The sequence below is a fragment of the Bufo gargarizans genome, chromosome 3, assembly GCF_014858855.1.
Source record: "Bufo gargarizans isolate SCDJY-AF-19 chromosome 3, ASM1485885v1, whole genome shotgun sequence".
Taxonomy (NCBI): domain Eukaryota; kingdom Metazoa; phylum Chordata; class Amphibia; order Anura; family Bufonidae; genus Bufo; species Bufo gargarizans.
In genome coordinates, this window is record NC_058082.1 from 106,057,365 (window position 1) to 106,172,760 (window position 115,396).

Genomic DNA, 115,396 nt, shown 5'->3' on the forward strand with positions numbered 1-115,396 from the left:
TTTCCATTCACTTCAGTGGGCGCAGCGCTGTTTCCATTCACTTCAGTGGGTGCAGCGCTGTTTCCATTCACTTCAGTGGGCGCAGCGCTGTTTCCATTCACTTCAGTGGGTGCAGCGCTGTTTCCATTCACTTCAGTGGGCGCAGCGCTGTTTCCATTCACTTCAGTGGGTGCAGGGCTGCAGTAACCAGCTGTGTGCAGTGCACAACGGACAGAGCTGTGTGGTCCCAGTGGCAGAACTACTGCAGAAGAGCTGATGGGTGGGGATGTAGGGTGTTGGACCCTGCTGATCAGACAGTGGTGGCCTATCCATGGTCATGGCTGCAGCAGGTGACCATGTCCATTCCCCAGTCAGAATTGAACTGGGGACTGGAAGATGGACTAATGGGGGCAAGGGCACAGGACCAGAGAGGTGGGGAGCAGGTAAGTTAGGTCGTACACACCACAGGGCATAACTAAATAATTAAAGGAACCCCGTTTAAAGAGGACCTGTAACCTCCTCACATGTCTATTTAGTGACTGTTTGCATTCCCCATTCATTGGCAAATGTCTGCAATAAAGGTCCAAATGAGTGTTACCAGTTTGTGTGGGGGACGCTTCAGGAGAGGTGACAGGTCCTCTTTTAGGCTACTTTCACACTGGCGTTTTGGCTTTGCGTTCGTGAGATCCATTCAGGGCTATCACTAGCGGTCCAAAACGGATCAGTTTGCATTCTAATGTATTCTGAATGGATACGGATCCGCTCAGAATGCATCAGTTTGCCTCCGTTTCGTCACCATTCCGCTCTGGAGGCGGACACCAAAACGCTGCTTACTGACTGAGCCAAACGTTTTCTCTGACACAATCTGGCACAATAGAAAATGGATCCGTCCTGGCACGCAAAGTGAGTCAATGGGGACGGATCAGTTTTCTCTGACACAATCTGGAACAATAGAAAAGGGATCCGTCCTCTATTGACTTTCAATGGTGTTCAAGATGGATCCGTCCTGGCTATGTTAAAGATAATACAAACGGATCCGTTCTGAACGGATGCAGACGGTTGTATTATCTGAACGGATCCGTCCATGACGGATGTGAAAGTAGCCCTATTTGCTAAGACCACTGAGGTGGCGGTTTATCAGATGTTTTGATGAGCAGAGATATAGACTTACCAATGCCTTATGTCTTCAGTGCCTTCCCAGCCTTGAACACTGCTGACCCAAAATACAGGGGCGCCATATGTCCTGCCAGCACTTTTCAGTTGTAGGTGTTTTGCTACCAACAGATTTGTACAGGGATGGTGATAACTCTGATGTAAGGAAGGGACAATGCCCACTTTCCTGCCGTGTAACTTGACTGTCTCGTGCCACATTAGCAGGTTTTATATTATTCATCAAAATCCTCTTACGAGTAGTACAAATATTCCAAAGGTGTTTTTACTGCCTTGGTAATACCAATAATCTGGATCTTTTGGCAGTTCTTGGGGACTTCATTAGCCCAGGAGGTGGTGATGGGGTGACAGAGGGAGCCCCTTCTCTCTATCTAAGTACTTAGATGCTAAGGTTGCAGTACCTGTGACATCTAAGTGTGGGTTCACATTAGGTTTTCCCATCCTTTCAAAGGGGTTGTCCGGGTTCAGAGCTGAACCCGGACATACCCATAATTTTACCCAGGCAGCCCCCCTGACTTGAGCATCGGAGCAGTTCATGCTCTGATACACTCCCTTGCCCTGCGCAGGATCGCGCAGGGCAAGGGCTCTTTTATTCACTATAACGCACTGCCCAGCAGTGTGTTCGATGACGTCACTGGTTCTGATGGGCGGGCTTTAGCGCTGCCCTAACCGTTTTACACGTCACCGGAACTCCACAAAATGCCTTTGCCCTGGACGATTCAGCGGAGAGCATCGGAGCATGAACTGCTCTGAAGCTCGTGTCAGGGGGGCTGCCTGGGGAAAAATACCCGGACAACCCCTTTAACATATACAAAAAAACATATACGTCAAATGGATGCCTCAGACTGATGCCATACAGCGGCATCTGTTCACCATAGAGTTCCATTGTAAAATTTACCTGACTTTGGTGTGCTGCGTTTTTGTTCCTTTCTTTTTAAACGCATACGTTAAACGGAGGCATAAAACGTGATGTGGACCCACCCATAGAAGTCGATTGACTGGGATCAAATTTATCTGTGATCCTAGGTGTTGCAGGAGAGTGTCAGCTCTAATACACTATCAGAAAATGAAAAATAACACCTGAAAATTTTAATGCGATTGAGCTGAGATTGGCAAAGTATAAACTGCTAGTGGTGCTTGGTCCATGATCACACAACTAAGATGGTGCCCCCTTTATTTTGGGTTCTGCAGCAGGGTATGTGGTGAGGAGGGTCATATTAATACTGGGTGGGATCTCCCCTTGCTGTGATGCAAGCTGCCTCTCTGGCATGGTAATGGTCATACAGATGCTGGATGTCCTCCTGTGGTCATTCCAAACTTTTTAAACTCAGACCAGTAGTTCAGCCAAGGTGGTTGTCGGCTGCTGTGCATGGGAGATCCGTCACCCCATCCAGCCCCAGACGATCGGCTGGGGGAGCTACTGGATACCCTTAGCATGTTGGGGCACCACGTCTCCTAAGTTTACATTTATGGAGAAATTATGGCCGTCACACAGCCCTTTTTTACATACATACACATAGCTGCGTTTTTTTTATGAGCGTTCTAGATAAACGGCCCAAACATCGGGCAACGTAAAGGAGTTATCCAACCCCCCCTAATGCCCGGGCCCTTCATATAGGTTCTACTTACCCACGTTGGCACCCACGTTGCTCCTTATGCCCACGCGGCCGCCGCTGCATCTCCCCGTCTCGCTTATCAAAACATCTGCTGACGAATGAAGGGAGCCAGTAGTAGGCCTGGACAGGGACGAGATCCCTTAGCGTCACCTGTGATGCTAGCGGCGGCTGTGCAGGTATAAGGAGCGACGCGGGGTAAGTACAACCTATATGAGGGGCCCGGGCATTAGGGGGGACATTATAGGGGTTGAATAACCCCTTTAAGGAATTGGCTAGGTAAGTGTGTATGTTTTAAACCCACTGCAACAAATGTATTCATCCCAGTAAAGCTTTTTTAGCATTGGTAATGACTGTATGCTGTGATCTGGATTGTAGCATAGCAGGACCTGTAGTTTCAAAGCAGCATCAACTGTAAGCTGCTCAGCAGTGTAAACCGTGGGGGCAACCCAGCAGTAAATAGGAAATAATAAGTATTTTTATACTTCAAATGCACAGTTTTACACCTTTTATTATAGTATACCTTTTATAATTAGTATTTTCATATTTGTTAAACCTGTGAAGAGCAGTAATATGAGTACTTCTCATTCATTTCCGTAAAATGAGAGTGTAACCAGCTGCACAGGGAAACCAAAGATGAGGGAATTATACAGTTTACGTCAGGATCACATCAACATTATAAGTTCCATTATTGCTTTCCGTTGTAACGTGGTTACAACGGAATTTGTAAGACGGAATTCAAAACGGAAACCTTTAGGCATTCTGTTTTGATCCGTCATAATAGAGGCCCATGGGCAAGCGTAGCAGATCCGTCTGGTTTCTGTTATGCAGGAAGGAAAAGAAAGTCCTGTCGACGGGGGTATTATTACTGGGACATTTTAGAGGACATTATTATTACTGGAGGCATTACTGCTACTGGGTGCACGTTTTTTTCCTGCAGTATAGCATTTGGGGGATCACAGTGGGCACAGTCCGGGTGCTGGGGGTGGCAGCAGGATGACACTTGGGGTACAAGGATAGGGAGTTTGTGTTGAAAAGGTGTGTGTGTTGGGGGGGGGGGGGGTAAAGGAAAAGGTGAGGTATCTAATGTGGGGTTCACATCACTTTTTTGTCTTATGTTTATCGTATACAAAAAAAGGTATACTGTACGTTAAATGGATGCCTCTCACGGGTACCATCAGTCACCAAAAGGTTCCATTGTAAAAACTAAAATTATATGTTAATGTATGCATTTTTTTTAAATGGACTCTGCAGGGTGGAAAAGTGTAGCGCACTATGCTTTTTTAGCCCATTTTTTTTACAAACGTATTTGTTAAACGTAGGGCAAAACGTTATGTGAACCCATCTTAAGATGTCTGTGTGGCAAACTCTGTAGAGATTAGATAAGTTTGAAAGAATTTATCATGGCAATCTGGGTCGAATGGAGAAGATGAGGAAAGAAAATGTCTACATCAGAGGAGATATCAGTGAATGAAGTCATCATGGCGATTTAGTCCAAATGAAGACTATGAGGAAGGAGAACATCTACATCAGAGAAGATGTCACCGGATGTGAGAGGTATGTGGTGCTGTATTCTCCTGTATGACCAGACAGCATGCTGACAGTAGGACTGGCTCTGTGCTGTGGCCCGCGTCTCACCTCCTCAGCCCCCTCCTCCATATGTCAATTAGACACAACTGGAGAAGATGGAGGAGGGGGACAGAATGTGGCAGATGGCACTGGCCACCACAGAGAGCAGCTTCTGGGATGGTATTTGGTGCTGCTAGGGCAGTATATTGTGCCGCACCGAAGTATCTGGTTCTGCTGGGGCAGTATATTGTCCTGCATTGTGGCATTTGGTTCTGCTGGGGCAGTACGGTTATTGTGCAGCACTTTGGTATTTGGTTCTGCTACAGAACCAAATCTGAAAGTGTAGCACAATATACTGTCCCTCTATTGCTGGCCCCACATACTTCAGTTGACCCCACCTACTTGCGTTGGCCCCACTTTCTGTTAATCTGGGCCTGTCTACAACATGGGGCCACTTTTAGCTTTTTTCCAGAGCCACTTTAAATTCCCAGTCCGTCCCTGTTTCCACTACTTCAAATAAAGTTCTCTGGCAACAAACCGAAGGCTGTAGGGAGAAGGTTACTCAGTCTCTGCTCTGCACAATGGGCAGTCAGGCGAGCCTCAGAGTCAGGGTCCCAGCAATCTTCTAACGTCTCCCACAATGTCTTGAACTGCTGAATGAAATGGGCAGTGTTTAGTATTCAGATGTATTAATCATGTATTCTCAAACATCACGTTTTTATAGTTTATCACAAATTACGATACATTTTTTAATTATATCTCTTTTATCAGGGTTAAAAGAACATACCTGGTACCCTCCTTTTCAAAGTTGCTCCCACAGTTCGTTCCATTCTCAAGTCTTCTCCTTGTATGTAAAATGGCTGCAAGATTCTTAAAGGGGTTATCCAACTCTTTGTAACTGATGACCTGTCCTCTGGAAAGGTCATCAACATCTGATCGGTGGGGGTTCGACGCCCAGGACCCCGGCCGATCAGCTGTTTCAGAAGGTCCTGATGCTCCTGTGACCGCTGAAGCCTTCTCGCTGCTTATGTATGGCCAGTGATGTCACAACCATCAGTCACATGGCCTAGGTACAGCTCAGCCCCATTCAATTCTCAATTAGCTGATCAACAGGGGTCCCGGGTATCGGACCCCCACGATCAGATGCTGATGACCAATCCAGAGGATAGGTCTTAAGTTAGTATGCTTGCGTACTAAGTATGCTTGCGTACTAAGAATAGGTCTTAAGTTACAAAGAGTCTGATAATCTCATTAAGTTGGCCTTACACATTATACCTTCGTCAGCCAAACCCGCCAAGAACAGTGGGTTCAGCCGACACACTTGTGTATTAGGAGTTTCCGACACTCTCCCACGACGAGATGATGTCAGGTGATACAAGGATCGGGAGAAGTGAATACTTTGGCCCAATCATTTTGTTCTCCTGGGCGACACGTCCGGCCAGGAAAACACTTTCGGTCAATGGCTATTGAGTGAGTATGGTCAGCTTTAAGGTGGATTTAGACGCACCAATAATCTTCCAGATTATCCAGAACGACCGTTTATGCGAGTGGTTGTTCCTGATCATCTGGCCGTCTAAATGTGCTGCCGATCACCCGATGAACGAGCGAAACGCTCATTCATCGGGTGATCCTGTCGTTCATGCAGGCACCACTGATCATGGCTTCTGGGCAGCAGATTGTGTGGTCTAAACACCGAAGGAACGCGTCTAAATCCACCTTTAGACTACCCTATTTACAGTGTCCTTCTGTCGTCGGACGTGCAGTGAAAGAGGATGGACATAGTACTGATGTCATCAGTGCGGATCCATCCAAGAACAGGGGGGAGAGTCTCAGACTAGATTAGTAGGAGCATGTTACATACATGAAGAGGAGCCTGCATGTGTAGTGACACTTTCCTGTGAATTAGAGGGTTAGCTATCACTACCTTATAGTAGGCTGACCTTACATAGAATTATACGTATATTGTACTGTATATATGTACAGCAGTTGTGTTTCTCCTTCTAGTTTTCAGCAGATGATTTACCTGTAGATTGTTACTCCAGTTTCTGGGTACTTGTGGCCGTCTCTTGTTCTCTGCCACCAGTGATCGTAACTTGTCTAAGGTCGGGTTTGGTCCCATCTCATCAAAAAAAGCCACACGAAATTCAGGACACTGGTGATCTGATGCAAATAGTCAATTAGCCACCATAGGAGCAGCTCAAAAAAACTGTTGGCTATCGCAAATCTGTGCGCCTGGTTCTAACTCAAGACTGGGTGGAGCGTGTTTTTGGAGATCTAGTAAGGGCGGTCATATTTGTGTATCACACTAGATATGTTTTAGAGTCCCATGTATGTCACCTATGTCACAGAGAGTGCACAGTAACCTGCTTTGAAATGTTGATGCCTTATTCACACGCCCATGCTTAAGGCCTCTTTCACACGGGCGTGTGTGCCCCGTGGTCATGCTGCGGGCTGAAAAATGCGGGCCGCAATGCACGAGCACAGTCCGTGGGGCAGGCGCAGCGGATCGCGGACCCATTCACTTGAATGGGTCCGCGATCCGGCCAATCCGCAAAAAGATAGGACATCGTAGTGCTTCCGTAGGTTTCCGTGGTTCCGTTCCGCACCATTCCGCATCTCCGGATTTGCGGACCCATAAACGTGAATGGGTCCGCCTCCGTGATGTGGAATGCCCACGGAACGGCACCCGTGTATTGTGTATCCGCAAATGCGGTCCGCAACATGGCAACTGGGCGCACATGCCTGTGTGAAAGAGGCCTAAATCTGTGAAAAGTTGGTCAGTGATGCCTCTGGGAAGATGTCCGTGATAGATCCGTGTTGGGTCCGTGTGTCGGGTTTTTTCTGTCCGAGTGTCATCCATGTTGCAATGACATTGCACAGCTGAAAAATTATTTTCAAAGCATCTCTTGAAACACGGATGGCATCTGAGTTGCATCCGTGGTTTTCACGGACCAATAGACTATAATGGGCGTCATGGATCCGTGAACACGGACAAAATAGAGCATGTTCCTGTGCTAAAAACACGGACCGTGGTAAAACACTGATGTGTGAACACACACATTAAAATGAAATGGCACATGTGCTGTCCGTGGAGAACATGTACAGCACATGTATGTGGAACACTGACGTGTGAATGAGGCTTTAGTCCTCATTCACAGAGGCTTCCTATATGTACCTCTCATTTTACCTCGGAGGTACTATACTGTGGTATGCAGACATGCATAGAGAACCTTGTGTGTCGCCATGTGTGCATGGACTCATATGGCTGGGGCTACATGGCGGCATGTGTCACACCGCATGAAGAACACAATGTCACATCACAACATTGCATTTAGTGACTGTCAGTGAGGTTGTGACATACCTGATTGACAGGGCCAGGTTACTGCATAGTCATCTAGCCTCGTCCTGTCGATCATGAAGGACAGGGAGGGGCTGGTAGACAAAGATGGAAGAGCAAGGGTGCACGGAGTGGATTGGGTCCACCCTAAGTGCACTGAACTGCTCATCTGCATATGGATAAAGCAGAATAAGGCCACAGATCCCTAAGTGAAGGGTATCCTTACATTCAGCTAAGCTAGCCCTACAAGACAGATTCCCTTTAAATAAATGACTGCCTCTTACCTGCATACAAATCATTACAGCGACTGAATATTTCCCACAGCAGGAGGCCAAGTGAATATACATCAGCCTGAATCAAAGCCTGTTCCCAGGATATCAGATTCAGGGAACCATCCAGCATCTCTGGAGACATATAGCGTAAGGTTCCTGTCTGTGAGGGAAAAACAGAGAGAGCAACATGGCACTGTTACTGAACCCATCCATACATGTTACCAGGGGTGGACCGGCCATAGACCTTGCAGGTAAAATTCCCTGATGGACCGATGCCCAGGGGGGGCCACCCTCAAGCCCTCCTTACGCCTCCAAACCCGCGATTATAGAATTGATTGACATCCGCAAGGCTGCTCTCCATCAGTTTCCTCTGAATCTTGTGGATGTGCAGTAGCCTTTTACTCCACGGCATGTGCATTGAAGCCAGGTGTACTCACTGGGCATGCATGGTGCTGTGATGAAGCTGCACACTACACCTCAATGGGCATTACCAGGGGCAGTTGCAAGATTTGGAGGTGGCCGGTAGTAATATAGATCAGTCTGGGGGATGTCAATCAAACATGGAAAGGTGGGTTTTAAGACCGGACTGTGGGACTCTTTAGCATAGCAGCACCGCCCCCAGGACTCTTCAAGGGCAATTAGCATACGGCACACTACATTCTAAGTTCATTTTCTACATGTTGCAGTAAGGCTGTGTTCACATCACAGTTTAGCTTTCCGTTTTTCCGATGCGTCAGAAGAAGAGAGCAAAAAAAAACAAAAAAAAAAACAGGATCTTGTAAAAAAACGGATTCTGTTGCATTAGTTGGCATCCGTTTCAGCTGTTTCCATCTGAGCTCCGTTTCTTTAAGACAGGAGAAAAAACCCTGCATGCATAACTTTTCTGTCTAGAAAAACGGATCTGGCTCAAACGGATGCCAACTGATGCAACAGGGTCCGTTTTTTTTTGCTCTCTCTTCTTCTGATGGATCATAATAACAGAAAGCTAAACTGTGATGTTAGCCTAAGGCTACTTTCACACTATTTTCCGGTATTGAGATCTGTCCTAGGGTCTCAATACCGGAGAAAAACACTTCCATTTTGTTCATTCATTGTCAATGGGGACAAAACGTAACTGAACAGAACGGAATGCTCCAAAATGTTGCGGTTTTCTTTCCGTCATGGGATGCGGAGCAAAACGGATCCGTCATGATCCACAATGCAAGTCAACGGGGACGGATCCATTTAACTCTGGCACAATCTGACAATAGAAAACGGATCCGTCTCCCATTGACTTTCAATGGAGTTAATGACGGATCCGTCTTGGCTATGTTAAAGATAATACAACCGGATCCGTTCAGAACGGATGCAGATGGTTGTATTATCAGTAACGGAAGCGTTTTTGCTGAGCCCTGCTGGATTCAGTAAAAATGCTAGTGTGAAAGTAGCCTAACAGAGGTTCTATACAAAGGCATCTTTATAAGGGTACTTTCACACTTGCGTTAAACTTTTCCTGTATTGAGTTCCGTCCTAGGGGCTCAATACCGGAAAAGAACTGATCAGTTTTATTCCCATGCATTCTGAATGGAGAGCAATCTGTTCCGGATGCATCAGGATGTCTTCAGTTCAGTCACTGTATGCTTTTTGGACGGAGAAAATACCGCAGCATGCTGCGGTATTTTCTCCGTCCCAAAATTCCGGAACACTTGCCGGATCCGGCATTATTTTACATTGAAATGCATTAATGCCTGATCCGGCCCCAAGTGTTCCAGAAAAACTGATCCGTTTTTGCTGTCTGAACATGCGCAGACCTTTAAAAATGTGAAAAAGATAAATACCGGATCAGTTTTTCCAGATGACAGCTGGAGAGACGAATCCAGTATTGCAATGCATTTGTGAGATGGATCTGCATCCGGATCCGTCTACAAATGGTATCAGTTTGCATACAGATTGCCGGATCTGCCTGCCGGAATCCATCAGCGCAAGTATGAAAGTACCCTAAGCCTACACCTGCGGTTTAGAGGCCTAAAACCCATTACAGAATGATTTACATTAGACTGGAGCTGTCAGAGCGAGGGGGGGGGGGGGGGGGGCACATATTTACCATATTTACTGACCCTTCTTGCTGTGTCTATAGGCAAACAACAGTTTTCTGCCATTCAAGGTAATATATTCACATTTTCATGCTTTTTCATTCGGGGAAACATAATTCTTGTTGCAATTCACACTCCATGAAGTGTGTTTCACACGTATCAGTAACACGCTAGCACCTCATACCCGCAGCTCTAATTATAAAAGTTTTATGTGGGGTTGTTAAAAAGGGGGGAGGGGGAGGTGAATGCTAAATAAATATATGCAGTTCATCACCCCCCACCTTCCTGTGCATCCATTATCAACCACATCAAAAATACTCCTTTCTCCGCTAGTAAGCCATTTCTGTCTCCGTTCAATAATCTTGTAGTCCTGCCCAGTGAATTCAATGGTAGGCTGAAACAGTCCGGGGAATTCACATCTCGTGCGCAGTCCTAAAAAAAGTGTTGTACAGGATTAGAAAAAGCATGGCTGCTTTCTTCCAGAAAGAACACCACCGCCATTCGTGGGTTATTGCAGCCTAGCTCTATTGAAGTAAATAGCATGGAGCGGCAGTACCTCCACCACCTATGGACAGAGGTGGCACTGGTTTTGGAAGAAAGCAGACATGTTTTTTTTAACCCTTCACCCATATCTGTTGTTGATAAGTGTGAAACACACTTTATGGAGTGTGAATTGCAACAAGAATCATGTTTCCCCGAATGAAAAAGTGTGAAAATGGCAGAAAACAGTTGTTTGCCTACAGACACAGCAAGAAGGGGTTATCCTGGAAAAGCAAGAAGGGGTTATCCTGGAAAAGATACTGATGACTCATCCTCAGGATAGGTCATCATTATCACATCTGTGGGGGTCCATGTCCTAGCATCTCCCCCAATCAGCTGTTTCAGGGAGCCGCTAAAAATAATAGAGCTTAGGTGCAACAAGAGCTATGGTGATGGCCTTGTTGCACCAAAGTTCTAATGGTATCATAACTTGGGAATGTAGCCTCGGATCAACGAAAGAAAAATAGTATTTTAAATCAGGTAAACCACAACTATGGGGGTCATTTACTATCAGATATACATCATTTTTCTGGTGTATATCTGTCATAGATTGCGGTGCAAAGGTTATTTGCACCACAATCTGCGACTTTTAGAAGTCTAAAAGAGGGGGTGTGATGTGGGCGGGGAAGGGGACGGGCGACAGGCCGCATCATGTTTCATTTTGTACGCCTGTTTTAGGTGTAGAAAATGGTCTAAATTTAAGCCAGCAATGAAGCTGGCATAGATTTATACCGGGGGCGGATGCACCAAAGTTATGTAGTGGCCGGCGCCTCTTCACAACTTCGGCAGATCCACCGCCAGCCCACGGGTTTATTAAAACCGTTAATTAATGACCCCCTATTTGTCTAGGCAAACAGCTTCATAGGGAGTGATTCCCCTTAATATAGTTGATTGTAGTATAGGGGCCATGCTCTTGTAGTATAGGTATAGGGGCCATGCTCTTGTAGTATAGGTATAGGGGCCATGCTCTTGTAGTATAGGTATAGTGGCCTTGCTCTTGTAGTAAATGTATAGTGGGCATGGTCTTGTAGTAAAGGTATAGTGGCCTTGCTCTTGTAGTAAATGTATAGTGGGCATGGTCTTGTAGTAAAGGTATAGTGGGCATGCTCTTGTAGTATAGGTATAGGGGCCTTGCTCTTGTAGTAAAGGTATAGTGGACATGCTCTTGTAGTAAAGGTATAGTGGGCATGCTCTTGTAGTAAAGGTATAGTGGGCATGCTCTTGTAGTAAAGGTATAGTGGGCATGCTTTTTTGGGTTATTGAGAGAAAAAGACCAGGTATGCTGTACAATTCCATTTTGGCATAAAAATACCTAGTAATACAAAATAAAAACCACTGTGATCTGAAATCCATGTACTCTCCCAGAAATGACTACATTTGCCCATCCATATCTTATATACTCTTAGTATATTCTGCTCAGATCCAAGGATGGCAACAAACTTTTGGAAATGTAGAAGTTTCTATTTGTGCTTCTACTGCCTGGTGTAATCCACACATACCATGTTTAATATTGCTGGATCCCGTGGTTTCTTTTTTGTTTGACATTTCTCCAGAACCACAGATAGACCAAAGTCTGTTATCACACAGGAAGAATCTGCAGTCACCAAGATGTTCTCGCTGCTCAAGTCTCGATGAGCGATCGCAGGCTTGTATACGCCTGTTAGTAAAAGAAAAACTTTTTTATATACTTTATTGTTCCAAGGGATTTTGACAACCAAAGCATCCAACACAACAGTATGGATTCCAAATGAAAATGTTTGAAGAGTTATGGTCAAAAATAGAAGCAGATTAGTTTTCCAACCCGTGAGCAGTGAACAATTTATAAGACAATTTTAAAAACATTCCAGGATCATTTTGCTTGGTTAGGCATTCCAGATATTGTATTCATAATACTCATCTGTGAACAGATACATCTATTGAAGTCCTGAACAGACGTCCAGTGCTCAAACTTGTGAGTAGGTGCATAAGCTTAACAAGGTCCTCACAAGGTCAACTTCTAAAGTAAACATGGTTTAGAAACCTGATATGAATCTAAGTCACAAGGAAAAGGAGAAATGGATGACATCTAAGAAAGTCAAATGAGAGATATGATTTAGAGTTTTTACACTTCCAAGTGATGATCTCGGTGAAGATCCTGGACAGAAATAGGCAGGCAGAAGGTGCATCAAAGCAGCTAACGCTAGATGATAGATGGGGCATATCTTGATAGACATGTTAGACACTTTTTCTCATGCCACCTCTTGGTTGACTTACTTTAGACCATTTTGCGTATTTAAAGGCACAAGACGTGGGTGCAGAGCAGCAGTGACCAACTATGTCTACTAAACAATGAAGATGTGTAGCTGTGTGATGTGTAGAACAGCTGATCGGTAGGGGTGTGGCCTGTCAGACTCCCACTGATTAGATATTGATGGCCTAGTCTGAGGATAGGCCATCAATATAAAAGTACCCAAAAACCTGTTTATAGCAAAAATAAAAACTTTGCAGGGTCCAGGGCTCTTTTGACCTTTGTGAAGCTGTTCCCTTTAAAGCTTAGTGCCGCAGGCCTCTCCTTTTTCCTACTTCAGTAACAGGAAGCTGGTTTTGTTGTATGCAGGGGAGGATTGCCCATAGAACCTACAGGGAAATTTCCCGGTCGACCGATGCCTAGAGGGCCACTCAAGCCCCCTTGATGCCCTTCTGAACTGAACTGTATTACCGTTCTCATGATGGTGATACAGTTGAATACTGTGGTTGGGGCGGCAAGATTTTGTGCTGCCCTGGTGTATTTGGTTCTGCTAGGGAGGTATTATGTGCTGCACTGCGGTAGCACCTTCGCATACCTGCCTTCCCCTCATCCTCTTCACATTGCACAGGTGGAGAGAGTTTGAAGCAGACATGGGATGCACAAGCAATGTAATATCTACATCCCAATTGCACTGGTAATGTCACATTAGCCTGTGATAGCACAAGGTCATGGGATTCACTAACTACCCTTCTAAATACTGTCAGGGGGTAAAGGATCATTGATGATGTAAATACACCATTAAACCAGTGCAGTTCTTCTACTCCTAGACAGTTTAGAACATGTGATGATGTCATCTCAGGTCCTTTAGCTTTCTATGCCTCCAAATTGCACTAATTATGCAAGGTTCGCATCATCAGTGCAGTTATTGTTCATTCATGTCATGAGGCCCCCAGACAGATCGGCCAGAAAAGTTTGGCGCCTACAGCAATCACCCAACTGGTCATGCAAAGAAGCCCTCTTTTTTGGTGTCTACCTCTAGGTAAGCTGCTCTGGTAAGTAGTTATGACCTCACAAGCTCCTGTAAGCCAGAAGTACTATACCGATAGCAGAAAAAAGGAGCTACGCTGCCACGGACGACTTCTTGGTAAGTAGAAATTTATTAAAAACAATTAAAACAATAAAATACAAGCTACACGTTTCAATGGAAGTCCGCCATCTTCCTCAGGCTTGACTAAACAGAGAAAGTGAAAAACTATATGTAGCCAGAGAAAGTTAAAGTTAACCCCTAACATTAACAAAAAAAAGTGTCAATTAACCCTATGCAGACCTATATAGAGAACCATGTAAAGACAAGTACCCACAAGTGACTATAGTACCACCAAATTAGGTCAATGAATGCAAGATTGTCATAGTACCCAGAGGCCCTCTTCATTAAAGTGACAGTGCTGTAGTAGCAAAATAGTGCACCCTAAATGTGTGAGATCTAGGTAGGACCGGAAAAGTAGAGTGAAGATCCAAATCACTATAATATGTTAATAACCTCATATATGAACCAACATACCAAGTTTACATCCAAAAGTTAAAAATGCCAGTATATGTATATGCATATAATATATATATATATATATATATTGTAGGGATTTGCTCTGGTAGGCAGGGTAAGCGGACGCAGTACAGAGGCAAGAACACAGTAGTAAAGCAAAGTTCAGTGTTTATTCATACAAAAAGCAATAAAGCAAAAACAACACTGTGCTGAGTCCTAGTGTTAATTCACACCACATAAAGTCCACAGCACAAACGTGTCACCTGGCAGACTATTGTCCATGGCAATCCACAGCCGTCCACAGCAGGCTTTAGGGCGCCTGATTTTCAGCGTGCGGCTCTCCAGCACGCTACCAACTGGTTGGAACCCAAACCACAGTGCTTCACAGCTCCACTATGAAAATGCAGGGTAATCCACACATAGCTGTGACTGCTGACTGGGTTTTTATTCCCAGCACAAAACCTGGCCTGGAACGTGGGGAACAGCCACCCACCCTGCTTTTTATAAGAACCGTCCCGGATCGGCTTTACAGCCACACTAAGTAAAAACACTGTGTCAGCCAGCCTAGCTGCTGCTAACACACTAAACTACCGGTTCTTATCTCACCGAGGCCAGGAACCTCGGTGACATGTACCTTCCGTAAATGACGGGCCCCAGGTGGTGTGGATCTACACAATCAGCACTATCAGGTGGTGTGGATCTACCTCCATCTGACATGGAAGCTGTGGAGTCCTCTGTGCTGAAGGCTGAAGACTGCAAACAGGCGTGCAGGCCGCCTGGAAGCCTGCCAGTGAACTTTTCTGTGGCTGAGCATTCAGCCGGGTGTGAACTGACACCTAGGATTCCAGGTGAACATTGTTTTGTTTTGCTGTGTATGAACAAGCACCAAGACTGTTATGTTTTGCTGAGTGTGAATAAAACACTGAAGTTTGATTTACAACCTGGTTTCTTGCCTCAATACTGCGTCCGCTAACCTGTCTACCAGAGCAAATCCCCACATTTGGTGGAGGATGTGGGCAATTCTGCAGTAAGGCTGGCCTGAAGGCTGAAAAGTTTTGTTTTTTTCCTGGCTTGGGTGTATGTCCTATATCAAGCCGGCAAGGTTACGACCCGTGTCCCCTGACAAAATGGAGGCGGTCGTGAAAGCCCTCATGGAGGCTAGCTTGCAGCAGCGGGAGGCTAACAAGCAGCAGCAGGAGACCAACGAGCTGCTATTACAGCATGTGATGGCATTACAGGTGGCAGGGGTGTCCCAGAACGTCCACGATGCCCGCAAAGCTGTCCGTGTGGCGATCCCTAAGATGACCCCCTTGGACGACGTCGAGTCCTATCTGGTGGTATTCGAAAGGGTGGCCGTGAGGGAGAAGTTACCCCGAGACCAATGGGCTGAGGTCATCACTCCGTTTCTGGCGTCTAAACCCCAGCAGGTGTTTTTTGACCTAGGGTGATAAAGGGTGAGTTTCTGGCAAGACTGAGGGTGAATGTATTGGTCCGGGCCCAACGGGTGCTTCAGTGGGAATTTAACCCGGCTGAACCCACCAGACCGCAGTATTATGATCTGCTACACCGGTACCCGTGGTTTGCCGTACCCTCTCCAGCACTGGATCGACCAGGTGTTCCCTGGTAATGCCCTAGAGATGGTCGACCTGGTGGAGCGCTATGAGGCCACCAGAAATCTACAGGGGGGTTCTTTTGGAGGGGGCCAGTTAAACCCCCGAAAACTCCACCCTCGACCAGGCGGCTAGTGCCAGCAAAACCCGAGGAACCTAAGACAGAAGGGCCAGTAGTAGGGGTGGCCGCCACTGCAGTGGAAGGTGGGGAGCCAACCCCACTGAATGTAATGGTGGGAGACGTGGAGGATTTGCTGCCGGCTCCGGAGTTAGCAGACCTCAACATCTCTGGAGACAATTTTGGTACAGCACAGCACCAGGACCTGACTCTATCGCGAAACTGGGAAAATATGGTAGTAGTTGAGTCTATGTTCCCCTGTTTTGTGGTTCAACAGGAGATGCTGTACCGGGTAAATCAACTACGGGGTGAGCATATTGAACAGTTGTTGATGCCCAAGGCGTATCGCAAGCTTGTGTTGGAGTTATCCCACCAACATGTTCTTGGGGGACACCTGGGCCAGCAGAAAATGCAGGACCGGATTCTACAGCGGTTTTACTGGCCCACTGTGTTCAGAGAGGTGGAAGAGTATTGCAAGTCTTGCCCAACCTGCCAGATAACCAGCCCCCAGCCACATTTCTGTAGTCCCTCTCCCGATTATTGAGGTTCCATTAGATCAGATCGCTATGGATCTCATAGGCTCAGTACCGAAGTTCACTAGAGGGCACCAACACATCTTGGTAGTCCTGGACTATGCCACTCGGTACCGCTGCGACATACCTCAGCCAAACTCATAGCCAAAGAGTTAGTGGAAATATTTTCCCGAATGGGCCTACCTAAAGAGATTCTGACCAACCAGGGTACCCCTTTTATGTCAGAAGTCATGAGGGAACTAAGTAAACTACTACAGATCAAACAGTTGCAGACGTCCGTCTATCAAGTGTGATTGAGTATGTCACTCGGATGCAAGAGAGGATGGAGACAGTGTTGCCGCTGGTTAAGGAACATATGGAGGCAGTCCACCGAGCCGAGAGTAAGGTCTATAATCGCTAGGCTCGGGTTCGGAATTTTGACCCGGGAGATCGGGTTTTAGTTCTGGTGCTGACGGTGGACAGTAAGTTCCTGGCTAGGTGGCAGGGTCCCTACGAAGTGCTCAGTGGCAAATTGGGGGAGGTAACCTACAAGGTACTCCAGCCCGGGCGGAGAAAGCCAGAGCAGATGTACTATGTAAAATGACTGAAACCGTGGAAAGATAGGGGGACCAGTATGGACAACAGCCCCTGGCCGGGTTTCTGGGGGTAGAGTTTCCAGTCCCACGGTCTGATACGAGGGAAGCAGTTGTCTCAGTAACGATTGCTGACAACCTTTCCTCTAAACAGACTCAGAAGGCCAGGGAGTTTGTCAGAAGGAACACGAGTGTGTTTTCGGACCTCCCTGGAGGCACTTCTATCATCCGACATGACATTGTCACTGAGCCTCAGGCCAGAATCCGGTTGAAACCATACCGGGTTCCTGAGTCGTGGCAACAAGCCATCTCGGAAGAAGTGCAGCTTATGTTACAGCTAGGTGTCATCGAGGAGTCAAAAAGTTAGTGGGCCAGTCTGATGGCTTTCATCACACCAGAGGGGCTGTATTAGTACAAGGTATTACCCTTTGGTCTACATGGCACTCCCGCCACATTTCAAAGGCTAATGGACATTGTACTCTGTCCACATCATCGGTACGCTTCGGCGTACCTGGACGATATCATTATCCACAGTACCGACTGGGAAAGTCAACTACCTAAAATACAGGCTGTAGTGGACCCAAAAAACGGTGCGATAGGGTTAGAAGAGACCAAGTACCTGGAGTATGTAATTGGGCGTGGAGTTATTAAACCTCAGGTGAACAAAATTGAGGCAATTCGGAATTGGCCCCGACCTGTCACTGCTCGGCAAGTAAAGTCGTTCCTGGGAATGGTGGGATACTATATGAGGTTTGTCCCTCACTTTGCTACAGTGGCCGCACCATTGACAGGCGTTTTGAAGGGATGCAAGTCAGTGATGGTCCACTGGAATGAGCAGGCGGAAAAGACTTTCTCCTCTTTGAAGTCGGCCCTGTGTGGGTCCCCGGTTTTGGTGACGCCCGACTTCAAAAGGGAGTTTATAGTACAGACCGATGCTTCCAAGGTGGGTCTCGGTGCTGTACTGTCTCAGTAAGTCAACGGGGAGGAGCATCCCATTATGAGGCTTACCCCAGCCGAGACCAGGTATAGAGTATAGTGGAGAGAGAGTGCCTGGCTATCAAGTGGGCACTCTAGTCTCTCCGCTATTATTTGTTGGGAAGAAAGTTTCATCTGGTGACCGACCACTCCTCTCTCAAATGGATAAGCCAGGCCAAGGACAGAAATGCCCGGGTCACCCGGTGGTTTCTGCCTTTGCAAAATTTCAAGTTTTCGGTAGAACATAGGGCGGGCCGGTTACTAGGAAACACGGATGCCCTGTCCCGGGTACACTGTTTGATGTGTGTTCAGCCCCTCAGGGTTGAACAAAGAGGGGAGGTATGTAGGAAGGAACAAGGGCCGTCATTGATGGTCGGTGTGTGTCATCGAGGTTCCTGGCCTCGGTGAGGTAAGAGACGTTTTTTGTTGCAGTCTGACACTTCAGCTGTTTAGCATGGCTGTAAAGCTTATCCGGGACGGCTTTTACTGGGTGTAGTCAAAAGTGCTGGATGGGTGGCTACTCCCCACGTTCCAGGTCGGTTCTTGGCAGGCTTATAAAGCAGTCAGCACTATCAGGTGGTTGAAATTACAAGTGCATTATAGTGAGGTAATCCACTGTGACATCACAAGTGCATTATAGTGAGGTAATCCACTGTGACATCACAGGTGCATTATAGTGAGATAATCCACTGTGACATCTCAAGTTTATAGTGAGGTAATCCACTGTGACATCACAGGTGCATTATAGTGAGGTAATCCACTGTGACATCACAAGTGCATTATAGTGAGGTAATCCACTGTGACATCACAAGTGTATTATTGTGAGGTAAGCTGCTGTGACATCACAAGTGCATTATAGTGAGGTAATCCACTGTGACATCACAAGTGCATTATAGTGAGGTAATCCACTGTGACATCACAAGTGCATTATAGTGAGGTAATCCACTGTGACATCACAAGTGCATTATAGTGAGGTAATCCACTGTGACATCACAAGTGCATTATAGTGAGGTAATCCACTGTGACATCACAAGTGTATTATAGTGAAGTAATCTACTGTGACATCACAAGTACATTATAGTGAGGTAATCCACTGTGACATCACAAGTGTATTATTGTGAGGTAAGCTGCTGTGACATCACAAGTGCATTATAGTGAGGTAATCCACTGTGACATCACAAGTGCATTATAGTGAGGTAATCCACTGTGACATCACAAGTGCATTATAGTGAGGTAATCCACTGTGACATCACAAGTGCATTATAGTGAGGTAATCCACTGTGACATCACAAGTGCATTATAGTGAGGTAATCCACTGTGACATCACAAGTGCATTATAGTGAGGTAATCCACTGTGACATCACAAGTGTATTATAGTGAAGTAATCTACTGTGACATCACAAGTACATTATAGTGAGGTAATCCACTGTGACATCACAAGTGTATTATAGTGAAGTAATCTACTGTGACATCACAAGTACATTATAGTGAAGTAATCCACTGTGACATCACAAGTGTATTATAGTAAGGTAAACTGCTGGGATATCAAAAGTGTGTTATAGTGAGGTAAACCTCAAGATTAAATGTATTTAGTCTTGAGAAGAAGTGTCTAAGTGGGGGCATTACTAACTTACTTTTCCAACAATACGCCCTCTGTTAGCATCGATATATCGATGACATTTTCTGTGTCTGGACAGGCCCTCCCAATACACTTATGCAGTTCATTGATACCATAAATCAAATCAGACCAGAACTTAAATTCACATTACATTAGGATTCCGACTCCATAAGCTTCCTGGACACTCTGATCATTAAAGATGACAGCGGTTGCCTTTCCACTGATTTATACACTAAACCCACAGACAGAAATAGCCTTCTCGAATACACCAGTTGTCACCCTCTTAACACTAAGAAATCTTTACCACGTTCTCAGTTCATGATAATACACCGTATAGTCTCTGACACGACTCAAAAAGAGAGACAAATAGTACAAATGAGCCACAAATTCAGTGACAGGGGTTATCCAGAGTCATTACTTAACACAGAAAAAGCACGGTTCAATTCTTCAGTCACCCGAACGAGAATGGACAGCACCAACAGAGTTGCCTTCATCCACACCTACCATCCTATGGCAAACACTGGCCCTAACTACATAAAGCCTACCCAACGGTCAAACATTTCGAGAAACCTGCCCTTATGTGCCTCAAGAGACCTAGTAACATTCGGAACCATTTAATTAGGGCCAACATAGGCAGCCAGTCTAAAAGATCCAAACAACTTTTTCTCCATAAGAAAAAACAAGGGACATTCCCGTGGTTACATTGCGCGAGCTGCACGAACATATTGAAAGACAACATTTTCCACCATCTACACACAGGTAAAGCTTATCCAATCAAGGACTACTTTACATACGACTCTAACTTCGTGGTATATTTAATTAAATGTCCTTGTGGTCTCTTATATATCGGCGAAACCACCCAAGCAATAAGAGATAGGATTTCGAGTCACAAATCCACCATCAGATGCGGCAAACATGGCTTCCGCTACCAGACCATTTCAAGACGGCTGGCCACAACTTAAATACCAAATAATCGAACAAGTACCAGGACCCAGACCAGGAGAGAACCATATTGCATTACTCAAAAAATGAGAATCCTATTGGATTCACATGCTTGGCACGCTTTCACCCCGTGGACTCAACAGAGAATACAATATCCTGTATTGACAGTCCGAATTGATCATGCTGATTTATGAATAATACACTAATGATCTCTTCTTCTTTTCAGATGCGATGAATCTTTAATTTTTTTCTCGATCCCTATACGTCAGGTAGTATGATGTCCCTTCCATTCCTCTTTCTCTTCCCTTTCTTCTGTTATCATTCACTTCTTACATACATTTACATTTCTACATTGCTCCATACTCCGCGGCACACCTTCCCTTATACTCCACACATACTTACTATATACATATGCCATATATACTGTATCCCCTCTCTTAGCCCTTTTCTATCCCCAGTTCTTTACCCTTCTTACAACCCTTTTTTATTTAATTCCATCCATATCTTGCTATTCTAGCTTATTAGTTGTCCCCCCCCCCTTGCATTATTTTCCGAACAATTTTAATTATTTTTATTAATATTATTTTTTTCCCCAATTTTTTCTTAATTATTCTTATTTGTATCCATTATCCTTTTTCACAGTCTTTTCTATTTTATCCTACACTTACATACTACTTTCTATTTTCCCTTTTTTCTTCCCCTCTTTTCCCCTTTTTTTTCTATCCTAGCTCTTTCCTTTCACTTCAGTGCTTCTATTTCCCATATACATGCCCATTCTCAAGATGGCCACCCCCGTCCGTACTTGATTTGCCCTAATCCAAAATAGCCACCGTTATTCTCTGCATGCATTGCGTATGCGCTTCACCCATTCATCGGCCGGACATCCGGTCTCCCACGTCAGGGGCGGACATACCGCATGTGCAGCCGGTTCGGTTGCACAGGGGCCCAGAGCAGGAGGGGGCCCCTTCTTACCGGCTGCAGGGGGAGATAAGCTACTCCCAGGGCCATCTTTAAAGCGGACAGCTGCCCCGGGCCCAGTTGCTCCTGGGGGACCCAAGCAGGGGCGTACGGGCCTAGTGGGGGCCCGCTGCACTCCCATGTAATGGGAGCGCTCTGATCGGACCAGCATGAAGTACAGTGAGAATGCCGGGCCCAGTCAGAGCGCTCTTCAAACATGAGGTGGCGCAGAGACAAGGAAGAGGAGGGGGGACGCACTCAGTTCCCCCCCCCCCCATAAAGCTGCAAAAAGGGGGCAACCACTAAAGTGAGGGGGCACAAAAGAGCATAACCACTGTGAGGGGCACATATCTGGGTATAAAAACTACTGTGAGGGGGCACAGATATGTAGGAATAACTACTGTGAGGGGCACATATCTGGCATAACTGTTGTAAGGCAGCTCATATCTGGCATAACTATGGGCACATATCTGGCATATCCACTGTGAGGGGGACATCTGGCATAACTGCTGTAAGGGGGCTCATATCTGGCATAACTAGGGGCACATATCTGGCATAACTGCCGTGAGGTAGGCACATATCTGGCATAACTGCTGTGAGGGAGGCACATATCTGGCCATAACTACTGTTAGGGGGGCACATATCTGGGCATAACGACTGTGAGGAGGCACATATCTGGCTATAACCACTGTGAGGGAGGCAAATATCTGGGCATAACGACTGTGAGGGGGCACATATCTGGGCATAACAACTGTGAGGGAGGCACATATCTGGGCATAACGACTGTGAGGGAGGCACATATCTGGGCATAACGACTGTGACCTTGTTCTGGATCCAGTGGACAACACGCCGACGCAAGCGACACCCTGGATGAGGTAGGACCAGATTTTATTAGGACTGGGTGGGTGTAGCCATGCATTGGGCTTAGGGCTCTTTCACACGAGCGGATGCAGTGCGGGTAATATGCTACGTGAAAGAGAGCCAAGCCCCGCTCCAGACAGCAGAGACACGGAGCAGTAACATGATTGATAATGCTCCATGCTTCTCTATGATCCTTTTACTATAAAATCACAGTGACACTGTATGTTTTGTATTGCTATAAGTAATGTTAGGACGGAATTGGTTATGTTGAGAACTTGACTTGGAGGGCAGGGGGCCCAGGCACATTCTTTGCACACGGGCCCTCTGCTTTCTGTGTCCGCCCCTGTCCCGCGTTCTTATCTTCCGGCGGCTCCCACCAGCATCATCCTGCTCCCTGCCTAGCGTCCTCCACGTGGGACACCATCTCCATGTTCCTACCACTCTACCACTTAGAAGAAAACGTAAGGCAGCTCTCACCTGCAGTAGTAAAATCACCAGAGGTGCACGGATGCGGTATATACAGTAAGAAAAAGAAGAAAATCCAGCTCTCTCCGGTGAAAAAATGAAAAACTTTAATCCAGCAAGTTTAAAATCCATACAGGTGTACAAATAGCAGTCAACGCGTTTCAGACCTCAGAGAAATATGGGTCCTTCCTCATGACAAACGTGTTTATGAAATGGGAGCTCCCTCTTAAGTAGCACATACTAACCCCAGGCTGATAGGTATCACCTGGGAGGTGGAGACCCAAGGGGGCGTTCCCATGCACATGACACAGAAGAAAACCCTTTTTAATCATTTCATAAACACGTTTGTCATGAGGAAGGACCCATATTTCTCTGAGGTCTGAAACGCGTTGACTGCTATTTGTACACCTGTATGGATTTTAAACTTGCTGGATTAAAGTTTTTCATTTTTTCACCGGAGAGAGCTGGATTTTCTTCTTTTTCTTACTCTACCACTTAGGTCAGCCTCAGTTCCGAGCTCTCGTGCATCGCACCATATATGCACTTCTTTCTCCTTGTACCCATCCTATTCCATGTATTCCACTTGTATTCACATTACTTTCCTCTACCTGTATTCTCTTACCTGCACTTCTACACTATTCTTGCCCTATGTTTCATTGCTCCCGATCTAACTACACTTTATTCCCTGTGAAAGTATTCTAGTTCTTAACAAATTATTTTTTTTACCTGCATTTTAAACTACCTTTGTTCTTACCTTACTGCTTATACCTCTGCTCCTGATCCATCAATACTCTGTGCCCTGTGAAAGTATTTCAGCTCTCTAGCTATATATTACCTAAACTTCATTGCCCATTGGACCCTATTTACTTATAGATATTTTTCATTATTTAGTTGACATCCTCTTACTTACTATTTATACCTATAATTTACTACCAATTCTTATTATTAATATATTTTTTATACTATTTTGTCTATTACAGCATTGCTTTGAAAAAGGTCTATCGGACCGAAACGTCTCCCCCAGTCATCGCGATTTAGAGTGCTTAACAAATATTGTAAATGGAGTTTTGGTTGATTTTTAGATTTTTCATTTTGATATTTTGACATATATACCCGGTTTGGTATAAAGGAGCACTACATTAAACCTTCCTTTGCATATCAATTTGAAGGTGCGTGGTTTCATTCATATTAACATACTTAATTGACCCAATCAAAAAAAGGGAGAAAATCCATGTAAAATCGCTTCAAAAGGCAAGGGTTCACTACCTTCGTCTGGAGAAGACAAAGTTTAGTCTCTAGAGGTGACAAGGATTCTTCACCATAAGAACTGTGAATCTGTGGAAGAGTCACCTCAGGATGTGGTCACAGCAGAAACAGTGGACGGTTTTAAAAACGTCTTTAATTCTTGCAATTAAATAACATTAATGCTCATGGAAATGGGTATAATTTTGGCTTTTCACTCCCTTTTCCTTACAATGCAATACCAACCCACCTCTCCCTTGGTTGAACTTGATAAACTTACAATCAGGTCCATAAATATTGGGACATCAACACAATTCTAACATTTTTGGCTCTATATACCACCACAATGGATTTGAAATGAAACGAACAAGATGTGCTTTAACTGCAGACTGTCAGCTTTAATTTGAGGGTATTTACATCCAAATCAGGTGAACGGTGTAGGAATTACAACAGTTCGCATATGTGCCTCCCACTGTTAAGAGACCAAAAGTGATGGGGCAATTGGCTTCTCAGCTGTTCCATGGCCAGGTGTGTGTTATTCCCTCTTTATCCCAATTACAATGAGCAGATAAAAGGTCCAGAGTTCATTACAAGTGTGCTATTTGCATTTGGAATCTGTTGCTGTCAACTCTCAAGATGAGATCCAAAGAGCTGTCACTATCAGTGAAGCAAGCCATCATTAGGCTGAAAAAATAAAACAAACCCATCAGAGAGATAGCAAAAACATTAGGCGTGGCCAAAACAACTGTTTGGAACATTCTTAAAAGGAAGGAACGCACCGGTGAGCTCAGCAACACCAAAAGACCCGGAAGACCATGGAAAACAACCTTCGTGTCACCGCCAGTTCTGTGAGAAGATCTGGCAGATGTTCTTCTCTACCTCTTGTATGATGTTCTTTGTTTTTTGTTTTGGTTTTACTTTCTCATCTCCTTTCCTTCTGCCAGGTGTCACTTATTTTGACTAATCGTCTTCCTTTATAATCCCTCCCATACTGCCTCACTTTGCAGTTTATACTACTACCTGGATGAGGTGTTCACTGCTGGAGGCTGATTCTGCTGTTTGTTCAGATAAGTCATTTACTTTATTGTGTTTCCTTGCTAGCTTGATTCTAGGTGACCCTGACTCCTTCCGTATTAAGTGCAGGGAGCCGGTGGTCGTGTCCCCTCACTATTATAGGGTTTTCAGGTGTCACACAGTATTAGGTACACGGGCATGCAATCGTCTACCATACAGACCCTTGCATGTGCATAGCAGTCAGGGAGAGCTCTTAGGGTTTTATAGGACTCACCTATAAGCTCCTTAGTTTGGGATCAAGCCAGTCGCTTGTTTATTTATATGTTTCAGCTATCTGCTAACTTCATCCGTGACACTTCGTAGATGACCGAAGAATTTTTTCCCTGGTAAAGAGAACACCCTTCACAATAGTTGGCCAGATCAAAAACACTCTCCAGGAGGTAGGTATATGTGTGTCAAAGTCAACATTCAAGAAAAGACTTCACCAGAGTGAAAACAGAGGGTTTACCACAAGATGTAAACCATTGGTGAGCCTCAAAAACAGGAAGGCCAGATAAGAGTTTGCCAAACGACATCTCAAAAAGTCTTCACAGTTCTGGAACAACATCCTATGGACAGATGAGACCAAGATCAACTTGTACCAGAGTGATGGGAAGAGAAGAGTATGGAGAAGGAAAGGAAAGGATCCTAAGCATACCACCTCATCAGTGAAGCACGGTGGTGGTATTTTTTATGGCGTGGGCATGTATGGCTGCCAATGGAACTGGTTCTCTTGTAATTATTGATGATTTAACTGCTGACAAAAGCAGCAGGATGAATTCTGAAGTGTTTCGGGCAATATTATGTGCTCATATTCAGCCAAATGCTTCAGAACTCATTGGACGGCGCTTTACAGTGCAGATGGACAATGACCCAAAGCATACTGCAAAAGCAACCAAAGAAGTTTTTTAAGGGAAAGAAGTGGAATGTTATGCAATGGCCAAGTTAATCACCTGACCTGAATCCGATTGAGCATGCATTTCACTTGCTGAAGACAAAACTGAAGGGAAAATGCCCCAAGAACAAGCAGGAACTGAAGACAGTTGCAGTAGAGGCCTGGCAGAGAAACACCAGGGATGAAACCCAGCGTCTGGTGATGTCTATGCGTTCCAGACTTCAGGCTGTAATTGACTGCAAAGGATTTGCAACCAAGTATTAAAAAGTGAAAGGTTGATTTATGATGATTATTCTGTCCCATTACTTTTGGTTCCTTAACAAGTGGGAGGCACATATGCAAACTGTTGTAATTCCTACACCGTTCACCTGATTTGGATGTAAATACCCTCAAATTAAAGCTGACAGTCTGCAGTTAAAGCACATCTTGTTCGCTTCATTTCACATCCATTGTGGTTGTGTATAGAGCCAAAAATGTTAGAATTGTGTTGATGTCCCAATATTTATGGACCTGACTGTATGTTGTTTTCGGTTGTACTATGTAAACGCTGTGACAAGTCAGCTTCTGAGAAAATGCAGTGGGTTTCTGGCATCACAGCTGTGATTCTGTTATGAGCAAAGTAACATCACAGCTGTGTTTCTGTCAGGTGAGCTACTGTGACATCACAGTTGTGCTTCTGTCAGGTGAGCTACTGTGACATCACATTTTTGCTTCTGTCAGGTAACCCACTGTGACATCACAGCTGTGTTTCTGTCAGGTGAGCTACTGTGACATCACAGCTGTGCTTATGACAGATGAGCAATTGTGATATCACAGCTGTGTTTCTGTCAGGTGAGCTACTGTGCCCTCATTGCTGTGTTTCTGTCAGGTGAGCTATTGTGACATCATAGGTGTGTTTCTGTCAGGTGAGCTACTGTGACATCACAGCTGTGATTCTGTCAGGTGAGCTACTGTGACATCGTAACTGTGTTTCTTTAAACTCATTTTATTAAAAGAGTATAACACAAGCATGGCATACATGTAGCAATGTGATGGCCCACGCAGGGGCGCCTCGAAAAATACCAAGAAGACATTGATGCAGAAAGAACATTGAAAACATTGAGGTTTGTCAGGTCCCAGGCGTAGAGAAGGACATGAGTATAACCCTGTCGGCCTACAATTTTCACAGAATAGACAAAGCACCCACATAGATACTCTAACATTAATACCAGTGATAGCAGTGCATTAAAGTACCTAAGTACTGGTTCGAGGCTCAAAGTGACCGTCAGCCGTCGAGTGCAGACGCGGTGAGTGTAAGGTGAGAGGAGAGGCACACCAGTCACCCCAAACTTTATCAAATTTTTGTGGGCTGCCCCTGTGCTTATACACGATGTTCTTCATGGAGACAGCATGGTTCACGAGAGTGAGCCATTGTCCCTTCGAGGGGGGAGAGTCTCCCATCCATCTTAAGGCAATTGCCTTTCTAGCCAGAAATAGCGTTTCTGCCCAAAAAATTCTGTGGTAGTGCGACCACGACTCCTCATCTATGACTCCTAGAACGCATATCTTGGGCCATAATGGCAATGTCACAGGAACCATAGTTGCGAGGAGCTCCAGAACAGAAATCCAGAACTGACGTATGTACTCACAATCCCATATCATATGCCACAAATTGGCTCCAACGGCATCACATCTATGGCACCTGGAGTGATTGATCCTGCCCATCTTTTGAAGTCTGATGGGTGTGAGGTAACTACAATGAAGGATGACGTAACTGTGTTTCTGTCAGGTAAGCTACTGTGACATCGTAACTGTGTTTCTGTCAGGTAAGCTAATGTGAAATTACAGCTGGGTTTCTGTCAGGTGACCTACTGTGACATCACAGCTGTGCTTCTGTCAGGTAAGCTACTATGACATCACAGCTGTGTTTCTGTCAGGTTAGCTATTGTGGCATCATAGCTGTTTTTGTGTCAGGTGAGCCACTGTGACATAACAACTGTGTTTCTGTCAGGTGAGCTACTGTGTTATCACAGCTAAGTCTGTGTCAGGTGAGCTACTGGGACATCACATTTGTGCTTCTGTCAGGTAACCCACTGTGACATCACAGCTGTGTTTCTGTCAGGTGAGCTACTGTGACATTACATCTGGGTTTCTGTCAGGTGACCTACTGTGACATCACAGTTGTGGTTCTGTCAGGTAACCCACTAGGACATCACAGTTGTGTTTCTGTCAGGTGAGCTACTGTGACATCATAACTGTGTTTCTGTCAGGTTATCTACTGTGACATCACAGCTATGTTTCTGTCAGGTGAGCTACTCTACCATCATAGGTTTTATTCTGTCAGGTGAGTTACTGTGACATCACTGCTGTGTTTCTGTCAGGTGAACTAGTGTTACATCACAGCTGTGTTTCTGTCAGGTGAGCTACTGTGACATCATAGCTGTGCTTATGGCAGCTGAGCAACTGTGACATCCTGGCTGTCTTTCTGTCAGGTGAGCTACTGTGACATCACAGCTGTGCTTATGTCAGGTGAGCTACTGTGATATCACAGCTGTGTCTCTGTCAGATGATCTACTGTAACATCACAACTGTGCTTATGTCAGGTGAGCTACTGTGATAGCACAGCTGTGTTCCTGTCAGGTGAGCTATTGTGACATCACAGCTGTTTCTATCAGGTGAGCTACCATGACATCATAACTGAGTTTCTGTCAGGTGAGCTACTGTGACATCACAGTTGTGCTTCTGTCAGGTAAGCTACTGTGACATCACAGCTGTGTTTCTGTCAGGTGAGCTACTGTGACATCATAACTGTGTTTCTGTCACGTGAGCTACTGTGACATCACAGCTGTGCTCCTGTCAGGTGAGATACTGTGACATCACTGCTCTGTTTCTGTAAGGTGAGCTACTGTGACATCATAGTTTTTTGTCTGTCAGGTGAGCTACTGTGACATTGTAGCTGTGTTTCTGTCAGGTGAGCTACTGTGACATCACAGTTGTGCTTCTGTCAGGTAAGCTACTCTGACATCACAGCTGTGTTTCTGTCAGGTGAGCTACTTTGACATCATAACTGTGTTTTTGTCAGGTGAGCTACTGTGACATTACAGCTGTGTTTCTGTCAGGTGAGCTACTGTGACATCACAGTTGTGCTTCTGTCAGGTAAGCTACTCTGACATCACAGCTGTGTTTCTGTCAGGTGAGCTACTTTGACATCATAACTGTGTTTTTGTCAGGTGAGCTACTGTGACATCACAGCTGAGTTTCTTTCAGGTGAGCTACTGTGACATAATTGCTGTGCTTATGCCAGATGAACAACTATAACATCATGGCTTTGCCTATGTCAGATGAGCTATTGTGATATGACAGCTGTGTTTCTGTCAGGTGAGCTACTGTGACATCATAGTTTTTTTTTTCTGTCAGGTGAGCTACTGTGACATCACCGTTGTGTTTCCTTTATGTGAACTACTGTGACATCATTGCTGTGGTTCTATCAGGTGAGCTACTGTGACATCATTGCTGTGTTTCTACCAGGTGAGCTACTGTGACATCACAGCTATGCTTCTGTCAGGTGAGCTACTGTGACATCATAGCTCTGCTTATGCCAGATTAGCAACTATAACATCATGGCTGTGCTTATGTCAGGTGAGCTATTGTGATTTCACAGCTGTGCTTTTGTCAGGTGAGCTATTATTATACCTCAGCTGTGTTTCTCTCAGGCGAGCTTTTGTGACATCACAGTTGTGCTTATGTCAGGTGAGCTATTGTGATATCTCAGATGTGTTTCTGTCAGGTGACATACTGTGACATCACAGTTGTGCTTATGTCAGGTAAGCTACTCTGACATCACAACTGTCAGTTATGTTACTGTGATGTCATAGGTGTGTGTCTGTCAAGTGAGCTACTGTGACATCACAGCTGTGCTCCTGTCAGGTGAGATACTGTGACATCACTGCTCTGTTTCTGTAAGGTGAGCTACTGTGACATCACAGCTGTGCTTATGCCAGATGAACAACTATAACATCATGGCTTTGCCTATGTCAGATAAGCTACTCTGACATCACAACTGTCAGTTATGTTACTGTGATGTCATAGGTGTGTTTCTGTCAGGTGAGCTACTGTGACATCACAGCTGTGTTTCTGTCAGGTGAGCTATTGTGATGTTACAGCTGTGTTTCTATCAGTTGAACCACTGTGACATCATAGGTGTGTTTCTGTCAAGTGAGCTACTGTGACATCATAGCTGTGTTTCTGTCAGGTGAGCTATTGTGATATCACAGCTGTGTCTCTTTCAGGTGATCTACTGTGACATCACAGTTGTGTATCTGTCATGTAAGCTACTGTGACTTTACAGCTGTTTTTCTGTCAGGTGAGCTACTGTGACATTATAGCTGTGTTTCTGCCAGGTGAGCTACTGTGACATCATGGGTATGTTTCTGTCAGGTGAGCTACTGTGACATCATAGCTGTGTTTCTGTCGGGTGACCTATTGTGATATCACAGCTGTGTCTCTGTCAGGTGATCTACTGTGAGATCACAGTTGTGCTCATGTCAGGTGAGCTATTGTGATATCACAGCTGTGTTTCTGTCAGGTGAGCTACTGTGACATCACAGATGTGTTTCTGTTAGGAGAGCTACTGTGACATCACAGCTGTGTTTCTGTCAGGTGACCTACTGTGACATCACAGTTGTGCTTATTTTAGGTAAGCTACTGTGGCATCACAGTTGTGCTTATGTCAGGTAAGCTACTGTGACATCACAGCTGTGTTTCTGTTAGGTGAGCTATTGTGACATCACAGCTGTGCTTATGTCAGGTGAGCTATTGTGATATCACAGCTGTGTTTATGTCAGGGGAGCTACTGTGAACATTGAAAGAATGCCCAACTGTAGAAGTAATGATGAAAACTTCACAGTTTACTGCTAAATTACAAGTAATATGAAAAGGGAGCAGTAGTAATCATAAAACATAACTTTTAATATATAAGCTAAAAAGAGACATGTAAAAATGCCCTTCAACGAAGGGTGCGTGGCCTGCGCGTTGATGGCGGCGGCCGCATATTCTATTAGCTCCGCTCGCATCTGTCCTCAGCGGCTCACATAGACCACTTGAGGGAGACTTTCTTACTTCGAGTGACTTTCCATGGACTCCGGAGATGGTCAAACTAGGAAAGCGGCAGGTGCCGAAGAAACTTTCAGAGTTCTTCGCGATATCATCCCCGAACAGCCTAGGCACCTCAGGATCTCCCGCCTCAGCACCGCAAACAACTGCTTCACCGGCCTCACCTGTGGAGTTGCCAGGAACTCCAGTGGACCATCTGCCTGCAGGCTCGGCAGCTCTCTACTGAAGGTACCATGCATGCAATGTTGTTGTCACGGCTGAGAATGGGGGAAACCCTCAACCGTGCGATGTCAATAGGATAAGGGTAGCTGCTGACCCTGACTCCTAACTGTATAAGCCAACCCAGATGGTAGGAGGGCTAATACTCCGGAACCTAGGGTCCCTACTAGCCCTCAGGAAATCCCTGGACTAGGAGCAGGGTAAGATGACCTGTTCCTCCTAGACACAGACGAACAGGAGTCTCACTGGCCAAGAAGCAAGGATAGGGGAAACATATACAGCATATGGATATGGCAGGTGAGTTAAACCAGTACTACACCGACCTGCCACAGACACGCTGACTGGAACCCGTGCACAAGTACTGATGTCCACACAAACATTAAGGACACAGCACACACACAACTCACACAGGTATCCAGGACACCCATAGCTGCAAACAACATAGAGAGCATAAAAACATCTTCTTAACATCATACATATATTTTATGACCACAAGGGTGGCCCTCACTGGAAAGATGGCATATAAGACCAGGAGGATGACTCCAGCATAGAGCATGGCTGGAGTACCCCTCAGCTACAGGCATCCAGCAGGAGCTAAATAGCCCAAGCAGCCACACCCACCCACACATACTAGGAAAGGAGTTAACCCTTCCAACACCAGACAAGGTAAGTGTCACTTAACCTCTTCAGGACACATGACGTACCGGTACGTCATGATGCCCTGGTACTTAAGGACACATGACGTACCAGTACGTCATGTGTTGTTCCGATCACTGCCGCCCGGCTGGCAGTGATCGGAACAAGGTGCCTGCACAAATCATTGAGCAGGCACCTAGGCTAAATGCGCGGGGGGGTCCCGTGACCCCCCCATGTCGGCGATCGCAACAAACCGCAGGTCAATTCAGGCCTGCGGTTTGATGCGCTTTTTGCCGTTTCTGATCCCTGCGGTCCCTGACCGCGGGGATCAGAAACTTTACAATGCCCAGAATATATATGGTCTTCCTCCCCCTGCACCCCTGAATGATATTTAATGGGCGGGTGGTGCAGGGGGAGGGTTGCGGGCGGTGCGGGCGGTGCGGGAGGCGGGCGGTGCGGCAGGCGGGATTGCGATCCCCCGCCCACCTCCCCTTGAATAATCGTTGGTTTCTAGTGGGTATACCAGGGTGCCAGCACATTGCTGGCACCCTGGTATAAACGGCTGACATCGTTGATGCGATGTCAGCCGTTTAACCCTTTCCATACAGCGGTCCGTACGGACCGCTGTATGGAAAAGGTTAACAGCGCAGGGAGCTCCCTCCCTCTCCGATCGGGGGGCTGCTGTGCCTTTGCAGCCCCCCGATAGGAGAGGGAGAGAGCCCCCAGACAGCCCCCCGACACCCCAGTCCTCACCCTTCCCCGTCTGCGAAGTTGTGGCAGACGGGGAAGGTTCCCATGGCAACAGGACGCCTCAGGCGTCTTGCTGTCCATGGTGCTGAACAGATCTGTGCTGAAAGCATAGATCTGTTCAGTGTAAGTAAAATACAGTGCAGTACCCTATATAGAGTACAGTACTGTATTATACAGACATCAGACCCACTGGATCTTCAAGAACCAAGTGGGTCTGGGTAAAAAAAAAAAGTGAAAAAAAAGTAAAAATCAAAAAACACATTTATCACTGATTAAAAATGAAAAAAATTAAATTCCCTACACATGTTTGGTATCGCCGCGTCCGTAACGACCTGATCTATAAAACGGTCATGTTACTTTACCCGAACGGTGAACGCCATAAAAATAAAAAATTAAAAACTATGATGATGAAATAGAAATTTTGCCCACCTTACTTCCCAAAAAAAGGTAATAAAAGTGATAAAAAAAGTCGCATGTACGCCAAAATAGTGCCAATCAAACCATCATCTCTTCCCGCAAAAAATGAGACCCTACTCAAGATAATCGCCCAAAAACTGAAACAACTATGGCTCTTAGACTATGGAGACACTAAAACTTTTTTTGTTTTAAAAATGAAATCATTGTGTAAAACTTACATAAATAAAAAAAATTGTATACATATTATGTATCGCCGCGTCCGTGACAACCTGCTCTATAAAATTACCACATGATCTAACCTGTCAGATGAATGTTGTAAATAACAAAAAAAAAAACTGTGCCAAAAAGGTATTTCTTGTTACCTTGCCTCACAAAAAGTGTAATATAGAGCAACCAAAAATCATATGTACCCTAAACTAGTACCAACAAAACTGCCACCCTATCCCGTAGTTTCTAAAATGGGGTCACTTTTTTGGAGTTTCTACTCTAGGGGTGCCGCAGGGGGGCTTCAAATGGGACATGGTGTCAAAAAAAACAGTCCAGCAAAATCCAGCCTTCCAAAAACCGTATGGCATTCCTTTCCTTCTGCGCCCTGCCGTGTGACCGTACAGCAGTTTACGACCACATATGGGGTGTTTCTGTAAACTACAGAATTAGGGCCATGAATAATGAGTTTTGTTTGGCTGTTAACCCTTTCTTTGTAACTGGAAAAAAAATATTAAAATGGAAAATCTGCCAAAAAAGTGAAATTTGGAAATTGTATCTCTATTTTCCATTAAATCTTGTGCAACACCTAAAGGGTTAAAAATGTATGTAAAATCAGTTTTGAATACCTTGAGGGGTGTAGTTTCTTAGATGGGGTCACTTTTATGGAGTTTCTACTCTAGGGGTGCATCAGGGGGCTTCAAATGGGACATGGTGTCAAAAAAACAGTCCAGCAAAATCTGGCTTCCAAAAACCAAACGGCGCACCTTTCACTCTACGCCCCGCTGTGTGGCCGTACAGTAGTTTACAGCCACATATTGGGTGTTTCTGTAAACGGAAGAGTCAGGGCAATAAAGATACAGTCTTGTTTGGCTGTTAACCCTTGCTTTGTTAGTGGAAAAAATGGGTTAAAATGGAAAATTAGACAAAAAAATGAAATTCTCAAATTTCATCCCCATTTGCCAATAACTCTTGTGCAACACCTAAAGGGTTAACGACGTATGTAAAATCAGTTTTGAATACCTTGAGGGGTGTAGTTTCTTAGATGGGGTCATTTTTGGGAGGTTTCTATTATCTAAGCCTCACAATATGACTTCAAACCTGAACTGGTCCATAAAAAGTGGGATTTTGAAGATTTCTGAAAATTTTCTAAATTTGCTTCTAAATTTCTAAGCCTTGTAACATCCCCAAAAAATAAAATATCATTCCCAAAATGCTACAAACATGAAGTAGACATATGGGGAATGTAAAATCATCACAATTTTTGGGGGTATTACTATGTATTACAGAAGTAGAGAAACTGAAACTTTGAAATTTGCAAATTTTTGAAATTTTTTGGTAAATTAGGTATTATTTTGTGCAAAAAAAAAAATTTTTTTGACTTCATTTTACCAGTGTCATGAAGTACAATATGTGACGAAAAAACAATCTCAGAACGGCCTGGATAAGTCAAAGCGTTTTAAAGTTATCAGCACTTAAAGTGACACTGGTCAGATTTGCAAAAAATGGCCTGGTCCTAAGGTGTAAAAACGGCTGTGTCCCTAGGGGTTAAAAAGGAAATGCACACACAACTAAATCCCGTACACACCAAACATAGAAAGTGAACACATACAACCGCATGTCTTGACAGCAAGCCGCCTAGCAACCAGCTCAGGCTGCTACACTGCCAACAAACATCATGTTGCCAGCGGCAACCACACGTGAGACAACATACTAACTTCCCTTTACCTGCGGTAGACAACAAGCAGACCGCTGACAACTGCATGCGACACAAAGAGTCATGACCAAACACATAGTCGTGACAGTTGTATTCGCTCAGGTCCTCTCTTAAAGCGGACCTCTCCTGCATGATGAAGGACATAAGGCGCGAAATCCAGGGCCTGGGGAAGCAAACCTCCCACGTGGAGTGCAAGATGGCCGAGTTTGCCGTGTCTCACCACACGCTAATAGATGCGCTTGAAGAGGAGGTGGTGGCTATTAAAAATAAGATTCAAGATCTTGAAGACCGCCACAGGCGCAATAATGTAAGGCTAAGGGGAATTATGGAATCGGTCGAGCCGGGGCGCTTGAATCCCTATTGAAAGAGGCCATCCCTGCACTCTCTGAACAGGATCTCGTAATTGACTGGATACATCGCATACCCAAACCCAAGGGTCTAGATCCCTCTTTACCACGTGATCTAGTACCGCAAATTCATTTCTACCATATTAAAGAGATGTTCTTGAGGTTCCTAAGGCAGAACCCAACCCCATCAGCCTCTTTTAAGGATATCTTGGTGTTCCCAGATCTCTCTGCAGCTACACTGGCTAAAAGGAGAGAATATGCGCAAATCACTAACATTCTCCTTGATCAAAAAATCTGCTACCGTTGGGGATTCCCTGTTAAATTGATGATCTCTGCGAACGGCCAGCAAATAACATGCACCTCTCCACAAGAAGCGGCACTTCTCCTACACAAATGGGGACTGCTTCCTGATCTGCTGCGTGCTGGAAAAGAAGATGGGAACAAACCCGACAGAATTGCCCCAGAATGGGAAACTGTGTGACTACTCGGACTCCCTCTCTTCTCTATCCTTATGGATGGAGGGCAGATGGAGCATGTAAGAACTTAACATCAGTTCTTTTCACTCCTACTGGTCTGCTTTTTCTGGTACAGAGGAGATACCGTCCCCTCTAAGCAGACGTCCTATTATTTTTGCATTGCTTTGATCTCAGATCATTGTAGTTTAATGAAAAGTTTATGTGTCATCCTTTATTTGTTCTGCGCAATATTTTTGTCACCATTGGTTTTTACCCCTTTCCGGTGTCCATACCACTTATGCTACTAGATATGGTAAATGTCATATGTGTTTTAGATCAGTGAGACTTCAGATATTGTCTAATTTGATAGTGTTTCTTGCGCTGTATATTTTTCCATGGCAGGGCTAAGGTTTTATTCTAATAATGTAAGAGGGCTAAATTCTCCATTTAGGTGTACTCAAATGTGGTTAGATCTGATTCAATCTAAATGTGATGTAGCATTTATACAGAAATCCAATTTGTTGGAATCAGATCAACACAGGTGCACCTACTGTCTTTTTCCACATATTTTTTACTCACCAGCAATTAAGAAAAAGAAAGCAGGTACACTTATATGCATCAGGGCCTCAGTTGCATTTACCCTTCACCAATGTATAACAGACTCTGCTGGTCGTTATGTAATTCTGATTTGTACACTAGAGGGCGCACAATATACATTAGCATCTGTATTTGCACCCAATGTAAGGCAAAAGGCGTTCTTTAATAAGCTCTACAGGAAAATGCAAAAGGGCGTCAGGAGCTGTGATAATTGGAGGGGATTTTAACATCCCGGTAGACGCAGAGATGGACTGTTTTACACATGCTTGCACCAGACATGAAGATTTAAAAAACTCTCTCAAGCTTACCTACCTGCATGATATTTGGAGATATCAGCACGGAGGCGAGCGTGATTGCACACATCTCTCTTCCTTCCCATTGTACGCAGTCTCGCATTGATTACTTTCTGATCTCCAGAGACCTTCTGCATAAAATGGTTAAGACGGATATTGGGTTTGCTAAGTGGTCCGACCATGCTCCCATTTACCTAGTGGTAGATTCTGGCCTCCCCAACCATTCACCCCCACAATGGAGATTAAATCCATACTTATTCAAATGCAACTAAAGAATAGAAGAATATCGCACCCACTTACAGGACTTTTTTAGCCTCAATGACTCTCCAGAAATATCCTCGTCCACCCTGTGGCTAACCCACAAGGCATACATGAGAGGAATATGTTCACCTGAAAGAACTTCAAAATTGACCGACTTAATCTCAGATCTCTTCTCTTATATAAACATGAAAGAGTGCTGGGCAGACTACGCTCCTCCTTCTATCATATGGGGGATCGTGCAGGCTCTTTGTTAGCGAATAGGCTTAAGAAAATAACTTTAAACTCTAGAATAGAGAAACTGCACTTTGATGGCTCCACAATTACGCACCCCCAAGAGATAACAAACGCACTAGCCTCATATTATGCCAGATTATATTAAAGACGACTCCTCAACTCCTCAACCTGATAAGAAAGGCATAGATTCTTTCTTAAACTCACTTAACCTCCCCGCCCTTACAAATGCTCAACTAACATTACTTAACAGACCGATCTCTGCAGAAGAGATATCTTTTGCCATCAAAGCCACTCCATCAGGCAAAGCACCGGGACCGGATGGTTTCATCGCCAATTACTACAAAACCTTTCAGGCCCAACTGACTCCTTGTCACCACCAGACATCTGAGAAGCTCTGACAGATGTTGCTCAGAACCTCCTGCTTGAGGTTCCTTTTGTTTTGCTTTCGTTTTCTCATCTCGTTAGCCTCTCTCAGCTGTCATGTAGTTGCACTGATTGCATCCCTTTAAATCCCTTCCCATACTGCATCACTTTGCCGTTTATACAACTTCCTGGAGTGTGCTGATGCTGGAAGCTGTTACTACTGCATCCACAAGATAAGTCTGTTTTCTTTATTTCTGTTTGCCTGTGGACTTGATCCTAGGTGACCCTGACTCCCTCCGTATTAAGTGTAGGGAGCCGGTGGTCGTGTCCCCTCACTATTATAGGGTGTTCAGGTGCATACAGTCGAGGAACGAGGATATGCAATTTTCTACCATTGAGATTTTTGCATAGGCTGAGCAGTAAGGGAGAGAGCTAGGGTTCTTACAGGGCTTAACCTCCTGTTCCTTAGTTTTGGATCAAGTCAGTCGGATCTTCATTTGTGTCTTCTAGTTTTCTGTAACACCATCCGTGACACTCCTTACTTGTCCACCCTTTATAATAGTTTCTTTACAACAGGTTTGATCCCCCCAGAGATGCTTTTTGCTACTGTGATAATGCTCCCAAACCCAGGTAAGCCCCCAAATACTGCTGCTAACCTGCGCCCCATATCTTTGCTTAATGCAGACTTAAAATTATATGCGAAAATATTGGCCTCCCGTATCAACAAGTTTTTACCCTCCTTGGTGGACCCAGACCAGGTAGGATTTGTCCCCGGTAGACAATGTAGAGACGGCACCAGACGTATGCTTAATCTTATACATCTAACCAGGAAATCCAGGAACCCCACAATGTTCATCTCTCTTGATGCTGAAAAAGCTTTTGACAGGGTGCATTGGTGGTTCCTGGATCAGGTACTCCAAAGATTTGGATTTGACGGACACATATTCATGGCTATAATGGGATTATATACTAACCCGTCCGCTCAAGTATCAGCCTCAAGATATTTGTCAGTCCCCTTCCAAATCACGAAAAGAACCCGTCAAGGGTGCCCGTTGTCACCATTATTATTCTCATTAATTATGGAACCATTAGCAACTAAAGTTAGGTCCTGTTCTCAGATTGAGGGAATTAAAGTGGGGGACGCATCTCATGTGATCGGTCTTTACGCCGATGATGTGATATTGACAAACCCTGAAAGCTCCCTAGCTGGTGTACTCCAAACCTCGGATCAATTCTCGCACTGCTCCTACTATAAGTTAAAGAGGACCTTTCATCGGTCCAAACATTGTGAACTAAGTATCATGACATATACAGCGGCGCCCAGGGATCTCACTGCACCTACTATTATCCCTGGCCAATCACAGCGCAGAGATCACAGCCTGGGAGTTTTTTTCTCCCAGGCTGTGAGCTGTGCGCTGCGATTGGTCAGCGATACAGCCTAGGAGGGGAAGACGCCCAGCAGAACAAGGGCAGTCTCCTCCTACTATAACCAAGTCCCCGAACATACCGGAGGACATAACGGTAGAACGGAGCGGCGCCCAGAGATAATAGTAAGTGCAGTGAGATCCCTGGGCGCCGCTGTATATGTCATGATACTTAGTTCACAATGTTTGGACCGATGAAAGGTCCTCTTTAAATGAGACTAAAACTAAAGTTCTTGACTTTCATATCCCAGATATCATTAAAGTGAAATTACAACAACTATATCCATTTCAGTGGGAGGAAAGGTCTTTCACATATCTGGGTGTGAAACTTGCTCGTAATATAGATGAAATTATCTCTATTAACCTCAGCGCTTTAAGGGCGGAGCTGCAAAAGGATTACGCTCAAATGTCACAGGTTCATTTATCATGGGTTGCCCGTATTAATGCTGCTAAAATGCTATCTCTCCCAAAAGTCCTTTACTATTTTAGGTGTCTTCCTCTACAATTGCCAAGAAAACTGATAACTCAGCTCCAACGAGATCTCTTAAATTTCATATGGCATAACAAACGCCCCAGAATACCAAGGTCTGCATTACATCCCCCGATAAGATCCGGAGGTCTAGGTGTCCCCGATTTATACAAATACTACCTAGCTAACTTAGCAGAGCAAGCGCTGGAATGGTGCTCTCCTAATGCTCCACAGAAATGGATCCAGATAGAGGAATCGTATGTTAGGAACAGATCTTTACCAGCCCTGCTAGCAGCCTATAGTCTGAAAAGGTTTCACCATACTGTACCCTTACCCACCATGCAAGTCACCTTATTTATCTGGGTCCATCTCACGAGTCCATTAAACTCTTTAAGGTTCCATGGGAAAAGACCCCCTTGGAAGAACTGGAATATCATATCTCCAATATGAACCTGTCAATGTGGACCTCAAGAGGGATCCATTCTCTAGGCTGTTTATACGCAGATTCAATTCTTGTGAATTTCTCCTTTCTACATGCTACATACCTCCTCCCAAATAGTCAGTTTTACCAATACCTGCAGCTGTGTTGATGAGGGTGTGGTAATATTGGGTCCCCGTTACATATGTGGTGGTCCTGCCCATCAGTTCGCACATTCTGGTCTGAAATTGAGGCTATTATTAAAGAAATCTGACAGGTAAACCTTACCCTTACACCTGCGCTCTCCATATTAGGGATAGACCTGGAAAAGGTAGCATCTAGAGCAAGGTGGGTAGTTGCGCACATGTTGAGCGCAGCTCGCAACATTATCGCTCGACAATGGAAACTGCATCACACGGCACCACTAGCTGAGGTGATTCAATCAGTTAACCAACACATGCACTATGAGTTTGTTTTCGCTCCCACTGCTAAAGCCCGATTGCGTGCCCATAACCAGTGGGCCATATGGCTTTCCAGCAAATTTGCATCTCCTTTACCTGCATGCATGTGGTAATCTACTCCTACCCCAAGTTACTTCATTATACCTGCAAGTCTGCTTATAATTAATGCGCTCATATATCTGTTGTGTCGCTTTTCGGCCCCGAGTGGGCTTATACCTAGACTGACATTTATTGTATTGGATGTGTTATTGGGCACTCCACCCCTGTTTTATGCTGTTATACAAACGATATAATGTAAACTGCTCAGTATGAAAACTTGTATTTCATTAAAAATTTATTGAACACTAAAAATGCCCTTCAGCAATCCCTTTTAAAGCAGAAAACGCCAATAACATGTGTACCATCTAATGTATAGTATATATATGTTGAACCACACAGTGAGATAGGCCTTACCGGTCCTGTAGTTCTGCCTGATGTAAGCGAAGCTCAAGGTTGAATGCAGTAGACGACAGATCTCTCCTGGTGCTCCTTTTCTTATGTTGTGTCATACGTAATCAAGAGGTGAAGGGTGGGGACAGGGACCTATTCTGTTCCTAGTAGTCCCTACACAACCTGTTAGACCCTAATAACCTCCTAATACAGAATCATCGCCCTGAAAGGAGCCGCCCCATCCGGAACCTTGCCCTGATTTCAAGGCCCTGGACAGCCCTCACATTGTGGTGCGACATATATGTTATATAAAATGGAGCCAGAGAGGTACACCCAAAGAAGTGCAAAGAAAACAACAAAAAAGTGACAACAGGTAAATAAATAAATAGTGTGTTCCAACGCGTTTCATCTAATTGTTGCTAGCCTCAGAATCATCAGGGGACACGGGGCTCATTACTTCTTCTAACAAGGAATATTAGTGATACGAGAAGAGGTCCTTGGAGGGGATGCAGGATTGCGATCCCCTTTCAATATCCTAAGTTAAGGTATACTTGTGTTGATGTTCGTTCTGTAGGTGGGACACTAACTGGTTTAGAGTGTCCCTGGTTAATATTAGGCGTCTCTAGGTGAGCAACTGTGACATCATGGCTGTGTTTCTGTCAGGTGAACTACTGTTAGATCACAGCTGTGCTTATGTCAGGTGAGATACTGTGACATCACAGTTATGTTTCTGTCAGGTTAGCTATTGTGAAATCACAGCTGTGTCTCTGTCAGGTGAGCTACTGTGACATCACAGCTGTATTTCTATCAGGTGAGCTAATGTGACATCATAACTGTGTTTCTGTCAGGTGAGCTTCTGTGACATTACAGCTGTATTTCTGTCAGGTGAGCTACTGTGACATCACAGCTGTGTTTCTGTCAGGTGAGCTATTGTGATATCACAGCTATGTTTCTGTCAGGTGAGCTACTGTGACATCACAGTTGTGCTTCTGTCAAGTGAGCTATTGTGACATCACAGCTGTATTTCTATCAGGTCAGCTATTGTGACATCATAACTGTGTTTCTCTCAGGTGAGCTACTGTGACATCACAGCTGTGTTTCTGTCAGGTGAGGTACTGTGACATCATAGGTGTGTTTATGTCAGGTGAGCTACTGTGACATCACAGCTGTGTTTCTGTCAGGTGAGGTACTGTGACATCATAGGTGTGTTTATGTCAGGTGAGCTACTGTGACATCACAGCTGTGTTTCTGTCAGGTGAGGTACTGTGACATCATAGGTGTGTTTATGTCAGGTGAGCTACTGTGACATCACAGCTGTGTTTCTGTCAGGTGAGGTACTGTGACATCATAGGTGTGTTTCTGTCAGGTGAGCTACTGTGACATCATAGCTGTGTTTCTGTCAGGTGAGCTACTGTGACATCACAGTTGTGCTTCTGTCAGGTACGCCACTGTGAAACTACAGCTGTGTTTCTGTCAGGTGAGCTACTGTGACATCATAAGTGTGTTTCTGTCAGGTGAGCTACTTTGACATCATAACTGTGTTTTTGTCAGGTGAGCTACTGTGACATAACAGTTGTGCTTATGTCAGGTAAGCTACTGTGACATAGGTGTGTTTCTGTCAGGTGAGCTACTGTGACATTACAGCTGGGTTTCTGTCAGGTGAGCTATTGTGATATCACAGCTATGTTTCTGTCAGGTGAGCTACTGTAACATCACAGTTGTGCTTCTGTCAAGTGAGCTACTGTGACATCACAGCTGTATTTCTATCAGGTCAGCTATTGTGACATCATAACTGTGTTTCTCTCAGGTGAGCTACTGTGACATCACAGCTGTGTTTATGTCAGGTGAGGTACTGTGACATCATATGTGTGTTTATGTCAGGTGAGCTACTGTGACATCACAGCTGTGTTTCTGTCAGGTGAGGTACTGTGACATCATAGGTGTGTTTCTGTCAGGTGAGCTACTGTGACATCATAGCTGTGTTTCTGTCAGGTGAGCTACTGTGACATCATAAGCGTGTTTCTGTCAGGTGAGCTACTTTGACATCATAACTGTGTTTTTGTCAGGTGAGCTACTGTGACATAACAGTTGTGCTTATGTCAGGTAAGCTACTGTGATATAGGTGTGTTTCTGTCAGGTGAGCTACTGTGACATTACAGCTGGGTTTCTGTCAGGTGAACTATTGTGACATAACAATTGTGCTTCTGTCAGATAAGCTACTGTGACATCACAGCTGTGTTTCTGTCAGGTGAACTACTATGACATCACTGCTGTATTTCTGTCAGGTGAGCTACTGTGACATCACAACTGTGTTTCTGTCAGGTGAGCTACTGTGACATCACAGCTGCGTTTCTGTCAGGTGAGGTACTGTGACATCATAGGTGAGTTTTTTGTCCGGTGAGCTACTGTGACATCACAGTTGTGCTTCAGTCAGGTAAACCACTATGACATCACAGCTGTGTTTATGTCTGGTGATCTACTGTGACATCACAGCTGTGTTTCTGTCAGGTGAGCTACTGTGACATCACAGATGTGTTTCTGTCAGGTGAGCTATTGTGATATTACAGCTGTTCTTCTGTCAGGTAAGACACTGTGACATCATAGCTGTGTTTCTGTCAGGTGAGCTACTTTGACATTACAGTTGGGTTTCTCTCAGGTGACCTACTGTGTCATCACAGCTGTGCTTCTGTCAGGTGAGTTATTGTGATATCACAGCTGTTTTCTTTCAGGTGATCTACTGTATCGTGACATCACAGCTGTGTTTCTGTCAGGTGAGCTACTGTGACATCATTGTTGTGTTTCTGTCAAGTGAGCCATTGTGATATCACAGATGTGCTTCTATCAGGTAAGCCACTGTGACATCACAGCTGTGTTTCTGTCAGGTGAGCTACTTTGACATCATAACTGTGTTTTTGTCAGGTGAGCTACTGTGACAGTTACATTACAGCTGTGTTTATGTCAGGTGATCTACTGTGACATCACAGCTGTGTTTCTGTCAGGTGAGCTATTGTGACATCATAGGTGTGTTTCTGTCAGGTGAGCTACTGTGACATCACAGCTGTGTTTCTGTCAGGGGAGCTATTGTGATATCACAGCTGTGCTTCTGTCAGGTAAGCCACTGTAACATCACAGTTGGGTTTCTGTCAGGTGAGCTACCGTAACATCATAACTGTGTTTCTGTCAGGTTATCTACTGTGACATCACAGCTGTGCTTATATCAGGTGATCTAACAGGGAGCTGGCGACACGCTTCTTTCTTGCAACGCCTCCGGCATCCCGTCTGTGTGCAGGAGCGAGAAGGAGGCCTCGTCTCTATAGGGACCAGGGGGGCGGAGAGGACCCGGCCGCTCTCTCCTCCTCAGCGTGGCGTGCGTTCTCCTCGACTACGAGCCGCAGAGGAGCCGAGGGCCAATAATGTTGAATCGGCTGTGTAATGTGAGTCATGTGACGCTGGCCACGTCATGTGACTCACCAGTCAGGGCTATTTAAACAGGCAGCCTGCTGGCCACAGGTTGCCTGTGATTAGTCTAGTTACCTTTACCAGCCTTCTTTATATATTCAGACCTTGCTTGTTTTGACCTCGGCTTTGTTTGTGACCTCAACCTCGCTACCTCCATTTGTATTTGACATGACCTCTTGGCTTCTGACCTCGGCTTTGTTTGTGACCTTGCTAGTGTATTTTACCCTGTGTACTGCGTGACCTCCTGGTTTTTTACTTTTGCTTCCCTGACTCTGTTAACAGTTTTCCTTTGCTTTTAGGCCCCTGCACATATTTTAGCTAGGGACAGCCGCCAAGTTGTACGCCGTCAGATAGGACGGGTCGTGCAAGTAGGTAGGGACAGAGGTGCGGGTGGAGTCCAGGGCTGCACTCTTCCCTTCCCTCCATGACAAAATCACAGGCCATACTATACCATGGAACCTTTGCGAGTCCTTACGGATCAGGTACATAGTCTTGCCCAAATGGTTCAGGAATTGTGAGAAAGGCTACAGCAGCAGGAGTTGCTTCAGACCCCGCGTATAGCGGCCTCCTCCACTCAAAACCCCTTAACCTCATGTTAAATTGCCCAATAGTTTTTCACGGAATCGCAATTTTTTTCTAACATTTAAGGAAAGTTCTAAGCTTTATTTTTGTTTACGCCCTCATTCTTCAGGTCCCGAGCAGCAAAGAGTGGGAATCATTATCTCTTTGCTGCAGGGGAACCCACAAGAATGGTCTTTCTCTCTCTCTACGAACTCCCCTTGCCTAACTTCTGTTGAAGCGTTTTTTTCAGACTTTTGGTGTATTATATGACGAACCTGACAAGTCGACTGTAGCTGAGTCCTAATTAAAATCAGGGGGACAGACCTGTGGAGGAATACTGCACCCAATTTCGGAAGTGGTGCGTTTCCTCTGGTTGGAATGATCCAGCACTGAAGTGTCAGTTCAGGGCAGGACTCTCTGAAAATTTAAAGGACATGTTGGTCAGTTATCCCCGCCTGACAATTTAGACCAGACTATGACTTTGGCTTTTAGACTGGACCGTATTAGAGAAAGACAACGAGAACAACAGATGTTTCCACAGGTGGTGATCAACCCGGATCCCTCTCCCTTGAGAGTCAGATTGGAGAATCCTCTTGAAGAGCCCATGCAAATCGGAATGACCAGGAGGGATCAAAGACGTCAGAGGGGTGCCTACTTTTATTGCGGAGAGTCTGATCACTGGCTACGACTATGCCCTAAGGTTACTCCCTCCAGGAGATCACCAGGACCGAACGCCCAGAAGTATAAGGTACTCCCGGAAGTGGTTAAAAGGAAAATATTATTACCAGTAGCTATTTCCTTGGGTTCCTGTAAAGGTTTTGGTAAAGAGTTTATTGAGTCAGGGTCTGCCTGTAATTTTATTGATCATGATTTTGTTATTTTCATGGGGATACCCATACTCAGATTTAAAAATATTTACTAAAATCCTAGCGAGCCGACTCTCTTACAGGCTCCCACAATTGGTCCATAAGGATCAAGTGGGCTATGTGCTAAATAGACAGGGCGGAGACAACACGAGGAGGACCATAGATCTGCTTGATATTATTACCAGAACTGGAAAACAGGCTTTGTTGTTAAGGCTTGATGCAGAAAAGGCCTTTGACCACTTAAGCTGGCCTTTCATGTTTTCTGCCTTGCGGGGTTTTGGCATTGAGGGTCCTTTTGTTATTGCTCTTCATACACTCTATACCCAACCCACGGCGGTTATTAAAACGACTCATGCTCACTCTGGGGTGTCCACTTTCAGGGGTGTCCACTTTCCCCCCTCCTCTTTATACTCTGTATTAAACCCCTAGCTGCAGCTATTCGATCAAACCCAGATATCCAGGGGGTGACAGTTAATCAAGTGAACTTTAAACTATGACTCTTCCTAGATGATATCCTCCTAACATTGACAAACCTACAAGTCACCCTGCCAAACAGATTTAAACTGTTGGAGTCCTATGGCAAACTATCGGGCTATAAAATTAACACAACAAAAACAGAGGCCCTACCATTAAATGTCCCATCAGACAAGTTAACTAACTTACAAAATAACTTCCGATTTACCTTATATACTCGAGTATAAGACGAGTTTTTTGGCACATATTTTTGTGCTCAAAAAGCCCCCTCGTCTTATACTCGAGTCTAGGTTTGTATTATGGCAACTTACATTGCCATAATACAGACCATGACATGTTGGGGGCCGGAGAAGCTGTTACTTACCTTTACAGCTGCTCCGGTCAGCTCCCAGCACGTCCGTGGGGCACCTCTGTTAAGCTCCCAGTGTAAATCTCGCGAGACACGCGGGCCGCGAGATTTACACTGGGAGCAGACCGCGAGATTTACACCGGCAGTAAGTACCGGCCCCTGCACAACCTCCCCTCCCCCTGGACAGCCCTCCCTCCCCCTGGACATCCCCCCCTCCCCCTGGACAGCCCCCCCTCCCTGGCCAAGTATGAAGTAGGGAGGGTTTTCTTGATTGCGAAAATTCGCAAAAAAAAATCGCATTCAAATTTTCGCATAAAAAATCGAATATTCGCAATTACGAATATATTTTGCGATATTCAAAATATTTGCGAATTCTCAAAGTGCCGATATTCGCGATTAAAATTTGCAATTCGAATATCAAAGTCTTTTTTTTTATCCTGTTAGGAATGGAACCCAGTACTTCTAATCCCGGACCAAAACAAAAACGCAGGTCATACGAAGCTGGTTTCAAGCTCAAGGTTGTGTCAAGAGCAGAAGAAAGCAATAACAGTATTGCAAGTAGGGAATTTTGTGTTGGCGAAAAACAAGTGAGGGAGTGGCGGAAAATGAAAGCTGACTTGGAAAAGATTCCAAAGGCAAAAAAAGCTCGACGTGGTTTAACGACTTCATATGGGGCTCTAGAGACTGAATTGCATAAATGGGTTATGGAGTGTCGTCAAAATGGTAACTGCGTAACACGCATGGGAATTCGCTTACGTGCCCTTCAAATGGCTAAAGATGACAAATTAAAAGCACCAGGCATTGAACATTTTGTTGCATCAGCAGGATGGTGTACCCGCTTCATGAATAGGTTTGGCCTTTGTTTGCGGCAAAGAACAAAGATTTCACAGAAGTTGCCAAAAGACCTTGATGAAAAATTGATGTCATTCCATTCATTCATCATAAAACAAAGAAGGATTCATAACTATGACCTGGGAGATATTGAGAATATGGATGAAACACCTATGACCTTTGATCTTCCAAGCAACAGAACTGTGGCAAGTTTGGGAGAAAAAACTATTTTACTCAGAACCACAGGAAATGAAAAAAAAACATTTCACAGTTGTTCTGTCATGTTTGGCTAATGGAACTAAGCTACGGCCTGTCATTATTTTTAAAAGAAAGACCTTGCCTAAAAAGGTCAAATTCCCACCACGAATTACAGTGCGCGCACATGTTAAAGGCTGGATGGATGAAGACGGAACAAAAAAATGGCTGGAAGAAATTTGGAACGGACGACCAGGAGCAGCCTTAAAGAAAAAAACATCATTGCTAGTTTGGGATATGTTCAGAGCCCACACATCTGATGACATAAAAAAATTGGCAAAGTCTTCTCAAGTTACTTTGGCCGTTATTCCAGGTGGGCTTACATCTGTATTGCAGCCCCTAGATGTGTGTTTAAATAAACCTTTCAAAGACCGTGTGCTAAAGAGGTGGCATGAATGGATGTCATCTGGTCAACCCCGACTGACAAAAGTTGGAAATCTGACGAAGCCCGACATAGAATTGATAGCAACATGGGTTTGTGATGCATGGGAAGAGATGCCAGAGGACATGGTGCAACGCGCCTTCAAGAAATGTGGCATTAGTAATGCTATGGATGGCAGAGAAGACAGCGCTTTGTATGAGGACAGCAGTGATGGTGATAACTGCGAACTCAGTGATGATGACAATGTCTACGCTGATAACCTCACACCAGCTACAATTGAAGCTCTGTTTGGACATACAGACGATGAGGAATCCAGTTTTGAAGGATTTTAACTCTTTTAGCTGTTTTAGCTTTAGTTGGTTTTTGTACTGTTAAAGTTATTGTTGATACCATATTGTTTTTCTTTAAAATAAATATTCAAAAACCTTTAACCTACTGATGCCTCAATTAATGTAATTTTATTGGTACGGTATCTATTTTTATTTTTGAAATTTACCAGTAGCTGCTGCATTTCCCACCCTAGTCTTATACTCGAGTCAATAATTTTTCCCATTTTTTGGGGGTAAAATTAGGGGCCTCGGCTTATATTCGGGTCGGCTTATACTCGAGTATATACGGTAAGTGGAAAGATGAGACTTTAAAATATTTGGGAGTACACTTAACTAAGTCATATGGTTCACTGTACACTCATAACCTCCCGTCCCTTTTTTTAGAGCTTAAAATCCTCATGAATAAATGGATGCCCTTGCCTCTCTGTTTATTTGGCCGTATAGCAGCAATAAAAATGTCCATAATGCCTAAGCTATTATACATACTGGAAACTCTCCCAGTTCCTATTCCAAGGAGGGATTTGAGAGCACTTCAATCCTCAATTCTCAAGTTCATCTGGAATGGCAAGAGACATAGGATATCGTGTAGCGTCCTCACGGCCCTTAAATCACAAGGAGGACTTGGGGTACCTGATGTTACTAGATACTACTGGGCAACGCATCTGAGGCGTATTCCTGCTTGGACAAACCTCTTTGCCTATTCCAGATGGATGGAGATAGTGAAACTATGGATTGCACCAGTACACCCAAATGCGCTACTATGGTACCAACTGCCAGCCAATCAAATACCACAATTATTAGGACCTATGTCCCTTGCATATGATATATGGCAAACTTGCAGACGAAGATTCCCCTTGGGTTCTGATAAGTCTTCCATGATACCCTTTATATTTAACCCATTGTTCCCATCAGGCATGCATGCCTCCTTTTTCAAGCTTTGGTTTTCCAATAAGCTATTCCGGTTCGTAGACATTGTGGACTATAGAACTTTTAAGATTATGCCTTTTGACCCCCTTTAAAGCCACGTACAATCTGTCAGAGCCTTCCAGATATCAGCATATGCAAATACAGCACTTGTTCACAACACTATTCAATGCTAATCAGGTATCTACGCCAACGATGTTCGAGAGATTATGTAAACTCTCAGATTCAACTAAGGGACTTATCTCTGAGATTTACATTATTCTTTCTTCTCCAGTCCCCTCCACAGTACCTAGACACCCATATATGTCCAAATGAAAGACGTGTATAGGGAGAGAAATCTCTTTGGAAGAATGAGAGCTAATATGGAAAAGGACAGCGCTGACTTCTACTTGTGCCACACACAAGGAGAACTCCTATAAAATCCTAATGTTTTGGTACCACACTCCTCTACTGCTAAGACATTTAAATCCTACTCTAACAGATAGATGTTGGAGATGCGGGTCTGGATTGGGAACTCTTTTTCATATTTTTTGGGAGTGCCCCCTCATATTGCCTTTTTGGAAGGAAACGCAGGGACTTCTTGTACAGCTGACTGACATTAACTTTCCTTTAGATGCTTATTTGTACTTGTTGAATATGCCTCCTACAACCTTAAAACATTCCCTATTACTCACGCTTCATATACTGACAGCGTCCAGACGCCTCATAGCTAGTTTTTGGAAGCAACAGGACCGACCTACTCGCTCTGACCTCACTACCAGTATTATGGATGTTAGGCGAATGGAATATCTAACAGCACTTATGACAAATCAAGTGGAACGATTTGATGGTATTTGGCAGCCTTGGGATGCGTATATTGACACACTTACGTAGTATTTAACCTTTACTTTGACATCCTTCCCCCTCTGTGTCTTGTCTTAGTTCGTCTCCCTCTTTTTTTATATTTTATGCATATCTTGTGGTTGTTTTCATCACATTTAGCGAATAGATGATAACTATACACTAGGCATTGATATGTTAAAACTGTTATGAATCTGCAATGGACCTATTGCATGTATGCACTACTTTAGAGATCATCTATGTTTGGGTAATTCACTGTATTCTCTAATAATACATATGTCTAATTTTTGGGGGATAATTTATAGAAGAAGCATTATTCTTGTATGTTTCTTTTTTTCTTTATAAATACTTTAATAAAAAGACAATTAAACAAAAAAAAAAGCTTTCGAAGCACTTAAGAGGTGTTTTGTTAACGCCCCTATAATGGTCAAAACCAGACCAAGAGAGGCCTTTTATAGTCGAGGTCGATGCCTCAGAGGATGGGGTAGGAGCAGTACTCTCCCAGGGGCTAGCAACTCTCACTAATCTTAGGCTCTGTGCGTTCTTCTCTCGCAAATTCTCTTCTACTGAGAGAAATTGTGATATTGGGAACTGAGAGTTGCTTGCTATTAAATGGGCCTTTGAGGAATGGCAACATTTTTTGGAGGGGGCTCAATCAGGTCACTGTACTTACTGATCATAAGAATTTGATGTTTTTGGAGTCTGCTAAGCGTTTGAATCCTAAATAGGCTGGGTGGGTGTTGTTCTTTACACGTTTTAATTTCTGTATTACTTTCAGGCCAGGAAGTAAAAATATCAAAGCAGATGCCTTATCCCGCAGTTTTTGTGCTTTTCAATCTCCCGATACTCCACCAGAACCAATATTACCGGCAGGTGTCATTGTGGCTTCGGTCTCCTCCAATCTGATGACCGAAATAACTGCTGTACAATATCCTGCAGATAAGTTATTTGTCCCAGGTAATTTACGTCTCCGACTGTTGGGTGAGTGCCATAATTCTGTGTTTAATGGACATCCAGGTATTAATGCCACCAAGGAACTCTTCTCCAGATTTTATTGGTGGCCTACTTTGTCTAGAGATGTCCACTCATATGTGTCTTCATGTGAGGTTTGTGCCAGGTCTGAGACTCCTAGGTCTTGTCCGGTGGGGGAGTTACGACCACTGCCCATCTCTAGTAGACTTTGGTCCCATATCTCCATGGACTTTATCACCAATCTACCGGTGTCTGAAGGTAAGTCGGTAATATGGGTAGTTGTGGACAGATTTAGTAAAATGGTGCACTTTATCCCTCTGTCAAAACTGCCCAATGCCAAGACTCTAGCTTCTCTGTTTGTTGATCATGTTATATGGTTACATGGAATTCCTGAGAATATGGTTTCGGATAGAGGTGTTCCAATTGTGTCTAGGTTTTGGAGGGCCTTTTGTCATAAATGTAACATCTCTTTGACTTTTTCTTTGGCCTTTCATCCGGAAACCAACGGTAAAACTGAACATTTGAACCAGTCTCTGGAGCAGTATCTGAGGTGCTATGTCTCTAACAACCAACAGCTGTGGGTGAAACATCTGTCCCTGGCTGAATTCGCTATTAACAACCAGGTGAATTAATCTACTGGAATGTCTTCGTTTTACTGTAATCTTGGTTTTCATCCGCGATAAAAAGGGCTCTCGAGGAGTAGATTTTGAGTTGGGTGATAAAAAAGTCCACCAAGACTTTGAAGGTACCCTCGAAAAGTTTGCACCACAGTTTATTGGGCCTTCTGAGATTGTGGGCATTATTAATCATGTATCTTTTAAGTTAAGATTACCCGACTCCTTTCGTATCCATAATGCTCTTCACAAGTCTTTACTTAAAAAGTATGTGTCACCTGTATCCCCTTCACAGGACTCTCCAACACCAGTGGAGGTGGTCGGTCAACCAGAATGCGAGATCTCTAGGATTATTGATGCGAGAAAGGTCCAGAACTCTCTGCAATATTTGGTCCATTGGAAGGGCTTTGGTCCTGAGAAGAGGTCTTGGGTGCCGGCTAGTAAGATGCATGCTGCGAGGCTAGTGAGAAGATTCCATCTAACTCACCCGGAAAAACCCGCTCCAGTAATTATGGGTCCGGTGGCCCCTCGTGGAAGGGAGGGTACTGTAACGGGAAGCCGGCAACGTGCTTCCTTCTTGCAGCGCCGCTGGAATCCCGTCTATGTGCAGGAGAGTGGACGCGGCTGGCGTCCTCATCTCCATGGGGACAAGGGGGCGGGGAGGACCCGGTCACGCACGCCTCCTCAGCGTGGCCGGCGTTCCCCTAGACTACGAGCAGCAGGGGAGCCGAGCACCGATAATGATAAATCGGTGCTCGGCTGTGTTGGGCTGCGTAATGTGAGTCACATGATGCTGGCCATGTCATATGACACACCAGTCAGGGCTATTTAAACAGGCATCCTGCTGGCCACAGGTTGTCTGTATTTGGTCTAGTTACCTTCACCAGCCTATTCTATATATTTAGACCTTGCTTGTTTTGACCTTGGCTTTGTTTGTAACCTCAACCTCGCTACCTCCATTTGTATTTGACATGACCTCTTGGCTTCCGACCTCAGCTTTGTTTGTGACCTTGCTATTGTATTTTTTCCTGTGTACTGCGTGGCCTCCTGGTTTTTGACTTTTGCTTCACTGACTCTGTTGTCGGTTTTCCTTTGCTTTTAGGCCCCTGGACGTATTTAAGCTAGGGACCGCCTCCAAGTTGTATGCTGTCAGATAGGACTTATGGTGCAAATAGTTAGGGACAGAGATGCGGGTGGAGTCCAGGGCTGCACTCTTCCCTTCCCTCCATGGGAGGTGAGCTATTGTGATATCACAGTTGTATTTCTGTCAGGTGATCTACTGTGACATCATAGCTGTGTTTCTGTCAGGTGAGCTATTGTGATATCATAGCTGTGTCTCTGTCAGGTGATTACTTTGGCATCATAACTGTGTTTTTGTTAGGTGAGCTACTGTGATATTACAGCTGTGTTTCTGTCAGGTGAGCTACTGTGACATCACTGCTGTGCTTATGTCAGGTGAGTGTCACAATCAGTGTGGGGGGGGGGGGGGGAAACTCTACACTGAACACAGGAGGGAAGGGGAACAGTTACTGGGCCTGTAAACTAGGGAGAAAACAGGTCACCTCCTAGACAACCCTAATTCGGGCCCTGACTGACTACTCATCAATATGAATAGACCTTTAAGGCAGAAATGTTCATATGCAGGATACCTAGGCCCTGATTTATCTATAAGGCCCTGGAATAAGTTTAGGACCAGAGACAACCCATTCCTCCCCAGATGGATGAATGGAAGTCTCTGTCTCAGGACCAGATACAACAACAGGGAATATAACAAATACAAACAAACGTGACACTTAACTTCTGTAGAGATGGAAGAACAGGAACACCAGAGACGGCCTCACACCAGCTCAGCCAAACCCAAATGAAGCTATCAACTGCATAGTCAGAAGGGTGGGGTCAGACTATAAAGGGTAGAAGTGATGACCACTGAGCAACAGCTGAGAAAAGGGAAGTGGTCCTTAACCCTATCAACACTGAATCAAGAGAAATAAAGGAGGCAGTTAGAGTCCTCCACACTCAGCCAATCTCCTTGATTTCCTGACATCAGTCACCTGAGGGACTCTGACAGTGAGCTATTGTGATATCACAGCTGTGTTTCTGTCAGGTGAGCTATTGTGACATCACAGCTGTGTTTCTGTCAGGTGAGCTACTGTGACATCACAGTTGTGCTTATGTCAGGTAAGCTACTGTGACATCACAGTTGTGCTTATGTCAGGTAAGCTACTGTGATATCATAGGTGTGTTTTGTCAGGTGAGCTACTGTGACATCATAACTGTGGTTATTTTAGGTGAGCTACTGTGACATTACAGCTGGGTTTCTGTCAGGTGACCTACTGTGACATCATAGGTGTGTTTCTGTCAGGTAAGCTACTGTGACTTTACAGCTGTGTTTCTGTCAGGTGAGCTACTGTGACATCACAGCTGTGTTTATGTCAGGTGAGCTACTGTGACATCATAAGTGTGTTTCTGTCAAGTGAGCTACTGTGACATTATAGCTGTGTTTCTGTCAGGTGAGCTACTGTGACATCATAGCTGTGTTTTTGTCAGGTGACCTACTGTGACATCACAGATATGTTTCTGTCAGGTGAGCTACTGTGACATCAGAGCTCTGTTTCTGTCAGGTGAGCTACTGTGACATCGCAGCTGTGTTTCTGTCAGGTGAGCTATTGTGAGATCACATTTGTGCTTATGTCAGGTGAGCTACTGTGACATCACAGCTGTGTTTTTGTTAGGTGAGCTATTGTGATATCACAGCTGTGTCTTTGTCAGGTGAGCTACCGTGTGAGCTACAAGGGGTGCACCTAGCCTTTCTGCGGCCTGAGGCAAAAACTTAAATGGTGCTCACCCAATGCTAATTCCTTATCCTAACCCCTTTGCCAGAATGAAAGCGCTCATTGCCCATGGCCCTTCTGCTGCCCCCTCTTGCCCCTTCCTGGTGCTGCCTGAGGCGATCTCCTCACCTGGCCTTATTGGTGGTGCACTCATGACTGTGACATAACAAGTGAGCTTTAGGCAGGAAAGCTATGATGACATCATAAGTGGGTTTTAAACAGGTAAGCTACTGTGACATAACAAATGGTTTTAGGATACAGTGATATGACAAGTCTGTTTCAGACAGGCAATCAGCTATGACATTACAAATGGTTTTCCATCATATTAAGGCCCCATGCACACAACTGTTCCGTTTTTTGCGGTCCGCAAACTGCAGATCCGCAAATAACAGAAGCCGCCCGTGTGCCTTCCGCAATTTGCGGAACGCAACGGGCAGCCCATTGTAGAAATGCCTATTCTTGTCCGCAAAACGGACAAGAATAGGACATGTTATATTTTTTTTTGTGGGGCCTCGGAACAGAGCAACGGATGCGGTCAGCATGTGCTGTCCACATCTTTTGCGGCCCCATTGAAGTGAATGGGTCAGCACCCGAGCCGCAAAAACTGCGGCTCGGATGCAGACCCAAACAACGGTCGTGTGCATGAGGCCTTACTGCTGTGACATCATAGTAGGTTTTATTCCGGTTCCCATCAGGTAAGCTTTCGTGAAATCACAAGTGGGTTTCAAACAGCAGGCAGAGAAGCAGTTGTGACACCACACATGAATTTCCATCAGGTTAGGGTGAGTTCGCAGTAGCGTTATGGCATTCTGTTATAGGTTCTGTCTATAACGGAATACCCAAATGGAATGCAAAACGGAAGCCTTTAAGAGGCATTCCATTTTGATCCGTCACAATAGAAATGGGCAAGCATAATGGATCCGCCTGGTTTCCGTTATGCAGAACGGATAAAAAGTCCTGTCAACAGGACTTTGTTTTCCGCTCTGCATAACGGAAACCAGACGGATCCGTTATTCTTGCCCAAAGACTGTTATTGTGATGGATCAAAACAGAATGCCTCTTAAAGGCTTCCGTTTTGCATTCCGTCTGGGCATTCCGTTATATTCCTTTATAAACGGAACCTATAACGGAATGCCATAACGCTAGTGCGAACCCACCTTTACTGCCTTATAATCACAGCTGTTTCATTTCAAAGAATCTATTGTGATGTCACAACTGGGTTTCATTCAGCGGAGCTGCTATCAGCTTTTGTGACATCAGAAGTGAGTCATTGTGAGGTAAACTGCTATGACATCACAAGTGGATTTTAGTTAGATAACATGACAAATATGTGTCACTGAGGAGGCATTGCTATATGTAGCATTTTTTTAGGAGCTGGAAATCAAGGGGCCCATATACTGCTCTTGCACAGTATATATATATATATATATATATATATATATATATATACTGCTCTTGTTATTGGTGTCCGCCCCAGTGGTATGTGGATAAATTCCCCTTTAATTGAAAGAACAAAGTTGAAAAAAAAAAATCCCTCTGCTAGCAGTAAACAGTGTGTGGGAGAAAGATTTCACAGTCAGCATTTGCCATACCTTTGAGATGGAATTTAGATCTAAAGCTTCTTTTGTACTTTCACAGTTGGGCCATGTGATATTGCCTGGCCTTGGAACAAAATAAAGTATCTTCAGTTGGTCCTCAGTGCAAGTGTTTTCTCCAGCCCCGAAATGTAAAATAAGGCAAGAGGCAGAATAAAGGCGGATGGCTGAATGTAAAAAATTACACCAGTTTAATTTTCTATTAAATTCTCAAATTTTACCTAGTAAGTCGATATTTGAACCACAAATCACGGATAAAAATACAAAACATCCTGCACGATATGATAGTAAATATGCGGATGTGCATGGCTACATTTCTAAAATCACGGACAATAATGCACTAAAACAATAGATGCAAACATTATATATGGACTAAGCCCTAAGGCTACTTTCACACTAGCATGTTTTTGCGGATCCGTCATTGATCTGCAAAAACGCTTCCGTTACAATAATACAACCGCATGCATCGTCATGAATGGATTCAGTTGTATGATGTCTTCTATAGCCATGATGGATCCGTCTTGAACACCATTGAAAGTTAACGGGGAACAGATCTGTTTTCTATTGTGCCAATTTGTGTCAGAGAAAACTGATCCGTCCCCATTGACTTACATTGTGTGCCAGGACGGATCCGTTTGGCTCCGCTTCGTCAGGCTTTTTCAGGAGGATATCCTCCTGAAAAAGCAATAAGCGAAACGTGCGTCGAGGATTGTTTGACAGTGACAGTCCGCATTTGAGCCGCTGGATATTGGGGTAAGAGAGGATTTTAAAGCAGTTTTGGTGCTCAGATAATAGAATATATGCAATATGCTGTGAACTACATATGGCACCGTCCTCCTAACATAGATATTATTGTTACCCTGTTTTCAGCTACTACTTACATTTAAGGTGAGAGACAAATGCATTGAAAACTGGAAATAAGCTTATATATAGTATGCAGATTCTATGATGTATTATGTGCAATGTCTCACACGATAAATGTAAAACATTATAAGATCTTTCATTTGAGAATATAGTATCCATTGTGGACTGCTCTGTGCAAACACCCTGTGTGGTCTCTATGTATATGTATTTTTGTCCATATAATTTATATTTTTTATGTTAAATAAAGATTTATTTTATTGGGTATTTTTATGGTACCAGTTCTCTTCTGTTGAATAATAGGTAGGTTTAGAGTAGGACCTGCCTGACTGAGACCACTTTGGCATGGGTAGGCGGGCATAGATGTGTTTTGATCAAAATATATTGGCTGAGAGTCTCATATTTTATTATTAGAGTGAGGGCTTAGTACATATATAATATGTTTGCACCTATTGTTTTAGTGCATTATTTTCTGTGATTTGATATTTGAACCACCTTGTAGATGAAAGTGCAGCATCCTGCTCCTAGAGTCGTGTTATACTGCAACCTATAAAAGTGCAATAATATATTTCTGTTTAATGTATACTTATACTCAGGGTCGTAGCTAGAAATGACTGGGCCCCATAGCAAAAAAAATGATGGCCCCCCCTCCCTCATCTCCTACCCCCACATACCTATTGGACCTCCCACCCCTTCCAGAGCTCCCACCCAAACATCCCCCTAAGTGTCGTCCACAGATCCCCCCTAAGTGTCGCCCACAGATCCCCCCCTAAGTGTCGTCCACAGATCCCCCCTAAGTGTCGTCCACAGATCCCCCCCTAAGTGTCGTCCACAGATCCCTCCCTAAGTGTCGTCCACAGATCCCCCCTTCAGTGTCGTCCACAGATCCCCCCCTTCAGTGTCGTCCACAGACCCCCCCCTTCAGTGTCGTCCACAGATCCCCCCCTTCAGTGTTGTCCACAGATCCCCCCTTCAGTGTCGTCCACAGACCCCCCTTCAGTGTCGTCCACAGACCCCCCCTTCAGTGTCGTCCACAGACCCCCCCTTCAGTGTCGTCCACAGATCCCCCCTTCAGTGTCGTCCACAGATCCCCCCTTCAGTGTCGTCCACAGATCCCCCCTTCAGTGTCGTCCACAGATCCCCCCCAAGTGTCGTCCACAGATTCCCCCCAAGTGGCGTCCACAGATTCCCCCCATGTCTCCTCCACAGATCCCCCCTTCAGTGTCGTCCACAGATCCCCCCTTCAGTGTCGTCCACAGATCCCCCCTTCAGTGTCGTCCACAGATCCCCCTTCAGTGTCGTCCACAGATTCCCCCCTTCAGTGTCGTCCACAGATTCCCCCCTTCAGTGTCGTCCACAGATTCCCCCCTTCAGTGTCGTCCACAGATCCCCCCTTCAGTGTCGTCCACAGATCCCCCCCCTTCAGTGTCGTCCACAGATCCCCCCCTTCAGTGTCGTCCACAGATCCCCCCCGAAGTGTCGTCCACAGATCCCCCCCGAAGTGTCGTCCACAGATCCCCCCCGAAGTGTCTTCCACAGATTCCCCCTTCAGTGTCATCCACAGATCCCCCCTTCAGTGTCGTCCACAGATCCCCCCTTCAGTGTCGTCCACAGATCCCCCCTTCAGTGTCATCCACAGATCCCCCCTTCAGTGTCGTCCACAGATTCCCCCCTTCAGTGTCGTCCACAGATTCCCCCTTCAGTGTCGTCCACAGATTCCCCCCTTCAGTGTCGTCCACAGATTCCCCCCTTCAGTGTCGTCCACAGATTCCCCCCTTCAGTGTCGTCCACAGATTCCCCCCCGAAGTGTCGTCCACAGATCCCCCCCGAAGTGTCGTCCACAGATCCCCCCCGAAGTGTCGTCCACAGATCCCCCCCGAAGTGCCGTCCACAGATCCCCCCCTTCAGTGTCGTCCACAGATCCCCCCTTCAGTGTCGTCCACAGATCCCCCCCCTTCAGTGGCGTCCACAGATCCCCCCCTTCAGTGTCGTCCACAGATCCCCCCCTTCAGTGTCGTCCACAGATCCCCCCTTCAGTTTCATCCACAGATCCCCCCTTCAGTGTCATCCACAGATCCCCCCTTCAGTGTCGTCCAAAGATTCACCCCCTTCAGTGTCGTCCACAGATCCCCCCCTTCAGTGTCGTCCACAGATCCCCCCATTCAGTGCCGTCCACAGATCCCCCCCATTCAGTGTCGTCAACAGATCCCCCCATTCAGTGTCATCCACAGATCCCCCCCATTCAGTGTCATCCACAGATCCCCCTTCAGTGTCGTCCACAGATCCCCCTTCAGTGTCGTCCACAGATCCCCCCTTCAGTGTCGTCCACAGATCCCCCCTTCAGTGTCGTCCACAGATCCCCCCTTCAGTGTCGTCCACAGATCCCCCCTTCAGTGTCGTCCACAGATCCCCCCTTCAGTGTCGTCCACAGATCCCCCCTTCAGTGTCGTCCACAGATCCCCCCTTCAGTGTCGTCCACAGATCCCCCCTTCAGTGTCGTCCACAGATCCCCCCTTCAGTGTCGTCCACAGATCCTCCCTTCAGTGTGTAGTGTCCCACTAGGTAAAGGTGGGCACTACACAAGGGTAAGGGTCCATTCACACGTCCGTTGTTTCTTTCCTGATCTGTTCCGTTTTTTGCGGAACAGATCTGGACCAGATCTGGACCCATTCATTTTCAATAGGTCCTGAAAAAAAATCGGACATTGTGCTGTCCGATTTTTTTCAGGACCCATTGAAAATGAATGGGTCCAGATCTGGTCCAGATCTGTTCCGCAAAAAACGGAACAGATCAGGAAAGAAACAACGGACGTGTAAATGGACCCTTAATGTGTTTATTGCATTTGCTGTTATGTGTTGCATTTCCCTGTGTTAACTGGGTGTCAGGCCTGTCAGGGTGCAGTTTAGCCTCCCAGACGTTAGAGGGAGCTAGAGAGCCCTAGTTATATATAGGACAACCCAGACAGGGGAGGGTTAGTGTATTCCAGGGGACTAGAAGCGTCACCTAGTCAGCCTGAAGCTCCTGAGGCTAGGCATAGCTCAGTTGAGACACCCCAGTAGTAGGAGAGCACCTCCTGGGAGAAACCTGCAGCCAACTTTCCACTCCAGCAGAGAAGCCAGCTAATAAACAAAGGTACTGTAATCTAAAGCAAGTGCCAATACTGGAGGAAGGATTATATATACCAAGAATTCAAGCCAGCATTTAGGCATCCGGGCCTTGGGATCCAGCCAGCTAGAATAGCTGAGGGGATAGAGCAGCATTGTACTGCAAAGCATTAACTGTTTACCCTCCAAGTATCTTGCAAGATCGAAACCTGCTGTGCTAACAAGTAAACCTGCTGTGCATATGTACTGTAAAGGACTGCATTATACACCCCTGCAACTGATTGTATAAAGTTGGACTGTTGTCTAAAGTAAAGCAACGTTTGGTTTACCAACTGTGTACTCTATTAATCCTCCTGCAAACCGGAGTGTGCCCCAGAGGAACTAGTGTCTACCTCTCCTTCACTGTCGCATGCCTGCCCAGGGTTCTCCTCAGAAAAGTGAGTAACCCTCGATTGACCTCACTGTCGCTATACCCTGCAGGTCTGCCGTGCTGCAAGTGTCGTCCACAGATCCCCCCTTCAGTGTCTGCCTCAAGGTGGCAGAACAGACATGGAAATGAGCAGATATGCATCGCATTGTAACATTTCACTCTTTGTAGGAACCATCAGAGCAGGGTACAAGGATGAAGTGATACAGCTACTGTATTCTGTCAGTGGAATATATACAGAGGGAAATCCGCTTGCTGATTTTATGTACATTAGTGCAGTATATGGCATTATCTCATTGTGCAAATCTGATTGTTAGGATGACTTCCATGTTACCAGCGTATGGGAATCCACAGTCCCACTAATGCAGATCTGCTTCATGAACAATATTATAGGTATCGTTGACTGTTAATTTGGGCATAAGACATGGATAGCAGGCTCTCATAGTAGTAAGTATTCTGACTATAAAGGGAACTCTAAGGACACCATAGTGTAGTGACAATACATGCTGATCTCTGTGGTCTGTCCCTTATGTGGATTTGTATATTGGTTTTTAACTTACATGTACATGTTATACGCCCCCGTTCCGGCCCCCTCTCCACCGCCTACCTCATCTTCTGCTCGTGCGGCAGTGCGCCCCGGCCCGCCTGCTCCAGTCCTGACCCGACTACTCCTTCCTTGGCTTCCCCCCAGCCAGGCCCGAGCCGCGAACCGCCCAAGCCCCGCCCACTACAGTGGGTGGGCAGTCGGGCCTGGCTGCCTGTCTGTGTTAATAAATTTTTTTTTTTTTAATGCAGTCCGGATGGGCCCCCAGTGGCGTAGGGCCCCATAGCCACTGCTATGGTTGCTATGGCGATCCCTACGCCACTGCTATACTGTATTTTCTGTATGCACAGGGTAATCATAGGCCATATTCTTAGCAACCAATAGATGGGGCTAGTGTCTCTATATAAGAGACAGCAGAACATTTTACAGTCAGTCTAAATTTAATTTGGTCTGAGACGGTCTACTCCAGTTCATTTCAGTGAGAGAGCATAGCCTAGCCTAGAATAAGAAAGCAGAAGAATGTAGCTGGCAGGCCAGCTCATCCTGGACCTGGAGCCATCCAAGATAGAGCCAGAGTAGAGTCTCCAGAAAACAAATTAGATGCAGCAGAGGTGTAGAGAAAGACCTGTAGAGGTGACCAGTCTTAAAATGGACTTTATTGACTCTACAGCATACGTGTTCAGGAGAAGCTTCAGTGTCTGAGAATATGTGACACAGTTTGGATCACCTGTGTAGTTTTCCATATCCCAAGATGGAAGAGTGGATCAGCAACCTGCACAAATAATGTAGCAGAAGTGTCTGCCATGGAGGGGTACACCCTTATTGGTTAAAAGATATTGCTTAAAGAGAAGTATTAAACTTTACATGTGGATGCTAAGGTACAAATCTGTTAGCTAAGTACAGAGTAAAGCTACATGCACACGACCGTTGTGTGTTTTGCGGTCCGTGTGTGTTCCACAATTTGCGGAATGGCACGGACAGCCATTGATATAACTGCCTATTCTTGTCCGTTTTGCGGACAAGAATAGGACAGGTTATATTTTTTATGCGGACCACAGAATGGAGCAACGGATGCGGACAGCACACGGAGTGCTGTCCACATCTTTTGCGGCCCCATTGAAGTGAATGGGTCCGCATCCAAGCCGCAAAAACTGCGGCTTGTATGCGGACCAAAACAACGGTCGTGTGCATGTAGCCTAAGAAAGATTTCTTCACCAGTTTGAAAGGCACCTCTTAGCCTACCTGTGTAGCCGTGATCATTTTAACAACTGTGAAAACTGCATTTCTGTGGTCTGGTCCATTGCAGGTAAGAACTGTTTGCATTTCAATTCTTCAGTAAAGAAACGGTTCTGCTGTACAACTCATTGCTTCCTGCACTAAATTTATCTTATCACGGCAACAGGAACCCTTCCTCGTACTATAAAAACATCAACACCAAGGACACCTCAACCGCCATCAGGCAGGAGGATGGAAGAGCACGTTGGCCAGTGGCGGATCCAGAGCCTTGTCTCGGGAGGGGCACTTCCAGATTATTTTCTGTCCGCCGCCACAAAACAATGGTGCTTATAGAAGAGACTACACAGTGTAGCGGTATACTGTATATTGTGTGGCACGGTGTATGCTATATGTGTATAACAAACATATTTCACATGAAAACTTACAATTAATTGGCTTGGCCCTTGGGGATCTTGGACGCCACTTCAACACTTGGCCGGGGGCTTGGTGGAGCTGATGTTGTGTTTTATCCTAATGAGAAAGATTTCATAAGAAGGATTTGGAGAAGGAGCAGAGGGATAGCAGAGCAGGGAGAGGCTGGTGCTGCTACTAGGGGGTCATACCATGGGGGAGTAATAAAGCCCACCATAATGCTCCCCCCAGTAGAAATAATTCTCCTTATAATGTGACAAAAGTACCCCCTTGTAATGCCCCCAGTTGAGCTAATGCCCCATAGTGCCCCCATAATGTGCCAGTAAAAAATACCCCTATATAGTTCCCCGGTAAATGCCCCCATAGTGCTTTTCTCCCCCCCTTCCTCCTAGTCCCCCCCATAATGTACCAGTATAAAATGCCCCTATATAGTGCCCCAGTAGATGCCCTCAGTGTCCCCCATAATTTGCAAGTATAAAAGACCCCTTCTTAGTGCCCCCCGTAGATGACCCCATAGTACTTCTCTCCCCCCTTCCCCATAGTACCCACCATAATGTATCCCAGTATAAGATGCTACTGTACAGAGCCCCCCATATAAAATACCCCTTCTTTGTGGCCTCAGTAGATGCCCCTATAGTGCCCCCAATAATGTGCCAGTAATAAGAGCCCCCCCAATCATGTGCCAGTAACAAGAGCAACCCCCATCATGTGCCAGTAACAAGAGCAACCCCCATCATGTGCCAGTAATAACAGCCTCCCAATGTGCCAGTAATAACAGCCCCCCAATGTGCCAGTAATAACACCCCCCCAATGTGCCAGTAATAACAGCCCCCATTATGTGCCAGTAATAACAGTCCCCCCTATGTGCCAGTAATAACAGCCCCCCCTATGTGCCAGTAATAACAGCCCCCCAATGTGCCAGTAATAACAGCCCCCCAGTGTGCCAGTAATAATAGCCCCCCCAGTGTGCCAGTAATAACAGCCCCCCCAGTGTGCCAGTAATAACAGCCCCCCCAATGTGCCAGTAATAACAGCCCCCCCAATGTGCCAGTAATAACAGCCCCCCCAATGTGCCAGTAATAACAGCCCCCCCAATGTGCCAGTAATAACAGCCCCCCCAATGTGCCAGTAATAACAGCCCCCTAATGTGCCAGTAATAACAGCCCCCCATGTGCCAGTAATAACAGACCCCCCAATGTGCCAGTAATAACAGCCCCCCTATGTGCCAGTAATAACAGCCCCCCCATGTGCCAGTAATAACAGCCCCCCCATGTGCCAGTAATAACAGCCCCCCCAATGTGCCAGTAATAACAGCCCCCCCAATGTGCCAGTAATAACAGCCCCCCCCCAATGTGCCAGTAAAAGTATTGTATATATATATATATATATATATATATATGTAGAAATGGACAGCACATCCAGTAGAAAATTGTATTCAAAAAATTTTTTTATTCAGCCACAGTGGCACAAGAGGCGACGTTTCGGCTCAAAAACCTGAGCCTTTCTCAAGCATTATATATATATATATATAAAAAATATATAAAATATATAAAAAACACACTTATACTTACCTCCATGTCAGCGATGCGATGCAGGCCTCTTCCGGACTGTGTCCCGCGCTGTGCCGGCCTAGTGCCTGCAGCCTATCAGAGGAAGGGGAAGGGACACACCTCTCCCTCCCCTGCCCCACAGCACAGGCATCTGTATCGCTGTCCTGAGGACAGCGATACAGATGACGATGGAGATGAGTGCCCCGCCGCCGCCCCCCCCCCCCCCTTCTGAGCAGGGCCGCGCCGACAGCTCGGGGGGGCAATTGCCCCATTGACCCCCCCCCCCCCGATCCGCCAGTGACGTTGGCCCAGTGAGCTTCAGAACCGTGAGTACAACTACTACTACTACACACATTAAGCCATCCACTCACTCACATGTCCCTGCGACCTGGTCGTTGTACAATCATGTACTATGAGGTCACCAGTTATTACCCATCTGCTATGAACAGAATATGTCACCAGAGATCAACTGCATGTTCCATGCTTACATGCTTTTGGATTAGGTACACTGACCCCTTACATTAGTCTTTTTTGGCTCAGGTACACTGACCCTTTACACTAGGGGATTTTGGCTCAGGTACATTGACCCCTTACATTCGGTATTGGGCTTGCCTATAATGGGATAACCATGCAACCTTCAAAGAAAACCGAATCGAGACGACACAGCATAGCACTTTCCCAGCTCTGCTGCCAGTATGTTCTAGTCATCAGTGGGTGGTCACAGTGGTTGGACCCTCTCCAATCAAACATTCATCTTTTCAACTGCAGATCCACAAATTCCCAGGTCCTCTTCTGTTGTTCAAGAGGGCCACATTGCTTTTCAGACTCCCTGATGCATAGTCCAAGACAGTTCCTGATGCTCTTGGATTGGGCAGTATTGCTCCCTCATGAGCAGGGCTCTACAAGTACTTGTGTCTTGGACTACCGAATGTGCACATCAGGTGGTCTAAGAAGTAGAGTGGCTGTATTGTATGACAGATGAAGAGCTGGAAATCGACAGATCTGCAGTTGAAAAGATGAAAAATTTAAAGAAGGTCACCGTGTATGTGTTCTCTTCATTCCTCAGTGAATGTGGATTTTTTTTCCCTTGAACTGGAGGATTGCTTTAAAGGCACGCAATTGCATTTTTTGCATACAGGTACATTTACAATTTTGAAAGAACAAAGCATCTGCTTTTATGGCCATAAATGTGTTGTGAATGGGGCCTTAGATGACATTTTTAACACTCTTAATTGAAGCATAAGAGAAAATGAATAAAATTGGAAATGCTTTACAAATGTTCTAATGTCGCTGCACATTTATTATAAACTTTTCGCAATATGCATTAACTTTATAGATGACTCTAAACACCATAAAAGCTGTACCCATATTCAGGGTGTACTTTCACAGAAAGGGATAGCATATTGTTATGTAAGAATGGTTTTACACATGGCTTTTTTGGAATTTTTGCAATTTTTTGATGCAAAGCCAGGAATGGTTCTAACAGGAAGGAGAAGTATATGTCCTTCATTTGTATTTCTCCTACCTTGTGAATCCACTTCTTGTTTTGGGGCAGAGAAATGAATGAAAAACTGCCACAAAACCAAGGCTTTTTTTTGCCAAAAAAGCCATCTGTAAAAACCACCCTGAAGCAGTGCTGTATACCCACATAGCTCCATTTAAGTAACCATAGCTCCATTCAAGTAAGGCCTCATGCTCCATTTTTTGTGGATAGGATGGGGACCCATTCATTTCAATGGGTCAGCCAAAAAATGCTAATAGTTCATCATGTGTTCCGCGGCCGTTGTCCGTGTTTCCCTTCAGCAAAAAAAAAAATAGTGCATGTCCTACTTTTTTCACATTTGCGGACAAGTCATAGGCATTTATTACAAGGGATCTGTGAAAAAAAAACAGATCCTCCAAAAAAATGGATGCCGCACAATTTGCACAATGTGGTTGTGCTGCAGTACCTTGTGCCAGACAAGGAAAGGCCTCATGCACACGACCGTTGTGTGCATCCGTCATTTTTCACAGTTTAGCAGAGGTCCCATTCATTCCTATGGAGCTGTGAAAAAAAACTGATAGTCCTCCGTTTTTTCTCCGCTTCCATGATCCGTGATTCCAGTCCGTCCAAAAAATATAACCTGTCCTATTCTTGTCAGTGGAAAACGGAGGACGGATCCTTTAAAGTCAATGGGTCCGTCAAAAATAACGGATGCACAACTGGTATGTCATCCGTGTCAGTCTCCGTGTCCGTTTTTTTTTCTACAAGACCTTGGTGCAATAAAATTACACTTTTCATTAACCTTCCTTTTTTTTCCCCCTGTCAGACAGAAAAAAAGGAAGACACAAGGAAACACAACTGAAGCAAAATCGGAGTACGGACCACTGAAGCCAAATCACTGACAGTGAAAAATCTCTGTCGTGTGCATGAGGCCAAATACCGTGAAGGGGCTGCAGTGCTAAATGAGGACTTTAGGCCTCATGCACACGACAGTATTTTTTTGCGGTCCTCAAAAAGGGGTTCCGTTGTTCCGTGATCCGTGTCTGTTTTTGTTTCCGTGTGTCTTCCTTTATTTTTGGAGGATCTCCCGACATGAAGTTTGCCATGCAAATGATAGGAAAAAAACGGACGCGGACGACAATCTTGTGTGCCTCCGTGTTTTTTCACGGACCCATTGACTTGAATGGGTCCACAAACCGTTTTCCGTGAAAAAAATAGGACAGGTCATATTTTTTTCACGGACTGGAAACATGGATCACGGACGCGGATGACAAACGGTGCATTAGCCGAGTTTTCCACGGACCCATTGAAAGCCAATGGGTCTGTAGAAAATCACGGAAAACGGAACAACGGACTTGGGACACAACAACGGTCATGTGCATGAGGCCTTAGTCTCTTCATTCTCATCATTAGAAGAGGTCAGACCTCCAGCCATCAAAAAGTGATATAAAACGCCTTAACAAATGTAAACATACTTGACATCTCATACAATGCCTTACTACTACAGATTAGAATATGAACTAATAAAGCAATTTCACCAACCCCCAGTCCATTTGTCACTATGGAGGAAAGCCAAACCTCTTGCTAAGGAAATGGACATCCGACAAGCTGTGTCCCAATCAGCCGTTCGATCAGTCAAGTAGCTCCTCAAAGAGCCCTGATGATAAAAATTAAGATTATACAGGTTAAAACAGCGAGGTAGATTTACTAACTTTGTGGATGACATAAACTAAAGGCCCCTTTACACGTGCCGACTCAGCATGCATATATCAGGAACAAACCGTTCGCCCCAATAATTGCCTGCTAGTCAGAGGAGGTAAGATCTGCATTTACATGCATCAAGCATCTCCACTGTATGGGGGTGAGGGATCACTACTGCTGCAATCATTCATCCCCATAAAGAATAAAATCAAAGATTCTGGTGTTCGTCTCAGTGATGCTTTCACATCATGAATGAACATTTGCTCTTTCATCAGGTGATCGGTGCATTACATAGGGCAATTATCAGGAATGAGTATTCCCAGAAAGAAGGGATGCAAATGAGATCTTAGCAAGCTCTGCCTCTTATGCCACCAGATGTAAGGCAGCTATCCTGTACTTACAGGATAGCTACCTTATATCTGGTGGCATCAGAGGTAATGCTTGTTGAGAGCTCATCTCCATACCTTCTTCACAGAATTCCAAAGGAGCATGTATAGCAGGTAGGTAAAAATAAATAAAAAATGAAGATTCCTAAAGACAACTAATTTATTAAAACAAAATAAAGTGCAAATTGTTTTAATAAATTTGTCAACTTTAGGAGCGCTCTGTAATCTTCATTTTTTATTTATTTTTACCTACCTGCTATAGATCGGAACCTTAGTTTCCGTTCAGTGGAGCTGCAACCAACTGACGTCTGGACCTATTCAGATCTGTACGCTCAGCAGAGTTATGCCAGCTTATGCAAAACCTTATCCGGTAAACTCTGCTATTTTATGGGCAGGACATCTATTTATGCTACTTTTCTTCATTAGAGGAGCATGTATGTCCTATAAGCCTCCTCATGCCGATAAAGGCGCTCTCCGTAAGGAGAGATAGTATCTCCCAATTCCTAGACTTAGGCCTTTCACCCAGTTAGGCCAGTACTCTTTCCTCTGCAGTGATGAGGGGCAATCACCCCGAAACAACTGTCTGCAGATGGGGTGCTGGCTTATTTAATACCCAAGTTATGTCTCAAGGCCTATTTAAAGTTTCGAACATTGACTTATAGGATAGCTGCCTTACATCTGGTGGTATTAGAGGCAGAGCTTGCTAAGAGCTCATTTGTATCCCTTTCTTCCTAGAATTCCAGAGGAGCATGTATGGCCTATAAGTCTTCTCACGACGATTAAGGGTGCTCTCCGTAAGAGGAAATATTACCCCCCCCCCCCCCAAATCCTGAGTATTCTTAGGATTGCTTCTTTCCAGTAGATGCCCCGATCATTGGTCCTTGTAAATGGGTCTTTAGGCAAATTGTCTGGACCTGCATCAGATTTATCACAGGGGCTCAGGCTGGATGATAAATGTGGTGCAGGGATGGACACTTTTCTCCGACTCTATACCAACTATTGGTTGGCTTACTTTGACACAGAATTTTATCCCAGGATAGTTGCATAGTTTTGGCACAAAACGTCACATCTTAAACCAACCTCCTTTCGTGCGAAGCCACACTATGGCTTATTAGAAGTCACCAAGGAAATCTGTTACCATATAAAGGATAGTGCATTTGTACAGGTCATAGAATTCCCTGGCCATTTCACTTTTTCTTTACTTTGTTGTGTTTTTCACTTTTGAGAAAACACTCACTGACCAAAAAAGGCACAAAAAATTAAAATGATGCAAAAGTGAATTTTTATTTTCCTTTTGATTTACAGTATTGATTTACTGTGTGTAAAGCCACCCTCAAACTAACTCCAAACTTAGAACCTAGATGGCTCTCGTGAACTAAGTCCAGTGTAGTAGACCTGTGAAAGTCCAGGTGTGAACTGGGCCATACAGTATACATCAAACATGTTACTATAAAACAGACTTTTGAACACTCACTTCTGGATAATGTCGGAAGACTAAAATTCGGTGATGCATCAGTACCTCCTCAGGACCAGACCCAGCTGCTAGAAGGCAGACAATGTTCTCATGCTGGAAAGGGGTCAGAAGGCTCAGGATCCTCCATTCTTGGCTATAAAGGTTCTTCAACAGGGGTGGGAAACATTTTATGATAACACCTTTACCATACAAAGCACCAAGCCACAAATTTGCAGGCAAACTCTCGTCTTGAAGTGTCTGGAACAGAGACGAGCGGTTAAACTGGTAATGCTAACGATTGATAATGGCATAATTGCAGATGTTCTGTGGGTCTGTGGCACTTATGGTCGTACAGGGTCTGAGCGTTATAAAGGTTGGCACTTGTGTGAAAATGATTGCGGGCATTTATGGCAACCTACGACCATAACTAAAGTTTACTGGGCTCTAGCTGGAACCAGTTAAAGGGGTTGTGCCATGAAAAATATTACACATTTTTTTCAAACTAGTAACTGGATCTGAATATTTTTGAATTGAATGTAATTAAAAATGTAGTATAGCTACTGAGTCATTAAAATGTATCTGTATAGTGCCACCTGCTGTTTGCTCTTTTCCTTATTTCTTGTCCACCTCAGTTTAAACCTTTAACTGCCACTAGCCATATCTTCTGTTAGAAACTGCAACCGTTACAGGGAAAGAGCTGCAGCAGAAAGGACGCACCATCTAAGCTGCAGCTGAACTGACACATCTCCTGAGCTGTCAGCTTGAAATAAATCTAGCAGAATAATTACAGCATTGAATGGGGAGATCTCTGGTTCCATGTGAGGAACAGGGCTGGTTCTAAATTTGTTAGAAAGAAATCGTTAGATAGAGACTGCCATGTACTATTTGATATCTGATTTTCAGTTTTACATAAACTCTTTTGCAGGCAGAGTGGGATGCAGAATGGGGCATTGTCTGCCTCTTAGGGAAGCATTCTGGCTTGCATACTTGACAGTCAAGAAGATGAAAAAGCTGTGACAAGTTACATATATGTCATTGAGGAAGTAACTATTTTTGATTTTGGAATTCTGACTGGTATGTTAGACCTTCTCTGATACAGTATGTCTTCTAAAGAGTACAGTGTTCAGCTATCTCTGGCAGTCCCATAGATTGTGAATGAGGCACAAGTACACATGCTTGACCAGCGTTCCATTCAAGATGGGGACTCCCATGCGTCAGACCCCCATCAATCTAACAGTTATCTCCTATCCAGTGGACAGAGGGTAGCTTTGTTAAACTGGAATACCCCTTTCTGTTGAAATGTGCTCCTGAAACCCCAACTTTTTGTCTCAGCTTGGACAGTAAAATTGTGCACCATGCTTCCATATTTTTGACAATTAGAACATCCTCTGCCTGTATCTGGCAATGGGAAGCCCTACTAGACAGAACTGAAGTCAATTTATATTGCCAAGGAGCAGACCTGTAGCGTAAGTCCCTCCACTGGCAGTGTTGGGGGTCTGCTCATCTCCTGCATAAGCACCTCCTGGTTTTCCAGCAAGCCTTCATCTTTGACTCGAAGACAGTATTTTTCTTTCCTCGCTAGTGGGAATAGAAGAATTACAATAGCTGTAGCTGAACACAAGGATTTCTCAACATACTGATCTATAGAGTCTATATATTCTTTACATAAAATGAGAGTATTCATTCTCCTTACCTTTGATGAACCCCAAAATGGTCAATATCAGAAAGATTGTAACGGCAGCCACAAATACAGCCACAGAGTTCCCTGAAAACAATACATGGTTTCTTAGTATACTTGTCCAGGTTGACATTAGAAACAGCTAAAGATTAGTCAAATTTATCCACCCCTAACATATCCCTGGCATACATGCCAATCAGCCATAACATTAGAATCACTAACATTCAAAGTGAGCACCATTGATTATCTTGTTACAATGGTACCTGTCTTGTAGTTGATGTGTTGGAAGCAGGAAAAATGGGCAACAGTGAGGATCTGAGCGAATCTGACAAAGGACGAATTGTGGTGGCTGGAAGGTCAGAGCATCTCCAAAATGACAGGTTTTGTGGGATGTCCCCAATGGACGGTGGTTAAAAGGGGTTTTCTGACATTTAAATACTGATGACCTATCCTCTGGATAGGTCCTCAGTATCTTACTGGTGGGGGTCCGACACCCGGGAACCCAGCCAATCAGCTGTTAAAGAAGGCACTGGAGCTCCTGTGAGTGCCATAGCTTTCTCTCAGCTTTTCCTAGGCCAGTGGTGACACATTTATCGGTCACGTGGCCTAGGCCCAGTTCAGCCCATTTCAAGTGAATGGTGATGAGCTATCATACCATCTATACAATGTACGGTGCTGTGTTTGGTAAGCACAGAGATGGCTGTGGCGCCCAAGGGAGAACTGGTACCTTCTCAAACTGTTAATTGGCGGGGGTCCTAGGTTTCGGACTCTCACCGATCAGATACTGATGACCTGTCCTCAGGAAAAACCCTTTTAATTCATACCACAATTTTTCCAGCAAAGGGCAACCCGTAAACCAGCGACAGGATCATCATGGCCACCTAAGGATCATTGACGTGCATAAGAGTAAAGGATAGCCTGTCTGGTCTGATGCTAAAGAAGAGCTACTATAGCACTATTTGCTAAAAAAGAAAAAGCTGGCCATGATGGAAAGGAGTAAGAACAGGAGGTGGCTCAGTGGTTAGCACTGGTGCCTTGCAGCAGTGGGGTCCTAGGTTCGAATCCGATCAAGGACAACATCTGCATGGAGTTTGTATGTTCTCCCCGTGTTTGCGTGGGTTTCCTCCGGGTACTCTGGTTTTCTCCCACACTCCAAAGACATTCTGATAGGGACCTTAGATTGTGAGCCCCATTGGGGACAGTTGGTTGCTAATGTCTGTAAAGCGCTGTGGAATATAGTAGCGCTATATAAGTGCATTAAATAAATATTTAAACATACATTAAAAACATCCAACAGGTATGGCAATGGATAGACATGATATACATTTTGGATGTATGGGAACACACTTGCTCATTGCATACCCTGCTATGCCAGAAGGAAAGGATGTTTGTATGCATCCTAAACGTGTAGCATGTCTATCCCCTGTGATATATGTTGGTAGAGTTGAGTGAATCGAATCTAACAAAGTGGAATTCGATCCGAATGTAAGGATAAATTTGATTTGCTGCAAAGCCGAATGTCCTCATGCTTCGTGGTAGCAAATCGATTTAACCTGAAATAGTTTAAAAAATCATACTTACCTTCTCCACTTGCTCTCCACGGGCCGGCTGCTGCCATCTTGATTGAAGATCTCAGCCGAAATCCCGTGCTTTGTGGCGTATGACGTATGATTTCACGCCAGATCTTCAAGCAAGATGGTGGTGGCCGGCCCGTTGCTCGCAAATGAAGGCAGTAAGTATGCTAAAAAAAAAAAAATTTCATTTTACACCGTTTTTACTCTCAGATGCTGTGATCATGTATGAACGCGGGATCTGAGGGGTACAATGATGGGGAGCGGCGCAATAGCAGCTCCCTGTCGTTGCACACACTACTTACAAAAAAATGCACTTCGTAAAAAATTAATTAGTTACGAAGCGAGTTTTGGGGTAAAATTCGTCAAGGGAGCCAGATCGAATTTTTAAGAAATTCGCTCAGCTCTACCTGTTGGATGTTTTTAATGCATGTTTAAGTTAAGGCACCATTGAGTTTTAAAGACTATGAGTGCAGGAGGACTATTCCGGAGCCAAGTTGAAGAGCAGCATTTTTAGACAAAAGTGGGACGAAAGGGATGCAAATGAGCTCTTAACAAGCTGTGCCTCTAATGCCACCACATGTAAGGCAGCTATCCTATAAGTCAATGTTCGACCCTTTAAACAGGCCTTGAGACATGACTCGGATATTAAGTAAGCCAGCACCTCATCTGCAGACAGCTGTTTCGGGGTGATTGTCCCTCATCACTGCAGAGCAGAGATACTGGCTTAACTGGGGGAGAGGCCTAAGTCAAGATTTTAGGGGTACTAGACAAAAGTGTTATGTTTAAAGATGCCCCAAATGTAACTATGTGCGATATTTGACCTATTTGGTGCAAAGTAAAGTACTCAAATGCAGACTCAAGCAAAACTGACTTCAAATATTACCCTCATTACATTGCAGACCAGTCAGAAAGCCCATGCTGTACCCTGTCAATCACCAAATGTACCAACATTGAGCATGTGAGCAGCAAAACTAGAGCATGTACATTAAAGAAGGTGGTCTGGTCTGATGAACTGCATTTTTCTTTTCACATCATGTGGACAGCTGGGTGCATGTGTGTCAGCTGGGGAAGCTATGGTACCAGGATGCACTATGGGAAGAGGTCAAGCATAAATGATGAATAACGGATAGTGGAGGGTCCAACAGCTAGGATTCCCTGAGAACCCTAGAAAAAGGGATCCCCAAGTCTCCTCTCCGAATATTGCGGTAGTGCATAATCGGCCCACCACTCCCTTAATTTCTATGGGACTGATATAGACTGTGTGATCCCCATGGAAATGAATGGAGCAGTGAACCAACATTTGCACTACTGTTGTATTCACAGAAGGGACTAGGGGAAACTCCTTCCTCATTCTCGATATTGTGGGGGTCCCGGTGACAAGACCTTCCAATAATCCATTATTTTTCACCTATTATTCAGATAAGTGAAAAATCTTTTTTGTGGGATAACCCTTTTAAAATATCTGGTACTAACGTCTTGGTGCCAGATACCAAAGTACACCTTCAGAGCCTCGTTATGCCAAATCTGTTTCACTGCCATGAAGGGAACCTAAACAGTATTAGGTATATGATTTTAATGTTATGGCTGATTGGTGTATGTCATATGTGTAATAAATACAATAAATATATAAAAACACCCCAGTCTGCTTTAAGGGAATGTGTCACCTACAGTCATTTACTAATCAAACTAGATAGTAATACATATGCTTTTTTAATTTGATATTATCTTGTTTGTAGATTTTTTTGAAATGTTATTTTCTGTATTGATTATGGAGGCAGCCGTCTTACCTGAAGTAATAACAGCATCGAAAGATATTACTTTACAGCTGTCACAAGGACCATAGGCACAATGGACCTTATTGACTTCTAGAGTTTTCTAGTCATGCCCTGTAACCTCTGCAGAGGTCATTTATTGTCCATGGAGGAGGTGCGATATGGCCTATTGTTAATGGCGGGTCCTATATTATGTATACAGAGGAGTTATCTGTTCTTGTAATCCTGTCTGTGATGATTACGAGATTATTACTGAAAAGTGATCTGTACAGAATAGTTAAGGCCCCCATACTTATTAGTGTATTGTCGCCCGAACCCACCAAGAGTGGCAGGTTTGGACGACTAATGTGTGATGTTGTCCGGGCAGAGAAGCGTCAGGCGAAGTAAATATTTTCACCCAATCCTTATGTTCTCCCAGAAGATAAGCCACCAGAAGTGTCTGGCAGCGGCTTTCTCTTCTCTTCTTATTGAATACACATGTACAGTTGGGCGAACCGAACGTTTATGTGTATGGGGGATTTGGGAAGGATTCGGGAGAAATTGCTATCAGCCGAATGATCGCTTGGCTGACAACCATTGAATGTGTATGGCAGCCTTTTGTTTTTGCCCATTAGTTAGGCAGGACTTTAGGATTTTTTTAAAAGATAGACATGACATGGGATATTAAAAATACCCCACAAAAATTCTTAAAAAATAAATTTAACATATAAACTAAACTAGATTTAAACATTATGTAATTTTCTGATGACACATTCCCTTTAAGAGCTTACTGCGCAGGAAAACCATTCATACTGGGGAATAGCTATAGAGGATGCAGAGAAAACGGGAAATCTAACGCTAACACTATATGCCACCTTTATGAATCACCAGTCCCACCCCAATAAATGATGAACTGTTTGCAAACACTCCCCTTATGTTCCTGAGGTCATTCCCTTACTGCTTGCATTCCAGTGTTTCTCACTTGTTGCGTTCATCCAGTCGCAGGAGACGCCGTTCCAGGTCGCACATATCTCCAGTCCAGCTGATAAGAAATACAGTCAGAGAAACATACTGTATGTCCTCCCCCAAAAGCACCTGTGCTTCCCCAGTGATAAACCTCCTGGCTGTGAGATCAGACACAGCGCATGAAAAAACATTTATCCTGAGATGTGGAATGCAAACAACAGCACATTACACAAATTCAGGCTTTAACAGCTTCATTTATGGTACAATGCAACAGACATGGATTCACCTTACCTGTATGAGGCCACTATCTGGACCATAAGACCCTTACCTGCCTGGGATGCCCAGCACTCAGTCTTTGTACCCATATTATTATATCGCATATAATCATTGGAAATTTGGTTACTATATCTTTATATGTTTTTGCCTTCATGCATCCTTCTTCCACTAGAGTACTACAGTATAGCATGTAATGGATCAAGGTGGTGGGCAGGTGGGGCCTGACATGTCACAGACAGCCTCTTACTGCCATCCGTTCTTCTTGATGGTGAAGTCTATGTCAATCAACAATTTTTCCATGACCTGACTTCTCAAAATCACTGCAGGGACCCCCATAATCAATCATATTGAGCATGCTGCTGCCTGTCACTGCATGTAGCTGTAGAGTGGGCCCCCAGAATGAATTTTACTGGTGCGCCCTAGGCACTACAGTCCGAAACACTGCCTGTGCCTCTGGCATGGCAACTGCCCAGGTATCTGTTCCCTTCAGGTAGCATTGCTTGGGCCTCATTGCATCTCCAACAACTTCCCTTGGACTGCTACTTGGTCTTTCTCCTCTATGGCAGGTCTTACTGTCTAGGCCCCGTAGGGCATTTCTGCGTCAGCACTTGTCTTGTTGCTTTTACTACTGCAACCCCCACCACCATAACTGGAAAAAGGTCTATCTATCTATCTATCTATCTATCTATCTAACTTCTTGCTAACCTCATCCAGTGGCATTATGGCAATATGCGGCAACATCGGCAGGACTAACAAAAAAGGGCAGCAATGTTTATAGCCCTGACATCCTTATCAATAAGAGGACAATATAAGGGAAGTGCAGTATCTCTGCCATCATTATCCCTGAAGAACTGGCAACACTATTAGGCCTCTTTTACACGGGCGTGTGCGCTCCGTTGCCATATTGCGGACCGCAATACACGGCTGCCGTTCAGTGGGCATTCCGCATCATGGATGCGGACCCATTCACTTGAATAGGTCCGCAAATCCAGAGATGCGGAATGGTGCGGAACAGAACCCTACGGAAGCACTACGGAGTGCTTCCGTGGGGTTTCGTCCCGTACTTCTGTTCTGCAAAAAGATAGAACATGTCCTATCTTTTTGCGGAACGGCCGGATCGCGGACCCATTCAAGTGAATGGGTCCGCGATCCGATGCGGCTGCCCCCACGGACTGTGCTCGTGCATTGCGGCCCGCAGCACGACCACGGGGCGCACACGCCCGTGTGAAAGAGGCCTTACTCGCAGCCCACTAGGTACAAACGCTACAGTGTGTGCTGCTAACTATACACAATGAAAAAGCATATACATGTACAGCAATACTATGACAAGTCATCATCAACAGCACATAACCACATGCACCTCCTTTCATAGTGCTTAGAGACCTCTGGGCGTATCTATAGGGGTGCAGAGGTTGGTGGCACATTTCAGGTCTCCCTCAGAGTATAGTTGATCAGGGCTGGAACCTCAAATAAAATCCACAATGGTTCAATGTTGCTGCACAGTAAAACATGAAAAAGATAGATAATTGGATAGATAGATAAATAGAACATAGAAAGACAGACAGATAAATGATAGATAAATACTGTAGCTAGATAGATATGGATTAAATGTAAAGCATAGACAGACGGACAGACAAATAGACAGACAGACTAGATGTATAGAGCGATTGTATTATGACCACGTGAAATATCAATATGGAATTTAGGTCATTTCCCAGTCTATTTACAGAAAAACATAATTGACAGTATATTACTAATCTTGGTTTTATATATACAGTATTCTAGACCATATTTCCGGCGGACACATGCCACCTTGTCAGTGATGTCACATCACCACACTGCCTTGGTTGGCGTCAGTCTGCGTAGGGTATGAATGCTGCCCTAGGTGATCTATCTAGAAGTAGTCATTCATGTAAAGTTTTACTTCCTTTACAATTTCATAAAACAGATCAAAGTCTAAATTCTTCATTGATTGCATTGATCAAACATTTACTTATTCTACAGGAAAAGTAGCAGAACACTGAAGAAGAATATTGCTGGTGGCAGATTTAATTGCATCTGAATGGGGATGGGTTTGTGTAAACTCCACTCAAATGAGTGGCACTGATTTCCAACCACAGAAAACTCTGCAACAAACTGACAGAGACACAGTGCGAAGGCGCTAAGGTACGGTGACATAGTATTGGTCCCCTGCAGATTTTCTGTAATGAAAAATCTGCAGTGTGTATTGCCTAAATCAAGATTCAGGGGATACGATCTACTTATGGAGAATGCAGAATCGGCGTGAGGAGGCTTCTGGGCCATTCTGGGAGTAAGGGATGCAAATCAGCTCTTAGCGAGCTCTGCGGCTATCCTATAAGTCAGGGTTCATCAACCTTCGGCACTCCAGCTGTTGTGAAGCTACAATTCCCAGCATGCTCCACTCATTTCTGTGAGAGTTCTAAAAAGAGCAGAGGAAGTATGCATGCTGGGAGTTGTAGTTTCACAACAGCTGGAGTGCCGCAGGTTGCCTACCCCTGCTATAGGTCAATGTTCAACCTTTTAAACAGGCCTTGAGACATGACTTGGATAGCAACTACTCCAGCATGTTATCTGAAATATAGGCTTATTTCTGTTTAACCCCTTCACGACTGCCATACGGCTATATACGTGTACATACCCTGTGCAGCTACCACATGTATAAACGTCATGGCAGCTCTTTAATCCAAGCGCTGCAAAACGCTTGGATTAAAGCTTCTGCCCCTGCCCTGCCGCTGTCACGGACAGCATACAGTCCAGTAATACCGGCAAGGGAGTGGTCCCTTGCCGGAGATCGATCTGGTTAGTCTGTGCAGACTAACCAGTCGGATCGCGGCAGTGTAAAAAGTGCCTGTTTCAGATGAGATCAGAGTATGTGATCATCTCAGTACAGTAGTATGTGCTCTGTGCCTCCGATATGTGGGCCCCATCTGTGCCCCCTGCATCGATCTGTGCGCGCGCAACGCCCCTCCCCCGGGGGCCTTCCTACAGCCATTTTGCCAGCCATGCGCTCTCCCTGCCCTGCCCGTCTGCCCCCATGAGTGTATCCTGCCCCCATCGGTGTCCCCATTCCTCACCTGTGCCCCCTTATGAGGTCCCCCTGCTCTATGTGATGGCGGCGGCTCTGTTCTTGAGCCGCTGCCATCAGCAGCGAGTGTCAGCTGTATGCTGACACTATGCTATAACCCCTTCGATGCCGCAGCATCCATGGGGTTAATAGAGGGAGGGGGCTCGCTCTCTCAACCATTGGGCTGCCGCGCTGCGATGGCAGCGGCCTGATGGTTGCCATGGCAACCGAACGCTTTAAGGCGTCCCGTGTTGCCATCTATCAGGAGACCTGATAGTACTATACTTTGAAATGCAAGAACATTGCAAAGTATAGTACAGCCATCAGCCCCACTGGATCTTTAAGATCCAAGTGGGACTTAATAAAAAAAGTGTAAAAATAAAAAAAAGTAAAAAAAAAATGAATAAATTAAAAATAAAATAAATTGCCTTTTCCTATATCCACTCATTCATAGGAGATTAAAAAATGAAAAAAATAAAATACATACACATATTAAGTATCACCGCATCCGTAACGAATGGCTCTATAAACATGATCTACCCCGACCGATAAACTCCATAAAAAAAAAGGTGTCAAAAAAAGCAATTTTTGTCACCTTACATCACAAAAAGTGCAACACCAAGTGATCAAAAAGGCGTATGTCCTGCAAAATTGTACCAATAAACCTTCACCTCATCCTGTAAAAAATGAGCCCCTACATAAAAAAAATTGCTTAAAAAATTAAAAAACTATAGCTCTTAAGACATGGAGACAGTAAAACATAATTTTTTCGTTTCAAATATGCTATTATTGTGTTAAGTGAAACAAATAAGTATAGATATTTGGTATCGCTGCGTCCGTAACAAGGTCACATGGCTTAACCCCTCATCTGAACACCGTAAAAAAATTAAAATAAAAACAGTGCCAAAAAAAGCTATTTTTTGTCACCTTACATCACAAACATTGCAACACCAAGCGATCAAAAAGGCGTATGCCCCCCAAAATAGTACCAATCAAACCGTCACCTCATCCCACAAAAAATTAGACTCTACCTAAGACAATCAATCATAAATTAAAAAAGCTATGGCTCTCAGACTATGGAGACACTAAAACATAATTTTTGGGGTTTAAAAAATGCTATAACCCTAAGTTCACACCTGAGCGTTTTACAGCGCATCCCTACGCGCTGTAAAACGCTCAACAAGGAGAAACCAATGTTTCCCTATGGGAATGGTTCTCACCTGGGCATTTTACAGTGCATACGATCACGCTGTAAAACGCCCGACGCTCAAACAAGTTCTTGAGCTTTTTTTGGGGCGTTTGTCGCACGTTCCCGCACATAGATATTCGGGAACGCGCGACAATGTGTGCACGCCTGTCTCTGTATGCGCGATTGTAAACGCCCGTACAATCGCGCATACAGAGCGCTCGTTTCAGAACGCTCAGGTCTGAACCCAGGGTTATTGTGTAAAGCCTAAATCAATACGAAAAACTATACATATTAGGTATTGCCACGTCCGTAACGATCTGCACTATAAAAATGTCACATGACCTAACCCCTCAGGTGAACGCTGTAAAAATTAATAAATAAAAACTGTTCCAAAGCAACCAATTTTTTGGTCACCTTGCCCCATAAAGTGTAATAATGAATGATCAAAAAATCGTATGTACCCAAAATGGTACCAATAAAAATGTCAACTCTTCCTGCAAAAAACGAGCCCCTGCACAAGACGATCAGCAGAAAAATAAAAAAAATAAGGCGTTGAGAAAATGGAGACACAAAAGCATAAATTTTTTTTTTCAAAAATGCTTTATCATGTAAAACTGAAACAAACAAGGAAAGTAGACATATTTGATATCATTGCGTCTGTAACAACCCGCTCTATAAAAATAGCACAGGATCTAGCCTGTCAAATGAATCTTGTAAAAAAAAAAACTGCTAAAACAGCCATTTTTTGGTTACCTTGCCTCACAAAAAACTTAATATAGAGCAATTAAAAATCATATGTACTCCAAAATAGTACCAATAAAACTGGCAACTTATCCCCTAGTTTCCAAAATGGGGTTACTTTTTGAGAGTTTCTACTGTATGGGTGCATCAGGGGGGCTTCAAATGGGACATGGCATCTAAAAACTAGTCCAGCAAAATCTGCCTTCCAAAACCCATATGGCGTTCCTTACATCAGTTTATGACCACATGTGGGGTGTTTCTGTAAGCCGCAGAATTAGGGTAATAAATATTGAGTTTTGTTTGACTGTTAAGTGGTAAAGAAAAAAAATTATTAAAATGGAAAATATGCCAAAAAAGTGAAATTTAGGAATTTCAGCTCCATTTTCCTTTAATTGTGGAACACCTAAAGGGTTAACAAAGTTTGCAAAATCAGTTTTGAGTAACTTGAGGGTAGAGTGTAGTTTCTGCAATGAGGTCATTTATGGGGGGTTTCCATTATGTAAGCCTCACAAAGTGACTTCAGACCTGAACTGGCCCTTAAAGGGACACTGACAGGCCCAATAACCATAATTAGCTGTACATATCCATGCACAGGTCTTCTAATGTGCATTAAAAACATATAAGTATCCCCCCTGTCCACATTATGAATACAGTTAACTCACGTTTTATAACCTGAACTAATCGCTGTTCTTTCTGCCCAAGGGGCGGGGTTTCAGCTTCTCTTGCGCCCAGCCAGCATCAGCCCAACCGCCGTTTTTGAAGCGCCGCCCAGCTCATCAATATTCACTTAGCTGGGCGCCTTCTGCAGTCCCCGACCTTCCGAGATCCGGCGCATGCCCAATAGAAAGCTATGGGCATCGGACTCGCTTTCAGCTTCTGCGCATGCGCCCGGCACCCATAGTTTTCTATTGGGCATGCGCCGGATCTGCAGAAGCCGCCCAGCTAAGTGAATATTGATGAGCTTGGCGGCGCTTCAAAAACGGCGGTTGGGCTGGTGCTGGCTGGGCGCAAGAGAAGCTGAAACCCCGCCCCTTGGGCAGAAAGAACAGCGATTAGTTCAGGTTATAAAACGTGAGTTAACTGTATTCATAATGTGGACAGGGGGGATACTTATATGTTTTTAATGCACATTAGAAGACGTGTGCATGGGTATGTACAGCTAATTATGGTTATTGGGCCTGTCAGTGTCCCTTTAAAAAGTGGGTTTTGGAAATTTTCTTAAAAATTTTAAGAATTGCTTCTAAAATTCTAAGCCTTCTAACGTCCTAAAAAATTAAAATTACATTTACAAAATGATGCCAACATAAAGTAGACATATGGGAAATGTTAAGTATTAAATATTCTATGAGATATCACTTTCTGTTTTAAAAGCAGAGAAATTGAAACTTTGAAAATTGCAAATTTTTCTAAATGTTTTTTTCATAAATAAAGGTGAAATGTATTGACTCAAATTTATGACTATCATGAAGTACAATGTGTCATGAAAAGCAATCTTAGAATGGCTTGGATAAGTAAAAGCATTCCAAAGTTAATAGCACATGAAGTGACACATGTCAGATTTGCAAAATTAGACGTGGTCACGAAGGTGAAAAATTAGGCCTCTTTCAGACGGGCGTTGCGGGAAAATGTGCGGGTGCACGCGCGATTTTTCCGCGCGAGTGCAAAACATTGTAATGCGTTTTGCACTTGCGTGAGAAAAATCGCGCGTGTTTGGTACCCAAACCCGAACTTCTTCACAGAAGTTCGGGCTTGGGATCGGTGTTCTGTAGATTGTATTATTTTCCCTTATAACATGGTTATAAGGGAAAATAATAGCATTCTGAATACAGAATGCATAGTAAAATAGCGCTGGAGGGGTTAAAATAAATAAATAAATAATTTAACTCACCTTAGTCCAGTTGATCACGCAGTCCGGCTTCTCGTCTGTCTCCTTTGCTGAACAGGACCTGTGGTGAGCATTTATTGCAGGAACAGGACCTGTGGTGACGTCACTCCGGTCATGTGATGGATCATGTGATGACCGGAGTGACGTCACCACAGGTCCTGTTCAGCAAAGGAGACAGACGAGAAGCCGGGCTGCGCGATCAACTGGACTAAGGTGAGTTAAATTATTTTTTATTTTTTTTAACCCCTCCAGCGCTATTTTACTATGCATTCTGTATTCAGAATGCTATTATTTTCCCTTATAACCATGTCATAAGGAAAAATAATAATGATCGGGTCTCCATCCCGATCGTCTCCTAGCAACCGTGCGTGAAAATCGCACCGCATCTGCACTTGATTGCGGATGCTTGCGATTTTTATGCAACCCCATTCATTTCTATGGGGCCTGCATACGTGAAAAACGCACAAAGAGGAGCATGCTGCGATTTTCACGCAACGCACAAGTGATGCGTGAAAATCACCGCTTATGTGAACAGCCCTATAGAAATGAATGGGTCGGGATTCAGTGCGGGTGCAATGCGTTCAACTCACGCATCGCATCCGCGCGGAATACTCGCCCGTGTGAAAGGGGCCTTAGACTTTAAATAATTCAGGAGCCAAAAAACTGTTCAATGTGTTAGTCGGGCTAGGCTGCCATCAGGGTAGTACAGTTAGTTGGTACTGCTGTCAGGGTCCCAGGTGACTTAGGATGCGGGGTGGCTGTGCTGTGTTTTGGACGTAGCAAAAATCTGCATTAAAAAAACACATGCTTTTTTTAACAACGAACCTGCAGTTATGATGCGTTTTCTTTCAGTAAGGGAAAATACACAGAAAACTTAAATTACATTAAAGGGATTCTGTCATCAGATTTTACCCCTATAACCTAAAGATATCCTCATGTCCGGACTAATAAGAAGAATCCTAAGCTGGCCTTATAAAACCTCACTGAGGCTCTATTTGTCCAAAAAACTGTTTTTTATAACCTGCCAATCACTTACTTAACCACCTCCCGACCGCCTAACGCGCCGATGCGTCCGGGAGGTGGTTGATTTATTCCTCCTGGACGCATCGGCGCGTCATCTCGCGAGACGCGAGATTTCCTGTGAACGCGCGCACACAGGCGCGCGCGCTCACAGGAACAGAAGGTAAGCGAGTGGATCTCCAGCCTGCCAGCGGCGATCGCTCTCTGGCAGGCTGGAGATCCGAATTTTTTAACCCCTAACAGGTATATTAGACGCTGTTTTCATAACAGCGTCTAATATACCTCCTACCTGGTCCTCTGGTGGTCCCTTTTGTTAGGATCGACCACCAGAGGACTCAGGTAGGTCAGTACAGTCCCACCAAACACCACACTACACCCCCCCCCCGTCACTTATTAACCCCTTATAAACCCCTGATCACCCCATATAAACTCCCTGATCACCCCCCTGTCATTGATCACCGCCCTGTCATTGATCACCCCCCTGTCAGGCTCCGTTCAGACGTCCGCATGATTTTTACGGATCCGATCCATGTATCCATGGATCCGTAAAAATCATGCGGACGTCTGAATGGAGCCTTACAGGGGGGTGATCAATGACAGGCGGGTGATCACCCATATACACTCCCTGATCACCCCCTGTCATTGATCACCGCCCTGTCAGGCTCCATTCAGACGTCCGCATGATTTTTACGGATCCGATCCATGTATCCATGGATCCGTAAAAATCATGCGGACGTCTGAATGGAGCCTTACAGGGGGGTGATCACCCATATACACTCCCTGATCACCCCCTGTCATTGATCACCCCCCTGTCAGGCTCCATTCAGACGTCCGCATGATTTTTACGGATCCGATCCATGTATCCATGGATCCGTAAAAATCATGCGGACGTCTGAATGGAGCCTTACAGGGGGGGTGATCAGTGACAGGGGGGTGATCACCCTGATTACCCTGATCACCCCCTGTCATTGATAACCCCCCTGTAAGGCTCCATTCAGACGTCCGCATGCGTTCTGTGGATCCGATCCATGTATCCATGGATCCGTAAAAAATCATGCGGACGTCTGAATGGAGCCTTACAGGGGGGGTGATCAGTGACAGGGGGGTGATCACCCTGATTACCCTGATCACCCCCTGTCATTGATAACCCCCCTGTAAGGCTCCATTCAGACGTCCGCATGCGTTCTGTGGATCCGATCCATGTATCCATGGATCCGTAAAAAATCATGCGGATGTCTGAATGGAGCCTTACAGGGGGGTGATCAGTGACAGGGGGGTGATCACCCTGATTACCCTGATCACCCCCTGTCATTGATAACCCCCCTGTAAGGCTCCATTCAGACGTCCGCATGCGTTTTGTGGATCCGATCCATGTATCCATGGATCCGTAGAAAAATCATGCGGATGTCTGAATGGAGCCTTACAGGGGGGGTGATCAGTGACAGGGGGGTGATCACCCTGATTACCCTGATCACCCCCTGTCATTGATAACCCCCCTTTACGCCTCCTTTCAGACGTCTGCATGCGTTCTGTGGATCCGATCCATGTATCCATGGATCCGTAAAAATCATGCGGACGTCTGAATGGAGCCTTACAGGGGGGGTGATCAGTGACAGGGGGGTGATTACCCTGATCACCCCCTGTCATTGATAACCCCCCTGTAAGGCTCCATTCAGACGTCCGCATGCGTTCTGTGGATCCGATCCATGTATCCATGGATCCGTAAAAAATCATGCGGATGTCTGAATGGAGCCTTACAGGGGGGGTGATCAGTGACAGGGGGGTGATTACCCTGATCACCCCCTGTCATTGATAACCCCCCTGTAAGGCTCCATTCAGACGTCCGCATGCGTTCTGTGGATCCGATCCATGTATCCATGGATCCGTAAAAATCATGCGGACGTCTGAATGGAGCCTTACAGGGGGGGTGATCAGTGACAGGGGGGTGATTACCCTGATCACCCCCTGTCATTGATAACCCCCCTGTAAGGCTCCATTCAGACGTCCGCATGCGTTCTGTGGATCCGATCCATGTATCCATGGATCCGTAAAAAATCATGCGGATGTCTGAATGGAGCCTTACAGGGGGGGTGATCAATGACAGGGGGGTGATCAGGGAGTCTATATGGGTGATCACCCCCCTGTCATTGATCACTCCCCCCCTGGTAAGGCTCCATTCAGCCATTTTTTTTGGCACAAGTTAGCGGAAATTTTTTGTTTGTTTTTGTTTTCGTTTTTTCTTACAAAGTCTCATATTCCACTAACTTGTGTCAAAAAATAAAATCTCACATGGACGCACCATACCCCTCACGGAATCCAAATGCGTAAACATTTTTAGACATTTATATTCCAGACTTCTCACGCTTTAGGGCCCCTAAAAAGCCAGGGCAGTATAAATACCCCACATGTGACCCCATTTCGGAAAGAAGACACCCCAAGGTATTCCGTGAGGGGCATATTGAGTCCATGAAAGATTGAAATTTTTGTCCTAAGTTAGCGGAAAGTGAGACTTTGTGAGAAAAAAAACAAAAAAAATCAATATCCGCTAACTTATGCAAAAAAAAAAAAATTCTAGGAACTCGCCAGGCCCCTCATTGAATACCTCGGGGTGTCTTCTTTCCAAAGTGGGGTCACATGTGGGGTATTTATACTGCCCTGGCTTTTTAGGGGCCCGAAAGTGTGAGAAGAAGTCTGGGATCCAAATGTCTAAAAATGCCCTCCTAAAAGGAATTTGGGCCCCTTTGCGCATCTAGGCTGCAAAAAAGTGTCACACATCTGGTATCGCCGTACTCAGGAGAAGTTGGGCAATGTGTTTTGGGGTGTCATTTTACATATACCCATGCTGGGTGAGAGAAATATCTTGGTCAAATGCCAACTTTGTATAAAAAAAATGGGAAAAGTTGTCTTTTGCCAAGATATTTCTCTCACCCAGCATGGGTATATGTAAAATGACCCCCCAAAACACATTCCCCAACTTCTCCTGAGTACGGCGATACCAGATGTGTGACACTTTTTTGCAGCCAAGGTGGGCAAAGGGGCACCTTTCAGATTTCGCAGGCCATTTTTTACACATTTTGATTTCAAGGTACTTCTTACACATTTGGGCCCCTAAATTGCCAGGGCAGTATAACTACGCCACAAGTGACCCCATTTTGGAAAGAAGACACCCCAAGGTATTCCGTGGGGGGCACGGCGAGTTCCTAGAATTTTTTATTTTTTGTCACAATTTAGCGGAAAATGATGATTTTTCTTTTTTTTTTCTTTTTTCCTTACAAAGTCTCATATTCCACTAACTTGCGACAAAAAATAAAAAATTCTAGGAACTCGCCATGCCCCTCACGGAATACCTTGGGGTGTCTTCTTTCCAAAATGGGGTCACTTGTGGCGTAGTTATACTGCCCTGGCAATTTAGGGGCCCAAATGTGTGAGAAGAACTTTGCAATCAAAATGTGTAAAAAATGCCCTGCAAAATCCGAAAGGTGCACTTTGGAATATGTGCCCCTTTGCCCACCTTGGCAGCAAAAAAGTGTGACACATCTGGTATCGCCGTACTCAGGAGAAGTTGGGCAATGTGTTTTGGGGTGTCATTTTACATATACCCATGCTGGGTGAGAAAAATATCTTGGTCAAATGCCAACTTTGTATAAAAAAATTGGAAAAGTTGTCTTTTGCCAAGATATTTCTCTCACCCAGCATGGGTATATGTAAAATGACAGCCCAAAACACATTCCCCAACTTCTCCTGAGTACGGCGATACCAGATGTGTGACACTTTTTTGATGCCAAGGTGGGCAAAGGGGCACATATTCCAAAGTGCACCTTTCGGATTTCACCGGTCATTTTTTACAGATTTTGATTGCAAAGTACTTCTCACACATTTGGGCCCCTAAATTGCCAGGGCAGTATAACTACGCCACAAGTGACCCCATTTTGGAAAGAAGACACCCCATGTTATTCCGTGAGGGGCATGGCGAGTTCCTAGAATTTTTTATTTTTGTTGCAAGTTAGTGGAATATGAGACTTTGTAAGGAAAAAAGAGAAAAAAAAAAAATCATCATTTTCCGCTAACTTGTGACAAAAAATAAAAAATTCTAGGAACTCGCAGTGCCCCTCACGGAATACCTTAGGGTGTCTTCTTTCCAAAATGGGGTCACTTGTGGCGTAGTTATACTGCCCTGGCAATTTAGGGGCCCAAATGTGTGAGAAGAACTTTGCAATCAAAATGTGTAAAAAATGCCCTGCAAAATCCGAAAGGTGCACTTTGGAATATGTGCCCCTTTGCCCACCTTGGCAGCAAAAAAGTGTGACACATCTGGTATCGCCGTACTCAGGAGAAGTTGGGCAATGTGTTTTGGGGTGTCATTTTACATATACCCATGCTGGGTGAGAAAAATATCTTGGTCAAATGCCAACTTTGTATAAAAAAATGGGAAAAGTTGTCTTTTGCCAAGATATTTCTCTCACCCAGCATGGGTATATGTAAAATGACACCCCAAAACACATTCCCCAACTTCTCCTGAGTACGGCGATACCACATGTGTGACACTTTTTTGCTGCCAAGGTGGGCAAAGGGGCGCATATTCCAAAGTGCACCTTTCGGATTTCACCGGTCATTTCTTACACATTTTGATTGCAAAGTTCTTCTCACACATTTGGGCCCCTAAATTGCCAGGGCAGTATAACTACCCCACAAGTGACCCCATTTTGGAAAGAAGACACCCCAAGGTATTCTGTGAGGGGCATGGTGAGTTCCTAGAATTTTTTATTTTTTGTCGCAAGTTAGTGGAATATGAGACTTTGTAAGAAAAAAAAAAAAAAAAAAAATCATCATCATTTTCCGCTAACTTGTGACAAAAAATAAAAAGTTCTATGAACTCACTATGCCCATCAGCGAATACCTTAGGGTGTCTACTTTCCGAAATGGGGTCATTTGTGGGGTTTTTCTACTGTTTGGGCATTGTAGAACCTCAGGAAACATGACAGGTGCTCAGAAAATCAGAGCCGTTTCAAAAAGCGGAAATTCACATTTTTGTACCATAGTTTGTAAATGCTATAACTTTTACCCAAACCATTTTTTTTTGGCCCAAACATTTTTTTTTTATCAAAGACATGTAGAACTATAAATTTAGCGAAAAATTTATATATGGATGTCGTTTTTTTTGCTAAATTTCACAGCTGAAAGTGAAAAATGTCATTTTTTTGCAAAAAAATCGTTACATTTTGATTAATAACAAAAAAAGTAAAAATGTCAGCAGCAATAAAATACCACGAAATGAAAGCTCCATTAGTGAGAAGAAAAGGAGGTAAAATTCATTTGGGTGGTAAGTTGCATGACCGAGCGATAAACGGTGAAAGTAGTGTAGTGCCGAAGTGTAAAAAGTGGCCTGGTCATGAAGGGGGTTTCACCTAGCGGGGCTGAAGTGGTTAAAGGGACACTGACAGGGCCAATAAGCATATTGAGGTATATATATGGCACTACAGGTCTTATAATGGGTATTACAATCATATAAGTATCCCCCCTGTCCACATTATACATACAGTAAACTTTAAGTTTTATAACCTGCTCCAACGGTCTTCAATCTGCCCAAGGGGCGGCGTTTCACCTCTCTTGCGCCCAGCCAGCCTCCCCAACTGCTGCTTTGAAGCGCCGCCCAGCTCATGAATATTCAGTTTGCTGGGCGGCTTCTGCGGTCCCCGCTCTGAAGCGCTTCGCTTAACAGTGCCCTGCGCCGGATCTTGTGAAGTCCGGTACAGTAAGCGCCGCCCAGCTCATCAATATTCACTTCGCTGGGCGGCGCTTACTGTCCCCGACTTCACAAGATCCGGCGCATGCGCAGGGCACTGTTCAGCGCAGCGCTTCAGAGTGGGGACCGCAGAAGCCGCCCAGCAAACTTAATATTCATGAGCTGGGCGGCGTTTCAAAGCGGCAGTTGGGGGAGGCTGGCTGGGCGCAAGAGAGGTGAAACGCCGCCCCTTGGGCAGATTGAAAACCTTTGTAGCAGGTTATAAAACTTAAAGTTTACTGTATGTATAATGTGGACAGGGGGGATACTTATATGATTGTAATACCCATTATAAGACCTGTAGTGCCATATATATACCTCAATATGTTTATTGGCCCTGTCAGTGTCCCTTTAAGGCGCCCAAGGGGAGGTCCGTTAATACAGGGTGCCCATCCGCACCCCTCACCGTCCGGTGCCCAGCGCCGCCTTCCGTCTTCATCGCCGCCTTCTACAGCTCAGCGCCGCCCCTGCAATCCTCCCGTCCCTTTGCCAGATCCCGCGCCTGCGCACTAGGCTCGGCCTGATGCGCCCGTGCGGACACCTGGCAGCGGCTTCATTGAGCGAAGTGCGCATGCGCCGGCGTGATGCGCACTTCGCTCAACCCTAATATGACCTGCAGATTGGCTGAGCTTAGTGCGCAGGAGCGGGATCTGGCAGAGGGACGGGGAGGATTGCGAAGGCGGAGGCGGTGCTGAGCTGTAGAAGGCGGCGATGAAGACGGAAGGCGGCGCTGGGCACCGGACGGCGAGGGGTGCGGACAGGCACCCTGTATTGGGCACCTTAAGTAAGTGATTGGCAGGTTATAAAAACCTGTTTTTTGGACAAATAGAGCCTCAGTGAGGTTTAATAAGGCCAGCTTAGGATTCCTCTTCTTAGTCCGGACATGAGGATATCTTTAGGTTATAGGGGTAAAATCTGATGACAGAATCCCTTTAATGTAATAAATGTAATTCAGCTTTGCTGTGTGTTTTCCCTTCACTGTAAGTAAAGGCACCATAAATACAGGTATGTTGTTGCAAAAACCACACGTGTTTTTGGGTGTGTTTTTTTGCCACATCTAACCCTGGGTTCACACCTGAGCGTTCTGAAACGAGCGCTCTGTATGCGCGATTGTACGGGCGTTTACAATCGCGCATACAGAGACAGGCGTGCACACATTGTCACGCGTTCCCGAATATCTATGTGCGGGAACGCGCGACAAACGCCCCAAAAAAAGCTCAAGAACTTGTTTGAGCGTCGGGCGTTTTACAGCGCGATCGTACGCGCTGTAAAACGCCCAGATGAGAACCATTCCCATAGGGAATCATTGGTTTCTCCTTGTTGAGCGTTTTACAGCGCGTAGGAACGCGCTGTAAAACTTTCAGGTGTGAACTTAGGGTAAAACTCAGTACAGCCACAAGATGTGGCAGCTCCCTAAAGGTCCTTTACACGGGCTGATAATCTGGCAGATTAGCAGGAACAAAGCAGACATTCCCGATAACTGCCTGATAATTAATGGAGATGATGGTGGCATTTACATGCAGCAATCACCTCCGCTATATGGAGACAAGCGATTAATACAGTGATTGCCCGTCCTCATTGGAAGTGATGGTTCCTGCGCAGCAGATAGTTGTTTAGACAGCACAATCTTCTGCACAGAGACAATGGGGGACATTTATCAATAATGGCGTAATTTGCGCCAAAAAAATACTAACATTACAAATCAAAAGTGGTGATTTTTTTTCACCTCATATATAAAAATGTGACTTTTTAAAATAGGAACTTGATTATTCACTTATTTTTCTTGATTTGCAACATTTTAACACCAATAGCACGGAAATGCGACTTTTTTAAACAGAAATGCGCCATTTCAGCCAACCCTGCCAGACTATTTAAAAACTATTTGCGAATATTTGAAACATATTTGCGACATTTCCAGTGGTAAATTACAACTTTTGTCTCAGGACGTTTTTGTTATTATTTTGTTTTTGTTGAATGTGACTATATTGACAGACCGCTATTGCTTAGCTCATTTATATTAGATAACAATAATTGCATCCTGTTTTAATACTTCCTTATCACTTGTTCCCACGACGAGTTGGGTTTTCTTTTCATAAATGCGATTTTATGACAAAAAGTTGCATCTTTCTGCCATAAATTCAACTTTTTAAACAAAACACCACCACATAAGCTGGCTTAATTGTCAGCAACAACTTGAGCTATTTATGCTGATAATAAGATGATAAATGAGGCGTAATATGCGCCAATTTGATAGCCCCGCCCACTTTGACATTTCTGGCGTGATGCATTCTTTATGGTGAAAATTCCAAAACCATTGATATATTTGGTGCAAATCAAAACACCATTCTTTTTGGCGTATTTTACACCATAAGTCTGATGCAACATGCTTAGTAAATGTCCCCCAATGAGTTTTGGTCCTGGCATTGTTTTTGCTCATTCATAGAGTAATCGTCGGAACCTTTCACAAAGGCCAATTATCAGGAACAATCGTTTTTACAAACACTCATCCTCGATAATCTGCCATTCCGGACTTTACAAAGTGATGGTCCATCTTCAGGATAGACCATCACTAGATGATCGACGGTGATCCGACACCCTGCACTCCCACTGTTCAGTTGTTCGGGTGTAGCTCCATTACCAGAAGTTGGATCTGGAACTACACAGCTCCATCAACCCAGTAGTGGACAGTGCTTGTCACTGCAGCGCTGCTCCCATTGAAGTCAACCCCTTTAATGCACAAGCCACAATGTCTGTGATGGAAAATAGGAACTCAAAGGGACCCAAACAATGGTAAGCAGATATCAGAGGCAGACTCATGCCAAAATAAAAATTGAGCCTCTGCCATTACTATTTTAGGCTTTCGCACCTCACTATCTTGGAACCAGTATGCATGATGCCCTGGCGGTAGAGACAATATTAAAGGTCAGCTATGGTACATGACTAGCCACTGTCCTGCAGCAAACATCATTTAGAAATTTTCTGGGAGAAATAGTGATTATTAACCCTAAGCTAACTAAAAACTGCAAAAACACAGGTTTACTGCAGCTAACCTAATTTTCCCCAATCTCATACTTACCAGGGTGTTGTACTGCAGAATGACTTTAGTTATCCCTTTGCTGGACTGCTATTTTTGCACACCTAGGGCCTCATGCACCATTGTTTTAGTCCGCATCCGAGCTGTAGTATTTGCGGCTTGGATGCGGACCCATTTACTTCAATGGGGCCTCAAAAGATGCGGACAGCACTCCGTTTTGCGGACAAGAATAAGCAGTTATATTAATGTCTGTCCGCCCCGTTCTGCAAATTGTGCAATGCACACGGACGGCATCCGTGTTTTGTGGATCCTCAATTTGCGGACCGCAAAACACACAACGGTCGTGTGCATGAGGCCTTATTCTGTAACTAGCTTCCCCCCATGTGTATCCTATATGCACTTCAAAGGGACAAAAAAAAGTATTTCTTAAAATGTAGTGTTTCCTACCAATCTGTCCAGGAGCCATCCTGCTGTAGGAGAAACCTTTCCCCCATTGTTCTGTCAAAAATACTATATTATTATTATTATACTCACTTATATAGCTTTACTATATTCAGCAGCGCTTTACAGGCATTATCATAACACTATCCCCAATACCTCGTTAATGAAGCCCCTCCATTTAAACTAAGCTCCACCTTAATGACTGAAGCCCCTTGCCTTAAGCCAGGGTTTCTCAACTCCGGTCCTCGGGACCCACCTACCAGTCATGTTTTCAGGATTTCCTTAGTATTGAGCAGGTGATATAATTAGTGTCAGTGCATCAGGACTTACAACGGGTATTCATTCTGTGGGATATTCTCAAATCCAGACTGGTAGGTGGGTCCCGAGGACTGGAGTTGAGAAACCCTGCCTTAAGCTAAGGCCCACCCTGATGGATTAAGCCATTTCGCCTTAAACTAAGCTCCACCCCAATGGTTGAAGCCCCTCCCCTTAAGATAAGCCCCACCCTAATGGATGAAGCCATTCCTCTTAAACTAAACTCCATTCTAATGCCTAAAGCCCCTCCCCTTAAGCTAAGGTCCACCCTAAGGGATGAAGCCATTCCCCCTTAAACTAAGCTCCACCCCAATGTCTGAAGCCCCTCCCCTTAAGCTAAGGTCCATCCTAATGGATTAAGCCATTCCCCTTAAACTAAGCTCTGCACCAATGTTTAAAGCCCCTCCCCTTACGATAAGCCCCACCCTAATGGATGAAGCCATTCCCCTTACACTAAGCTCCACCCCAATGTTTGAAACCCCTCCCCTTATGATAAGCCCCACCCTAATAGATTAGGCCATTCTTCTTAAACTAAGATCCACCCCAATTCATGATTTGTGAACTTACAGACTGATCGCACACAAATGTTCTGTTTTTTTTGTACGGTATTATTCGTTCATTTCTAGATTACTGCTCTTTGAACCCATTACATTTTGTTAGACACTGAAAGAAATTCAGTGGTGGTTACCCCTAAAATATGAATCTGGGGCCCCTGCTGGTCAGAAGCGATTAGCCCAAAAAATATTAAAGGAGCAGACATGCTGCCTGTGCAGCCGGTTCAGTTTCACAGGGCTAAGACTTGTAGCAGGCTGGAGCTTGCAGGTGCAATGAGAGCCCTCAGATATATTTTTGCTTGGGACACCACAAGTGCCAAATCCGCCCTTGACTATAACCATGGGTAATGTACTCACCAGAAAAGTTGATGTTGGCATTACACATGTCTGAAGAACATAAGCAGTGATAAGTGCCTTGTTTGTAGACAGGAACACAGATGTCGGATCTGCATACGGCATGAGAGGGGAAACAGCCTGCAAAATAACACAAAAATAAGTTACCGGAATTCTGAAAACACATAGAGAAGACGTAGAGATACGCCCCTGTCAATATGTACTTTTAGAAGATATTGACGCAATAGAATGGGGGTCTTTCACTTGAGACCCCCACTCAGTTACCCATTTCTTTAAATGGATGCTGCTCCCTCTTGAGACCAACAGCTCACCAGATCACCATGGCCTCCTTAGGCTAAATGCACACGATCAGGTTTGCGTGCGGAAAATCCGCATCGTAGGTCATGTACATTGTATTCTATGAGAATTTGAAATTCTCAATGCACACGATGCTGATTTTTTCTGCGCGGATTTTGACCTGCGGTGCAGATTTTAAAATCCGCAGCATGTCAATTTATTTTATTTCTCCTGACCAGATTTTCTTCATTCACTTAGTAAAATCCGCATGGATATCCGCATGCAAATCCGCACATGAATCCTGAACGTGTGAATGTACCCTTAAGGAGCTGATCCCCGGTGTCGGACTCCCCCCCCCCCCCCCCCAATCTTGTAATAATGACCTATCCTGAGGGTAGGCTACCAATATCAAAATCCCAGAAAACTATTTTAACTGTTGATAACTCCGTAACAATGATGGATCAAGAAGGAGGGTAAGTAGCTACTGGGTTGTCTGCTATGGCTATAAAACCACAGGATCATAAGATTTCCAAAAAACAGCTGTATCATCAGATATGTAGGCACCAAATTAGTAGGACTTGGCTGGAAAATGATTAGGCCATAATGTTACCAAGAACACGGGTCACATTGCAGCAGTGGTTCATCAACACCAGAGATCAAGGGCTGAATGTATCTTCTGGTCTTGGTAGAGTACCAATGAGTCACCAAGGACAGATTATAGAGGATATTTTTGTGCCAGGGTAAATTATATGAAAAATCAAAACCGCTCAAGCTGGATACAGACAGTGTATGGACATCATGGACTTTAGGGGCAGACATACTATATGTACAACCTCTGCATCTGTACAGGAGCACAGTAGATAAAGAGACCACTACCAACCTAAAAGCATATTCCTACAATTTATTAGATTGCATGGTTAATAGAACCAAGCCTGCTAGAAGCCACAATACCCCCATATTTTATTTTATGTACCGTTCTTACCTAACAAAGCCGGCTGAATCCTCCCATTGCTGATATTCCACAAAGCCATACAACAGTTGCTTTCATTGCAGTGTATCTTTCCTGGTTCAGTTATGTCTCCAAACTGATCCATAGGTTCTCCAACGGAATAAGATGTATTATCAAGTATGGCACAGGATATCCCTTTTAGCTGGACATCTAAGGAAATGCAAGAATCACAAGAGTGAAGGGCATGTACCACATGAATAAGAAACCATCTTCGGCATTGTATATACTTACCTTGCAGCAAAGCTAAGAAGAGGCTCAAGTGGATGATGAAGTTGAGTCCTGTGTGAGGCATTCCTATCACCAGCAGAGGTAATATAGGTGCTACGTATGGTTCCTTACAGTCCAGATCATTGGTAGTTATCCCTATTGTCCTAATTTTTCTTCCCTATTCTCTTATTGCACGTTCTGTGATTTATTCATATTACCACGCATCATTGATTCCTGTAGATTCTGGGCTCCTTTCCAAACTTGAGCCAGCAGGTCTTGGATGAGAGGACAGAATTCTCAAGGATACCAAACAAGGGGCGTATCTTGGCCATTGAGATATGCTGGGGGAGTGTTGCTCTGAGAATACTGAGAAGGAGGAAACTACCCTACAGTCGGGCAGAAGAATACAGTGATGATTATAAAAAAATAAAAGTAAACGATGGTAAACAGAACGTGCTAATATCTGAGACCTGAACAACGAATAAAACACCAAAGAAAATGTGACATTGTTCGTTTAAAAAAGACCTAAGTTCACCAAGTTCAAGCGTTTAAAACGTACAAACCCAATCTGATCCACAGAAAGTTAAAAACCACCCCAGATGGCTAAGACCCGAGTCCTTCCTGCTGGAGATCCAACAGATCCCTGGATCATTCTATGTTCCCTATGTGACGTGTGCTGTACATGTACGGCAGTTAAAAGGTTTTTAAAGATGGTGCTGGCCCAGGAGAGGAGCTGTCCATAGCTGGTGGGTGCCTGCCGTTTTACATGGTAGAGACCTTCCAACAGTGTCCATGATGATAGACAACTCTGATTACGGACATTTAACCCCTTAGGTGCCATGGTCAATTGCAACCATAGCACCTGAGCAATCATAATGAGGGAGGGGGCTCCCTGAGACGACTAAACAGCCCGCTTATGACAACATTGCGGAAACCATTCAGTTTTAATGGCAGCCTGAGCCTGTAAGGCCCCTTTCACACGGGCGAGAATTTTGTGCAGGTGCAATGCGTGAGGTGAACGCATTGCACCTGCACTGAATACGGACCCATTCACTTCAATGGGGCTGTGTACATGAGCGGTCATTTTTACGCGTCACTGGTGTGTTGCGTGAAAATCGCAGCAAGCTCTATATTGTGCGTTTTTCACGCAACGCAGGCCCCATAGAAGTGAATGGGGCTGCGTGAAAATCGCAAGCATTCACAAGCAAGTGCGGATGCGGTGCGTTTTTCACGCATGGTTGCTAGGAGATGATCGGGATGGAGACCCGATCTTTATTATTTTCCCTTATAACATGGTTATAAGGGAAAATGATAGCATTCTTAATACAGAATGCTTAGTAAAATAGCGATGGAGGGGTTAAAAAATAAAAAAACAATTAATAAACTCATCTTAATTCACTCAGCCTGGCATGTCTTCTTTCTTTTTTGATGAAAAAGACCTGTGGTAACGTCACTGCGCTCATCACATGGTCCATCACCATGGTGATGGACCATGTGATGGACTATGTGATGAGTGCAGTGACGTCATCAAAGGTCCTTTAGCCAGGTCCTGAAGAAAGTAGAAAGAAGAGGAGATCTGTTACGCGATCAAGTGAATGGGGTGAGTTAAATGTGTTTATTATTTTTAACCCCTCAATGGACATTTTAGTTAGCATTCTGTATTAAGAATGATATTATTTTCCCTTATAACTATGTTATAAGGAAAAATAAAATATACACAACACCGATCCCAAACCTGCACTTTTGTGAAGAAGTCCGGGTTCAGGTCTGGGTACCAAACATGCCGATTTTTCTCACACTCGTGCAAAACGCATTAAAACGCTTTGCACTTGCGGAGAAAAATCGCGCATTTTCCCGCAACGCACCCGCATCTTGTCCAGCCCTTACATTCAACGCCAGTGTGAAAGAGGCCTTAGATCTTCAAGAGAAGCCAGTCTTTTTTTGGGATTGTGACTGGATTACCAAGGAAAAAAAAGAGAAAAATACAGAGCCGGCCTCAAAGAGGTTGTCCACTGGTTACAAGTGATGGCCTATCCTCAGGATCGTCCATCACTACGTGATTATCAGGGGTCCGACATCCTGCACCCCCGATCAGCTCCGATCAGCTGTATTGCAGTAGCTCCAACGCCATTGTGCGTTGGACTGTGCTGGATACTCCAGCAGCACTTCAGTAACCAGCTCCATCCACTATACATTGGACAGAAGCTACTGCAGAACTGCTTATTGGAGGGGATGTGGGGTGTCAGACCCCGTCAATCAGATAGTGATGGCCTCTACTGAGGATAAGCCATAACTTAAAAACATAAACATAAAGGAGCCAACCCAGTTCATGGTGTATTACCTGCGCTTCACCTATTACTACTAAAGTGGGTGACGCTCACTTAATGACCAGAGCTTGGACCTCCAATTCCATTGTCTCACTATTTCTAACGTGTGGTTATATATAATTGATGCATTGTACATGATGTGGGTGCTGCCACAAGATCAATGTAATTTTACACTACACTGTTTTAGTGTGGTGTTTTTTTCACTTATCTATAAATGTTATACATTAAGCTCGCCCTTTGTATGACTGCAATGACTTATGGGCTTATGCCATTATCATTGCATTTTACTTATTACGACGCAATGTCCTTTTAGATGTTTTGTATTGTCATTTCACTGTCATACTATGGTGGTTTGTGGATCTGGAGTGGATGGGAGCTGGATCACGTGTTATTACCTTCTTTTTGATTAACATAGTCGCATAGGCTATCCATCGACCATAGCTATTCTTTAGTTAAAGGATCCGCCTCCCGCTTATTTGCGGTTCACCTGCGTTCCAACGGGTCGCGGTCCATACATGCGCTGTGCGACGTCATCTGAACGCGCTCCGTGACGTCCACACGCGCCGCGCATGCGCGGCGGGTGGACGGTGACGCGCTGAAAGATGGCGCCGCGCATCATGATGTTCCCGCGCCCACTACACTGGACCGCAGGTGCACATAATCCAGGTACCCTAATTGGACAGTCACATAGACTATATATACCCTGCTAATCTGTTTCTTGACACCTCCTGACGAAGCCGCTCAGGCGAAACGCGCGTCGAGGTTTGCGCTCTAGGGGCTCACAATCATGGTCACCATGTCCTCAGGTACAGTTTTCGCTTAGTAGTATATCACAGGGCGTACTCACGTTTTGGTTCCAGCTGGCATCCACACTAGATCCACAATACTAGTTGTGGGGGGGTTTTATAGTGATACTTAGTGATCCTATTTATTATATTACCCATACTGAATCCTTGCAAGTGTATATACTATTATGTTTTCCTTGCTGATGTGAGGTTCATGTATGATCGGTAGTCCCCTTGTTATTGTAATATGGGATGCAGTCTTATGGTGGGCTGCTTACTCACTCGGTTGCTACTTCCCATATGCTAGTACACAGGATTCCGATCATCCATGTGCCAATATTATCTGCACCTGTGGATTATCCATGCTTAATTGCATGATTGTACATGATTCCATTTTTGTGTACGTCCCTATGGCTCTCTGAATACTGTTTTCCATCCTGTCTTTTCCCGTAATTATTATTTGAGAATAAAGTGATATTTTGATATATATACCCCTTCCACTTGAATTTTTTTGCTTATAGATTGGATGATATCAAGTGATGTGTTCTGTTTAGACTAGACAGAGAGGTTTTTCTTTTGTAGGTCCAAACCTGGTGCCCGAACCTATAGAAAGGCAGTTACATTGCCTATTTTAATGATTGGCCAGTGCTATTTGGGTACTACTCCCATTCAACATGAAGGATAAATACTGTGATAATTTTATTGTTAGGGTCATTAAAGGGGTTTTCCAAGCGTTTTATTTTTACTGATCCTCTGGATAGGTCATCGGTATCTAACTGGTAGGGGTCTGACACCTGGGACCCCCGCCGATCAGCTGTTTGAGAAGACACTAGCATTCGCAGTAACACCACAGCCTTCTCCTTGCTTACCAAGCACAGCGCTGTACATATTGTGCTTGGTATCAAAGTTCAGCCCCATTCACTTCGATGGGACGGAGCTGAGCCTAGGCCATGTGACTTATGAACATATTTTACAAATAAAATGTTTTTGATTTTTTTTTTACATTTTTTTAGTCCCCCTAAAGGATTTGAGCATACATATATTTTGTGAGGATGCCTATATGCTTGCAGAGGAATTCCCCTCCATCTGTGAAAACACTTTGGTGCCACGGGCACTACTGACCATGACATCTAAGGTCTCTTTCAAATGAGCAATATGGAATGTGTCAGGATCTGTTCAAGGAAAAACTGATGGTTTTGCACATTTTTTTCTGCGATTGCATTCAGCGTTCACGTTTTTGTATCCGGATTGCATGCATTTTTCATGTGCGTCAATCGAAGAATAACAATCTACATCTCCTGGCAACCATCAGTGAAAAATGAACTGCATCCGGATGGCTTCCGGTTTTCACTCAAGCCCGATTCACTTCTATGGAGTCACAGCTGTGCAAAAAAACACACAATATAGAATGTGCTGTGAATTTTCTTGAACGCAAAGATGATGCGTGGAAAATAACTGTAATGTGCAGCGGTCCATTGAAATAAATGGGTCAGGATTCAGTCTGGATGCTATGTGTTCACTACACGCATCACATCCGGATGGAAAACTCGCTCGTGTGAAAAAGGCCTAAGGGGTTTAAAGGGGTTTTATATTTATATAGATTTATACTTTTTATTTATACTTTTATATTGATTGCCTATATTTAGGCTAGGTTATCAATATCAGATCAGCAGGGTTTCAACTCTCGACACGCCCCCCAATCTGCTGTTTTTCAGTAGCCCCAGCGGTTTCGGACTGGCCCACCAGACTACCAGAGGATCCTCCGGTGGGCCCAGGCTCTGATACCATAGTGGGTCCCAACGGTCCAGGAAAAAAAATATTTGGAATTTTGGAGCTATCTTTAGAGACAATCACTTACCACTAGGGTCTATTTCTTTGAATCACAATCTATTAGACTTTATTGTTGATATGTGTTTTGGGCCCTGAGAATAATTTCCCCCTGGTGGTCCAAGGAACCCCAGTCCGACCCTGAGCCAGAAATAGGCAGTAGAACTACACGGCTATGTCCACTGTACAGTAGATGGAATTGGTTAGTGCAGAGCTGCTCCCATTGAGGTGAGTAGGAGATTGACTCTCATTAAACACATATAAGGCACTCTAGAGAGCTGTATAAACACTGCACAAATGGGTGATTATTAGTGTGGGGTTAAGGGGTAAAGCCTGGCTGTGCAGGAGAGCAGCTATCAATAGGAACAACTACCTCCTGCTTGGATATACTGTATGTTCTATATATGTTAATAAGCCGGTGCACAAAGGGATTATTGGAGTGTGTGGCTATGGGGCTACATCCTGTGTGTGATCATGTTAGATTACAGTGTTATCTCACTATCTAATCTGTCTCATTTATTCCGGTAGGATTTTGTGAATTTACATCTGCTAGAAAACCTATGTAATTGCATTAGTAGATCTACCCTGTTATGAATTGTGATTTAATTAAAATGTTAGATTATTTTTATGACATAATGGGAGAGATTGTCACATCTCATGGTTGGTTCTGTGAAGAAATAAGTGTCACCTCACACAGTATAATACCCCCATAGGTGCCACCTCACGCAGTATAATGCTCCCATAAGTGCCACTAGAGATGAGCGAAGTTTTGAAAAATTCTATTCGGCAGCTTCGCCGAAGTTAGCCATGAAATTCGATTTGTTACGAATTAATTCTTCACAAATCACTATAAATCAGATATACCCAGGCCACTCTGTCTTAGGTTATGGCCACACGGAGCGGCCGTGTTGTAGTAATGCTGCGGTGAAGAACCGCATGGCCAATTAGTCCCCAGCTGCCTTTCATGTAATAATGAAGACCACACTGTATAGTTCTTCTTCAATGTTAATGGCCGCGCGGCCCCTTTAAACAGGTGCTGTTGTTGGTATGGGTTTTGGCTGGTTAGGTTGGGGGAACAATATGTATATTATTTCTGTTCTGGCCTGAAATCCCCTGCAGGTTATATATCAGTAATACTTCACAGTAGTTTTAATGCATATTTTGGGTAGGTATATTACTGAAATTCACTGAAAAATAAAACCTACTTTAAAACATAACTTTTATGAGATATTATTTAAGATAAATCCCACACGACAATACAATATATATATTTAAGTAACTGCAATTAGATATCTAGCATGGAACATAAATAGGGTATGCAGTACCTAGGACAAATATGTCACACTAAATCAAAGAATGACCACTCACGGTTACCGGTATGTAGTACTCAGCGGTTCAATGTTGGATCCTTAAATCCGGATTCCAAGATTCCTGGTCATCAGATTCAAATTGCGGACATAATCTTCCCACTGCCAGTGTTCCAATGGTTCAGGAAAAAGGAGAAATTAAAAAAATAGGGAGGCCTGGCCCTAGAATGCTAAGGATCCCTGCCTACAAGTGGAGAGGACCTCTGCCTAACTGCGGAGGTATCACCCCCTAGCGAGGCGACCCCACTTATCGATAGCTAAACCCTGGACAACTAACCCTATAAAAATTGCTCCCCAAAAAAGTGTAATCCCGACGCGTTTCTTTCTGTCACTAATTTGGTGGCAGAATCATCAGGGGATAGTAAATTAAAATATGGCCCAATAGCCCAAAAGCTAGATAATGCTGCTGGTCTTAATAGATGAAGTGATAGCAGTCCAGGTTTTTTATATATCAGTAAACACAGAATGTTAATCAGCTCTGGCATACCCACTTCTCCAACCCCAGCGCTCTCCGGCCCTACAGGTGGGAGCCCTTCTTCTGCCATCTACTTTTCCTCCTTTTCCACATTATTTAATATCGATGTGAATATCAGGAACATCCAGCTCCTCCTCTCTCTGACTTTTCTAGGACATGGAGACTTTGGAGGATGATTTGGAAGAAGTAAAGCCAGCAAAAGATGAGGATGGTCATCATTAAGACCCCCTAAGGGGTGCAGACTGGATGGTATTGGTTGGCACGCTGGCAGTGGAATAATAAAGGCTTCCATCTTGTTGGTATTGAATTACATATCTTAGTTTACGGCTGATGTAGGAATACATAAATAAAACTGACACAGCATAAGTCTCCCTGCAGTCTCCCTATACTCTCCCTGCAGTTTTCCTAAACTTTGGACCAAATTCTGCTTCGAATGCTTTACTTTACTCAACACAAATTTTCTCACAGTATCATGCCCCCATAAGTGCCCTATGCACAGTATGATGACCCCATGAGTACCCCCACAGTATGATACCCCCATAAGTGCTTCCTCACACAGTATGATATGATGCCCCACACAGGCCCACAGTGGGACAACTTCGTACTCCCTCCAAAATAGATACCTAGCCTGTGTTCCTATGATGAATGGAGCAGTGGAGGTATACTTCTGTCTCTGTTGTCTGCAGCTAGGTGTGGCAGGCGTGATGATGTCACTGCATTGCACTTTCAGACACCAAACCATCGTCGGAAGGGAAATGGTGGAGCAAGGATCTGACAGTTCCCTGATTCACCATTATATACAACTGTATTTGTGTCCTGAGGACGTAGGTACGGATAAAATGGGAGCATAATGCAACTGTCCTAGGATAGCAGGACAGTGGCTGAAATTCAGGACTGTCCCGCTAGATCAGGGACAGGTATAAAGGTATGTGAATGGTGTTTTTTCAGCAAGCAAATGCTTTTCTGATGCCCCATTCAGATTAAGGCCTCATGCACATGGCCGTTGTTTTGGCCCGCATCCGAGCCGCAGTTTTGGTGGCTCGGATACGAACCCATTCACTTCAATGGGGTCGCAAAAGATGCGGACAGCACTCCGTGTGCTGTCCGCATCCGTGGCTCCGTTCTGTGGCCCCGCTAAAAAAATATAACATGTCCTATTCTTGTCGTGGCTTTGCGGACAAGAATAGGCATTTATATTAAAGGCTGTCCGTGCCGTTCCGCAAATTCTGTAACGCGCACGGACGCCATCCGTGTTTTGCGGATCCGCGATTTGCGGACCGCAAAACACACCACTGTCGTGTGCATGAGGCCTAAATGAGAGTTTCAGAAATATCAGCAACAGATCTGCCATGTGTGAATTCACCATAAAGAGTTATAAAGGCAATGCACAACAAAAAATATGAAAACACAGAGAGTGGTACACAACCATACTAAATATAGTATGAAGCAAAAAGTGGTATGGCATTATAAGTGAGCACATCTACCAAGTAATATACTCCACGGACAGCACACGTCCCCATTCATTTTAATGTGTGTATTCACACATCAGTGTTTTAGCACGGTCCGTGGGTCCGTGATTTTAGCATGAGTGCATGCTCTATTTTGTCCATCACGCCCATTATACTCTATGGGGCTGTGAAAACCACGGATGCAGCACGAATACTATCCGTATTTCATCCATGTTTCACAGATCATTAGGAAGAGATGCTTTGAAAATTATTTTTCAGCTATGCGGTGTCCGTGAAACACGAATGACACACGGACCCAAAAAGGATCCATCACGGACATCTTCACAGAGGCATCACTGACCACTTTTTGATAGATTTAAGCATGGACACGGACATGTGAATGAGGCTTAACACACAAAGAGCAAGTAATTATAATGATACTACAATACAGAACCTGTGTGGCCCAGACAGGGGGATGGGCGAAACCCTTTATGATCAAGTTGTGTTTTCTTGTATGTTTACCTCAGTTACCACCTTTATTTTGCAGAATCGGCACAATTTCTAGTCAACCTTGTGGTAACTGCTGTAAAAATAAAACACAACTTTACCCCACTGTCTAAATATATCCCAAGGGAGAAATGAATTAGTGATGCAGCAATAATAATTTTATTTCTACTTGAAGGCATTGCTGTGGAGCTTCAGCCTTAGGAAATATTCACATGTGCAGGCTTTGATCAGTTTTTTTTATGGAAAAAAAATAATTAACAAAACCTAATCAAAGCCTGGCTGCACCTACAGTATGAATATGCCCCTAGCTAAATGTATCTTGTCTAATGCCAGTTGTTTCAACCAAGCAGGAAATGGTGCCACCTAGTGTCTCATCTGGGAAATGCAAGCCTGCCATAGCTGGTAATTAGAGGTCCAGCTGTTGACAATCACTGGAGATCCTCAGCACTTGGTATAAGAAGATCAGGTTGTTTGCTTTCTGGTGTCTGGTGATTGTGAAGTCAGGGTGGTGAGAAAGTCAAGGCATTCTGTTGGTGCAGAGTAATTGTATGTGTCGCTCTATGTTTTTGTGTTCTACTTGTAGGTGTGCAATGATTGTCCTGTAGCATGTCATTTAGGTTAGGGAGCACGGCAGATCATACATGGGCCACAGCTCTATCAGGTTGATGGCACAGACTTCCATATGTATTCCTCAGGTCTTTTGGTTTCTGCTGGGTAATGTTCACTGTTCAGATGGTAAAGTCTGTAGCACTGGGTATAAAAAAAAAAAAAAAATCTGCCAGTTTCAGATCCTTACCATGTGAATGTAGTCTTAGTAAATCTAGATGCTTTCACTCTCAGCATCTTATAGCCAGAGCTGCTAGATGTTAGGGCTCATGCAGGTGGCCTTTCTGTGCACTGGGGACCACAACTTGTGGTTCAACTTTAATGGGTCTGTGATCTGTCTGCGCTGCAAAAAAAATAAAAAATAAAATAAGTTCCTATATTTATTTATTTTTATTTGCGGTGCGGAGGCAGATCTAAAACCCACAGACGCACTCAGTACTATTTCCGTGCCTCTGTTCCGCACTGCATCTTCTTATTGTGGACCCGTTCAAGTGTATGTGTCCATATCTGTGTAAGCAAATGGCCGTATATTGTGGGCTGGAATACAGGCCCGGCTGGGGAATGGCTGTCTGCATGAGGCCTTAAGGTACCTTTGCATGCTGCAGATTGTTGCAGAATTTTAACAGCTTACAATCAGTTTGATTCCTATGAATGCAGCGGCGAGCACATGGGCTTCTGCAACCCCTATTCAGGTGAATGGAACTGATAGTCATCCACGCAACTGTGGTCGGTGTGTTAGGTGTTGCTCCCCTGACCCAAACTGACTCAGTCGTGACTGTGGGGTGTTGCAGTGCACTCACATAACTGTGTGACTAAGGACTGTCAGGGTAGCTGAGGTCGGTCTGGAAAAAGTGACCAACACATGGGCTGTTATCCAGACCGGTTGTGTGCGTGCCCTAATATTTATGACTTACCCACAGATCTTGGTGGGAGGTATCATGTTAACTTTATTTAAAGGGGTTGTCAGATCTCTGGTTACTGTTGATCAGTGTGTTTGTAAGTGGATTATATGGTACCCACTAACATGGCCTTTGAAATTCTATGCCATCTTCTATATTTCATAAGGTATGTATTGTCTATAAAATGGCGGCTGATGGAGGGTCATGTGACCATGTATTACCTCCATGTGATGTCTCCTCCATTCAAATACACTGCCCCTGCCATTTACACTTGTTCTGTTGGGAGTTTAGTGCAGTTTGAATGGAGGAGGCTGAGTGATGTCCGGTCACATGACCCTCCATCAGCAGCCATCTTAAGGGCAGGATCTCTGTGTGGACAGCACATAAGATTTGCCCAACAAGGAGATGGCATAGATCACGTCAGTAAGTGCCATATTGTCACAAATAAGGATGAGTGAATTACCTTCGGCTGAAACATCCAAAGCCGATTCACATAAAACTTTGTTTCAATACTGTACGGAGTGAGCGGCTCTGTACAGTATTAGACTGTATTGGCTCTTATGAGTAATAACTTCAGCTAATAGGAGCCAATACATTCTAATACTTAGAGCGCTTTCTCTGTACAGTATCTGAACAGTTTTATGCGAATCGGCTTCGGATGTTTCATCCGAAGTCAATTCGCTCATCCTTAGTCACAATTATACAGCGGAAAGCCCCTTTAAAGGTAACCTGTCATTGAAACCGCAGACCACTCAGTGGGTATCATGTTGGAGCAGGAGAAGCTGAGCAAAATATCTAGTTTGGTAAGAAAGTATTCATTGTAACTTATAATATATTGATCTGAACTTCTGCTCATTCTGGGCTTAGTGGTCCAGTTGGCAGAATCGCTCAACAGGGTGCACCTAGACTTTCTGCTGCCTGAGTCGAAAAACCTTTGCCACAATGAGAGTGCTCATTGCCCATGGCCCTTCTGCTGCCCCCCTCTGGCCCCTATCTGTTGCTGTCTAAGGCAATCTCCTTACTTGGCTTCATTGGTGGTGCACCCCTGTCGCTCAATGATGGACATCTCTATTCAGAGAAGGCTGTCGCTGAACACTAAAGTTTTACAGAATACCTTCCCACAACTGGTGATTGCCAATGATAGAGCAGGATGAGCTGAGAAGATCTCCTCTAACATGCTGCGTACAGAATGGACTACATTTTCACCATGATGGGTTCCCTTTAATCTGGAAAGGTCCCTTAAAAAAAAAAAAAAAAAAAATTTATAAACGGGTCCCTACTTTTGCTCTAAAAATGTCTGTTCTTTGATACTGATGGAACTGTAGGAAACCTATTTAGCTAATGTTGTCTTTGTGCTGCTAGTATATGTGAAAATGTTTTTATTTATTTTTTTTCCTTTACTAAAATGAGCACTAGGGGGGAAGTTACGATTACTTGTTAAAGACCTGCATCTGTAAATTATTTTTAGGGGAAAAATGCCTAAGAAGTCGTCTACAGTTTCGACTGCTCAAAAGAGCCAAAGGTACTCCCTCAGGGTGTCGCTGAAGAAAACGGGATATCTAACTGAAACCAGTGAGTCTGAAGAGTATGAAAGCAGTTCCTCTTCAGACTCTGAAGTGGAGAAACCACCTGTGGTGGCACCAAGTGATTCTGAGGACGAGTCGCCAAATGAATTCTTACAAAGGAGAGCCAAGAACATCAAGGATAACAAGGCCATGGTTGGTCCTGCATGTTGTATTGTCTCTAAAATGTTAATTTCAACTTGTTTCTCAGAATGTAAGTTCATTGACTTCAAAGGTGGGTGGGGGGGGGGAGGGATTTGGCAAAGGTGCTACGCTAGATTTCTGTAGTGAAACGTATTAATTTTTTTTACAAACATGTTGTGCAATACTTGCCATCTTCTTGCACTTTTATGCCATGCTTGTCACTTCTGGTGTTGGTGGGGCTTGGCATGAGGCTCCATGGCCTCCTGTAGACTATCAAATGTATTCCAGACCTGCACCAGATTTATCATGGGCTCAGGCTGGATGATAAATCTGGTGCAGGGACAGGCCCTATTCTTACTGCCAACTATCGGTTGGCTTACTGTGAGTCAAAACTCTGCCACAATTGTGCCACTTTGGCATACAATGTTGCATCTGGGGCTATGCCCCCCACAAAGCCACACCACCTTTCCATTATGTTACACACACACACACACACACACACACACACACACACACACACACACACACACACACACACACACACACACACACACACACACACACACACACACGGAGCAGAATTTTTCTTCAAACCTAGATGTGTTTACGCCAAAAATCTAGATGCATCTGCATAGTAAATGTAGGCTACTGCTTTTTTTTTTTTTTTCCCTCAACAAAAAACTGCTTGTCAGATACTTCAACTAGAGTTTTGTTTTTTTTTTTTTTTTTCTTCAAAATGTGGCATGCACTTCTATACGGGCATGTAAATGTGTTTGACTTTTGCTCACACCAAAGATCTTTTAATCCTAATACTTTTGTCTAAAATGCTACTCTAGATTTATTACAAATCCCCCACCCCTCCAAAATGCATTTGACACTTTATTTTTATATATATTTTTTCCCTTCACATGGCTAACCGTGCCTACGTTCCCACACACTCTTCTGGAGTGAATAGTGTAAAAAATGCAGTTATACATTTTTGTACAAATGAGCCCAAAAATCACAGCCATTTTTATGTAAATTCCTTAAGCTAGAATTGAGTGCAAGGTATGGTAATTCGAATGACACTCCTACATTACTAAATATGTACATGAAATATCTATGTATACCAAGGTGTTTGCAACACTCTGTATAGAATGTGGAATTATTTTCTGTAGTCTTTCAGGTCTGACTTGCTTTCTAGATGTAACAGCTTATTTCCTTTCCATTCTGCAGCTTGCCAAACTTATGGCAGAACTGGAGAAGCTCCCAGGAAATCTGCAGCCAGAATCTACTGAGCAGAATGGCAACACCCCGGTAAGACTGCTTACAACTGAGCTATAAAATCTGGTAGAGGCTGCTAGGCATTGAAGAGGACCAGTCACCTCTCCTGCCATGTCTGTTTTAGTAACGATTGCATTCCCCATGTAATTCTGCAGCATCTAGTCTTATGACTGTTGTGCCATTCCTCTTGTGTTGAGAAGATTATGAATGAATTCATAAGTCTACAATAAAGGCCCATCTGGGTGTTAGTCTGTGCAGGGACACCTCCAACTGGTAACACTCAGATGGACCTTTATTGTTGACTGGTGGCATTTCAGTCATATTGGGAATGACCCAACATATTCATAAACTGGGCCAATTTATTTTAATTTTTGCCTTGGGCAGCAGAAACTAGGTGTTGCATCCTGTGAGACCTAATGCAGGAGGTTGCAGTGATGTGATCAGTATCCTGTGCCAGTCTACTACCTCATGGGCTTTTGGCCTAGTGGTCTGAGGCCTATAAAGCTAAACAAGGGTTTCTACCCACTCTGAGGCAGGTTTCATCTTGCCTCATGGCAGAAGCCAGCATGGTCATAAGAATAGATGCTCCAGAATTGTTATGACTTGGGAAGGCAAGCAGTTACTAAAACAAACCTCGGGGGAGGCTACAAGTCCTCCAGGCATAACATCTCCTGCCGCCTACACTAGGTATTGCCATGTATATAACAGGCATTGAGAACTCCTACATTGAATCCTTACTTTACACTAGTTTTGCCTGGATGATTCCTTAGAGCATGTATTTTTAAGACTTGAAATGCCATGACTAAGGAAAAATGTCTGATGGCATGAGCTGCCATGTTCCCACAGGCACAGCACAGATCCATATTACTGTTGTATGCGTGAGGCTTTAAAGTGTAACTGTTTCGGTTGATTTTTAATATTGTGAAGGGACAGGGATGTTGAACATTTTTTGTAATGTACTTTATTAGTGAGTTTCTTTTTACTAGAAAACTGGGTGTAGAGTCTTGGCAAAGCTCTAAAAGCATTGTTGAGAAGAATCTGTTTTCAGTCTTAGTAGAAGCCTATGACTTGCCGAGGCTCCCGGACTATGGACATATGGCCTAACACTACCCAGCTCCCTGCCTCAGACTTGTTACACACACAGGCATCTTCAGCGCTCATTAAAAGACTGAAGACAGACTCATTAATGATCAGTTACAGCTTTGATGGACTATTTAAACTGAAATGACATAACTCTAAGCCTCAGGTTTTTATCATGCAGCATACTAGATTCCAAGCCTCTAGTGTCAATACAACAGCTTCTTATGAAGGACTTGGAGAAGAGTAATCTCAGTGTGTTGACAGATTGTTGGGCTATGATGGTGGACATTGCTGACTGAGGTGCACTTCTAACTTTCTATGGTTGGTGCTCCACCAGTTATTTCTTGCTGAGAATGTTTGCCCTATACTCCAGACTAGGCAATTCTGCAAAACCGCCCATTGAACTCTTGCATAAGTGGAGATGCCTTCTGTTTCCCCAGTCTCCATGACAGCACAAACTGAGATTGCCTTCCTCTGATAGGACAGGAAAAAGCAGAGGTTAAAAACCCCACCCCTCATCGCCAGTGTGTGTTTTTTTATTTTTATTTTTTTGTTTTTTTTTGTCAGATGTGGGGACTTCTGCTAGATCTCAGGAATTGGAGGAAAGTAGTGAGTACAGGAGATTCCTCTTTAACCCAGAGGATATAGAAGAATTGATCCGAACCAGCAGGGCCACTATTAAGATGGAGGTCCAAGTCAGTCCAGGAGGAGATTTTGGGGGGGGTTTAGGGGAGAGGCACAAATCGGTGGTCCCGGACTACGGGCAGAAGCCAGAGAAGGGTTCCTTTATCCCACGGGGCCTCAAAAGGCAATACCCCTTCGACGAAGCGGACTGTGCCGACTGGGAGGCCATTCCCAGGGTGGACGCTCCCATTGCTAAGGTAGCGAAACTAACGGTCCTTCCGTTTGAGGATGCAGCGCAGCTCAAGGACCCTCTAGATAGGAAAGCCGAGAGTCTGCTCAAGAGAACCTGGGAAGCTACAGCAGCTCTCCTAAAACCGGGGGTAGCAGCGACATGTGTGGCTTAAACAACTAGAGCACCATATAGCAAATAAGGCCCCTCGGTAGAAGATCCTGGACAGTATTCCTCTTCTGAAGGACGCTTTCTTCCTTGCTGATGCCGCTGCAGAATCGGTTAGGCTATCTGCTCGCACGGCGGTCCTGTCCAATACCACCAGACGGGTACTGTGGCTTAAGGCCTGGTCGGGCGACACGTATCAAAAAAACAGGCTGATCTCTACCCTTTCATGGTCAATATGTGTTCGGGTCCACCTGGACAAGATCCTTGAACGCCACGGACCATAAGAAGGGCTTTCCAGAGGACAGATCCAAGTCCAGGAGACAGTTTTTTTTTTCGGAGGCCCCAGCAGGATCCCAGGGCTGATGGGAGGAGCTGCAAGGGTCGCGGATTTACAAGAGGCGGGAGAGGAGTTTTTCCATTTCGTCCACCATGACGGCTCTACTATGAGATTGACCCTTGACCTCTGTAGGGGCAGGAACACAGAGTTTAAAAGGCCACCACCCACACTCACCCTCAGTGTTTCCTGTCCCTACGGGGTCAACCACACAGAGCCCTCCTGGTGGAGGTGAAGAAAAGTTTATTATTTTATAAGATACCTGAGGATTCCGTCCTCGTCCCCTGCCCTCCTGCGGTCCGGTTCAAAGCTGGGCAGGGGATTCGTATGGAGCGATCTTGCTTCTGTATCAGGAGCCTGTATCCCTTCCCACAGTGCGGTCCCCCTTCCCTATGTGAGGAAGCTGACCGCAGGGAAGCAGCATGCTGAACGCCGACTCCGGGAAGCCTCAGCATTACTCTGCTTCCGGCGGCTGGAGGAGGAAGGGGCAGAGCTTGGATCGGGCGCTCGACGGTGACGTCAGACGCCGGACAAACTACTTGTGGCGGCAGATTCAAATAAGGCAGTGGCACCGATCTTCCTCCTGGCGCATACAGCACTGATGTCTGCTTCTGAAGCCCCGGACGCCTCTACAGCCCAGATGGACCCCGAAGCTCCCTCGGCTACTCCAACAGTGAGTTCCCCTGTGGGGAAAGACAAAATTATGTATCTTTTTTGACTTACTTGCTGTTTTGTCTATTGATACCTGGCTGCTCCTCTTATAGGGAGTTAAAGAGCCCAGATCAAGGCCTAAAGTTCAAAGATGTGCAACTTGTAATAAAAAGCTTCCTGAGAATTATAAAAAGCTCTGCCAGAGTTGCATAAAAGATCTTATAAAAGAGGAGCAACCGTCAATTTTGTCCGAGGTCAAAACGCTTATTCAGAACGAAATTAAGTCCTCTTTGGCCTCCCTCAGATCAGCACCGTCTACACCTCCTGCTGCAAAAAAACCTAGATTATCCGCCCCATCCTCATCTGTTTCGGAGATTATGGACGAGGGGGCCTCCACCTCTGGACAGAATGTGGACTTTGACGTTCTATCAGAGGGGGAGATAATGGAAGATAGTAAAAAATATTTATTTTCTTCCGAGGATATGGAGGAGCTATTGGGAGCTTTTAGAGCAACCATGGGGATTGAGGAGGTGAAAAAAACCAAAGTCCGTCTTGGACGAGATGTTCGGGGTACTCAGAACAAAAAAAGTTAAGTTTTCCCAATGAATGACAATTTAAAGGACATGATCTTAGACGAGTGGACTGACCCCGAGAGGAGACTAGGGGTATCTTGTGAATTCAGAAACCGGTTGTTGTTTGATCCAGCGGACGTCAAATTATTTAACGAGACCCCCAAAATTGACATCCAAGTGGCAAAAGTAGTTAAGAAGACTTCCCTCCCATTTGAGGACTCTTCACAACTACAGGACCCAATGGAAAGGAAAGCCGCCTCTCCTAAAAAAAATCCTGGGAGGCAGCTATGTTTGGGGTCAAAACCAATATAGCCGCAACATCGGTCACAAGATCTATGTGTTTCTGGCTTAACGAACTAGAAGAACACATTAAAAACAAGACTCCTAGGGAGGAAATATTGAGCTCTATCCCACTCCTCAGATCTGCCACGGCCTTCCTGGCGGACGCCTCGGCAGAATCGGTGAGGTTCGCCGCTAAGGATGCGGCCCTCACCAATTCCGCAAGGAGAGCTTTGTGGATGAAAAGCCTGGGGAGGGGATAGAGCATCAAAAGCAAAACTATGCTCCATAGTGTTTTCTGGGGAATACGTTTTTGGACCCATATTAGACTCTATCTTGGAAAAGGCTGCAGATAAAAAAAAAAAAGAAACCAAAAAGAAGCCCTTTCGTTCTTCCAACCCCCAAACTAGACCCTATAGGGGCAAGGGAAAAGGGGGGTAGGTGGAGTTACCAGAAGGGGGGGGGGGAGGCAGAGGTTTCCTTCTTAACCCCCAAAATAAAGATAAACAATGACGCCAGAGTAGGGGGAAGACTGCGGAATTTTCTGTCCCAGTGGGAGTCCATTACAAAAAATCCATGGGCCCTAAATATCATTCGGAATGGCTACCGGATAGAATTTTTCTCATTTTCCCCCAAAGAGGTTCAAAATAACCTCACAGCCCAAAAATAATAGAAAAAATCTGGCAGGGTATTTATTTGTCTACGCGTTTCGAGGGAATTGGACCCTCTTCCTCAGGACAATCAATGATACAATAAAAGACAGTATGCATTTATTTATACACTTGTTTTTGGCGCCTAACCTCGCTTTAGGGGGCGGGGCTATGGGCAGAGTTAATATACATATAAACAAACATGAGTTAAAATGATCGGTACTATATAGATAAAAGCAAACTTAGACACTTCACATGGGCATCCGGTAGTCACTGGAGTGAAAAATATGCACCAGTGATGGATATAAACAAAGAGCGGCAGGGGAAGGTGATGCTTCAGGACGGGTCGCTATGCCACGCCCACATTTGTGACGTAACACTAAAGGGGAGGTTGGGTTTTGCTCAGTAATAGAAGCGCTGGGAAGCGCTATACTATACTATACGAAGTGGTGGGACGTGCCCCCACTGCCTTGGCACGTGGGCTGATGGGGCGGGCCCTCGGAGATGCCGTTCGGTCTTGTATGACAGTGGATAGAGCGCTATACAAAACGTTATGGGGAAAGGATAATAAATGAATGGTAAGAAAATACAAAATGCACACAGTAAAAGGAAATTAGCATAGCAGGCAAATATAGATAAAAGTACTATCATAAAAAGAATATATAATGTATAAAATTATGAGACATGGGTAGTAGCATATGTTATTTGATTAGATTACTGTTTCACTCAGTTCATTAAGACCATGGGGTGTTAGCGTATCAAGTTGATATATCCAGAAGACTTCACGTTTTTGTAGGATATCAAACCGATTAAATGGGTTTTCAGGTATATATTCTATAGGAGTGATTTTTTAATTTTTTTTATTGGGTGTTTTTGTTTTTTCTGTGGTTGTCGCACAGTGTCTTGACAGACCGTGTTTCTGATAGAAGCGTTGTATATTGTATCTATGTTGATTAAGTCGACAGTGTAACTCCTGTGTCGTGCACCCCACATACTATTAGATATGACATAGGAAGACTGGCACGTCATGTATTGTTTTATGGGGAAGGATGTTTTATTACGGTTTGACATGAATGTGGTTTGATTGTGGGTAATTGTTTTACAGCATAGGCATCGCCTAGACCGGCATTTATAGCTGCCCACATTCTGTGCCGTAATTTTACTAGATTTGTTTTGTGGTTCATTGTGTTGTCTAGGTTTGCTGGGGGCCAAAATGCTTTTTATCGTAGGGGCTCGTCTATATGTAACGATTGGTTTATGCGCTAGGTGTTTTGAGAGGTATGGATCTTGGAGTAATATATGCCAGTGTTTGGCTAAAACAGTCTTAATATGCCCATTTGACGTGCTGTACTGGGTGATAAAATTAAGACTGTCTTGTTTTTCTTTTTTGGAGGTTTTCATAAGACATTCCTCCTGGGACACAATGGAACTTTTTTTCAAGGCGTTTTTATCAGTTTGGCTGGGTATTCTTTTGCCGAAAATCGTTTACGGATGGTGTCTGTTTGTTGTATGAAGTCTTCTTTGTATGTACAGTTGCATCTTATTCGTTTGAATTGGCTGTATGTTTTGTAGCCATTTTTTGTGGTGAAAACTGGAATAATGCTGTTATCTACCGGTTTGAAGTATGTTTTGGTGGATATGGTGCTATTGTGACTCTGGATGATAATATCTAAGAATTCGATTTCCGTTTTATTAAAGTTGAGAGTGAAAGTAATATCCCAATCTGTTTCGTTAAGGGATTGGCAGAAGGTTTTGGCAGTTTGTCCCCATCCCATATAACGAATATATCATCGATATACCTCCTGAAAAAAATGATTTTGTTTTTATAGGTTGAGTGCTTGGTTATGTGTAGTTCTTCGAACTCCCCCATAAATAAACTGGCGAAGGACGGCGCTACTTGTGTCCCCATAGCGGTCCCCTTACACTGGTGGTAGATGTTTCCATTATATATGAAATAGTTATTCTCTAAAATAAACTGTAAGCTTTGTAGTAAAAAAAACTTGGGATGATTTTAAGCTGATGTCCCTTTCAAGCACTGATTGGATGCACCGGAGGCCTAATTCGTGTTTAATGTTG

The 115,396-nt window shown here is 44.5% G+C and overlaps 1 protein-coding gene across 1 annotated transcript; it reads right to left on the bottom strand.

Moving 5' to 3' along the window:
• Positions 1-4,075: 4,075 nt before the first annotated feature.
• On the bottom strand, positions 4,076-95,648 carry LOC122933343 (anti-Muellerian hormone type-2 receptor-like). Its single transcript, XM_044288291.1, has 12 exons — positions 95,548-95,648; positions 95,290-95,466; positions 94,035-94,151; positions 75,372-75,431; positions 71,080-71,151; positions 70,846-70,964; positions 69,408-69,644; positions 67,389-67,503; positions 12,052-12,209; positions 7,953-8,100; positions 6,355-6,491; positions 4,076-4,984 (listed from the first exon to the last, which is right to left on the bottom strand). Exons 1-12 carry the CDS (start codon positions 95,606-95,608, stop codon positions 4,844-4,846), a joined length of 1,542 nt encoding a protein of 513 aa, XP_044144226.1. The 5' UTR covers positions 95,609-95,648; the 3' UTR covers positions 4,076-4,843.
• Positions 95,649-115,396: the final 19,748 nt, after the last annotated feature.

What these genes read in the sequence shown, in the direction of transcription:
- LOC122933343 (XM_044288291.1), bottom strand. Translation starts at nt 95,608, where the DNA reads ATGCCTCACACAGGACTCAACTTCATCATCCACTTGAGCCTCTTCTTA. An exon ending in CTTCTTAGCTTTGCTGCAAG is followed by an intron (nt 95,467 to 95,547) that starts GTAAGTATATAC and finishes GCATTTCCTTAG; the next exon opens with ATGTCCAGCTAAAAGGGATA. An exon ending in TCTTCCGACATTATCCAGAA is followed by an intron (nt 67,504 to 69,407) that starts GTGAGTGTTCAA and finishes TTTTATCATCAG; the next exon opens with GGCTCTTTGAGGAGCTACTT.